The 140,062-nt window shown below is 48.3% G+C and overlaps 4 protein-coding genes and 2 long non-coding RNA genes across 21 annotated transcripts; 4 read left to right on the forward strand and 2 right to left on the reverse strand.

Moving 5' to 3' along the window:
* The first annotated feature begins 6,481 nt into the window (after positions 1-6,481).
* Positions 6,482-25,320, forward strand: ywhae1 (tyrosine 3-monooxygenase/tryptophan 5-monooxygenase activation protein, epsilon polypeptide 1). 3 transcript variants are annotated; one of them, XM_015367901.2, is made up of 7 exons: positions 6,482-6,742; positions 19,004-19,203; positions 20,037-20,143; positions 20,480-20,686; positions 21,780-21,916; positions 22,604-22,654; positions 24,274-25,320. In XM_015367901.2, the coding sequence occupies exons 1-6, from the start codon at positions 6,679-6,681 to the stop codon at positions 22,609-22,611; spliced, it is 723 nt and encodes a 240-aa protein (XP_015223387.1). In that variant the 5' UTR covers positions 6,482-6,678; the 3' UTR covers positions 22,612-22,654; positions 24,274-25,320. The 3 variants fall into 3 exon arrangements, with proteins under 3 accessions (XP_015223387.1, XP_006641186.1, XP_015223386.1); XM_006641123.3 differs by lacking the exon at positions 22,604-22,654 and having other exon boundaries at positions 6,484-6,742; XM_015367900.2 differs by lacking the exons at positions 6,482-6,742; positions 22,604-22,654 and adding an exon at positions 7,460-7,529.
* A 2,945-nt stretch (positions 25,321-28,265) lies between these two features.
* LOC138225144 (uncharacterized) lies at positions 28,266-40,660 on the reverse strand. 8 transcript variants are annotated; one of them, XM_069184345.1, is made up of 11 exons: positions 38,984-40,660; positions 38,311-38,368; positions 36,003-36,189; positions 35,601-35,718; positions 35,064-35,136; positions 34,105-34,243; positions 33,935-34,030; positions 33,223-33,313; positions 30,479-30,597; positions 29,240-29,403; positions 28,266-28,606 (listed from the first exon to the last, which is right to left on the reverse strand). In XM_069184345.1, exons 5-11 carry the CDS (start codon positions 35,099-35,101, stop codon positions 28,474-28,476), a joined length of 780 nt encoding a protein of 259 aa, XP_069040446.1. In that variant the 5' UTR covers positions 35,102-35,136; positions 35,601-35,718; positions 36,003-36,189; positions 38,311-38,368; positions 38,984-40,660; the 3' UTR covers positions 28,266-28,473. The 8 variants fall into 8 exon arrangements, with proteins under 8 accessions (XP_069040446.1, XP_069040443.1, XP_069040442.1 ...); XM_069184342.1 differs by lacking the exon at positions 35,601-35,718 and having other exon boundaries at positions 39,166-40,660; XM_069184341.1 differs by lacking the exon at positions 35,601-35,718 and having other exon boundaries at positions 39,021-40,660.
* Positions 40,661-41,430: 770 nt separating this feature from the next.
* On the forward strand, positions 41,431-112,438 carry myo1cb (myosin Ic, paralog b). 6 transcript variants are annotated; one of them, XM_015367904.2, is made up of 33 exons: positions 45,141-45,502; positions 54,940-54,969; positions 85,006-85,161; positions 85,372-85,487; positions 86,768-86,966; positions 87,484-87,564; positions 87,653-87,832; positions 89,573-89,671; positions 90,397-90,510; positions 90,842-90,913; positions 91,228-91,347; positions 92,054-92,136; positions 92,678-92,783; positions 93,167-93,247; positions 93,685-93,776; positions 94,159-94,253; positions 94,467-94,513; positions 95,755-95,835; positions 97,178-97,283; positions 97,771-97,888; positions 100,490-100,603; positions 101,032-101,108; positions 101,337-101,405; positions 101,977-102,061; positions 102,509-102,668; positions 102,882-102,965; positions 103,245-103,338; positions 103,616-103,671; positions 104,332-104,467; positions 105,396-105,466; positions 105,568-105,665; positions 106,480-106,579; positions 107,422-112,438. In XM_015367904.2, the coding sequence occupies exons 2-33, from the start codon at positions 54,961-54,963 to the stop codon at positions 107,446-107,448; spliced, it is 3,126 nt and encodes a 1,041-aa protein (XP_015223390.2). In that variant the 5' UTR covers positions 45,141-45,502; positions 54,940-54,960; the 3' UTR covers positions 107,449-112,438. The 6 variants fall into 6 exon arrangements, with proteins under 6 accessions (XP_006641184.3, XP_015223390.2, XP_015223391.2 ...); XM_069184339.1 differs by lacking the exon at positions 45,141-45,502 and adding an exon at positions 45,857-45,872; XM_006641121.3 differs by lacking the exons at positions 45,141-45,502; positions 54,940-54,969 and adding an exon at positions 41,431-41,754.
* Positions 82,243-85,153, reverse strand: LOC138225146 (uncharacterized). Its single transcript, XR_011183719.1, has 2 exons — positions 84,979-85,153; positions 82,243-82,795 (listed from the first exon to the last, which is right to left on the reverse strand). It is a non-coding gene; the product is annotated as an uncharacterized lncRNA (long non-coding RNA).
* A 1,193-nt stretch (positions 112,439-113,631) lies between the features above and the next one.
* On the forward strand, positions 113,632-122,315 carry LOC102683688 (protein NLRC3). Of its 2 annotated transcripts, XM_069184336.1 has the most exons (9): positions 113,632-113,951; positions 115,279-117,193; positions 117,945-118,328; positions 118,602-118,688; positions 118,952-119,035; positions 119,436-119,519; positions 119,975-120,058; positions 120,438-120,557; positions 120,595-122,315. In XM_069184336.1, exons 2-8 carry the CDS (start codon positions 115,449-115,451, stop codon positions 120,529-120,531), a joined length of 2,562 nt encoding a protein of 853 aa, XP_069040437.1. In that variant the 5' UTR covers positions 113,632-113,951; positions 115,279-115,448; the 3' UTR covers positions 120,532-120,557; positions 120,595-122,315. The 2 variants fall into 2 exon arrangements, with proteins under 2 accessions (XP_069040437.1, XP_015223375.2); XM_015367889.2 differs by having other exon boundaries at positions 120,438-122,315.
* A 3,758-nt stretch (positions 122,316-126,073) lies between these two features.
* On the forward strand, positions 126,074-128,630 carry LOC107079966 (uncharacterized). Its single transcript, XR_001480860.2, has 2 exons — positions 126,074-126,139; positions 128,087-128,630. It is a non-coding gene; the product is annotated as an uncharacterized lncRNA (long non-coding RNA).
* Positions 128,631-140,062: the final 11,432 nt, after the last annotated feature.

Raw genomic sequence — 140,062 nt, forward strand, 5'->3', positions numbered from 1 at the left:
GGTTCCATCTCTGACGCTACCCCCGGACAAGTTCCCCACAGCGGGAAAAGGCCGTTGCTCCACGTCAGTAGCAGGAGGGCGGAAACGAGGTGTCACAGGGAAGCGGAGCAGGCGTCTGGCCAGGGTCCCGAAGCGAAGAGGGGCATCACAGTCTGGCGGGCCGGTCCGTGGGCCGAGCAGACACAGCTCGGCACCCGAATCCGACGGTGCGCGAGACTGTAAAAACACCCAGCATGCCCCTGGCGGAGGTGCCTGCACGGCAAACACAAGCAAGAGACAATTCCGTCAGGCAGCAGGCAACGCCAAAATTCTTTCCAAAACGTGATTTGCAACATGAATTGTTAATAAACCTGAGTTGAACGAACAGCTTGGTTTTGTTTTACTCTTGATATCTGCTTTTGAATTTCCTGGGTCGTCCCCCCCCCAGGTCTGGTCTTCTCCCCCTGCTCTGGGTCCAGCCTGTGGTCTTTTTCAGTTTCTTCACTAGAGAAAGAAAACGGTTCTTCCAGTCCAGCTCTGTGACTCCCTGGCCACACCCTGCTCCTTCCTGTCTCTCGGAGCTGCGGAACATTCTGGCGTTGAGAATCCAGGCTTCGCCTCCATATGTGAGCACGTGGACCACACTTCAGGCGAGGTCACCTCCAGAGGTACAGGGCTAGTTTCCTTTCCAGGACAGCTTTTAAATGCCTGGAGCTGATCCCCCCTTTCTCCTGGTTGACCTATGAATATAAATTCAGAGACAAGTCTGTTCTTAGTGTACAGGGTCGTAATTAGCAATGCCACCTTGATCCAGGATCCTGGGTTCAGTCCAGTCAGAGGTTATCTGCGTGGAGTTTGCATGGTGTCTCTATATATATATATGTGTATGTGTTTGCCCTGTGCTCAGGTTCGAGTTTGGGTCTGCACAATAACAGTCCATCTTGTTATGTTATGAAAGATGGCTGGAAGGTAATTCTTGTGAAGTAAGATTTCTGGATTTAAGGGCCCAGAGAAGAGCTTGTTGGAGTTTCGACTGGTGATGTAAAAACACGCTTTGCGATAGCGGGGGAGGCCTGAGAAAGTTCACTGTGCCTCTGTGGGAAAGACCTCTTTGGGGTCACTGAACACACAAGTGGTCCACCACCGCATATCTGGAGCTTGTTTGTATTATTGTTTATAACAAAACAATATATAATCAATGTCCTTCGTAAAAAGTGCTACACAAATAAATACATACAATCTGCTGACAATGCAGCAGATATATTTATCCGAGGTGATGTATCTTTGCATCAGCCACTGACTAGTAAAACAAATCATAATAAAAGAGCCCATAGTGTACTGAGGCACAAATAAGAAGAAATTAGTTTAACCAAGTAAAAGGAGACATTCGAACAACAGCCACAGCAAGGACAGCAGGTGACTGGTTTGTGTTTGTAGTCAGTGTGGAACTGTGTGTCTCAACTTCATCCTTAAGGTCAGAAAGAATTTCCCCTCTCATCCTGACCACAGACCCCACCCTGTGTCACTGCTACAGGACAGCATGCCTCCTGCTACACTGGGCCCATGCAACCTGAAACACGCATCTCACTGCAGAAGAGTTTGATCATTTATTTAAAATCCAGCTGACGTCAGTTTGAATGAGCTGTACCACATGGAAGCAGAAGCTGATTGATCACCTTTGGGGGTAGAGAGCCAGAAAAATAATCACCCTCCTCAGAGGTAAACAGCCTTTTTCATTAAGGAAATTGCACGGACTTCATAAAAATGTCTTCAAAATAGAGTAATATTGTTTTAAATTTATTGCTGCTGAGTGGCCATTTAAAATATAAACGTCAACTGCTATTTTTGTGCATGTGTAGAGTTTATTTTAGGTTTCCCAATTAAAGAGATTTTTATCCCTCTGTTTCTTTCTTAAGTTCAGTATCATCTCCTTTATTAAAATTTATCAGAGAAAAAAAAATGATCAGAGTTCATTTGGCTGGATGTCTCATCCTCAGAAATGCAGAGTACAAGCATTACAGAACACACGCAAAAAAATGACAGAATCACTCACTGAACGCCTGCCAGTCCAAGTACAGAATCGCTCACTGAACCCCTGCCAGTCCGAGTACAGAGTTGCTCACTGAACCCCTGCCAGTCCAAGTAAAGAATCGCTCGCTGAACCCGTCAACCTGAGGACAGAAGCACTCACTGAACTCCTGAAAATCTGAGGACAGAATCATATACTGAACCCGTCAGTTTGAGAACAGACTCGCTCAATGAACATGCAATTCTGTCCTCAGACTGATGGGGGTTCAGTGTGCGATTCTGTCCTCAGACTGATGGGGGTTCAGTGTGCGATTCTGTCCTCAGACTGATGGGGGTTCGGTGTGCGATTCTGTGCTCAGACTGATGGGGGTTCAGTGTGCGATTCTGTCCTCAGACTGATGGGGGTTCGGTGTGCGATTCTGTCCGCAGACTGATGGGGGTTCGGTGTGCGATTCTGTCCTCAGACTGATGGGGGTTCGGTGTGCGATTCTGTCCTCAGACTGATGGGGGTTCAGTCTGTGATTCTGTCCGCAGACTGATGGGGGTTCGGTGTGCGATTCTGTCCGCAGACTGATGGGAGTTCGGTGTGCGATTCTGTCCTCAGATTGACAGGTTCGGTGTGCGATTCTGTCCTCAGACTGGAGGAGGTTCGGTGTGCGATTCTGTCCTCAGACTGATGGGGGTTCGGTGTGCAATTCTGTCCTCAGACTGACAGGTTCGGTGTGCGATTCTGTCCTCAGACTGATGGGGGTTCAGTGTGCGATTCTGTCCTCAGACTGATGGGGGTTCAGTGTGCGATTCTGTCCGCAGACTGATGGGGGTTCGGTGTGCGATTCTGTCCTCAGACTGATGGGGGTTCGGTGTGCGATTCTGTCCTCAGACTGATGGGGGTTCAGTCTGTGATTCTGTCCGCAGACTGATGGGGGTTCGGTGTGCGATTCTGTCCGCAGACTGATGGGAGTTCGGTGTGCGATTCTGTCCTCAGATTGACAGGTTCGGTGTGCGATTCTGTCCTCAGACTGGAGGAGGTTCGGTGTGCGATTCTGTCCTCAGACTGATGGGGGTTCGGTGTGCAATTCTGTCCTCAGACTGACAGGTTCGGTGTGCGATTCTGTCCTCAGACTGATGGGGGTTCAGTGTGCGATTCTGTCCTCAGACTGATGGGGGTTCAGTGTGCGATTCTGTCCGCAGACTGATGGGGGTTCGGTGTGCGATTCTGTCCTCAAACTGATGGGGGTTCGGTGTGCGATTCTGTCCGCAGACTGATGGGGGTTCCGTGTGCGATTCTGTCCTCAGACTGATGGGGGTTCGGTGTGCGATTCTGTCCGCAGACTGATGGGGGTTCGGTGTGCGATTCTGTCCTCAGACTGATGGGGGTTCAGTCTGTGATTCTGTCCTCAGACTGATGGGGGTTCGGTGTGCGATTCTGTCCTCAGACTGATGGGGGTTCGGTGTGCGATTCTGTCCTCAGACTGATGGGGGTTTGGTGTGCGATTCTGTCCTCAGACTGATGGGGGTTCGGTGTGCGATTCTGTCCTCAGACTGATGGGGGTTCGGTGTGCGATTCTGTCCACAGACTGATGGGAGTTCGGTGTGCGATTCTGTCCTCAGATTGACAGGTTCGGTGTGCGATTCTGTCCTCAGACTGGAGGAGGTTCGGTGTGCGATTCTGTCCTCAGACTGATGGGGGTTCGGTGTGCAATTCTGTCCTCAGACTGACAGGTTCGGTGTGCGATTCTGTCCTCAGACTGATGGGGGTTCGGTGTGCGATTCTGTCCGCAGACTGATGGGGGTTCGGTGTGCGATTCTGTCCTCAGACTGATGGGGGTTCGGTGTGCGATTCTGTCCTCAGACTGATATGGGTTCCATGTGCGATTCTGTCCTCAGACTGACAGGTTTGGTGTGCGATTCTGTCCTCAGACTGATGGGGGTTCGGTGTGCGATTCTGTCCTCAGACTGATGGGGGTTTGGTGTGCGATTCTGTCCTCAGACTGATGGGGGTTCGGTGTGCGATTCTGTCCTCAGACTGATGGGGGTTCGGTGTGCGATTCTGTCCACAGACTGATGGGAGTTCGGTGTGCGATTCTGTCCTCAGATTGACAGGTTCGGTGTGCGATTCTGTCCTCAGACTGGAGGAGGTTCGGTGTGCGATTCTGTCCTCAGACTGATGGGGGTTCGGTGTGCAATTCTGTCCTCAGACTGACAGGTTCGGTGTGCGATTCTGTCCTCAGACTGATGGGGGTTCAGTGTGCGATTCTGTCCTCAGACTGATGGGGGTTCGGTGTGCGATTCTGTCCGCAGACTGATGGGGGTTCGGTGTGCGATTCTGTCCTCAGACTGATGGGGGTTCGGTGTGCGATTCTGTCCGCAGACTGATGGGGGTTCGGTGTGCGATTCTGTCCTCAGACTGATGGGGGTTCGGTGTGCGATTCTGTCCTCAGACTGATGGGGGTTCCGTGTGCGATTCTGTCCTCAGACTGACAGGTTTGGTGTGCGATTCTGTCCTAAGACTGATGGGGGTTCGGTGTGCGATTCTGTCCTCAGACTGATGGGGGTTTGGTGTGCGATTCTGTCCTCAGACTGATGGGGGTTCAGTATGTGATTCTGTCCCCAGACTGACAGGTTCGGTGTACGATTCTGTCCTCTGATAGGGGTTCGGTGTGCAATTCTGTCCTCAGATTGATGGGGGTTCAGTGTGCGATTCTATCCTCAGACTGATGGGGGTTCAGCGTGCGATTCTGTCCTCAGACTGATGGGGGTTCAGTGTGCGATTCTGTCCTCAGACTGACAGGTTCAGTGTAAGATTCTGTCCTCAGACTGATGGGGGTTCGGTGTGCGATTCTGTCCTCAGACTGATGGGGGATCAGTGTGTGATTCTGTCCTCAGACTGATGGGGGTTCGGTGTGCGATTCTGTCCTCAGACTGATGGGGGTTCGGTCTGTGATTCTGTCCTCAGACTGATGGGGGTTCGGTGTGTGATTCTGTCTGCAGACTGATGGGGGTTCGGTGTGCGATTCTGTCCTCAGACTGATGGGGGTTCAGTCTGTGATTCTGTCCTCAGACTGATGGGGGTTCGGTTTGCGATTCTGTCCTCAGACTGACAGGTTTGGTGTGCGATTCTGAGACTGCCGGCCTGGGAATAAAACCAGCAGGCAAACATGAACAAGTAGACACAAGAGGAAAAACCACAGAGTGGAATTTAAAACTGAGAACAGCAGGAGGCCCTTCTCTACACAAAGAGTCGTGGGAGTCTGGAACAATTTATCCCACCCTCTTGTCAAATTTGATCATCCCAGCTCCTTAAAAGGAGCGACTGGATGAGATCCTTCGATCAACTAGCTACTAGCAACCCAACAAGCTAAATGGGCTGCATGGCCTGCTCTCATTCGTAACCTTTTTTCTGTTGTTAATAAAATGAAATCAATATTGAGCGGGCCCTCCTTCCCTGCTTGTGGCTGCTAATGTACCACGTGCTTCTCTGAGTGCTCCTGCAGCAGCTACTCCTGAGGGAGACACTGTGCCTTCCTGAATCATCCTCATAGCCTGTGGAAAACAGACACGACTGTAATTTCACATAGCACGTCATTTTTACAGGCCTGCTTACTTGTTGTTGTTCTGACTTGTCGTTCTTGTTTGCTTCATTAATGTTAACACCGGATGAATTAATTGAACAAAAGAATAAGCCTTTCTGTTGGTTGATATTTCACACTCTACATACAGGGATACAGCCTCAGCTTTTTACTGAAGCTTTTCTTCAGAACAGATCAGAAAAACTGTGGGAGACGGCTTTTAGGGTTTTTTTAGTTGTAAAAAAGATCTATTTACCTGTAATGGACAAATCTGTTTTTTTGACACATTGATTTTCATAATTTTAACACAACTATCTTGTGAACATTTGTTTTTCTTTTAAATGACGCTTCTATGTTGTGCCATATTTTTCAGTTAATTTTATTGCATTTTGTAGCATTTTTCATCCCCCTAGAATCCCAAATCGAAATTGTGTTCACGAACAGAGGACTTCCAGAAGAAGTCCGGGGACCACATAGGGATCCCCGAAACAAAGGGAGCCCCTCTAATCCCCAATCCTGTACAGTGCTGTTGTGTAAAACTAACGTCCGCAGTAGATCTGCCCTGACGACGATGACGGAGGTTCTGCTGGCCTCTGTGTTTCTTTCCAATTACAAATCGGTTTGTCACACAGTAATTACAGTTCTCGACGGAACCGCCTGTGAAAGTCCGGGACCGGTGTCGCAGTGACGGGAAGGCGCCACATTCCCAACCGACACAGCTCGGGCTCCTTCAACTGCCGGAGCCCCGCTCGCGGACTCCACGCTCTTCGCTTCAGAGCTACGCGCACACTCGCGCGGGGACTCCAATCTCCAAGTTTCTGTGGTTGCCAGGGAGCGGTTGCTATGGCTGCGAGCTGGTGCAAGAAGGGAGGGGAGAGCGAGTGAGCGAGCGAGCGCAGGAGAGAGAGAGAGGGTGGTGGACTGGGTTAGTTTCCCGGATGGAGATCCATCGCCATCTTTAGTCCAGTGCTGCCGGTGGAGTGGGGACGCGCTGCTGCTGCTGCTCCGCCAGGAACCGCCGATCGACTCACGCAGACTCGCCCGCCGCCGAGCCGCTTCTCCACAGCCAGTGCAGACACCGCCACGCCGGCTCCGAGCAGACATGGGAGACCGAGAGGACTTGGTGTACCAGGCCAAACTGGCCGAGCAGGCTGAGAGATACGACGGTAAGAGGGAGGGGAACCAGGGCGGTGTTATTTTTGGGGAAGAAATCTGTATTTTTCTCCTTCGCTGCCGAGCGCCTTCCTCGCCCTCCCTCTGGCGGAGGGGGGCTGGGGGAGAGGACAGGCGGCTGAAGATGGAGTCCGGCAGAGAGACAAAATGGCGACGGTTTCACGGGGGGCAGACGGGCTGTGCGGCGGGGAGGGAGAGCGGCGCCGGGCACACGCCCCACGGACACCCGCGGAGACACGGGTGACCGCGGGCGCCCGGCAGGGGACAGCGAGACCGTGCGGGTCCGGAGCTCTCGGCGGGGGGGAGGGGGATCGCGTCCGCTGTGTTGCAGCGAGGAATTGCATCCAATTTTTGCGAGTTTGCAAAATGGCGGCTAACAATAGTAGATAAATTAGCGGAGGGGGGCGAGTGCGGGGCGGCGGGTCCGGCGGGACTCGGGCGGGAGCCGGGGCGGGGAGACGGGGTTTTGGGCCGGGAGGCGCGGCCGGGCGCAGTCCGGGGCTTTTTTCCTCCGGGGGAGCGGCGTCGCTCGGGCGGCGGGGAGGGGGGAGGGTGTCCGGCGTGCAGTGGGGTCCGGCTGGCTTTGTCCCCGCTGGGGCCGGGCCGGGGGCGAGGCTCGGCGAGGGCAGCCGGACCGCTCCGCTCCCCGGGGGGCAGGGAGAGGGGTGGGGACACGGACCGGACCCCGTCTTCTCGGGGCTGTGGCGGCGGCCGGGGTGCTTCAAAATGGCGGCTGCAGTGAAATGGGATTTGGTCTGACACCGAGGTTTCCGAATGGAGGTGGTTTTGAATTTTGATCTTTTCAAAGAGATCGTCTTCATTTCTGTCTGGTCTTGCGCTCTCGCGTTCGTCTGCGCGTCCGGCGTGACACACGCCCAGCAGAAACGGGAGCAGACCGAGTTAGATTAAATGTTTTATAAATCCTCTCTGATATCAGAGCAGAGCTCCGCGTGTTTTGAAGTGAATGTGACCCAGACCCGTCTTATTTGATCATATTTAGTCAACCGTTTGGTTGTGTGTGGCGGGGAATCCTGCGTTAAGTAATGGCGACCCTGGATCTTCCCCTCGGCGGCGCGGCAGCTGTGGAGCACCGTGCCCTGCGTGGGGCGCCGAGGTGCCGACTGGGGTTTAGCCCGGAGCTCGGCTGTGGGTGTGGTAGGGGCAGGGGTCCACGCCGCGCTGGGCTCTTGCGCAGCCGGCTGCAGGACGGATCCCTCCGGCTGCACGGCAACATCGTCCTGCGGTTTTCACGTCCTGGGCTGGGATCGGGCTCTTTCGGAAGGGGGTTGTCCGTACTGTGTGATTTTAAACCGGAGGGAGCGGGGGGCTTAAGATGGCGGTGGTTCGCTCAACGTCGTAATTGGCTGGAAGCTGACAATAAACAGAAGAGACGCGGTGCTTGATTAATGCCCCTCCGTATCCAAAGCTGTGAGCCGTCGTGCACGGAGCCACAGGTGACCGAGAGCTGCCGAGAAGCCCGTCGGCGATATTACGGCATGTCTGCTGCATGCTGGAGTGGTGAATGGCGAAGGCTCCTCCCTGCTGTCCGCCCGCAGTTCATTCATTACAGCAGCCGCCGGCCGCAGGCGCTTTTCCTGCCTGCATCGTCGCCCACAGCGGCGCTCATGTGCCCAGTCCTGATTTTAGCTGGTTCTGGTCGTCACCCCTCTTAGGCAAACCACAACCATCATGCTGCGGTTCTTTTCTCTGTCTGTCCTCTTTGGTGCAATACTAGCATACACAAATAAACTTCGGGATCCAGTTGAAAGCTGGATGCTTTGGGGCTGCTGTGTGATCATTCGAATTCCGCTTCTGTGTGTACATGGGCAAATCTGCCCCTGTGATGACCTTACCTAAATTAACTGAGAACTGACAAGGGTTTGAAACACCCCATCTCTTCCTCTCGGTGAGCTGTGGGCTGGAGTGACAAACACGTGCGTTGGTGCAGACCTAGGTGTACAGTTACAGTTGTGCGCCTTACATCAGATCCTGTGAGGGTTTGAGCCACATGCTGCTGCTGCCCCCTGCCATTCAAACTAGGCCAGTGCTGCTGTCTGCGTTATGGAGGGCATCCACAGAGAATGAGGTCACTGTTTGAAAAGGCCATTTAAATGGGTCCACGTTTGTGGGCGGTGTAATGAAGCATGTCAGAATGGTGTGGCTTCTTTTTCCTAACTGGATAAACTGCAGGTTCTTGCAGCTCTCCTCACCTGTAAATGGGGACTTTCAGATGCAAGTGTGGAATTCCATTTCTGTAGTGCTTTTCTTCCCTGAGTATCCCAGAACACTCTGCATTTAGGGCAGGACCCTCTTCATCCATCAGTGAAGAGCAGCCCTACCTGGATGACGCACTGCTCAGGCGAGCAGGAGGGAGGAGTGAGAAACTGCTGCACCAGTTAAACTAAGGGGGGCCTTAGGGGAGGGGGGGACAGACTCTGTAAATCCAGAATGGAATTAAACTGGGTTAAAACCTCATGTGGTCTTCAATGAGCAAGTATCAGGACTTCCATTTAACACCCAGAGGACTGCAGCACTCTCTCCTAATCACCACAGTGGGCCATTGGGATGTTGGTTTGGAATTGTCTTGTAGAAAGAAGAGCACCCCCTACTGGTCCACCATAACCAGGTTTTCTGTCTGCCATACCAGTACTGACCTGGCCCAGCCTTGCTTAGCTTCTGAGGTGTGGCAAGACCACATGGTGCTAATGCTGCTGTCATTGTAACCTGTAGTGTACTTCTATTGTGTGTCCCTAAGATAATGTGAATTGTGTATGGCTTTGAATATGGAACATACGATTTTTTCACCTTGCAGTTGTGGAAGAAGCCTACGAATGGAATTTAGTTTGATCCATGCTATTTTAAAACAGAGATCATAATTTAATGATCAGATGATTATATTGTTCTGTACTGAAAGTAAACCTACATAAGGGTCTCCTAAGCAAATTAACGGTGCATTGATTTATTGTGGGGAAAACCCCATCAGGGAATACTTTGCAAGTGCATGAGGTAATGGTTCCAGCCATTCATCATTCATGGCCAGAGAGCTACAGTCATTCATTACGGAGCAGACAGATCACTGAAGTCCACCTGCTGTGATGGAAAAGCTGCACCAGAGCAGGAGAGGTGCTGATTAACAAAACATTTTGTAAACTGACGGTTATCACTGTCAGCAAGTAGTTCAGTTTGTGAGCGTGTTTATCAGTTGGTGCACGACTCCTGTTCTGGAGCGCTGAGATGATGTGGGGTTTCCTCCCATTTCTGCTCTTTCTGATCCAGCGGAGCCGATCATCCGCTTAATTGCACAGAACAATTTACGAAGGTCTTCAGCTGCTGGCAATTTAAAGAGACCTGGAAAACCTGCTTTACAGATAAAGTAGTCATAGCTTGTCACCTGTAGGTTAGGTCTTGCAGGTTTAATCATAGTTAAACGTCCATAGTAAAAGTATGCAGAACGGCTGTTGTGTTGTATACAGTGTTTGTTGCCATGGAGCTACTCAACCCCTTCAGCCAGAAGTTAATTTGTCTTTACTGAAAAGAACAGTCAGTCATTTATTCAGGTGAAAAGCAGTTGGTCTGGAACCACACTCAGTATGTCAAAGGACATACTGCAGAGGTCTGTGAGGGAAGGAACTATCATTTTCAAAGCCATCCTGAAGACTAGAGCTATAAATAGCTCACAAGTGTTGCCTCATTTGAGACCTTTCATCTCATGGCCTTAGGGGATAAGTAGCACACATTAAGTTACTTAACATTTTGTACTTCTCAATGTCTTTGTTCAGAGGAAGATTCATGTGGCTAATGTGTGCCTTTGTGTTGGTGTCTGCAGTGACAGTGTCTAGTCTCTCGCTCATATTCGCGAGTCCTGCCAGGCCCAGTCGGCAGTACCCACTCACTGTCCACAGAGGAGATGTTGGATGACTGATGTAAAACCAATGCAGTGTTAAAACTCAAGTAGTTTTATTGCTCCTTTTTGTAAAGGTTCCCACTTGCTGTCTCTTATTAAATATTAGGAAGTGGAATGTGCTTGTTAATTTTAAGCCAGCCGATCCACGTCCGGAGGTGAAGGTATAGATACATGGGTACTATGCTCATCTGTAGTAGATGACAAATCTGCTGTCCCTACTGAACAGGGTCCAGAAGACCGAAACCTGGCCTCAGCTTCAAGGTTGCTGTGAAAGGGTTAAAACTGTTTGTCCTTGGGCACAGGACCAAGTATTTGTGATAGTATAGATTTCGCTGTGCCTTCTAACTGTTTTTACAGATGTAACTCCTTGATGCAGCCATCTTCTTTTGAACATTGAAGGTTAGAAATGGAAGAAGACAGCAGCTTGCTTGGTCTCTGCTTTCTGGGGTCATACAGGGCCCCAGCTTTCACTCGAGTAGTTTGCGTGTTCAGCCTTCCTGACACAAGGATGTCATATTTTTGATTCTCTGGAGTGTATCGCTCACGTTTATGAGGAATTTGTTGATTATAACAGTGGTTTTAATCTTGCAGACAAGGAGTGTTTTGGAGATGGTGTCTCGGGACATGTCCTAAAGAAAATTTTTCGAGTTTTCAATAAAGAGGTTCACTCTGACTTTGAATGTCACTTATTAATGTTGGGTGTCTGTAGGTCTGATCTGGATATAAATGGATAGTAACGTCACTTTAAGTAATCCAGCTGTTAGAGAGATGGTTAACATTGAGTTAAGAATCTTATAGACCAGTGGGGGGGCATTTTCTACTTTTAGAACTCTAAAGACTACCTAGTTCAGACTTGGTAAAGCTCGTTTTTAGCTTGTTTTCTGTAAAGTAACGTCAGTTTTTTCCAATGAGAATCTCTAATATGGCTAAAGTGGATATTTTCATCTAGAAATGATGCTTTTATGCTGGTTGAAGAAACATTTTATTGCCTCAATTTAAATTTAAACCATTTCTAGTGCTTTTATGCAAGAAAAGAAATATAATGTAATTTACAAATTGCAGCAATTAAGGGAAACCCTAATTTATTACAACCTGTTTGGCACTTTCTTGTGTATTATGCTTTATTGATTAAATACTGCACAATGACAATTTGAGTTGATCAAGGTATCTCGTAAAGAATGAAACTAAAGCTTGTGGCTGTGAAACGTCTTGATCAATAAAAATGAAAAACTTGGTAAGAAGCATATTTTTTCAGTTAAGTACTAACGAGTAACAATGTCCAATCATCGTTCAGTTTTAAGTAGTACTGGAATCTGGCACGCTAAGGCCGAGGAATGTGTTTTGGTTTGTAATCTTTCCAGGATTGTTCGATTCAGTGAAGTAAAGTTAATTTTGCATTAAAAAAAGCAACATTTAAATCACACCAGTCGTTTCTCTACAGAATGATTTACAGCTTTTGCTTCATGTGTGGGTTTCACCTTTTACCCAAAGGGTTGAGTGCAGTTGTGTTTTGCTTGTTACAGTCTGGGAGAGACTGGGGTTTGCAGGTTTCATGGGATATCCAGCACAGCCACTTACATCAGAGTAAGTCGCCTGATGGTTGTGAAAACTCGTGCCTGGGTGAGTGGTGACTAAGGTTAATACCTAATTCAGTATCTACTGGTGTGTAACTTTGACTTTAATTCAACCTTTCCTGGCAATATAAGGTTGTATTTATCTTTGATTTTATGAACCTTGGTCTGATTTAATGGATTGCAAGAAAGCTTGCACTTGGGCTTCCAGTGAAGCACTCATTTACTTTTGTAAAGGCAGTGGGAACTATTTTGGTTTTCTGGGTCTTATTTCATATTCCATTCCGGCCGTACACTGGTGTGGCAGTCTTCATACGAGATTGGGGAGAAAAAAAGTCTTTTGGTTCACCCAGAGGCCGAAAGGTGCAGTTAGAAGACAAAAGCAAATGACCAGTTCCCACATTCCGAAAGTATCTCCCAGTAAAGTTTTATCCTGTATTCCTATCAGTTCATAATCATGCAGCTGTTGTATTAAGTCCTCCAGATGTCCAATACATGACATTGGTCTCCTTTCCTTGGTCTCAGTCTCTTGGGTCTGCGGAGAGGGGCAGAGGAGGTGGGTACCGGTCCAGGCGTTCATGTTCTTGCCTGGTCGTTCTGCTTCCGTTTTCCTCTGCATGTTTCTCCTAGCAGCAGTGGCACCGAAGGTCTTGGTGCAGGAAGTGCTGGGGGTGGGGCAGGTACTACAGGCGTGTAAAGGCGATTAAGAATTGTGCAAAATTGAAATTAAGATTTTTCTTTTCTCAACGCTGTGGCTATTTTTTGTTGGTCATATTCTTCTGAGTTTTTGTGCATTATTTTAGATACTTGCTATTTATATTTAATATTTATTTTTATAAATAAATATATGTATATTGTACTGTTGTCTCAGATTTTGCTATACAGTCTGTCCGTAATGACATTGCATTTGGGACTGCTTTTTGTCATTGAATTTCAGGGAAGTAATTCAGAGTGATGCGGTTTGTTTTGTGTAGGAAATGGCACAATTATAAAAACTGTTCAGAGCTGTTACAATGGGAAGTTGAGGAGTCGACATCCAGCAGTCTGTCTGTGCACAATAGATTGGGACCGATCTGTGCCGGATTGGAGGCAGGACTTAATTGGATTTCAAGAGGGTACCTTAGTGATTGTCTAATGGAAGATAAATCATTTCAAACATCTGCGTCCCTGGAGCTCGGGGTTGCTGGGCAGCGGACTGGCTCCACAGGGATGGCGGGAGGTCCTGGGCGTTGCTCTGGGGGAGGGCGGTGGCGAGCTGGCTGGCTGGCTGAAGCACTTTCTCACACACCTGCCAGAGGCACCCAGCCACCTTTGCTGACTTTACGAGAAGCAGTACAGGTCTGGTCATGCCATCAGATTTCACCTGCACATACTGGGTAGATCCCTGGTAGGATTTACTTAAATTACAATTGGAAGGTTCTCGTCTAAATATAAAGATTGATTCTTTAGTGGGTCTTCACTTAAGTTAATCTTTGAAAACCGGGCATCCAATTCAAGAAATGAAGATGTACTGGTTTTTGTTCATTTCAGCTTAATTTAATAATTGACCAAACTAAATTGTTTCTTTGTGGCTTGAATACAATAAACATTGTTGCCAGGCAACCTAAAAGCACAATTTTTTTTCCACTCCTGTGTTTCATGGTTTGTTCATCCTATCAGTGTGCCTGCCGCAGTTCACTAATTTATAAAGATTTGTGTGTCTTTTTAATGGCACTGAATCGGCAATTACAGCTCAGCTGATCTATTATAAGTAATTTAACATGAAGAGTTTTGCATTTTAATTACTTAAATTTTGCTTGTCGGGACAAAAGCGCTCTAGCAGGCAAAAGATAACTGATGTGAGCTTTGCAGCTTGTATGGATTATGAGAAAGTCATGAAACAGATGTGCTTCTGCAGTGTTTGAAATTGATATTTGCACTTATGAGTCTTTCATTTCTTGCATAAACAGAACTTAGATTCTGATCACCTCTACTGTCACTTAGATGCCATTAGGGCTGTTTGGGTGGTAATTGTACTTGAGGTGCCTGTCACGAATGCAGTGTGAGTTTCAGCTCCAAGAACCTTGTTCAAGCCATGTGTGTGTTTCTGGTGCCTGCGCTGTATCCGGTCTGCTTTATTCCCACTTCCTGTTTCCCCGCTGCGCGGCAGTGGTGCAGTTTGCTCCGGTTAGCGCCCATGGCCAGTCTGAAAGTCACTGGTTTTTAAAAACCTTCATGTCTTGTTCAGAGAAACAAAATACAGGCTTCTCGCTTGTGTATGTAGATGTCTGTTTGTTGAGGCATGTGTGCTTTTGTGCATTGGCTGTACCTGGAGTCCATAGCCACTGCAGTTTTCCTTGCAAGAAAATGAAGCCATAATAAAAGTAAAAACCAGCATTCTGAACAGTGGGGAAAAATAAACATACTGCTTGATGTATGGAGAGATGTGCAATACAGAAAAATATATCCTCACTCTCAGTACATAATCGACATAAGAGAATGTCTGTATTGGACCACGTCAAATTACTGCAGCGTTTTGTGCAAGCAGTTTAACTGGTCTTAGCAAGAGGAAGAGTTTTGCTGACTGATATGATGTTGTAGGAAAAACAGTATTGGTTTTCATTAGCATCTCCAGGTGAAGAATTTCTTCCTCGCAAGTTACTTTTGAAAATGGCGGTATTTTGAAGGGCTGTGAATAGTCAGTCAGCGCCTACCTTGTTTTTACCCCAAATATAAAAAAAGACTTCCTCTGTCCCACATTGTGCCAGGCCATTATTTTTCTCCATTGTTTGGACACATTGGTGATGTTGTGTGAAATGGCCTGTATTATGCTTTTTGCATCTTCATTAAGGATGGTAAACATTAAAAATCAGTCCTGTAGAAAAAATAATAATTTGCTGGGACCACTTCTGTATTTGTAGAATTTAGAGAATTTAACTGCCGGTTTCCGCAAAGACCGAAACTTCTTTCTGTATGTCCCAATTTGCAGCACAGGCACCTTGGCTATAAATAGTTTGTATGCAACAGAACAGTTACGTGATAAAATTAGTACCAAATGTGTGGAACGTTCTAGTGAATTTACACCATGAAAGACCTTGTCTGTATTAATATGCAGTAATACAGGGTTAGTCGAAGTGTTGCCGACAAGTATAAAGACTTCTTATTTTACTAAAGTTTTGTTTTCTCCTCCACAGATGGCAAAGGATGTAAGGTAATTGTTAGAAACCTTGATATTAATGCTTTCGATTGGAACCTTTTTTGTCACAGTAACCCATCTAAGTAATTAGTAATAAACTGTCAAAGTTGTTGACAGCATTTTGACTAACCCTGTATTTGGTAAGGACGAGCAAATTAAGTGATGGCACTACAGATAGGTGATGAAAAGCGTTTTGAATTTGGAATTAGCCTCTTTTCAAAATGTCCCATTTGGGCACAGGCCTACATTTAGAAAGCACTGTCGTTCATGAAAGCTCTGCACTTGCCCTTGTCTTTTCAGTTCAGCCACTGTGCCCAGGGGAAAAACCAGTCGGGTGTGGGCGTGTGTTAAAATGGAGAGGGACAAATGCGATTTGGTGCTCCTGTCGAGAAAGCGACTTGAGCTTAGCTAGCGACGTTTTCATACACGAAGCGTCCCCATTAGTCACGGTTGTTTTCCTTTCTAAGAACTCTACAAGGGGTCGAATACCACTGCTGGCTGTACTCTGGCAGCGCAGAGAACCCCTGCACTGGTCGCACGACTTCTGAACAGCCTTGCAGAGCTTCTGCAGAAATGGCTCATCCAGCACTGTGCTGTGCAGTAGAGCAGCGCATGACAACGTCCAGCGATTCCGTTCCACCCAAAACAAATTGCATGTGATCCGGTTACCTGTGCATGCTAGGATTTTGATGGTTTTACTGTACATAATGGTAAAGTGTAGAGTGAGGCCTCTCTTAATCTATTGGATCACAGAGAGCTTCTGTAGCTGCTTTCCTAACCTCTGTAACAGCAGTGTGACATCAGGTAACTTGGACACAAGCACACAGATGTCTGCAGCTCACGAGAGCGCAACCACTGTTCTACTGAGGAGGGGATATAGGTGTACTCCTAATGTAGCCTTCATCAACAGAGTCAGTTTTGGAACCTGTCATTTTTAAATGTAAAGGAAATGATGTTTACATTCATAACATCAAATCTGATTCAAAGAACAAAAGGAAATGTGATAAAAACGTTAACTTGTAAAAAGTGAGTAAAAAAAGTCACACTAAAGGTATTTCCCGCGTATCGTTGGCTAGTAAGTTTAGAAATATGATGTGATTTCGGAAATCACACGGAAAGGAGTGTTTGATGATAACATCGGAATTATTTTTCTTATTTCTCTTGAAAAACATGGTTATTCCTCCGAGTTGTCTTGCTGAGGCTCTATAGAGTATCCATATATTTTTATGGAGAATGAGAGAAAATTATCATCAAATACTCCTTTACAAATCCACAGTGTATGGTTGTAATATTAAGGGTTGTTAACCATTGATGTTGTCAATTGTGCATGTTACTTATTTTCAATGACCCACTGAACATGTGCTGTTTTTTTTTTAGTTTTTCTGATTCTACTGTAGCTGTAGTCGGGAAGGAAGTCTAGTCTTGATCATGGTTTTAATTCCACTTTACTACCATTAGACCTGCTTTGATTTTTTTTTCTTTTTTGCAAGTAAGATTGTCTTAAGCTGTTTACGTCAATATAGAATGTCTTGTCTCAGCAATGTGTTAAGCAAGTATTGAGGTTTCTTTGAAATTTTAGATGAAATAGCTGAGGGCAATCAAACATGCTAAACATGTTTCATAAGGTTGTGAATGTCAACTTTACTCATTGTAAAGAAAAAAATGTTACAACTTACAAGCACCTGTCATATTTTGAATTTTACATTATCTTGTTAAGTAAAATTAACCTCCATTACCTTGTGAAAAAATCGTTTAATGATTGACAAAAATCTGCATGTTGTTAATTTTTTCTGTTACACTGTTCAGTGTTGTTTCTAGTTCTGTGGTTCCAGTAAAACAACACAACAACATCATTTTCATTATTTTGCATACAACTCAATGTACTTGACTAATCATGAAATCAAACTATGAGAGAGTCTCCATATAAAAACATGCAAAATAGTTTGCGTTTTCCAGAGGCGGTACCCAACCCTACCATTGAAAGTACCCACTGTATAGTACTGCCAGTACGAAGTGTTGCATATTTCAAAAGTGTCCTGATTTGTAGCGAACATTACTGTGGTTTGACCTGTGCAGATTACGGTCTAGAGCCCTGAGGGAGGCTGGACAGCGACTCGCTCGGCAGGTATCTGTTAGTTGGGTGTGAATAAGAAAGTGAGATTTGGGAGGTGTAGTTATGAAATACTGTATTTGTTTTGTGGGATTAATGGTCCAGGTTAAAAAATTGGTAGTGCTGTTAAAATTAAAACACAAAATCCATTGACTTTTGAATGTAACCTTATATCTGTCTTAAGGTTTGTCCCAGTGTTGATGTTTTCTTCCTGAACAAATGGGAATTAGCCATTTGTTGTTGTTGTTGTTGTTGTTGTTTTTACCCTCTGAATCTGAAATTCCAGTTGTTGATTGAACTTGGTTTACCATTGTGACTCCTGCAGCCCAGGTGGGATTGAGGGCAGTGCGCTGTTCTGGGCTTGTCAGGTTGTAAGAACACGCGCTGCGAGCCACAGGGGGCGCTGTTGTCTGAGCTCAAGCCCTCGCAGCACAGCAGTTCATGCCAGTCCAGTGGAAAAGCCCGACTCAGGGCAGCAGAGTGAGTGCCGTTGACATTTAAGACCCGGAGAGATGGAGTACAAGGTCTGACTCAACTGCCTCCAGTACGAATCTGCAACAATATTTTCGCTCTACCTGAGAAGGAGTACCGGTTGTCATTTTGATTGCCGTAATGGCCTAACTGCAAAGGGGTTGCCACACCTAGTCATTGTGTTAAACGTCATTTTTCATATTTCCATTGCCTTCCAGGATTTCAGTCCCTCTGTAGGCTTCTGTCATGTAGAAGAACACCGCTTCTGGTTTTATTCCTTATGAAATGCTTAATGCTACCTCAACCAGCTGCAATACACCCTTGACACTTTTCTGCTGGAGTGAAGGGTTTTTAAATCGTTGTTTAACACCATTTCTGCAGATGAGATGTAGAAAGCATTGAGATCGAAAGACAGGGGGATAGATGGTACCTGCAGCTGACCGGAGGAGTGCAGCACCTCTGTGGTCTGAAATGTATTTTTAGGTCCAAATTCTCTTTCGAGTCTATTTCTAGTTTTACAGTTTTCTGTAAGAGTATGACAAGTCTGTCGAGTTTGTAACAAGTACTTTGTTAGGATTTGACATTTTAGAACTTTCATGTTTTCTGCATGTTTGAAGTTGCCAGTAAAAATACAATTTGCATTTTTTGCTGGCGAGTGTTGAATTGTGCATCAAAATCAGATTAAAGCCTGCCAAGACTTGGACATGGAAACAGAAAATTGTCATTGATTTTTTTTTTTTAAGTTGTATATTATGTAACCCTGTTATATAGAAACAACTGTACTCCTGTGAGAACTACAGCTTAAAAAGCTAATGGCAGGTGGATAACTTAATTTTTTTTTCTTCAGGAAATGGGGGTTGAAAGCCGTTCAGAAAGAACTAGAAAATGAAAAGGGTGTCTGTATAGAATGTGCTCATAATACAGCATGTTTGTGTTCTGTCAGCCTATAAGAAGCTGCTGCCGGATACCTGCTCGCTGTATGCAGTCTACTCAGTTCTTTCTCCTCTTGATCTGTCTGAACAGAAATGGTGGAGTCCATGAAGAAGGTAGCCGGTATGGATTTGGAATTGACAGTAGAAGAAAGGAACCTACTATCTGTTGCATATAAAAACGTGATTGGTGCCAGGAGAGCATCGTGGAGGATAATCAGCAGTATTGAACAGAAGGAAGAAAACAAGGGCGGAGAGGACAAATTAAAAATGATCCGGGATTACAGGCAAACGGTAAGAGCTGGCGTTACTGCTGCCCACAGGCGCTGAACTGCAGAGCAGCAGCAGCGGAGCTCGAGTGAGCAGATCTGAGAGCCATGTGCACTGCACAGTCTCAGAGAGGCAGTGTCTGCCGGGGGGATATTGCACATTCAGAACGAGGAAAGCTGCAGTGACATGAGTGGTAACAGCAAGACATACAGGAAACTCTAAAAGTCAGACCCTGGCAAAGTAATTATTTGTGAAAGGTGGATTTGTAGATTCATTCTGAACCTGTGGTTTCCCTACAGGTTATCTGAATGGGATTATCAAACAGAATTGTACTCGACAGTCCATTAATACGTTGGACAAATACGTAAATAAAAGGGCTGATTTCATGATTTCTTTCCCAGCAGCACCCTGCAGTCTGGTTGAACATGTTTTTGCATGGGGTCCCGTTGGGATTCCTATGGTTGTCCAGCTCAGTATTTAACTTTCCTGGATAGGTGGACAAACAGCAGTGTTGGCTTTGCAAACAAAAATTGGCAAGCTTTTGTTGAGTTAGCAAACACCTGATCTTTTGCAGTCTTTTTTTAATGCAGTCATATCTTAATGATTTTTACTGATAGGTGGGCTGAGCATTTGATCACTTAGGAGAAAGCGCCTAGCTTTGCGTTTTCCTTAATAGCATTTTAAACCTTTCGATTTTCAACCAGACTACAGATATTTTCTAAGGTCTGTTTGTGCAAATGGACAAGACTTGTAATCTTAGTTTGGTCAGAGCTCCAACAGACACTTTTGTTGTCAGAACTCCTGTTTTTGTCTTGATGTATTTGCAGTGTTTGATTTAGATTTATTTATTTTTAAAGGTTGAAACTGAGCTGAAATCCATCTGTAACGACATTCTGGATGTACTGGACAAGCACCTCATTCCAGCTGCAAACACGGGAGAGTCCAAGGTTTTCTACTACAAAATGTACGTGTGACGTGCTGACTTTGGAAGGTGTAAGGCTTCTCCCTCTGGAGAAAGACTAATATTCCTGGATCTTGCAAGCTCATCTCCAAACAGTGAAAAATAGACGTCAGCAGTGAAAAGACTCATTTGCTTAGTAACCTTTAGATTTGCTGCTCAGTCCCTTCAGTTTGAGAATCTGCTGACAATATGAGGTTTCAGCTGGTGTAGGCCCCCACCCGTAAGGCACAGCAAGCAGTGCAAAAGCCATGTGGTGAATCTCTAAATCTTGTTCTTGCATACAGTGAAGATTTGCACCCCAGAAGACCAGCTTCCTTAAGCCTGTGTTTTTTCTTGTAGGAAAGGTGACTACCACAGGTATCTGGCAGAGTTCGCCACAGGGAATGACAGGAAGGAGGCTGCAGAGAACAGTTTGGTAGCTTACAAAGCTGCTAGTGATATCGCAATGACAGAACTTCCACCTACGCACCCTATCCGTTTAGGCCTGGCCCTGAATTTCTCCGTATTTTATTATGAAATCCTCAATTCCCCTGATCGTGCATGCAGGTGAGTGAGCCGGGCGGAGAATCACCAGACACGGGTCGTCTTCATTCCATGGCAGGTTCAAATAGTTTTTTCAAACTGAGAGACCAGTTGCCTATAAATAATAAAAATGTAACATTTTCAAGATGTTGCCCAATGGGAGTTTGTTGTTGCCAAGCCAAATAACTCTTATAATTGGTTTTCAGTAAATGAAGCAAGCTAAGATTAATCTTAATGTTTATGCTGTGCAGTATGCTTGCAGGCAACGTATTAGAAAGCACATTAATAAACAGAAGTATGTAGATCATATGCAGCTCTTAAAAAAATCTATCTAAATAACGTGATATAATTAGTGAGAATACATCAGGAAGAGACTGTTACTTGTGCTGTGTCTCTTGTAACTTTGGCCTTGTACTGGTTTTGAAAACCCATTTTACAGGTGTATCTTCAGACTGGTACAACCCATTTCAGCACAATAACAGCTGTAGTGTGGATATAATGAAAAGACCAGTTTATCTGTGCATATGTATACATTAAGAAGGGTCGTGCTGGCTTGAGACATGATTCCAACATTTCTAAAACTTTCATCCTGTTTCAGATTGGCACTCTAGTGTTGTGCCAGAACTGGTTGGGGGTTTATTGGCTAAACCCCCAATAGGAACATGAGCAGAGCATCTCTTTTAGCACAAGATCACCATTCGTCTTTAAAAGGTTGTTTGTGTTAATTAAAGGGTTTAAAAGTAATTTTCATCTCTTTTTATTGCGGAGCTATAAGAATGTATCAAGGAATAGTAGATATCAAGCAAAATGGACCAATTAGCCTCTTGGTCCTCAGCTGTAGGTTCTTGAGGCTTAAGGCTGTGATGCTTTATATGACAAACACTGCTCTCCCTATCTTGTCCCATAATGATGTTGGCAGCAGGGCACAAAAGCAGATGCACTATAATACCCAGATGCCCATGAGAAAAATGGTATTGTGCAAGTCAAAATGGTAGATTAATATTGTACACGGCAAAATCACAAACTTGCCATTGCGCCATTCCCATTTAACTGAACTATGTATGAAGAGACGATGTCATGACTGAGGGTGATTCCTTTTCCCCTGTAAATGTTTTAGGTTGGCAAAGGCAGCATTTGACGATGCCATTGCAGAACTGGACACATTGAGTGAAGAAAGCTACAAGGACTCCACGCTCATCATGCAGTTGTTACGTGATAATCTGACACTATGGACTTCAGACATGCAGGGAGATGGTAGGTGTGCTCTCTATTTCTTGTCAGCTCTTAGCAAAGATCCTGGTGTCACACTTAATTGGTCGAGATGCACTGAAAGATGTTTCTTCTGAATAACATGATTAAATCTGTGGCAAAGCTGGCCTGAGCCCTCCAGTGCACAGGCCTAGACACTTTCCTGGTATGGTGTTTTAATCACAAGACTGTTTAGTTTTGATATTTTTGAAGGACCTTTAGGAACCTTGTATAAAGTACAAGATTAATTAAGATTTTTCATAATTACTACAATTTCATAAATTTTCTTTAAATCCGTTTCAAAACTGCTTTCCAAAACTAGTTTATTGCTGTTTGACTCATTGTCTCTTCAAATAAAATTCCTTAATTTCTCCTTTCAGATGCAGTATAGAACTGTGTTCTGTTTTGTATTATATTAATTACATTAAAATCAGAGACATTTCAGTACTTTATCTTAATTTAACTGAGTAAGATATGGTTGAAAATACTTTTCCGGGTTTGGCTAGGATACTGACCCAGTTACACAGCTGTCTGCTTTATTGAGAGCACTGAGCAGCAGATTGAAGCTGTATTGCAAGCTGAAGGAACCTTTCCCTGTTCATCCATCAGCATCAACCTTTCATCGTTACAGACTTTACTCCGTATTAATTTCACTTTCATTTCTTTTTTTCCCTGTATTCCTTTTTTGTATAGATTCCTAAAGGAAAAAAAACAACTGTTCATTCCCTATAAAAACTGTACTTTGTAAGTCATTTTCCTGGCTCAGTGTTTCCTCTGAGTTTCTCCTCTTCACTAACTGCTCGCTGCATCTTCACTCCTCTGTCACGCGTGTGCCTTAGGGTTGGCCAGATGGTACAGTCATGCCTCTTCAGTTGCTTTTCTTCAATCGGTCTATACGTCTTGTTCAGCTGGTCAACTCTATGCCATTACCAGAGAACTGTGATTGTATATTCTCTGTCTCTACTGAGTGTTCAGTTGACAGGTTGATTTTGGTTTGTTTGGCATGGATTATTAATTGCAAGTTGTCATGCTCAGTAGAGATTGGCTTGGTCTCATTTAGCACGTTTTGTGTGTGCTCACAGTCTTTAGGTTCGATTTTTCTCAGTCTTACAGCTATCTAGAACAGACAAATGTTTTGATGCTGGTCAGTTTCATTAGTTTAGTTAACAGACTACACTGCATCAGACAACATCAGAGTTGGCCATTCGGCACGTTGAATTCCATTTCTCTGTAGTGAACTGGTTCTCATTGTCTGTACTGGTTTTTCTGGAAACAAGCATCCAATATCAGTCCACGACCCTTGTCAACCTGTCCAGTTTAGAGTAGAGAGTAGCCAGTCAAACTAAACAAGCAGCAAACTCTAATGTTGCTATACAGATGTGATTGGAATGGGGTAGCAGTTATCCCAAACTGGATTAACCATGTTGAAATTGGACTTAAAATATTTCTTCTCTTGAAGTACTAACAGGTAAAATTCTGTCTTTTAACTTTGGACCTAATAAGTGCTTCAGCAGCCTGGTCCATGTGCATGGCTTTCGGTGTGCACAACTGACCTACTTATCCCTTAAGAAAGTTGTTCCCTAAATAAGCTTGAAAAAAATTACCTTATTTTGCAAGTTCTAGTCCTTTGGTTTGTACGTAAGTGTGATCTCTAGCATTAAATACAGCTGCGATGTGATTTGGACTGGCATCAATGGGAGGTTATTGTGTAAGAGTTCTGTGCATTTAGGTGCAACACAAACTTCACAATGCCCTAAAGCATCATAAACTCAAATAGATGGTCTTGAAGGCCACCATATGTTAGTTTTTCATTTTCTCCCAAACTATGTGTTGTGCAGCCAGTTAGCAAGAGTGGTTTTTAGTCCATTGAAATACTTTGTAACTACAGTAAATGGCGCATAGCGATCTGTTACTTCAGTTGAATGCAGGTAGTCCGGCCCTTGATGCGTTGTTGATATCTCTGCGCATTGCTGCCATTGGCTCTGAATTGAGGTCTGATTGGCACAGTCCCTGGACTTGGCTGTTTTAGCATGGTTATTGCAGAGCAAGGACCTGATTTCCACAGTGCAGAGCAGCATGTGGAAATCTTTGCTCATTGCATTACAGTTGAGGAAATGAGAACAGATACACTGAGACATCCTGGAACTCTGCTCTTGAGTGTGTTAGAGTAAGTATTCTTGTTTCAGAAGGCGTCCTATGTCATGGTATTGACCACCTGCTAAAATGCTGTAATTTAAACATGGAGGTCAGAGGTTTCTGTATAGGTCCATCCTCTTTTGTATGTATGCCCCTATTGTGTTTTGCGCGGCGGTCAATAATGGCAGGATTGTGCAGATGCTCAATTTTTTTTTTCTCCTCCCAAGGTGAAGAACAGAACAAAGAAGCGCTGCAAGATGTGGAAGATGAAAACCAGTGAAACTTCACAGCCAACAAGAGATCCACTTCTACTGCCCCTGTCCCCCACCCCTGGAGAGCCACCATCCCACCTGTCTCACTGGCTCTCTGTTCGCTCAGTCCCTCCTTGGGCCTCTTAGGGGTTTTTCCATTTTGTCCAGTTGGGATTTTTTTTTATTTTTATTTTTTAAATTACCCAGTCTGTACGCAAATAGAAAACTGAGAACTTCAAACAGGCAAAGCTAAAGTGTCCCTGGATTTTTTTTCCTGGTACAAGCTGTCTTGATATTCTTAAAGGATACACCCCTATATTGGCTTTTGTTTTTTTTTTTGTTTTCAGCATTTTTATCACTTGCTGGATGTACGTTTTTCGTATCAAAACAAAACGTTGATTACCAACACATCTACTATAATAAGATGTGGGGATTGTAATGTTTCTGTGTTAGTGAAGCCATCAGTTGCAGATTAGAGTATAAGATGGGCATCAAGTTTAGATGGTGCCCTTTGTTGTTAATCTTCTGTTGCCATTTTTCAAAGGAAGTTGGCAGAATTTTGAATATCAAAGTGGAGCAAAAATACATAAATCTTTTAACAACTTAGTGATTATTGTAATGTTTTGTAGTGTTTTGGACTGTATATTGTGCTAAAATACTGTATTTGCACACATTCTTGCTGATTTCAGAAGATGGCTGGTAGCAGTTTTAAAAATCCAAAGGAGCCCTGTTGCTTTGTTCCCTTTTACTTTGCTCCTCTAAAAGCAGGTCTACATTGGCAGTTCTAAGAGAAAACCAAGAACAAAAGTTAAAAGCCTGCATGTGTTCAAATTCAATCTTATTTTTTTTCTTCCTTTCCCCCCTTTCTACTTCCTCTCTTCCGTTCAGTATGTGTAACTTGAAGCTAATTTGTACTACTGGATATCTGACTGGAGCCACAGATACAGAATCTGTATTGTTCTTACTGAAACACAGCATGGAATTAACATTAAACTTAAAATAAAACAACCTAAATTAAACATTCATATGTGTTCTGTTTTTGTGCTTTGCGAGGGGGTGGGTCTGCTGGTGCTGTACTAGCAGTGGTGTAAGATTTCCTCTCCTAGATCACGTGAAGTGCTTTTGGATCTTCTGGGATGAGAAATGTTATATTCATCTGTACCCAGGATCCTGTGAAGGAATGAAAGTGATATCCTAACAACCCTACCATTCAAATTTTGTCCTAATGCTGGTTTCACGGGTCAAGATCATCTGTTTTCCAAGAGCAGGTTACCTGAAAGAACATGAGGCAGGTCAAGATGGGTGCCAACTGAAACCACTTAAGTCAAGTTTTCAGGGTTAAATTTAGTGTAGGTGGTCTTCAGTTCTGTGCCTTCATGAATGTATATTTTACGTCTATTTAGAAAAAAGGAGGAAATCTCCCTACAAATACATTTGTTCTAAATCAATTAGAGCTTCTGGACTTGAGTGTGTGCTGTACTAAGTAAAACCTGGAATACATACATGCAGTTTCCCACCTGGCCAGATCAATAGAGGCTTCCGATCCATTGACTGAATCCATTGATTATTAGGTTCCACTTCTTACAAGATGGAAGAGGAAATTGGTCGAAATCAATGCATTCCACTGGGCTGTAAAAGATACCAGGTTCAGCTCAATCACTAATATGGACTATGCAGATGTAAAGCAGTCTTCCTTTGTTTGGATTGTAGAAATGTAAAAACTGCTGCTCTTTTTATTGGATCATGGCTGTTCACCCCAGGATGAAGGGGTGGCTTGCTGCAAGTTGTTTGGGATGTCAGGTTTTGGAATCTGCACAAGTGTTTCGAGCTCAGTTTATGGATTCATTGTCCCAGCTGAATCTCTGGAAAATGCTCCACCGGCTCTTCGTATGTCTGTACTCGCTTCAGCTGCTAGTGTATTGTAGTTATCCAAGTGGCATGTAGCAGTAAACAAGCAAAATACCAGAATATGAAACGCTATGCTGGTGGGAAAATGTGCAATTTTGAAATTTCTGGGTCAATAGTGTTCTTGAAAACAAATAGCTTGTTTGCATGATTCACTGTGAAGTGTGTCGAGACGGTGCTCGCTTCTGAAAGGGCCCTCTAAAGGAAACGGATGACTAACGCGGACATCAGAGCGGTGTTCTTAGCCCACGAAATGCTTCGTGAGAGAAAATCCAGCCAGTTTTACAACATGAGAACTGAGCTGAAGTCACGTGGGCCAGATTAGTGATGATAGTGCTCTGCATGTCCCAGGCTTTTAACTAAATTCTCAAAGTACATTAAATATGTGTATCACCATGCATTGAGTCACTGGAGGATCTCCCTGAGATTCTGTTCATCCAAATTTACAACATGCTGTGCTTTCTGGGGTTGTTTATTATTTTGTACTCATTATCCAGGTTTGTTCTCATAAATAAATGTATAGTGCCAAGTCAGACAATACATATCCCTTTAACTGACAGTCAGTATGGTTACACTGTGTCTAAGGTTCTGCGCCTGTGGCTGGAAAGTTGCCGGTTCTAATCCAGTGGCCAGCAGAGGAATCCTACTCCGTTGGGCCCCTGAGCAATGCCCTTAACCCCAACTGCTCCAGGGGCGCTGTACAATGGCTGACCCTGCGCTCTGACCCCCAGCTTCTCTCCCTGTCTGTGTGTCTCATGGAGAGCAAGCTGGGGTATGCGAAAAGACAAATTCCTAATACAAGCAATGGTATATGGCCAAGAAAGTGATCTTACCTAAGAGGAAGAATGTGCTGTATCGCGTGCAGCCTACCCCTAACCCCTGTGCCCTCAGTACACACAGTGCCATATCTCCAAACCAGCACATAAGGGCTTTTTCCCCAGGAATTTTAAATGATGCCAGTCCCGTTGTTGAGCACTTCTGTAACAGCTGGTGACGCTTCCACCTGGCTGGTTACTCCAGCAGACTCGCTGCACAACGTTCTTGCTATTCTTACCAGCTCAGCAAAGCACAGAGACGCATTTTAATTCCGCAACAGTTTCAGCCTCTCCAAACATACAGGAGTATAGGAACCGTAACTCACAGCACTTGGGTTACCAGGCACAATACATTGCAGTTCAGGTGGGGAACTGCGTCAGCATGCGTAGGCTGCAAAGGAACAAATAATAGGTTTATTCCAGGTTGAAAAGAGAAGAAAGGAAACAACGTTTCAGCCTTGGAGCCTTCTTCGGGTCTTCTTCACACCTGAAAAGGGCTCCACGGCCAAAACGTTGTTTTCTTTCTTCTCTTTTCAGCTTGGAATAAACCTATTACTTGTTCCTTTACAATAAATTGCAGCCCCTTTTCAAAACCGGCAAAGTGTGCCTAATTCAAAGCAATCAAAACACCTTTAACACCTATTTATACATTATATACCTATGCACATTTTGCACACATTTTATTATTTTTACAGTGACTATGATCCTATTTTGCACACACCTATGTATTTTTATTTTGTTTTACTGCACGTATTCTAATTTTTCATTTATTCCGATGTCTGTTTTTTTGCTTGTCCTGGGCTGGAGTGCTGTAACATCAATTTCCCTTCGGGATTAAAAAAGTCTTATCTATCTATATTCTTTACTCTCTTCAAAGCATTGTAAAGCAGACATATTATTCTTTCCATTGTTCTCACTCCCAATGTTCGTCACAGTTGTCCTAAACACATCTCATCCACAGGAGGGAGTGGGAATGTATTCAGAACTGTGGGGGCTGTGACAAAGAGGAGGCGGGGTCCGATTGTGGTAATGCTGAAGACTTCCTTACTGCCAGATGGGTTAAAATTGGCTGGACCTGCCCAAAATAATCTGTTATTTTAATGCTTTTTGCATCAGGTCCTGCTGTGGAACATGGTGCTGAAACTACGGCACCTGTGTGCAGGCAGGTTCTGTCAGTAGCTCGTCTCGTACCCAGCACACTCCCCAGATGGCTGTTCACCTGTGAGCGATTTAAACACCAGGCAAAGGAATGTTCACGCGGTCTTTTATTTAAAAAGATCGACAAAGCTCTGGCACTTTGAGCACAGCACAGTGTGCGAAGCTCTTTTGTCAAGTCTGGGACCTGTCTCTTTTGAGAGTTTCCTATTCTAACAGCATGTTATGCGCCGAGACTCTTTTTAAGCAACGATCCCTGTCTGTCCTGAGAAATACAGCCCCGGAGGCTGGCTGGGCTGCACTACAGCAGGGAGAGCAGGGTCTTCAAGCTGGGGTGGATGTTGCAGCTCCTCAATTTAGACGTCAGGGAGCAGAAGTCTGCCTCCTCCAGCAGGCTCCTCTCTCCGTTCTCGGGGGCCTCTGTGTCCTCCGTTCTGGGGTGACAGTTTCAAACAGGGGAAACACAGATGTCAGCATCCAAGCGCCAGGGTGCTGTGTTTCTAGCCCAGCACAGGCCCAAAACTGAAGACGCTTCAATGATCATGCGTTGAGAGCTGAGTCCTGTGACATGAATTTTACTCTAAATCCTCTCCTCTTTCAAAATGTTTTCTATGGAATACCGTGGGGAAAAGGTATGACATTGAATTCATGGTAAAAGCACACCAGCTGAGGACTGGCTAAAGCATCATATAGGAATGGTACCATTATAAACTGACATTAGAGATCCTAGAGGTAGAATAGGTACTGAGGTAGACCTTATCCTGGGAGACACGGTGCTGCAGGTTTTACAAAGAGGAGATCTGGACAGCATGTTCACTCCTCCTGCTGAGGCAAGGGTCTGACCGTCCAGAGCTCAGCTGGAATATGAACTGGGAGAGACTACGGTCTCCAGGACCCATCAGCACACCCAGCGAAGTTCATGGGTGCGGACACATCGGATGTTCCAAGAGGATGAGTGCCAGGAACCTGCCTGACTTCCAAAGGCAAAGACCAATGAAGGAAATCAAGGCGACACGGACTGGCCAGCGGGCCGCAGGGAGGTGCAGAGGGCTGGCGAATGGACTCACACGAAAGAGGAGTAGAAGAGGCGCTCCGAGAGCGCACACAGGGCGCAGAAGAGCGTGCTGTCGAAGAGAGTGGTGCTGTCAGCGACCACCAGCCCTGCCAGCCAGCGCACCTGCTGGGAGCTCAGCTCGTCCATGTAGACGTTCCTCAAAGCGCCTTCCATCTCCTGCATGAGCACAGAGGGGCAGTGAGCACATGGAGGGCTGGAGCACACAGGGGGCACCAGTACACAGAGGGCACGAGCACACAGGGGGCACAAGCACAAAGAGGGCACGAGCACACAGGGGGCACCGATACACAGAGGGCACGAGCACAGAGAGGGCACGAGCACACAGGGGGCACCAGTACACAGAGGGCACGAGCACACAGGGGGCACAAGCACAAAGAGGGCACGAGCACACAGGGGGCACCGATACACAGAGGGCACGAGCACAGAGAGGGTGTGAGCACACGGAGGGCTGGAGCACACAGGGGGCACAAGCACAAAGAGGGCACCAGTACACAGAGGGCACGAGCACACAGGGGGCACCGATACACAGAGGGCACGAGCACAGAGAGGGTGTGAGCACACGTAGGGCTGGAGCACACAGGGGGCACAAGCACAAAGAGGGCACCAGTACACAGAGGGCACGAGCACAGAGAGGGCACCGATACACAGAGGGCACGAGCACAGAGAGGGTGTGAGCACACGGAGGGCTGGAGCACACAGGGGGCACAAGCACACAGGGGGCACCGATACACAGAGGGCACGAGCACAGAGAGGGTGTGAGCACACGGAGGGCTGGAGCACACAGGGGGCACAAGCACAAAGAGGGCACCAGTACACAGAGGGCACGAGCACACAGGGGGCACCGATACACAGAGGGCACGAGCACAGAGAGGGTGTGAGCACACGGAGCACACAGAGGGCTGGAGGACACAGAGTGTGTGAGCTCATTGAAGGAAGACCTGCTTTTAACAGACAGCACTCTTGACTCGCCCCCACTCCCCATCGCCATCACGCATTCTGCATCAGTTGTGGGGGGGGGGGGGGGGGGCCTAGAGCAGTTACAGCCTCCACTGCCCTTCTGCAAGACACTGTGCCCAACTGGTTCAGTCCATCCAGTGGTAAAATCAAGTGCCAGCATGGCATCTCCTGGTTCTGGTTTAACGTCTTGTGGAAATGATGGCACCTCCTAAAGCACAGTGTTCCTGGTCAGCGTGCTCACCACACTCTGAAAACCCAATCCCAGCACCTGTACCCTGAAAGACAGCACTCCATCCCTGTCCCGGTCAAACTTGTGGAACGACTTCCTGTAGTGGCTGCTTCTCCTGCTGCAGACAATGCAGAATCTTCGCAGGTAGTCCTGGGGACACAGGCCTGAGAGAGAGGGCAGGGGTCAGGGGTCAGGGGGCAAAGCAGATGCCATCTGAGGCACCTTCCTCTGCAGAGAGATTCTGCACACACCTCACAATACACACAGGTCTAGTTTTACAGGATGACAATCAATAGGTTAAGCTCTATTACAAAACTTGTTGTAATTAATTTAGTCAAATTAAGTGCCCTTCTGCCAGTAAAGGCACTTGCAGTGGTTCAGCAATATTTTCCCCCCTTGTGCAGATTTTAATTCAGGGGATTTTAATTCAGGGGATTTTTAATTCAAGGCTTCGGTTTCTCTTACATGCACAGCATAGGCCTGGGAAATCTATAATTTAGCACGATGAGCATTGCTTAACTGCGTGAAAAGAGAATCTGTAGGACCGTGAGATGCACACAGAGGAGGTGAAGAGAGCTGAGGAGCTGATGTCTTTGCTTCCAGAAGAGAGGAGGAGCTGCCAGCTGCAGCTCCGTACTCAGCCTGTCCCTCACCTCTCTGACAGCTCTGGGCAGAGTGACCACACACCTGAACACTGTTCTCAACACCAGGTTCCCTGACTGCTTGTTGACAGTCATTGAAAATTGTTTCCTGGTAATAATAATAATGGGGATCCCCTCCACCACCCCCAGTGTGCAGCTCCACCTGGATGATGCTCCAGTACACTTCCCACACACCAGCTCTCAGTGGGGAGGAGAGCAGAGTGATGAAGCCAGTTCAGAGATGGGGGTTATTAGGAGGCCATGATTGGTAAGGGCCAGGGGGAAATTTGGCCAGGACACCAGGGTAACACCCCTACTCTTTTCAAGAGACACCCTGGGATTTGTAATGACCACAGTCAGGACCTGTTTTACATCTCATTCGAAGGACAGCGCCTTTTTACATTAGAGTGTCCCCCTCACTATACTGGGGCATTAGGATCCACACAGACCGCAGGGTGAGCGCCCCCTGCTGGCCCCACTAACACCTCTTCCAATAGCAACCTTAGCTTTCCCAGGAGGTCTCCCCTCCAGGTACTGACCAGGCTCACACCTGCTGAGCTCCAGTGGGCTGACAGCTGTGAGTTACAGGGTGATATAACTGCTGGCTATATATTCTCTTGAAAGAACACAAGCCCTAATGTTTTGTGGGTTTAGTTATTTGTACGGAGTATAAATATCTAACAGTATTATTTATTTTAACTCTGATACCTATACTTGATTATCCTTTAAACACTGGAGAGCGGTCTGATGGAAACAATCCTGTTCTTCTCTCTTTCCTGCAGTATCTTCCCTCCGCCTGCAGGTGGAGCCTCCTGAGCAGGTTCTCTTGCTCGGGGCCTGAGCAGAGCAGAGGGGCTGCTGGACCCTACTGGCGCTTACTCATCAAAAAGGAGGCGTTTATTGGCTCTGACACTGAGGTCTTTTCCTCTTTTCAAAATCTTATTATCAAATCTTCCCCACTGTCCCCCTTCCAAAAGGAGGGGCAGTGCGGTGGCTCTGTAGTTAAGGATGGTTGCTGGTTCAAATCCCGTGGCCGCCAGAGGAATCTGCCTACTCTGTTGGGCCCCTGAGCAAGGCCCTTCACCCCAGCTGCTCCAGGGGCGCCATATAAATGGTTGACCCTGCCCTCTGACCCCCAGCTTCTCTCCCTGGCTGTGTGTCTCATGGAGAGCAAGTTGGGGTATGCAAAAAGACAAATTCCTGATACAAGAAATTGCATATGGGCAATAAAGTGATCTTAAAATCCCCCCTCTCTGTTTTGCACTGAACTCAAAATACTGCCGCTGCTGAATTTTGCACACAGCTGCTATCTAAATGCTGGTTAAATTTACAGCTACTACTGTAACGGGAGCCGGTCCAGAACTACAGAAGTGTAGTTCTGGACCCTGTGCAGACGGTATAATCCGGAAGTAGGAGGAAAAGGAATGACAGGGGGGAGACGATGAGGATCAGGAGGGGTTGACAGACAGGGGGGCGTGACGACAGTGAACTGGTGCTTGGGGGGCATGGCCAGGGCAAACAAGTCCAAGGAGTCCAGGGGGGAAATCCGGGACGAAGTCCAAGGTCCTAATCCGAGTGATCCATCCGAGACGAGACAAGACATGGTTAAAAAACCAGAACGGGATCCAGTGCAGGGAGAGGGAAATAAAAATAGGTTCGCGAGGCCAGGCGCTCCGAGCCCCGGACCCAGACGGTCAGGATGCCGTGAAGAAGCCGATGCCATTGGGTCTCTCCTGGACCCGCTGGTAGGCAGGCTTCCTGGCGTCCATCTACAGTGCTGAGCCCGGAATAGCAGGAGTGCCAGGCCTAAATAAGGAGGGGGCAGGACAGGGGGCAGGTGAAAGGAATCAGGTAAAATATGAAAGAGCCAGAGCGCCCGTAAGAGGAGGGATTATGAGCATGACAGCTACCCTGTTCCTGTATCTAAGAACTGTGATGTCATTTGTTGATGTCATTTTCTAAATCAATGTTATGTCATCCTTTATGTCGCCTGTTATGTGAGGAAAACATGCAAGTTAGCACTTCATTGTTCTCGGGTCCACATGACAATAACTGTGAACCACAGATATTTCTCAGAGACTTCCACTCAGCACTAGGGTGTTGCTGGGCTTCACAGAGTCCAGCTTATCTAAGCTCTGAATGACCTACTGTCCAGCTCGTTGATGTCCATGGGCAGCTCGAAGCGACAGATCTTCCTGGACAGGCCCATGCGCACGGCCGCTGGCTGACCCCTCGCCCTCTGGAACGACAGAGCAGCGCCGGGTCAAGGGTCACTGCCACTGCCCTCTGCACAGACTGCTATTTATTCTGCCAGGAAACCGGTAGCTAATACAGCAAAAGACAGGGTTGTCTCCCCTGCTCTCCCCCTCTCTTCTCTTTTCCTTTTAGACTGGAATACACGTTTACCTGTTCCCTTGTAGCCAATGCATGCTGATGCAGCTGCCCAGCTGAACTTGTTATTTATACCTCCTTGTAACTGGGGAAAAACTGAAAATTGGACCCAACCCCACTCTGCCCCGCCCTGCCCCCCCCCCACTCTGCTCTGCCCCGCCCCACTCTGTCCTGCCCCCCCCACTCTGCTCTGCCCCGCCCACTCTGTCCTGCCCCTCCCCACTCTACTCTGCCCCGCCCCACTCTGCCCTGCCCCCCCACTCTGCTCTGCCCCGCCCACTCTGTCCTGCCCCCCCCACTCTGCTCTGCCCCGCCCACTTTGTCCTGCCCCTCCCCACTCTACTCTGCCCCGCCCCACTCTGCTCTGCCCTGTCCTGCCCCACCCCACTCTGCCCCGCCCCACTCTGCTCTGCCCCGCCCACTCTGTCCTGCCCCGCCCCACTCTGCCCCGCCCCGGTGCATGACTCACTGCGGCCCTGTGCTCGTACACCTGAGCCCTGATGCTCTCCAGTCCGTCCTCAGCTGGGGCCCTCCGGTGCCGAGCCTTCAGCTCCTCCAGCGCCACCTGCAGGACAGCCGGGTTACCTTGAGTGCCTGACTGCTGTGAGGCAGCCCAGGAGCACAGGCTGGCGGGCTGACCTGAGGGTCGTACACCAGCAGGCTGACGGGCTGGCCTTCCCTCTGGTTCGCTCCCTCCGGTTCTCTCTTCCTCCCGGGTCCTCTCTTCCTCCTGCCTGCCTTCCCCGTGGCGGAGCTTTGGCCGCGGGCGGGCCGGTGGCTGGCGGGCAGGTCAGAAGGGCAGAGCTGTGAGAGGAGCTCAGCGAGCTGCGTCCTGCTGCGACCCGCCCCCGTCCCTTCAGGCCATCGAGCCACTCGGAGAGCAGGCCCGGGTTTTAATAATAAGAATAATTGCTTACACTTCTACAGCGCTTTTCTGGACACTCCACTCAAAGCGCTTTACAGGTAATGGGGATCCCCTCCACCACCACCAGTGTGCAGCCCCACCTGGATGATGCCCCAGTACTCTTCCCACACACCAGCTCTCAGTGGGGAGGAGAGCAGAGTGATGAAGCCAGTTCAGAGATGGGGATTATTAGGAGGCCATGATGGGTAAAGGCCAGGGGGAAATTTGGCCAGGACACCAGGGTAACACCCCTACTCTTTTCGAGAAACGCCCTGGGATTTTTAATGACCACAGAGAGTCAGGACCTCGGTTTTACGTCTCATCCGAAGGACGATGCTTTTTACAGTATAGTGTTCCCATCACTATACTGGGGAATTAGGGCCCACATGGACCGCAGGTGAAGCGCCCCCTGCTGGCCCCACCAACACCTCTTCCAGCAGCAACCTTAGTTTCTCCCAGGAGGTCTCCCATCCAGGTACTGACCAGGCTCACACCTGCTGAGCTTCAGTGGGCAGACAGTTGTGAGTTGCAGGGTGATATGGCTGCTGGCTTTTGGGCATGAAAGGGGAAACACCGGTTATAAAAAGACAGACATTGGGGCCTTTCATTGGAACCGCAAGTCAGCGCGGATCAGTGCGGGGGAACGACAGGCGCGAGCTCCTCCGGCCGGGCTGCCGCGGGGGGCGGGGCTTACCTTCGTGCGCTCAGCCGATTGGTGAATCGCCTCGCCATGCTGGGGGGTCCCGCCTCGCGCCCTGTGGTGCTGCCTGCGGAGTCCATAAACGGAGAGCCTCACTCAGACTACCGAAACACAGCCTGATACAGTAGGACCTACTCAAATACCTACAGGATACTTATAGAGGACGTTGCCATTTTCAGACAATGTCTTTGTGGAGCAGCGAGATCCAGACGGGGCAGCGGCATTAGACACGGGGCTGCCCCCAGCGGCAGTGCGGAGTTGAAATCAGGGCATGTTGAAGCACTAAGAGCTTCATTAGAATATATTGCTGTCCTGAGATTAGCACAGAGAAGCACTTCCGGGTATATTCCAGGGTATTTTAAGAATGGGCTACTACAACATGGGTCGAATGTCGTTCGTGTCCTTCTCCGTCACGCCGGCGCCCTCGGTATTTACAATAAGCCTGCTATTAAACGGATTAGGGCGAGTCTGCCTCTCTCGGGTTACATGTTCAGTGGGAACATCTTTCAGACGGTGTGCGATCACACCCACCCGACCTGCCTCCGCGAGCCCCGTCCTCGCGCGGAGAAGCACGCCACGCGTCGCGTCGCGTCCCGAGGGCAGTCTGGAGGCGCCCGGCCCGGACTCAGTCCCAGACTCCCGGGATGTCCTACCAGGAGGATATAACCCGCGATCGTGTTTCTCATTTCAACGTAATAAAGGAGTTTTCTGCGTTTCCCCTGCCCCGACTGTATCAAATAACAGTAAGACGTTCACTGGGTAAAGAATGGCACCTGAAATCGCTTAACACGACGAAGAAACAGACGGCTGATATTGGACTGTGGACTCCGTGGTAGGAGCCCCCATTCCCACCCGCTCACCTTACCCGTCACCCCGGCACTGGCCCTGGCCCTTTCTCCGGCTAGCTCTTCCCCAGCCCGAGTCAATAGTTACCGGCTTGTTTGTGTCCCCTGGTTGCCTGACAGTCCTCTAACCCCGAGCGCTGCTCTGAGGACAGACGTCAGCGTTTCCAGCACCACTCCCTCCACGCCACAGGGAAGAAGAATAGTAAAGGTTCATTCACACGCCCGAAGAAGGTTCCACAGCCGAAACGTTGTGTTTCTTTTCTTCTCTTTGCAGCCTGGAATAAACATTTCATTGTTCCTTTGCAGCCTACGCGTGCTGACGCAGCTCTCTACTTGAACAACAACAACAACAACAACAACAACAACAATAATAATAATAATAATAATAATAATAATAATAATAATAGCGCCGTCTGTATCCATGTAAGGAGCCATGGTAACGGGTATTGTGTCAGGCAGAGAAGATTCAGTCTTCAGCAGCCCCGCCGTGAATAAACTCGAGCCCGGGGTCGCTAGGCGCTCTCGGGAAATCTAATTTGATTAAAAGTGTTACACCCTGAAGTGCGGGACGACAGAGAACTAAAATAAACCATCCGCGCTTCCCCATCGGGAGTTCGGACCCGTGTCGCCCCGGCTGGCCTGACCTGCGGACCGACAAGGGGCTCCGTTTCCCTCGTACAGAGGTAGAGGCCAATCTGCGTGAAGCCCACCGCCTGGGTACAAACACAGGGCACTGTGCGCATCTGCAGGATCCCTAGAGGACCGTGCGACAGCTAAAGCATTACTCGCCCTGATGTCTGGGTACGTGCTACATGGCTTCTCTAAGCGGCAGTTGAGCCTCTACACTAATATACTATATAAGGCAGCAGAGTGTGTATTAACACTGCGCTTGCTTTGACTGGAGAGGTCCTCTGGGGTTCTTGTGAGATGAACTGACTGTTAATAACGTGATGATCATTTAAACGCGGCGCTTTTGCTACAAGTCGCCGGCAGTAGGGAATACAGTTACATCAACCACCAGGGGTCGGCAGACTCCCGGCATTGCAGGGAGCCCTGAATCTGAGCAGGTCGGGGTTTCCGTGTTTTTGTCGCGGCTGCCTGTCGGGGGGGTGAGGAAGACTCTACAGGAGAGCCCCCTTGCTCCGCGCGAGTGGACGGCCCCGTGCGAGGCTTGGGACGCTTTTTTGTTTTATAAACGACATCTAGCTGAAGGTCGGCCAAGGGTCCTTGTCGCCGCTGTAAACTCTTGAGCTGAAGGAGTTCGTGACCCACTTGTTGCCGGACAGGACGGAGATGGGCCGGGGGCTGCTGTGGTGCCTCACACGCCACGACAAGAAGCGAAACACTGAAGCATTAACTTAGAATTAGGAACACAGTTAGGAAACCAGTTGCTGCTCGGATAGGAGACTGGAGGCTAATTCATAACAATAACAATCATCATTGTTTTAAATAGCGCCTTTAAAGGTGACTTCTCATAGCGCTTAAAGCGTTTTTGCGTAGGTTTCTCGTTCATAAGGTGGAACGTAGCTTTAACGAGGAAAACACGTTTTCGCCCCATATTTACTCGTATTAAATTGGAATATTAGTTTTATTTTGATTTGATAAATCACGGAGCACGGCAGCATTTTTAATAGATCAGCAGCCTGTTTGGCAGCCTCTTGTTGGCCCTCTCACATGAACAGATCTCAGAACACGTCACGCGTGGAGCCTTTGCCAGGCTGATCAGCTTGCGTGGAGATCTCTAGTTTGTCCACGCGTGCCATGAGCTGTGAGGCCCGGTTCAGATTGGGATTGACAGATATGACCACCTTTAGTGCTTTGTAGGTTTTTTTTCTTTAGGTTATTTTAAATCCACATCAGCGTGTTTCCGATGTCCAGTAAACTTGTTTTGACCATTTCCTCCGGACAGTCCAGCGCCGCTGTACCGGCGGCGACATCAGAACCTCGCGAGGAAGACGAGCTGGCGAGCTGACCCAGTTCGGGTCGGTTCATTTCCGCCGTGTTTTCAACTACATAATGTGCATTCCGTCAGAATGCCTTCATTTTTTCCTGTTTTGTTCGTGTAAAACCAATTCCAGAGATCTTCCATTAGCATCTGAACCTGTCATTAAGGTATGTGGTATTTAAGGCATTTCTAAACTGTGAAATTGCAATAAAAAATCGCAATGAATGTATGTAAATGTTGTTTCTCTCACTACCTATTTATTTATACATTTCTTATAAATAAATCTATTATATACTCTTGTTGTGATTTCATGCAGTTCATGGGATGTTATGTGACTTTTATGTTTTGCGTGTGTGTTTTGTACTTGTACTTGATGGGAGAAGCCCAAGACAAATGTCCACAGTGGGAAGGACATTCTCAAGCACAGAGGATCACTGACAGAGCCGCTAACCCGGTGTCTGTGTCTCCTGCCGCCTCCTTCCTGTCCATGCGACGTGACGGTTCTCTTTCTGTCAGAACAGCAAGAAACTGCAATTAATCAAGCTTTTGCCACAGTGGGAAATCCGTTTGCGTCCCTCCCTGTCCAGCCCGGGCCCGTACCCTCAGCACACTGGTAACACAGTAACACAGGAAGCCTAAATAGCACCTCGACGGTGGGCTGCGCGAGGCTCTGGGCTGTAAATGTCAGAGGATGTTTTCCCAGACACTGCTAGAGGAAATACCGCAGTCCTGCTTTGCTTGTTGTTTCTTACTCCGTAGGAAATTAATGTAAAGTTAGCTGCAAAGAAGTGAGAGGACAAAAACTTGTTGTTTTTTTTCAGGCCAGGTTTGTGCTGGAAGCCTTGGGCTGTGCTTCCTGTTGATGCCCAGCAAGACTGCCCCTCTCCTGCACGGTCAGAGTTCAAAGGATGTGCATCCAGTTCCTTCTCCTCCTGCTGGGAGCTGTCCCGCCCTGCAGCTCGGTGCAGACACACACAGAGCAGAGCCCTCTGCCAATCGCCATGAGGCCCGACTCTGTGTGATGATGAGCACTCGTGTGCCCATGTGCCCTTGTCCCTATGTGCCCGTGTGCCTGTGTGGCCTAAGTGGGGATCCAGCACACCTGGCTCACTCAGCCTCCTCACCTCCATGTCTCCTGCCTGGCTCACTCAGCCTCCTCACCTCCGTGTCTCCCGCCTGGCTCACTCAGCCTCCTCAGCTCCGTGTCTCCCGCCTGCCTCACTCAGCCTCCTCACCTCCGTGTCGGCTGGGCTCACTCAGCCTCCTCAGCTCCGTGTCTCCCGCCTGCCTCACTCAGCCTCCTCACCTCCGTGTCACCTGGGCTCACTCAGCCTCCTCAGCTCCGTGACGGCTGGGCTCGCTCAGCCTCCTCAGCTCCGTGTCTCCTGCCTGGCTCACTCAGCCTCCTCAGCTCCGTGTCTCCCGCCTGCCTCACTCAGCCTCCTCACCTCCGTGTCACCTGGGCTCACTCAGCCTCCTCAGCTCCGGTTCGGCTGGGCTCACTCAGCCTCCTCAGCTCCGTGACAGCTGGGCTCACTCAGCCTCCTCAGTTCTGTGTCACCTGGGCTCACTCAGCCTCCTCAGCTCTGTGTCGGCTGGGCTCACTCAGCCTCCTCAGCTCCGTGACAGCTGGGCTCACTCAGCCTCCTCAGTTCTGTGTCACCTGGGCTCACTCAGCCTCCTCAGCTCCGTGTCGGCTGGGCTCACTCAGCCCCCTCAGCTCCGTGTCTCCCGCCTGGCTCACTCAGCCTCCTCAGTTCTGTGTCTGCTGGGCTCACTCAGCCCCCTCAGCTCGGTGTCATCTGGGCTGAGGAGTCACGCTTGATTCTCGGACAGCGATCCCCATGGTGTCGAGAGCAGAGCCAGCTTGTCTGCCTGAAAACAGGGGCTGAAGATGCCCTGGCCAGCTCCCGTGTGGGACTCCAGTCCTGCCCCATCGTGAGTCCATGCTGGACACCCCCCGGCCTGCCTGATTCGTGCAGGACCAGATACCACTCCGGCGTCCTTTACTGCCCCTGTCAGGGTCCGCAGTCGAGTCACTCGCTTCATCCTTCACACACGATGGCCTGGCATCTCTCTAGACCACAGCACTCCCACAGAGAGGAAGGAGGAGAGCTTTAATGTTTCACTATAGCACGGACAGCCAACCGAAAAAGGAATTAAACCTTTTCGAGAAAGACCACTTCCACCACTTCAGGTCGCACACAGCCACCAAGGAAGAGGAAACTCACCAGAGACTGTGTTTGACTTCTGGAGTAGTATTCCCAGCATTATTTGTGTGCAGATTTCCTTTTCTCTGCACATGTCCCACTCTTGTATGCATTCATATAAATTACTGACATCACTGCAGGGAGTGCACATCTTCCTCGTCTTTTAAGCCTTTCCTTACTAATTGTGTCACAATCGTAAGCCCCTCCTCTTAAGGATGCCCCAGCTCTTTCTTGTTTCTCTTGATTTTTTGCACCTGCCTCCTGTTCCAGCCCTTCCCTACAAAAGCCAGACGCTCCCACCATTCCGGGCTCAGCTTTGGAAGATGGACGCCCGGAAGCCTACCTACCAGCGAGTCCAGGAGTGCCACGATGGCATTGGCTTCACAACGGCGACCTGACCGTCTGGGTCCGGGGCTGGGAGCGCCTGGCCACGTTCCTCGTTTTTAATCCCCCGACCCTTCGCCGGATCCAGCTCCGGCTTTTAACTTCTGTCATGGCTGCCTTGGTTTGGATAACCCGGCTCAAGACTCTTGCATTCTCTGGATTTCCCTTCGGACCCCCTTTGGACTTGTTTGCCTTGGTTTGCCCCCCCCCCCCCCCCCCCCCGAGCACCAGTGCACCGTTGACATGCCCCCCTGTTCTTCTTCCAGCCCCGATCCCAGTCTTTTTTCCCCATGTTTGTCTCACTCCCCTCCGGATTCTGCCGTCTGCATAGGGTCCTGAAAAAACGCTTCGTGACAAATTGCCCACGCCCCAACCTTTGGCCACCCTAGTGGACCCAGTGGAGGAGCCCCCAAGGAGACAAGAAGCTTGACACAAATTTCAGGGTACCAAGAGAGACTCGCAAGAAGAGAAGCAATGATTCACCACAGGGATTTCAGAGAAGCCAACTTGTTGGAAGACCAGGGTACAGGGCCCACTGTGTCCAGCTTCAGCGATGCTGAGCCCTGTCCACCCAGTGTCCAGTTTTTTGGGGGTTTGAGAGGCCTCCAGCATGGGGGCAGCCTGGTTAGGGTTTCCTTGTCTTCTCCTTGTCTTCGCCCCGGTGTAAAAGTTATCCGATTTCAAGCCAGTCGACAGGCAGGGGGCAGGCCCAGGATTCGCTGCGGCACTCAGCCGCCCTCTCCCGGCTGCTCAGTGCTCAGTTGGTGTTTAAAAAGAGAAAGAAAAGAAAACAAAACAGCCTCCTTCTTGTTTTCCAAGGGAAACGTTCGCCCTCTTTATTTATGTTTGGAGCCCAGAGCAGGATACAGCAGCTTTCAGAAAGTCTTTAAGGAAGCCCTGACGTGACCCCCACAGCTTCAAGGCTCTGCAGGAGAACATCAATTACAGCGCGTTTGGAACAGGACTTGACACCCTGGATGTGCTCTCCCGCCTCGTTGTGGAAGTGCGCACTTCATCCTCCACCCCATCCAGGTACCACAGCTCTTTCCCTCCTCTCTCTCAAGAAACAAAGACTCCCCTTCAGTTCCTCCCAGTGCACAGCTGAGCCAGACCAGCTTCTGGAGTCTCCTCTCTCCTTCTCCAGCATTAGAGCTTTTCTGGGGTCGGATACGTCTGAACGCCCAGTCTTTCCAGCTGGCACTAGGGGAAAGATGGAGCTGAAAATCCAACTAATTCCGACTGGGGAGATTATTCTGCCTCCTGGGAAGAATGGGGAATGTTTCTGCAGTAACTGCATCAAGGTGAGAAGGATTTTTTGCTTTCTTTGATTCGGTCTGATGTTTGGATGTTGAAATATGCAAAAAACGACATAAAATATGGTTGGAACACAGAGAGATGTCTTGCTGAAAGATTAAACAGAAATTAAATGGCTTTTTTTTTGCAAACCCAAGGGCAGGGTTAGCAGAGGAGAGAATAATGAATTGGATATTGTGCTGGAGATCTGTGATAATCCAACACTAGTCAAGTTTCCTTCGGTTTGTGACTGAAAGACCGTAATGTACATTGTGTATCGCTGGATGATGTGTCTAGTTGTGTTCTGTCATTGTTTCTGTGTTTTCTCCCCTGCTGGGTTTGCATTTTAAATTAATCAAAATAAAAGAATTGTTAAAAAACTAGTGAAGTACAGTCCAGCCAGCTGTTTAGCAACATTGTGCACAGTCCAGATAAAATCTCAATGCATTGGCTACGTCCCTGGTCATGTGAGCTTGGTCCCAGTACCCTAGCGAGACAGAGACATGATACTGAGCCGAATATCTTCCAGAGCACTGCAGGCACGCATGGGGAAGAGTGAAGAAACACAGGAGATCTGCAGAAATACTTCAAAGGTCAAGGGCCAGTGGGACAAAGTCTAGCACAGTGCTTCCCAAACTTTCCAGCTCACAGCACACGTTTAACATCCTAAGTGTTTTACAGCACACCACATGATTCTAAAATACATAGAAATAAATACAAAGAAATGCACTTTTAACTGAAACACAGACTACAATTTTGATGAATAATATCACCGCCACTCTTTATACTAGAATTTCAGTGGGAAATGTGAGCTTGTTTCAGTGCAGACAAACTTTGAAGATTGGGTTCAGAGCTGGAAAGAGCTGCTGTGCATGACGATCCTGACCCACACTTTTTAAACACGACTGACCTGACTCCACGACACAGCTGAGACCTTTCTGCCAGAGACACAGGACACCGGACACACTACCCTAGAAGCCAAAAAGCAGAGAGGAGCAGAAAAGCAGAAAGCAGAAGTGATCTGCGCAGATACACTGATGATCTGATTAAGCATTTCCATCCTGCTGCCGAAGCAGTAGAAACTTCTCTTTTTGTTTTGGTGCCAATTTTTATTTCTTGCCACCAGCACACACATATAGACAGACATTAGTTGATTTCTTGTCTATATATGCAAATAGAGTCCTGTGGGTTTCAGCACGAGCTCGTCCCTGGGACTAACCTGGGTCTGTGCAGGAAGCCCCCAGTTTGGGTGTGGCTGGAAAGACTGTAGAGGGCGCCTCTGCCAGGATCTGGCTCTCAGGAAGCTGCCGTTTCTGGGCAGCCTTCCTGTGGCTCTGGGGCGGCGCTGGCCAGTGAGAGTGGGCTTCCTGTTCAATACCCCTGTGCTGTGACCCAGTGACAGGAGCCAGTGGTGTGTGTGTGGGGGGGAGGATGGAATCTTTTGTATTCAATTCACTTAAGTTTATTTTTATATAAGATCAGATCACTTTATTGGCCATATACAATTTCTCGCATCAGGAATTTGTCTTTTTGCATACCCCAACTTGCTCTCCATGAGACACACAGACAGGGAGAGAAGCTGGGGGTCAGAGCGCAGGGTCAGCCATTTATATGGTGCCCCTGGAGCAGTTGGGGTTAAGGGCCTTGCTCAGGGGCCCAACGGAGTAGGATTCCTCTGCCGGCTGCGGGATTTGAACCGGCAACCTTCCAGCCACAGGCGCAGATCCTGAGCCGGGGTGCAATTGCTCTGCCCATATACCGCCATATAGCGCCTTTCACAACAAGGTTGCCCGAAGGTGCTTAACAAAGCAAGTGACCAGACGTATTGTGAATACAGAACAGAAAAGACCAGAAGACAACGGAGGAGAGGAACCAAAAACTCCTCAGTAAGGAGAAAAAAAACCTCCAGGGGTCCAGGGTCAACTGGCTGTCCAACCCCTCTGGCATGCTAACATTATACAATTCAAAAAAAGAATAAATGAATAAGGGTATTAAGTTTTTGTATGAAAAATATATAAAGAAAAACATTCTGAATGTCTTAGACATTTTATATGTGGTTGGTGAAAGCTGGTGTTGAATTTTTCTCTGAACGTTCCTCTGTTGGGATGCTCCCAGGAGAATTAGCAGAGGCCTAGAACAGGGGTCCCCCCTCTAGACCACTGGGGTGCAGAATCCAGCTGGTGCTGTGTGTCTCTCTGACCGAACGGGTAAAGACACACTCCTGTGAGGGGGCCCAACCCTCCTCACAGGAGATGAACTGTTTCTACACACTAAGGACGCAGAACACCTGCTGGACTCTGGGCCCTGAGGACCGGAGACCTCATGGCCGGCCACCTGGCGGGCTGGTTTAATTGTCCAGTAGACTGGGGGACGAGCCGCACGGCGCTGGGGCCCTGGGTTCAGTTCCTGGGGTGCTGTCTGTGTGGAGTTTGTATGTTCTCTTTGTGTTTGTGTGGGTGTCCTCCCCCAGTCCAAAGAAATGTTGGTAGGGTCTTTGTCTTCAGGGAGTAATTGGTCCTGATGTGTCTGACTGCCCTGTGATGGACTGGCCTCCCTCCCAGGGTGTACCCCACCTTGCGCCTGTGTGCTCTGGTTCCCATGTGACCCTAAATTGGATGAAGTGTTTAGAAAACGGATGGACTGTGGGATCTGATCACAAACCCGATGGAGTATTTTAACATCAACTTAAGAGTCTGCTTTCAACTACATATTATTTGAAGTGATAAAAAAAACAAATCTTCTAAATATCTCGTGGAGTGCGGGTCGGGTTTTGTCTAAATGTCCCCAAAAATTGCTGAACTTTGTTTGCCTTTAAGGAGCGTTTGTGTCGACAGACAGCCACACCCTTCCGACGGCCCCTGACTGGCCGGCACCTTTAAGACTCCGGCGGTGCCTTCTGTGGAGCCGCGGGCGGCAGAGGGACTCGGGTGCTTCCAAAAGCGCGAGTTTCTCCCACGCTGAGAAGAACGATCAAACGCGAAGTGTGTGCGCGATTTTAGATTTTGTGCAGCCCCTTTCCTTGTTCGATCTCAGGTCCGCGTAGTGATTCGGCGCCCTGCCGTTTCAGATTTCAAATTGAACAGGCAGTCCTTAAACCGATGCTTAGGCTTGATTTAGGCGCATTCAGATTCGCTTTTAGAAAATGTAATCACGAATAGAAACTCCGGATTGGCTAGGAGTCCCATAACAGGTGTGTTCACATTCAAACAGTGGAAAAAGGCGCCCGAAGCCCCTGCGATACTTTGTGCCAAATCTTCACAGTTAAGGCGCCTCCCTTTCCAATAGCTTTCGTGACGCCATAAAAGAACTCCGATGACATCACCGAAAGCCGCCCTTTGATTGGCTTGCGCGACTTCCTGATAGTAAGGTCATTCTGTTTGAAGCAGGGAGCTGGAGGCGCAGACTCCGGCACCCAGCGTGAAACTGACCGAGCGCGTGTGGCGTGGTGTGGGAGATTTTGTTTTTCTAGATGCTCGCGGCACTATCACGTCCGTGACTGCGACCAATCCGCAGAACAGCAGCGTGCTGTAGGCAGGCGGACTTCGCCTGGCGAGCAGAGTGGATTAAGACCGAGCTGACCCGCGGCGGCAGAAGTTGTTACCGGCACGCAGCGGCAGGAGAGAGGACACCTAAAAGGATTACATCTGGGTGTTTGTTACTTAAAGGAGAGGGGCGGCTGACTGCAGCTTTACCGGTGGAGTAAAAATACTTTTTGAAGCCCGCCACAGCCACTCGGTTTTCCTCGGTGACACGCAGGTAAGTCACGAGTGGGTGGGTGCCTGTGGTGACTCTTTCAATTCTTGTGTCGTCTGACTGGTCGCGCAGTTAACGGGCTGTGGAATCAAAATAGTTCAGTCCGCGGAGGCTGCAGTTTGGTGAACCAGTATAAAGTTCTCTTCTCAGTCGACGTGTCCCCTTAAAGAATGGCGTGTTTTAACAATTAACGACTTCAAACGCCATCCTCATTGGACGTGTTTCGCAGGTGGACGGCGGTAGCTATTTATAGATGTGCAGCCGGAGCTCTCTCTCTCTATGCAGTGTGTAGACGGGGAGGAATACCGCACGGTGTCGGTGCAATAGGACTGCTGCAGTATTCACTGCAGTCCGTTCGGCTCCCCACAGCACGGTGATTATACGTGTATTAATGGGTTTCTTAATATGTGGCGCCGACAGTGGGGTGTCCTGGAGTCGTAAACGACTTCTACAGACACTGAAGCGGAGCCAGACTGATCTGGCAGGGGCTGCGCGTTCAGCTTCGGGGTATTAAGAGCAACAGGAATCGCGCAGCTCCGCACGCACCGCAGTACCGCACTCGGGAGGGAGCGCCGGTCCGAGCCTGGCGCGGTTCGGGTTCGGGTGTCCGCTCGCACTCGGGCTCCCGAGCCCGGCCAAGCGCTGTCAAAAACGGATGTGTACGCGTGGCTTCGTCTGGGTTCAGCCGTTATATCGTGTTGTAATATAACCGATAGGTGCAAACGACACTTTCACTACACGCGTAACAACCTGTTTGTGGCGAAACAAAACTCCAGTGAATAAGACTAAGTAACAGGGTACAACTGAGGACGGGGCGGGGGTCGGAGGAAGAGTATTTCTTCTTCTTATAAACTGTAAATACTTCACGAATCTGCGCATTCGGTGACGCTGCCTGCTCTGAGCCGCTGCGGGGCGGACGCATCGCCGTGTGCGGTGTTACCAGCGGGCTGAGCGCAGGACTCGGATCCTGTTGGTGTTCACGTGTAATTACCCCGCGCGCCCTCCCAGGCACCCCCGGGCTGGGCGCACCTCGCTCGCGGCGCGTTCATGTGGGTGGCGCGCCTCGCGGCGCTGTTTGGAAGCTTAGGCGGATCCACGCGTGTCCAGGCAGGGTGTCGTGGGCGCAGACGTGCTCTGCACCAGGGGAGTTTGTGGGCTGGGCAGTCACCTTTAATATCGGCGTTACGCCCGATTCCTTGTAGGTTTAAGTGCTTCTAGAGCTGACGAGGAAGGTACGTCGTACTGATGGTATCACAACGGAAATGATCTGTCAATAACTCTTGTAAACTTTCCTGTGGTGAAGCCCCTTGAGGTTATGGCTCTTCCCACTAGCCTGCTGGTTTCTCCTCAGCCTTGCTGGCTTTCCTTTGTGGAGGGGAGCTGTCCCAGCTCTCGGGTCAGTGTGTTTGAGCCCCGGCAGGATGTGCTCCACAAGCTGAGAACTTTTAGCGGTTATGTCATAGAAAAACCGTACAGGAACAAGGCGTGGCGCTTCTTAAACGCAAGTCGAGGTCTAAGCGTTGCCTGAGCTGAAGGCACTTCAAACAATTATCACCTAACACGACCATAGCGCGGAGCTCAGATGTGAACGGAAGGTGGGTGATGGCGCAGTCTTTGCTCGACCGCCCTTCTGCGCCACACCTGCGCAGCGGAGCTGGCCTTTGTGACGTCACGTTTTGTCCCTCCTGCTGTCATGACGTTGCTCTGGGCTCTGGGAGGCTGGCAGGGTTATTGGGGGGGCCTTAAAATTGTCCCCTTGCCTCTAGTTGCTAACCTAAACAAGTGTTTAACCCGAAACGGCACACTTCTTAGCAATCTGTGTGGTTGTTTGTTTTCAAGTAGAGGTACAGCTCAACTCCATCGACCCAGGGTGTTTAAAAATGTTGAACTCTGAGGACAGGAGGAACTGGGTGACAGAGAGGGGCCACACGTTGTCCATCTTTTCAAGGCAGTTGGGCTCCTGTATTGTCTGTTTTTTCCCTAACTGGGGGTGCCCAGCCCTGTTTCTAGGTGACTCCTGCATCTGCTGGTTTTTATTCTGGCTGGTTTGTTCTAATCACTCAGTAAATCTGTGTTTTTAATTGATCTGCATGAATGATTAGATGTTTGTGGACCTGTTTCTACAGGTAACCAGTACCTGGCCTCCGTGTGTGTTTTAACACTTTCTTCAGCTTCTATGAGCGCCTGCCTGTTTTTTTCTGAATACACAGCTCTTTACCAAGTGATCAGTTTGTGAACAGACACGGGTAGGAATGGGACTGGTCATTCGCTTACACCTGGATGGAGGGAGGTCCGGTGCCCAGAAATTGGAATAGCATTGATAAACTCATTGTTTGAAGTGCTACAAGCAATTATCAAAAACATGACTCAGAATCACTCCTCCTGTGATTGAGTACTTCGCTGGAACAGAAATCAAAATTCCCAGGGGTACCCCAGGAATTTCCAGGATCAGGGTGGGGGAACCCCTGTTCTAAGCTGTGAAGGTGCACATGACCTGAATTCTGTGTCATGTGGAGTTTCTCACCTCCATCACTCCCCTGTAGCCATGAAATGACGTCTGCAGCTGCGTTCTTTAAGTAACACCCAGCAGTTTGGGTCAGACAACACCGCTTGTCTCCTCCTGGTTTGGGGCTGGATGTGCCGTGATTCCCTGGGTCTCGGGGACGGTGTTCCTGCTCCCTCGTTCTGCTCCATTACCTCCTCCGAGAGAGTTGTCCGAGAGCTGGGATGCGCTACTCTGAGGTGCCCAGAGGAAAAGCCGTTGGCGCTCAGATCCGTCTGCCTTGCGATCGGATCAGGCCGGCGGGGCTGGGATGCTGTGCGGACGACGAGCGGCTGCCCATTGATCCGGAGGCAGGACTGTTTACGTCAGCCTTTCCCTGAAGACCGTGGACCTGCAGTGGCTCAATTTGGGAAAGGGCTCAGGAGCAACACTGGGCTGGATGTGAAGAAAGCCAGTGCATTGGATGCCAGCAGCCTCTTCTTCAGTAATTACAGATGAAGCATTAAATCTCAGTGAAGCAGGGAGCCGCGGTTCTAGTGCTTGTGCGCTGACTGTGTTCCGCGCGTGCTGATGGCGTGTTCTGGGCGGAGGCGGTTAATTAGGGTGGTTTAGAGATGATAAAGCCCTTTAATCAGATTGCTATACTTGGCCTACTAAAATTAGGGCTTTATGACATTCCTTCCATCTTGCCCAGGAATTCCTGTGTGTTTGTCGTAGTCGTGCTTTTCTGTTCCCGCCTTGATTTCCGTTCCCAAGATGGGCAGCTCCTCCGTTTCACTGGGATGCTCTGAATTCCTGTGGCGCAGGAGGGACCGCTTGCGTTCCTAGCCTCTGCGGTCAATGTGGTAGAATCTGTAGCCACATGTAGGAAACTAATAATAATTGCTTCCACTTATATAGCGCTTTTCTGGACACTCCACTCAAAAAGGTTTTACAGGTCATGGGGATCCCCTCCACCACCACCAGTGTGCAGCCCCACCTGGATGATGCGACGGCAGCCATAGTGCGCCAGAATGCTCACCACACACCAGCTGTCAGTGGGGAGAAGAGCAGAGTGATGAAGCCAGTTCAGAGATGGGGATTATTAGGAGGCCATGATTGGTAAAGGCCAATGGGAAATGTGGCCAGGACGCTGGGGTTACACCCCTACTCTTTTCAAGAAACGCCCTGGGATTTTTAATGACCACAGAGAGTCAGGACCTCGGTTTGACATCTCATCTGAAGGACGGCGCCTGTTTACAGTATAGTGTCCCCGTCACTATACTGGGGCATTAGGACCCACACAGACTGCAGGGTGAGCGCCCTCTGCTGGCCCCACTAATACCTCTTCCAGCAGCAACCTTAGCTTTCCCAGGAGTCTCCCATCCAGGTACTGACCAGGCTCACACCTGCTGAGCTCCAGTGGGCTGCCAGCTGGGAGCTGCAGGGTGATATGGCTGCTGGAAAGTTATTTGTGTGTTTCTCCAGTGCGGAGCCAGATGCGCGGGGCTTGCACAGCCAACGCTGAAATACTGCTGACCAGGCGTGGGTTTTAGAAGCTTATCCGAATGGGTGGCCTCTGCGGCGGCGTGGCCTAGCCGCTGAGTGCGTTTGCCCTCTGGCTGGTGATGTAAGGTGTGCAAGCGAGCCGCGCGGCGGGCGCGTGGGCAGGCGGTGGGACGTGCCGACAGGATGTGATGGGGAGTCGAGCCGCGCAGTCACGGGTTGACTCCGAGAGGCTTGTTTCGGATCAAATTCAAGCCTCTAAGCTACACTTGCAGGAAGTGACTTTGCTGTTTTCTTCTAAAGGGGAGCGGCAGAGACCGTTGCCGGGGGGGGGCACCATTTATTCCTCTCGCAAAAGAAATCCCAGAGCTAACGCCGACCATGAAAGCAAGGCAAATTGGGGGGGGAGTATTCTCCGTATGTTGGTATGTTGAAGCCCTTCCTGCAAAGAGAGAAGGAAGTAGGGAGGATTTCTCTGGCTGGGCTGCGGAGTTGCGTGGAAAGAGAGGCCATTCCAGGTTCCCAGAAAGCTTTTGCTCTCAGCTGCTAATGTCTTCCAGCTGTGTTCAGCTGGCTGTCTTTTTTTCAGAGCTGTCGTTGTTTTTAAAGTCTGCCAGCAGAGCCGTGCTGCGGTGGAGAGGGTGCAGGAGGGGTTTGGGCCTGGACCCTCTTTCTGTGCCCTTCAGTAGAGATCCTCAAAAGGGCTTTTCTGGGTCTGCTCATCCAGGATAGGGCTCAACTGTTTCTCCTCTCTGCACGTAGCTTTCTGTCCCCGGTCTGTTTTTCCTGGTTCTTTTTCCCCCACAATCCGGCAGAGGAGACTCAAGTCCATGCCAGCATCCCTGCAGTCTATCGGGTTTCCCTCGTGTCACTGGGATCTGGGTGGAAGTTTGAACCCTTTCACACAGTCCGTTCCTGTGCGGCTCATTGGTACCCTCGTGCACCAGCTCCTGAAACATGCGGTAGCTGAATTAATGAACTAATCAAATGGTTAAAGGTCCATCGGAATCCTGGAAAGGACTGGACAATGTCCGTAAGCTCTTCACAGCGGGTTCTGGCACTCTGGGCTCTGCCCTGACTGACCCCTTCCCGACTCTGCCTGGACTCTACAGGGGGAGCTCTGGGAGGGCGGGCAGGTGAAGAGGCAGGTTCTCCTGTGATTCTCACTGAGACGGTGTGGGGTGGGATCATCTGAGTGCCAGGCGAGCTGCGGAGGTTGGCTTACCGCCCGTGAGCTCCACACGGGCCCAGGAGTAGTCAAGGACAGCCCCGCCGTGCAGCTGTGGGGATGTTTGGTGATTCATAGAAGCTGCGGGGGTTTTTGGTAATGTGCTGGTGAATTACAGTAACCACTGAGAAGTTTTGGTCACCCTACTGGGGAAAGCACGCATTCGTTTCCTGTGCGCGTGACCTCAGTGCTGTGTGTCGCAGGCAGAAGCTGAGGTCAGTCCAGTCCTTACTTTACTATGATGGACTGGATTGGAGAATAGATGCCTTTAATTTAGATTCTCTGTGTCGCTCAAAAGTGCACAGTGTCGACTAGTTGGAGAGGCCTGCAGTTTGGGGTCTGAAGTAGGTCTGGCTGGTACGTCTGATCAGCCAGGACTTGCAGTTTGCAGGCTTCTGGCAGAAAAAAACCTAATGAGCGAGTTTGGTTGGAAACATTTATGTATTTATTTTTCGAGGTGAAAATGTGACTGTGGAAATGTCTTGCAGAGGAACTGCGCTGGACTCGCATGTTGTTAAGGTTGCTGCTGGAAGAGCTGTTAGTGGGGCCAGCAGGGGGCTGGCGGGGACACTATACTGTAAACAGGCGCTGTCCTTCAGATGAGATGTCAAACCGAGGTCCTGACTCTCTGTGGTCATTAAAAATTCCAGGGCGTTTCTTGAAAAGAGTAGGGGTGTAACCCCGGTGTCCTGGCCAAATTTCCCATTAGCCTTTACCCATCATGGCCTCCTAATAATCCCCATCTCTGAACTGGCTTCATCACTATGCTCTCCTCCCCACTGAGAGCTGGTGTGTGGGGAGAGTACTGGTGCATCATCCAGGTGGGGCTGCACACTGGTGGTGGTGGAGGGGATCCCCATTACCTGTAAAGCACTTTATAAGTGTAAACTATTGTTAACCCATGTGATGGTGTTGGGCAGCCCCTGCTCCTCAGCTGGGCTCCTGTGGGCGAATGCGAGTCCTGATGAGGCAGGGACCTGCAGAGCGTTCCCAGCTCTTTCCATGAAGAATCGCTTTGGGGTCTGAGAGGGAGAGAGGCCTCTCTCAGTGGCCTGTTTAAACAGATATAGGGAGTGTATGCACTGTGTGTATGAAGCGTTGCCTCTTTTTTTTTATTAGTGCCGTTTGCTTTGTCCATGTAAAATGCAAGTGTATGTTCACTTTCTGATGTGGCAATGCAAATGAGAAACTTTAGAACTGTCCATATTGAATGTCATGTAAAATAGTCTAAAATAAATATTCATTGCTAGGGTATGAATAATAAGCATTCAAAATATGTTGTGGATCCTCATCTGACTTTGAAAAGCTAGAGAAGGTATAAACTGGAGCTTTTTCACGGGACCCAGGCGCCTGCCAGTTGGGATCCATGCTTCAGGTCCTGCAGGCTGCACGTGTAAACGGACACTCAGACCTGTTCATGATGGTTTTCTGATTCAGCTCAAACTTGGGGGTTCCAGTCAGAGAGGCGACGGGCCTCTGAGCAGCTCGGGGTGCCCAGTTTTTCCAGGTCTCCGCGCGAACCGGCCGAGATCTGTCTTGGGTGCCGAGAGGTGGAGAGCTGCTGTTGCAGTTGGTGAGGAAATGGTGACCATGGCTCTGGGAACAGGTGTTTAGTGCAGAGAAAGGCAGTGCAGTTGTCGTGATTAAACCCCGCTAGCTTGGTGTTGGGGATGTTGTGCTAAGTTAACCACGTTTTGTCAGTAAAATGTATTTTGGGGAAAAATGAGATTCAGCATATTCCTTTGGCCTGGAGGAAGTCAGGAGGGAGCCATGTGTCGACGCCCGTCTCCAGGGCGACGGGGGGGCGCGGGTGTCCAGGTCTGAGAGGCTTGACTAGTCAATCTGAGGCCTCAGAGACCTTCCGGTTTGTTTGGTTATTTCAGACTGAGAGTGCAGAACAGAGTGGAACAAAGTAAAACAGAAACTTGAGGGCAAACTGCAAAGCAGCACTAAAGACTTTTTTTTTAACTTGTACTTTTTTTTTTCCAAGAAGACTGAATTTAGTTTCTGGTTGGTTCTTTTTTTTCCCTCCCCCCTGGATCTGGATCACGACCTCTTCCTGCCGGACAGTCTCCGGAGGAATCCCCTGACCTGAATCAATCCCACCCGCTGAGTGACAGCCGGTTTGTGCACCAGCACCTGGGTCCCTCAATCCCCAGTCCTCTGTGGCACAGCCTGGACTGAAACCCGGGACACCTGCCTGCTGTTAATGATCAGCTTGGCTCTTCTGGTCCAGCTTGTCTCATGCTGTCGAGGGCTCATTCAGATTCCGATCCGTTCAGCGACGCTTCAGTCAAAGGCTGTGAGCGCTGAGGCTTCTCCCCAGGGAAGCTGATATGAGCGGAAGCCAGTTTGCAACAACATGACTCCTTTTCCTTTCTCAAGAGAGCGGCAGTCTGTCACAGGCAGGGAACGGAGTCTCTCAACTAAAATAATAGAACTGTCCAGTTGACCAGAACTAGAATCCTTGCAAAGCACACGCCATAGCGAGCATGTGTGCAAAGAAAAGTAGCCAGAAAATCACCAAAGTACAAGAATGGTTGAATCGCAAAAATTAGAATTCAGTGTGTGATTTAGGGAACAAATGATTCGTTAACGAAGAGCAGAAGATCCAGGTTTCTGGAACATCCAGAGAAGGCGGAGTTGCAGGACAGCTGTGGTTGGTGTTTGTGGTCTGCGGCCTTCATTAGTGCTGTCAGCTCCTGAAAGCAAATCAAAGCAGCAGGTTCCAGCAGGCTCTGCCCTCTGCTCTGTGGTTTAACCCAGTGAGCTCTCTGAGGACGCGATGGGCTCTGTCTCTGTGGTTTGCTTCAATTGCTGGTCCGGGGGCTTTGGGGGGGTGTGGGCTCTGCCAGTCCCTGGTCTGGGGGGGGCTCTGGGGAGCTAGGCCGGTCTGGATGGGTTTCTGTTGGGTGACTTTCTCACAGCAGAGTGCGACTGAATCCATTCAGCTCTCTCACCACAGCGTGTAACAAATGTGACTTTTCACCTTCCTGCCCTGTAAGAACAGGCGGGTTCGAAGTTTATTCAATAACACTTGTAAAAAGCTGTAAAATAGCACGCATGACACAGAACAGAGGCAAAAGAAAGAAAAAAACAAACAACAGACAACAGTCTGAGTCTGTGGCATTGGTAGTAAAAACAAACGGCACATCATAAGTTTGGGTGAAAAGTTTTAGTTAAATTTTAAAATGTCCGAAGTCACGAAATTCTGTAATTGATTTTTAAATTTTATTTTTAAAGTTTTTTTTTTTCCCCACATAAGATTCAGTTTTCAATCGTCAGAGTAAGCTGGATTTGACAAGGTAATTTTTTTTAGTGCCAGGGCTGTGCAGTGGTCAGCTTCACTGGGGGCCTGGGTTCAGTTCCTGGGGTGCTCTCTGAGTGGGGTCTGTATGCCCTCCCCGTGGTTGGATGGGGTTTCTCCCTCAGTCCAGAGACATTCTGAAAGGTTAATTGGCTTTTGGGAAGGTTGGCTCTAAAGAGTGTCTGTCTTCACTGTGAAGGACTGGTGTCCCATCCAGGGCGTACCCCGCCTCGTAAAAGATTAATTTCTTTTTGGAGCTTTTGTTTCATGTCGGTTCACGTGGTTGAAGCATTGTTAAACTCTATGGGTGGATAAGAGTTCCAGACACCCACAACCTTGCCTGTAGGCCTAACTGTTCTGACTTCCATTTCAAATACCGGTTCTGAAAGGTTTTGACAAGGTCAGACCTAAGAGTTGAAAGGTGTGTGTGTGTGCTGTACTATCTGATTTATCTTACTGTTAGGGGACCTGTCTGTAATACAAGTTAATAACTAGTAAATACTTATTAACCTGAGTTATTTAGCAAAATGGACATGGTGCAGTTTATATCCTTTTTAATAGTTCTGGGCTTCTTGGGGGTTAACCTTAAGGCTTATAATATTGGAAACATGTTTTTCCTTTAATCAGTGTGAACAGTTGTTCGTTAACACAGCTGCAGACTAGCTCTCAAGGGGACTAAATAAACATTTCAAAATCATCCGGCTATACCTGATGGGGAGGTAAAAAAGTGGATTGTAGGCCGTGTTGTGAAGTTATGTTTGGATATAAAACGCACTTGTTGCCTAAATAAGTCTTATCTGGGGTTATAAGGGGGCAGATGATGGAACGAGACAGACTGTCCTTGCGTGAAGGCATTTTTACCTTTTAGTTATGTTTGTGATGGTTTTTAATTGTGCTTTATTGCTAATTTATTGCAGCATCCCGAGTCTCCGACAGGAATGCAGAAGGTAGGTGTGCAGGCTACTGGCTTTTAGATGTGTGGAAACCTGCATCCCTGTGACCCTGTGTGTGTTGAACTAGTCACTAATGCTTAGAATACGGCTTCCTTCAAATGCATGAGTGTGTTGAATTTTCAGTGAGCCTGAAGTTCAAATGCATACCTTTTAATTTTCCATCGATGATCAACTTGCTTACTTATGTTAACATTTAACGAGCTGAATTGCACCTTTGATATATCACTTAGATGAAAAGCTGTTATCTTTTAGACTGGAGATACAGCTCTTGTAGAGCCAGCGTGCGAGTGCCATTGTGCAAGACAAGCTTGTCTGTCTCCTACACTTAGCTAGTCAATCTGCAAGCACTGAATACCAGTCTCTTCTGGCTCATTTCCCTTATAGGAAAGCTGCCTAGGAATTCTGCATGCCTAGCGTCCTTGAATAGTTAATCATTCCTTATATTCTGCAATTTGATCAAACCTGAGAATTTAATTATTTATGTGGACTTGTATAATTTTCTTTTGGAAATGCACTTCCCTGATTCAGGCATTGTATTTTCCCCAGTGAAAGTGCCCTGCAATCATTTCTCATGAAGAAGGTCATTTTGTTCTCAGGTCACAAAGGCACTGTACAGGCTTTGCAGTTTTTTGATGATTAATGCAAATTATCAGCTCAGAGCTGTGCTTTATTTCTATATAAAAAATCTATTATTGACTTCGTTTAACAGTTTTGAAGCTAGAACGGCTTGCTCACTGAGTGTAGTAGAACAGTACTGACTGTTGGATGGGTAGATTGTAGCTTTTAGATTCAAGGATCAGAATAGGCAGGTTTGATTAAAGTGGGTCTCTTTCTCTGTGTGTGTGTGTGTGCAGGCAGCAAGCAGGTCACAGCAATGAAGGGCAAGAGTGTGTGGTGAGCTGTGGCCCAGCTCTCAGCTGAGAGAGTGCTGTGCTGTCTGTCGCTGGGCCGGTGGGTCACAGTTCTGTGCTCTGTCTGGGACAGCTGGCTGTGAATCCCGAGCGGCCAAAATCACAAAACCGGCCTCCTTGTCAAGTTCGACAGGGTGTCTCGGACTGAATCTGGTCATTGACTTGTTTAGATGCCGCTGTGCTGCTGCTCTTGTGACTCGTCTCGGAAACAGAGCTGAAAAGCAGGAAAAACTCCAAATGAGCCGATGTGCAGGACGGCCAGTTTTACGCAAGTTTGGAAACAAAAGGATGTGTGTTTTCAACTCATCCCAAATTGGTTCTCATTGTCAAGTTGACAGTACAGCTAGTGCTGCATATCTGCAGCTAGAACTATTATATTTAATCGAAGTAAATGAATAAATCTGAAGCTCAATACTACTAATGCTGGTCTAAACTATTTTTGTTTGGCAAGAAGTTAGTCCGTGGTGCCTCAGAAAGAATATGATTTCTGCTCCTGCTGTTTGTCATGTTGTTGGGGTTTGTGGAATTCACTGACCTCACAAGTCTTGCATTGTGAACAATCATTGTGTGCTATCACAGTGTAAGCATGATCCAATGGAAAGCTTTTTGATGATCGTATTTATCGGTAACCAGATTGGAAAATACATTTGCATTCTGTGCAGACGAGTGCTGCCTAACACTTGTCAGAAACTCCTCTGCTGTTTATTAACATGCTAATCTAGAAATAACACTGCTCACTTCTCTAGTTCCTGCTTGTGTGCAGTCGTGTGCATAGGACAGATGTCCAGAAACAGCTCAGCTGTCTTAATTATAACTTGCATTTCGAGTCTAACTCTTCGCTTGTGGTGGTTTGGTTGTGTTACTGTTTTCATGTTGGGTTTTTTGCGTTTGTAATTTGTGTTTCCAGATTATTTCTGTCTTGTAATGGACACATAAACACACAGCTGCACTGCTGTGCCCACTGGCTGTGGCATTGCTCTGCCTGCTGTTCAGGAAGGGAGGGTTCTGCAGTGTGGCCAGGAAACGGCTGTTCAGTCTTTCCCTGGTCTGGGAGAGAAGTTGCAGCTCAGTGGTGTTCGGGGCCAGTTCTCTGGCTGCTCCGGGAGGATTAGCCCCACAGCCCCAGCGTTGTCACAGTTAGTCCATAGGTGTACTGCTGAGAGCCTCCGAAATGTCAGAATTTTTTTTGTTTGTTTTTTTTTAGCGTTGGCCTCTGTTCTTAGAGATACCAGTGTATCCTTGTGCTGGAGTGTACAGCAGTGTCAGAAGGCTTTACAGTCAACTCTCAGCTGTGATTGAACATCGGTGCCTGAATGAATGACAATGCTAAGCTGGCTGAACATCCCCTCAGTCCAGTTGTGGGCAGCAGAGCGCAGGAGAGGTTGGGGGCATCTGTAACTGGAAGGTTGCAGGTCCAAATCCCATGTGGGACACTGCTGTTGTTCCCTTGAGCAAGATACTTCACTCAGATTGTCCAATTCAATTGGTACTCAAATGCTTGCCGGTATAAATGGGTACAAATCTTAGGAATTTTGGATCAGACCGCCAGCTAAGTTGAGCAATTTCAATTGGAGTGGCTGAAGTTGACCAGGTTGGTTTCAGAGTCCCAGCTTGCTCTTTTTCTCCGGCGTGTGGGCGTGGTGGGGGCAAGAGTTGTGCGTGATTGCTATTCTGGTCTCTGAGTTTCCACAGGCTGCAGCGCATGTGGCGCGTGATTAACCACACAGTGTGTGGCGCTGTCATGCTGCGCTCCAGAGTCACGTGACATCTGCCGTCGATGGGGGCGGCCGAGTCTCATCGCAGGCCTCCACGTTTCCACGACAACCAGTCAACAGCTGGACCGAGGCCTGCAGAGGCTGGCCTGGCTCCTGTGCGCAGGAGACCGAGGCAAACCGAATCTAGCGTGGCAGCCGGCAGGAGTGCCATCAGGAGTCTTATCGGGACCCCTTCAGTGGAATTTGTAGTTTTGCAGTGAGAAAAGTGAACTGTGCTGAATTTAGGAAATTCATCAACTTAAAAAAAAAAAGGTAATGTTGGACATTCTCCATTGCTTTGGGAATAAATCGGAGACCTTCTACATGCTGAAAGAAGTTTATTAGGAACCCCCAACCAGGGTGAAAATCTCTTTCTGTGACAGATTAACAGTGTTGACATTCCTATCCTGTAGCCCCTGGATTTCAAAGAATGTTTTGGAGGGGAGGTAGAATGGTTTGCTCCTGGTCTGGTATTTTACCAGGTTTCGGAACAATATAATACGTTAGACTTGAGTGTCATGTCACGAGTGGACAAAGCGCAACACATCGCAGCTGGCTGCTTCAGCCTCCCGGACTGCTGTGTTTCTAGAGACCACAAACGTCAGCATGTCTGGGAGATGAATAGTCAGGGAGGAACTGTTCAGCACATGCTGCTCAGACACACACACGGGGTATTTTGGCATTTCACTGCAGAAGTTGAGTTTCTTCCTGACATTCCCTAATTAAATACCCGTTAATGGAGTATTCTAGTCAACGAAGAGGATGCGCACTGAGCTGGTGACATGTCTGTGTGGGGACACGTCCGGTGAAAGGCAGGATACTGCTGGCTCCCCATGTGGGCGTGGTCCCGGTGATGGGGTGATGATGACCCTCCTAGTGAAACTGCGTGCTCTGTGGGGGCCTGGCCAGGAGTCGGGACCAGCAGTGCCGGGGGGGGCTGTGGTCAGTATCGGTTTGTTGCCAGAGTTTGGACAGTGCTAGAGTATGCTGGGTTTGGAAGAAAAGCATTAGATCACATTAGCTTGTATAAATGAGAAACCAAATCCTCCCACTTTTGCCTTGTGTGATCCAGGGCCCTCCCAGAGAAATCCGTAGACGATGTAGGGTGGTGGATGTGGTTGAGAAGATGCGAGAGGCGAGGTTACGGTGGTATGTACATATCATGAGGAGGGACGTTGAGGAAGTAACAAAGAGGGTAATGGAATTTGAGGTGGAAGGTAACAGAGGAAGAGGCAGGCCTAGAAAGAGATGGATAGATTGTGTGAGAAAAGATATGGAGGTATGTGAAGTGAGTGAGGAAGATGTGCTCGACAGAGACAAGTGGAGAAGAGCAACCAAAGCAGCTGACCCCAGGACAGTCTGGGACTAAGGCTGTGAAAAAGAAGAAGAGGATCCAGGGCCCTCCCAGTAGTCCCTGTGGCTAGATTACCTCTGATCTCAGTCATTCCAAGGATTGCTGTACATATCACAGGATGACGGCTACAGCAGGAATGCAAAGGCCTGGGCCTGTGTGAGAGTATCTGGTGTGCTTTGACAAGACGGTGAGAACTGCCAGTTGTGTAACCTTAAAAAGCTGCAGACAGACGCTCTCGGGACCAGCTGCTTGTCTAATGATTCAGCTGGAGGCCGTTAACTGTGCTTTGTTGAGCAAGTTCCAGTTATGCCTTGGCAGGTCAGCACTATGCTGAGAACGCCACCTTGAGGGTGTCCCTGCCCAGTACCACTAACCTCCTGGGGAAGGTGGAAGCAATGATCCTGAGAGACGGTTGTGTCCCGTTAGGAAGCTGTTGTCATCCCTTCCTTGCTAAAGGCTCTTTAAACTCCCGAGAGCATCGGGGCGGTGTGTCCCCTCCTGTACAGGCAAAGGCAAACCTGTTCTGACCTGCCCCCCTGCTCCTGATCGCCTGAACTTCTGCTGGAAGTCCTGATCGTTCACTCTGTGGTGCGATTGTCACCGTGTCCCGACGGGGGGAAAAAATGTGTCTGCAAGCCTTTCCCGTGGGGCGGGAGATTGTCCCGATGGGTCTGGAAGCGATACTGAGAGGAGAGGGTGGAGAGAGACCGTGAAGGAGCTGGGAAAAGGCTCCGTGTGGAGAGGCGGCCAGGACAGTCCCGTTAGCTCTGCAGAACGTGGCTGTAGAGGGAAGCACTGGCAACAGGGGACACAAAATGACTATAGTCCACAGACGACACGGCATCCAGGACATCCGCTGGCTTTCAGATCATCTCCTCCTCAATTACAACCTGTTCCCCGTCCATAGTTGCACGTTTATCAAACTCCATGACTTCATGGGGCACCGTCTTCACAGCGGTTTCTCAAGTCGGCCAATCGGCATGATAAACAACTGCAACTGCTGCTGGTTCTCATGGGCTGCTCATTATCGCATTATTCTGCTGTGGAGGTGTGTGTGTGTGTGTGCTCCCCGCCCCCCCCACTCTGAACCTCGGGCTCGTGTACAGGGAGAAGTGGAAGAGCAGGAAACGCACAGTGTGTACTGTATATTTATCACCCCTTTAGTCCATCCGTCTTTCCTGGGAAAAGTATGGAAAAGAAGGTGTCTTCTAGCGCTTCAGGTGTCAACTCCTATACATAGGATAGCACATGCGCAGGCAGTGAATCCTGAAATGGCTCAGAGCGCTGTGCACCAGGAGTCACGTTGTCGTCCCTGCAGCCGATTGGAATTCCCGTCTCCTGCCTCCCTGTGGGAAGGGAGTTCTTCATTGTCCGTTCAGAGCTCTGCGGATAGAGCGGCGATCCAGGGCTCTTGGCATTGCAAAGGCCTGAGCTGTGTTCGCTTTGCCAGGGCAGCTCTCTCCAAGCTCTGAGCCTGTGCTGCTGTGGCTCTGGCCCTCTTGGTGTCGGGGGAGGGAGGGGGGGTGTCTCAGCCCGGCGGAGCGAGGCCAGAGGGCCGAGGAGGAGGAGTGCGGGGGGCAGTGGCGGCCCGCTGCACTCTCACACCTTTGTAACCGTTTTGGTGCTGACAATACCTGAGCCGTGTTACCCGGCTGTCTTGCTTAATATTTGATGAGCCTCCTCTTTGTGGGTCTCGGTCTTAATTACACCCTGTGCTAAGCAAAGCTGCCCAGCTGGCTTTCTCTGCTAAGTAATTTAACAGGGAGATTAGTGGTAAAGGCCCTGGCGATCACACACCTCATGGCCCCTCTATGCCAGAGTTTTTGGCGCTGGAGGGCAGACAAGTCCCACTTCTACTGCATAGCACTGTGGCCCACTCCTGGCTTAGGGGATACAGCCCTTAGTTATAAACCAGCATGACAGAAGGCATATTTCAAACCTGTCACCTCGTTCTGAGTAAGCTTGTGTCCACAGATGTTGGACCTACATCGCGTAGATCCAGGTTCTTCACAACGCTAGTCAGCTGTTCTAGACGGCTCAGCAGTACTGCACTGGTGATCCCTTTGTGGGGTCGCCCTCTCCAGGATCCCGCATGTGTGATCTTGCGTTGTTGCAGGGTTCAGTCAGGGTATGGCTGCTGGAAAAGGCCAGCTTCTCCAGCACCATTTATCTACCGTGTGTGTCCTGTCCTCCATAGTCATCTGTCCAGTGTGGAGGGGAGGCTGCAGCTGCGAAAACCTGAAAAGCTCAGTGCTGTGCAGCAGGCTTCCGAATGTGTTCCCTGGGTGTGTTATTTGCCAGGCGGGAAAGGCCGAGAAGAAAGTTCCCATCAAGGGGTGCATGATGCCTGGATGAGTGTGCCCCTCCCTCCGCCCCCCCCTCCCGAGATGTGCAGCCAGGGGATGGGCAGCAGATCCTGTGATTGACATGTAGGCCAGGCCGCCAGCAGCTGGACATGCCCCTCATCTCTCCCCACGTTGCTGATGAAGTCAGCCAAGCCCCCATGTCCTGTTTGTGCAGGAAAGGACTGTGTGAACTGGGAACTGCTACCTGCATGTTCACTCAGTACAGCCCCAGACACTCTCATTGCCAGGAACAAGGATGTAAAGACCCCTTCCAGCTTAAAATGAAGCCCTCGCTGACCTGGCTGGAGTTGAGACCAAGGCCTTCCTATCCGATTGTTTCCTGAAGGGTATTATTTTTTTTTATCCTGTGGATTAATGGATAGTCATCTCTGAATCTGTAGGGCTGCAGTTGGCTGTACTTGTTATGTTAATGAATGCCATTGACTTTGACTCAGTTCCCAGCTCCATGGTTCAGCTGAGCTGTTCAGCTTAGTGACGGGGTACAATTGTTGTGTTTGAATGTCGGCACTGCTGTCATTCATGAGTCTTATGAATCTGAGTGCACTGGTGGGCTGCCGACTGGAACCTGTGGCTCTGGAGGAGCCCCAGCTGGTCTTGGGGACCAGTCAGAATGGTGGTGGCAGCTCCACACCTCCAGTGTGGATGACATCTGAGGCATTGAAGAGAGACCCAAGACTTACTGGGCTGTAGACCCCAATGGCCATCAGCAGTGGAGTGTTAAATGTGCAGGAGAGGAGATTAACACTGAGAAATGCTTGTCCCGCACAGACAATACTGTTATCATAGCCGTCAAAACTGCTGCATGTTAACACATGTGAAGCAGCACTTTCCCGCGTCTGCTGTTAAGTGTGGTGAAGGCACACACAGCTGTGATCAAATCTGCTCTCTCGCCTGCGAAAAAATTTGATGAAATCCGTTTTATGATCAACGGTGCATTCCCGCTCCAGCTCATCCATGACTTTAAACACTGAACCTCGGCATCTTCACTAGTGACGGAACCGGAGTGTTTTGTTTGAGTGGGTGATGTTCTGATCCTTTTTTTGTGCATTAAAGAAATTTGCGTATGCGATAAGCTCAGAACATTGCCATAAAAGGCCTTTTGCTTTTCCTAGTCATCGTTACCTGTTTCTTATCGTGAGCTGAGTTGTGTGTGTGTTTTGGATGAGAGGACAGCGGGGGTGAGTGTGTCCTGTCTGGCGGGTGGCGGGGGTGAATTCCTGAGAAGGTGTGAGAGGATGATATGCTGGTACAACCGTGACTCAATCCAGCCGCCTTCTCTCAGACAGGCAGGGTCCTGCTACAGAAATTCCTCTGTGGCAAAGCCTGGCGTGTGCGAGTGTAGGTGTGTACATGCTGACGGTGCGGCCAGCTCAAAGTCTTTAAGCAGGATATGAAGAATGACTAAAGCCTAAATCCCATCAAGAGCCCACACACACCTTCATCTGTGATTAAGCTAGAGAACATAAAAGGAATGTTGGGATGTCATGTCCTCTTGTGCAAACAGATGGAGCCAAAAAAATGGTTTGTGGATGAGATAAGTTGGCCCTGAACCGTGCTGGAGCACCTGCAGGCCGGGTGTGTGAACAGCACAGGGGCAGTCGAAGGATCCCCACTTGTTCTGCGTGGGAGAGGGTGCAGGGTGTTGCCTAGGAGGGAGCACAGCAGTGAAGTTAGTTCTTAGCCTCCTCGTTCTACGGAGAACCTGCGGAGAGGAACGATGCGAGAGGGGCCGGTCGACGATGTCGGTGCCTCCCGGAGGCAGAGGGATCGCTCTTGGTGTTGGCGACGGATGAATGCGAGACGTCAGTGGCTCGCGGTGGCTGTAACTGACCACAGCTCTCTATGCAAATCAAAGCAAGCGTACGACTTGGCACAGTCTTCCTGGAAGTTTAAATACATTCTGATTGGGGGAGGGGAAAGCTTGATAAAAACACACTAATCTGAGAGCACCACACCCCTGATGAGAGAGGCCAAGGTTCCAGGGCAGACCCTGCCTTCTGCGCCCCAGTGCTGAGAGCAGCCTCTTGCTGCGGCGCAGTGTTTAGATTAGGCTGACCTTGCCTTAAAAGGGAATCTGTGTTAACAGGGCTGTTTCTGCAGAGCTGGCAGCTCAGATAGGGGTAGGCGGTGAGGAGAATATCCTGTTTTTCATTGTATCCAGGCCAGGGCCAGGATTGTGTAAAATGGAAACCGTCTGGTCCCGTCGTCTTCTGTAGAAGACGTCGTATCGGAGCTAAAATCCGCCGTTTCTCATGTCCCTTGCTGCTCGTGCAGAAGTGATGGCGTCGTCTCCTCCTCGTGTCCTTTGACCTCGAGGAGCGCGAGTTCATGCCCTTCACCGACACCATGAGGGCTGCAAGTCTTCTTCCCTGACTTCCCAAGCAAGCAGTGCGATGAGTCGCCTCGCTGTGAGGTTTTTCCTACTGGGGGAAAAAACTAGCTGGGGTTTTATTTTTAGAACTTCAGTTCATCAATCTAGGAGGCAGTTTACTTATGTAGCCTATTATTTGCATCTCTAAGGAAGCTTGCAGTCACCAGGTTCTGGTCAGAACCACACCCGTGGTGAGGTTCTGTCCCTGCAGCTGTGCTTGTGGGATGGCTGAGTCACGTGACGTGAGCTCAGTTGCCCTTTCTTATGTCAGAAACCAGCTTTAATTTCTCCTCTTTTTGTTTTTCTGGTGCGGGAACCTCTGCTTTTTGTTATTAAATCATAAATTATCCTTATTGTGTTTGTTGCCTTTTGGAAAATTAAAAACTTATTTTGACCAAACAGCTCTCTGAGGGTGTGCTAAATGGTTGTCATTCTGGTACTAGTTGAAAGGTTAACTAAACCCCCCCCCAAACCCTGCAATTCAGAAATGATTGCATTACAGACGAACTGATCAGAGCACCATCTTGTTGAAAGGCTCTGATCTTTGCCCTGCATGGGGTGGGGCTGGGTAGCTGGGACCCGAGTCAGAACACAGGAGTGGGGGAAGGGAGGCTGGCCCAGGTCACCTCCATACTGGCTTGGCTGTCTCTCCCAGCCTGCTGGCTCTGCAGAGCTCCGCATGTGCCAGAGGCACTTGTTCCGTCGGAGTCGTTACCTGCCCTATTTTATAGCTTCTCCCTCCCCTGACGAGACCAAACCAGAGAGTTAGGAGGATATCTTAAAAAAAACTACAGTGATTAGTAAATTACAATTTTTACAGTGGGCTTCTAGCTGTTTAACTAATGTGCAAACCTGAGCACTAGGTCAAACCTGTCCCCCTTCCGCACGCAGGTGTGTTGGATGGTCTTCCCTGTCGAGTGCCCATGACGGCGCTCTCCCTGCTTGCGGGTTACTGCCTCGTGCGCGGATGCAGATGTCCAGTTGGGCTCCGCCTCACATTCTTTTGTCCTCTTATTTGTATTTCCTCTGCTAATGAATGATTACAGACGAGTAAAACCTGTGAAAGGAATTCTCAAATCCAAAGCACCAGACATGATGGGAATCTGTGTTGTGTAGGATTGTCCCTCAGTGACGTTTTCTGTTTGATGCATTTTGGATTGTAGATTTTTATTATAGTCTTCCGTTTAGGCATCATTGGTACTTTTTTTAGTGAGCTGTGCTTCTGCTCCAGCCCTGTACTGGGGAGGTGTAGAGAAGGACTTGGCTTTGCCTGAGTTCCTGTCATCCTGCGAGTCCTGTGGTGCCAACAGCCCGGTGAGGACCACCTGGAGGAGGGGTGCAGCTCCCACCAACACCTCTGTGACTTCAAAGGGGGCGCTGTTGTGTAGTAAGCGGGATTGTGGGTTCCTGGCCACAGCTGGCTAATAGCATCACACTTGCCTTCCCTGCACGTTGCCTAGTGATGCTGTTCTCCAACTCGAACAGGACTGGATAGATAGAATCGCACAGAGGAGGGCCAGCCACAGCTTCAGAGAGATCTTGATCCTAAATGCACCCAATTATATACCCTGAATAATGACATTATCCAGAGAAAAACCCAACTAAATATTTTTGGCTGATTCTGACAGGATCAGCAGATGTCCAAGTAAAGTCGCAGCTGCTCTCTGGAAATGGGTGTTTTTGTGTTTCTGGTATATTATTAAGTTGTAGGGCTGAGACACTCTCCTCTCCCGGCTGCCTGCATGCTTTGGCAGAGCAGGCTGTGTGAGGCTGCGGTGTTGCTGGGTCTGCGCCTGCGAGTGGAGCTCCCAGCTGCAGTGCTCTCTGCAGAGCCAGCCTGGACAGGGCCTGCGACTGCTTCAGCCTCCGGCCTGGTCTTGAAGTGGTTACTCTGGAAGACGGGAGAGGCACAGACAGTGCCCGTGTGGGCCTTGTTTATTTGGGACCACTCAGCCAGTCTCTCTGGTACTGTACAAGCATTACAGAACTCCACAAGACCTGTAGTAATAAGCTCTCGACACTGGATTTCTTTGTGACGTGGGCACTGGGTAGTTTCTGCGTTTGCCTCATTGGCGAATGATTTTCTTTTAGCTGCGTTTTGCCCGTCTGTGTGACGGTGTTCTCTCACGCAGGTGTCTTGTTGACATGGCAACTCGCGAGGCTGGTCTGAGCATCGAGCCTCCATGTCATTCCAGCTTGGCGTGAGCGAGGCTCACATGCCCTGACGACTGTGCCTGCAGTGGTGTTGTGTTGCCTTGTGGACCCTCTGTTGTGGTGAAATTGTTTCTTCAGGCACTGGTCTGCTCGGCTCTCTGATCGCCCCCTTTTGCTAGTATTTGCTAGTCTATTTGCTATTTGCTAGTCTGTTTCCCCGGTGACCAAGAGCGTGAGACTTGGGATCTTGTTTTTTGTTGCTTTAATCAAGTAAGCTCCTGTTCTTTCATAAAGAAGATCAGGGGAGGGCGTGGATAATCCTAATACTGTGTGTAAGGAGCATGTACTGCAAGAGTTTGCTGACTTTTACAGCTGACAGGATTCAGAACACGGACTTGCTCCGAGCTACAAGCTCTCCCCAACGTGTGGTACATTCTCAAACCACACTCCATCCAAAGAAATGTGAAGCGGTAATTGAATCGTGTACGAGTACTGTGGGCTGCTACTGAGCGTTGCAGAGATTAGATTCCCCCAGGCTCTGCTTACCTGCAGGCTGTGATACAGTTTAGTACTGCTGCCTCTCCCCTGCAGGGTTGTTCTGGCTCTAGAAACTTGGTGCACTCAAAATCTCTATTTCTAGCACATATTGCCTCAGAATATTTATAGTCTGCATTAATTAAAAGTGATACGTTTCTTTTTCTATGTGGAAGGGAGTTTTTGTACCTCATAAATTAGATCATTATTTTATCACCTCAGAGTCCTCTTTTCACCCTTGCGCTCCAAGAAAGACCTGCGCATCACTTGTCCATTTGCACACTTCACATTGTCACACATGCGACTGGTGCAGAAACGGAGGTTTGGTGTAAGAGTGGGATACACAGCCTCTCCTGGAGCCAGCACGGCAATCACCTGGGTTTCAGGCCTGGAAATCTGTGAAGCTGCTTTGTGACGATGTCCATTGTAAAAATCACTACACAAATAAAACTGAATTGAATGGAATGCATCCTCCATGCACTGCAAATCTCATTGGACACACCCTGGCCGACCTCAATATTCCTGGTTCCATTTAGCCTGGCCTTTCACCTGCAACGTCCAGACTTGCAGACTTTGTTTCAGAGGAGCTGGCTTTTGTACACGCCATACGTTTTAACAGCTTCTTTCTGTGCTAATCAGGCTGGGGGAAGAGTTTCACAACGGACCGGCGGGGCCAGAGAAGGCGGCAGCTGTGGATGGGTTGAGAAATCCGGTCGTGTGTCTTGGGTCACTGCGTCAGCTCAGTGGAGGCAAATGGATGTGCAGTAGATGTGCTCAGGATTGCACCGCGGATGTTAAATGAGTGCTTAGAGAGAATATCTGAAGGAGAATGCAGAGGGGAGTCGGGGAAGGAGCACTGTGGCACCGCTCTGCGGCCCACTCAGACACAATCACGCGTTTCCTGCCCACATTGCTGGCATTCCTCAGTATTGACATCACAGCCGCTCTGGGCGCTGTCTCCCTCCGCTCCACAGCCCGGGACCAGCCGAGCAGGAGAGAGACCCTCAGTGTGGGAGCGCTGGGGCAGGAAACTGAGCCAATCAGACAAGGCCAGCTGAAGGATTCTGCTTTTGTTTGGATAGAAGTCCTGACTCAGTTCACAGGATCTTAACAAGTGCGCCTGCATTGCGTTGTCCCAAATTTCTCCTTGACCATCTCTGGTATAACATTAGCAAGAAGCTGTTAAGACATAAATGTCTGTTGTGAGTTTACCCCGATTTTAGAGCAGTGGTCATTCTGGTCTTCTTTGTTTCCAGTTGTCTCAACCATTGACTTAGTTTCTGAGTTAAATCATCTTTGAATGGAGACAAGTGAGAGAACTGATGAGTTTGGCAGAAATGAAAGAACCGATCTCTTTTCACAGGACCAAGATCATTTCACTTTAATGTATCTTTCCATTACAAAAACCCTGTTGCATGAGCAGAGATGCTGTGCAGCACCTAGCGCCTGCCTTTTAATGACGCCTGAATCCCATGATTCGGAAATGAATCCCCTTTTCAGGCCGTTCCTGGCTGCATCCGGCTGTCTCGCTGCCCTGTAGTCTTGCCCAGCACTGATGTCCGCAGGCTTGTTGAGTCCCCTGATTTTCATATAACAAGCAAACTATTATTCTGATTCCTGCCTCAGTGCTCTGGGCCGCATTAAACAGTGAGCCCAATCGTGGCTGCTGGCTGCGTCTCTGGTTTATACTTGTGGAGAAAGCGAGAATTGTTTCTTCCCATAAACTGGTAAATATTTCTGTTTTTCTCGTGCTGCTGTCACACAGGGCGCCTTTTGTTGTGGAAGCAAAGGCCAGCCCAGGGCTCCTAGGAGCACTGGGAAATGGGCACTTTTTTTCCTGCGGCGGGTAGCCTTGGTGCCATGTGCACAGCGCAGCCAGCTCGCAGGATGGCGTCCCCTGGTGGGGCAGGAGAGAGGGGGGGGCGGGGCGTGCGAGCTGGACGGGCAAAATGGAGTGACGTGCTGCTGAAAGTGTTCAGTGGTGTTCAGGCCCTCCTGCATCCTAAAGAACAAAAAGTGCAGCGTTGTGGTGTGATGGTCTGAACCTGGACTTGGGATTTTGTCACTCATAAAAGCTAATCAGTTCTTTCTTATCTGAGAGAAGTCTTGTCATTGAGTTAGGTTGATCATTCTCAGGGGGAGATGTTTCAAAGCTGATCACTGGGCATTCCAGGGGAAGCAGATCAGTGCGAGTCTGGCTCACCGTGGAGCAGGTTGGTCTTGCGATGTCGAGGGTGACTTTCTCTGGGGGGTATTTCAGTAATTCCAACACCTCAGGCAGCTGCCCTGTCAGCCTAGACACACTGCTCACCTAAAATGGGACAAATGTTGTGACACGGTCTGTAAAAAAGGCCGACAGAGACTCTTCTTTTTTAGAAAACTCGGCTGCTTTAAGGTAGATAAAACTGTCCTTACACTTTTCTACAAATCACTCATTGAAAGTGTCTCAACATACTGCATCACTTGCTGGTGTGGACACATGAGTACCGGTAACTGTAATAGCCTGGTAAATTAGTGAATATAAATGGCAAAATCATCAGGAATAATCAAATCCACTTAAGCATCCTTTGCAAACAGAGGGTGACTAAGAAAGCCAAAAGCATCAGGGAGTGTGTGTCTCACCCCCTCCATTGCGAATTCATACTTCTCCCATCTCCCAAACCAAGAGACTCAGGAAGTCTTTCTTTCCCACTGCTATTACACTCTTAAACAATGCAAAGTAACTACCTTGTCTCTTGTGTCTTTTCTTCTGTAACACTACTGTATTCTCTTCCCTTTTGATGATGTGTATTTGGCATTGTGTTGTGTCTGACTGTGCTGTAAATCAAATTTCCCCTAGGGAAAATAAATCTTGAATTGATAGACGCCCCTTCGCCCCGACTGGACTATAGGCAAGGAAAGAAAAATGCGGAACTTTGGCTGCATCTCGGCCGTCTCCTCGCTCCCTGAATCCACAGGTCGGATTCAGGGATTCACTCCCTGAGGCCCATGGCTTCTCTGGAGCACCTGCTTGGATGTCCAGGCATGAGATCGCTCTGTTCTTCTGGGTTAAATGGTTCTGCTGGATCTCCAGAGGCCTTCTGGTCCAGCCTGGCCATTGGATGGGCCGAGCAGAACCGAGTCAGAAACCAAAGCGGATGAGAAGGAAATGCATGGAATATAGGAAGGATACCACCGAAACTTTGGGGTTTCTGTGGGACGTGGGGGGGGAGATGTTTGTCATGCTTGTCTGCAGATGGTTGACAAAGTGAGCTGCTCTGTGGGCATCTATATTTAGTTCTTCTCTTCCCTTTGTGAGACCGAATGAGGCCACGTCCACACATGCCCTCCCGGCGGAGCAGCCCGCGGCCGGGAGCAGGGCCTCCTGACTGGCACAGCCTCCACCCACAGCCCCTCCCCTCCCGGCGGCTCGCGCACTTGCAGCCAGCGTGGTTATAAATAGGGCCCAGGCCCAGGCTCGGGCTCGATTACAGGCCAGGGATCAGGCAGTGCAGCTGGCCAGAGATCACTGGATGGCGGGTGAAGGCCGCAGCGTGTCACGCTGGGCCGGCCAGTTCCTCCCTGGCTTCGGCGCGGCTTCAGGCCGGTTTTATTGTGCAGGATGAAGACTTTTGTTCAAGGCAGCTTGCTGTGGTTACAGCTGTCGGAACACAATAATCCGAGTAAACAAGGAAAACATAAATCAGGGAGGTGTATTAGGTTACAGGGAGTCCTAAACGTGCAGTAATTAAATGTGCTATTGTAGAGTAAGGTGCACTCACTAGCCAAACACTGGGAATCCTAATTGATTAATCAGTTATGGTGTGTGCCCGTGTGAGCAGCAGGAGCAGGGTTCTGCAGCGGGTGGTCACAGCCCCACTCCCCCTCGTCTTCACAGCAGAACGGCTGAGGCAGTGACGAGTGCAGTGGTTTGTGGGATTGAACTGCACATCACACTCATGCCTCCAGTTGTCAGCAGGATGGAGCTCTGGGCCGAGTTCTGGCCAGGGAAGGGGGTGGACGTCGGTCTCCTGCACCTCAAGTCGGCCAGGCAGCACCTGTTCACTGGACTGGGGTTTCTGGTATTTTGTCCAGTAAGTGTATACAGTAGTACCAAACCATCTCATTTTGTTTAATATGTTAGTATTGGTCTGACTCCAGTCGGATGTACCTCAAGCCTGCCTTTGTTACTCTATAAAGCTCTTAAAGTACAGCGTGCACTAGAGAATCCAGGATTGTGGCCAGAGTGTGGCGAATCGTGCTGAGATGATGATTTAAAGACGCTTCTGGCTCAGTGTAGCTGGTTAGCCAGAGGTTAATAACAGCTTAGCAGCCGGCACCTCTGACGGAAGAGCTCCAGAGCTGGCTGTGAGGACGAGGGAGCTGAACCGATGGTGTGAAAGAGAGTTTGAAATAACGCAGCCCAGCCCAGAGGTGTCAGACAGGCTGGATCTGTCGGCCCCGTCACTGCAGACGTGGCGATTTGGGAAGCATGGGAGAGACTGCGACTCTGCCTTGTTGTCTTAATTTCCCATTTCTCTTTCTTCTGCTCTTTGTCATTTGAGTTTTAAATATTTTTGTTTTGGACTCGCTCAGTTTTTTCCTTTTGTAATTCACCAACGGTCACCTCTGCAGCGAAAACCTGACCACTTGCTCAGTGAGCTCAGCGCCCACTCTGGCTCACTGGCCCAAACCCACTGACCTGGGCTGGAGCCGCAGATGCCTGGAGAGTGGGCCGGGCAGCTCTCTTCCTGTGAGCTCTCTAGTGTTGCCGGGCTCGGTGGCGAGGTGGCACAGGTCTTCAACCAAACCAACGGTCAAAGAGCACAATAATTCAGACTTTTTCTAAACAATAAATGAAAGCATATTTGCTTTACAGTTGAAACAGAAATGCACATCCATCTGTATGTTTAAAAAGATCTCCTTGTTTGCCAGGCAGTTGTATGAACTGAGCAAAGAAATGCTGACACAGCGAAAGTGCCCTTCGAGAGGAAACCAGCCTGAGAGCAAAAGGGCAGGGAGAGTGAGATTGGAGGAACTCAAGGGAGCTCTCTTATCTGCCCTCTGCTCCTTTTCCAGCGAGTTGTCGTCTTAATGAGACAGTGTGAGAAATGGGCTCCGATCGAGACGAGCGCTGGCTGGGCTCTCCAGTCCCCGAGTGACCCAAAGACCGGTCTGTTTCCTGAAGCATGACTGCGTGTCTGGGTAGCTTGTTCCAGGGCCAAGTATAGCCTTCTGTTTAAAGATGTGCCTCCAGGTATGAGTCCTCAGTGAACTTCATTTCCAGTTCTGTCGTCTGCTCAGTATTTCACCATTGAGCCTGAAGTTCACTGGGCTGAGTCTGTCAGTGTCTTCCAGGAGGTGTGTTTGTGGGCATGGGTTGCACTGCTCTGTACCAGTCTTCACTCCTAGGCTAAACTCCACAACTGTTTGCTCAACTTCCAGTCATTTTCTTTTTATTGGAACAAATGTCAGCTACAGAACATTTAGCTTTTCCATTTCTGATGGTCGTTGAGACTTGTGCATTCTCTAGTCTTTAGTGTTGAGCCTCTTCCATCTCGTCTTCTCTCTGATGTCGGGGGTGGGCTCCAGTGGGCTCCCCAGGGACGAACGCTTCATGCTGGTCTCTCCGGTCGAGGGGGGCAGAGAGAGCAAAGCAAAAAAAAAGTTTCCATTTCTAATTTCCCACGCACGACAAGCCCTGGGGCCCTTCCTCTGCCTCAGTGCACTTGTATTTTCTGTCTTTAATTGGGGATTTCCAGAAAGGCTGGAGCGCTTGTGGTCTGCAGCCGGCCTGCAGAGAGGAGACTGCTGGGACAGGAAGGCAATAATTCGAGTATCTGAGGCCTCTCAGCGCTGTTGCCAAAATTGGAAAGCTTCTGCTTCGGAAGATTCAGAATTCTCCCTTCAAAATTGTAAAAAACCTAAACCAGAAGTAGACTTTTTTTTCTTTTAGGTACTCTTTCTGCTTGAGGGAGCCCACTGTGAGTGTTGCGGCGTGCTGTGGAGAGGAAGCTGGTGTGGAGCACAGGGTTTCTGGCCCTCATGTGGATCAGGAGGTTCCTTCACCTGTACTGCTTGACAGTCCCCTTGCCTCTGGCTTGAAGACTCAATCTCTCCCTTCCAGCTCTGTTCTGTTCTCTTCTCGGGCATTCTTTCCACTAGCCTTTAATTGCATTTATATACAGTTTCTTCATTCCATATGAAATAGTTTTTCATTCCATAGAACCACAGGTCGCTGTGTGTACAGGAGGGGACTCTGCTTCAGTCACATGGGTGATGCACAGCAGGTGAGCAGGAGAAACTGTCAGCAGTTGAATGAAGGGGGAACTGGAGGGAGGCCAGACTGTACAGCCCAGAGTGGCATTCGGGCACGATATGGGGCTTCACAGCCCTATTGTTATGAGCAAGTTTCAGGAGCTCAGTTTAACATCTCTTCCAAAGGATGGCTTTTCCTACAGCACAGTGTCCCCTCAGCGTACTGGGGTTTGAAATTCTGGCCCTGTGGGGAGAGCCCCACCTACTGGTCAACCAGTGCCACGTGCTGAGGGGTGTCCCTCCAAGGGTGTTGGGGTTCCCTGACCAGGTCCCGAGAATCTGCCGGGATCAGGCTGGAAGCTGGTAGCGGTGTGGTCGATTTTCCCAGCCTCCCTCTGGCTGCTTTAGTAATGTTCCCAGGGAGGAGATGGGGGGGCTGTGGAAAACATTACTCACATTCCTGCAGGCCGGCTCTGTGCTGATATTGGCCCGGAGAGCAGGGGGCTGTCTGACTGCAGCCCAGCCCCTCCCCTAACCCCCCCCCTCCTCCTTCCCACTGTGAAGCTGGGTGGGGCTGGGCTCTTCAGCAGCTGTTCCTGTGGAAAAAATAGGGTCTAAGAACTATCGCTGCTTTTTTTAATCATATGCATGCCCAACAAGCATTGTTAGCATTCCCCTACACCAGACCGGCATGGTCTGACAGTACCTTGAGTGGTTCTTGGCATGTGGATGTCTTTGATACCCCTGTGCCACTTGACCTCTCACCTCGCACTGGGGCCCAGGGGATGGGGCTCTCCCCAGGCGATGTCTGCCTGCTCTGCTCTGTTCGAGTCTGCACGTGCCGAAGGGATTGGCTGTCCTAGGATTACTCTTCTCTTCCTGATTTGGATGTCTTTTATCAATATTTGGGATTCTGCTGCTCAGTTTCTAGCACTGGTTGACAAATTCTGCCCATTTTCCATTTTTTATTTAACACGGGAAGAGTCTGCTCTGTGCCTTTAGAAGTCAGAAAACATACAGCATTTTCAAAGTCAGTTTTTTGAAAGCAGCAATTATTGTGATATTGTTTTGTTGACCGATAGCGCCGGTCAGCACCTGTCCTCGCACCCACGGTGCCTGATCACACAGTAACCACTGTCCTCTTCCCCAGAGAGCATTTGAAAGCCAAGTGCTTGTCTTTGTGTGCAGATTTGCTGTAATTAAAAAGACAGAATGCAGGATTTTTAAGGAGTGTAAAACCTTAGCTGTATTGAAATCACCCAACTGTGTAATTCTCAAGTGTGACTGGGAGCAAAGCTTAGACTGTAGTTGAATGGTTTCTATTTCAAAGCTTTGAAAAAAAATACTCTTTCAATATATTTCAAGAGCAATGATTCTGTTTACCTAATTTCCTCATTTGTTAGTTGAAAAATATAACTTTTATTAATGGAATCTTAATGCCTTTTCACCTGCAGTGCCAATATGTCACCAGCAGGGGGAGCTAGGTAGTGGTGACCTTGCTGTATGTGTACAGCAGGGGTTGGCAAACTATGGCCCGCTTTTGAGTGTTCTGCAGCTCACTACTGTTTGAATCTCGAGGGTTACTTTTTGCATCAGAGATTGAAAATCTTCCGCCGGTGGGCTCTAGTTGTGAGCTCTGCTGCTGTCTCTCAGCACTAACGGTCAATTGCAGAACAACACCTATTTTACTTTTAGCCCATGAGACGTTGGCTTTAGCCTAGGTTACATATGCCTGTGCTGCAACTGATTCCTACCGCAAATTCATTTGGGTGTTTGATGCCTACTGTGATTGGCTCAGTCATGCAAATGAGGTCTCTTGTACTCTGTCTTGTGAAAGCAGGTCATGATTTCAAACGGTTCTAAAAGTTATAACTGACAAGAGGCTAACTGTAAGTTATTCCTGCCATGTCGGGGGGGAAAAAGAAAGATCGATGCAGAGGGTTGAAAATTAAATGTCAAAAGGAGTACTTTTGTGTCCCTTGGAAAGAAAAGCTAATGTGTTTTATCTATCGGGGAAACAATGGCCGTAATTAAGGAATACAGCATAAAAAGGCATTACGAGACAAAACATCAGGCTACGTTTTTGGGAAACCCAGGGAAAAAATTAGAACAGTTGGACAAAGTCGCTTCAGGGGCACAGCAAAACCCGTTCAAGAGAAAATTCGAAGAAAATGTTGTGGCTACCCGAGCTAGTTATCAAGTATCACAGCTTCTAGCAGCAGCTAACAAATCGTTTGCGGACGGTGAGTTTATTCAGCAGTGTGCGCAAGAGGTCGCAGAGGAGATGTGCCCGGAGAAACGCGGCCTATTCCAGTCGCTGAGTTTATCGGCTAGATAGAGGATTTCACTCAGATGGTCCTTCGAGGTTAGTAAAAGGTTTTTAGTGGCCCTTGCTCTAAAACGTTTGCCGACCCCTGGTGTACAGGTTTAAGGACAGGCGGTGCTAGATGAAAGTTTTGAGGCAAGAACTGAATTTTTAGCTCCAAAAGAGCAATTCGTATATCTGTATATAAGGCTTTGCAGATTGATTATATTGTCGTTAATATGTTATAAAACCTCAGAGATTTTAATGCAAATGGAATGGTGGTGACTTATTGAAAGCCGACACTGTTGGTAGGATCCTGCAGGCAGGGTGATATTCTTCCATGAAGCCAAAGGTGACTGATCGGGCTCAGAGTGCAGGGGCAGCAGGGTTTGTCTCAGGAGAGAGCTGCGACTAATCCAGTGTGGTCTCCAGCACTCAGTTTGCTTCCTCGGTCTGACATCTTTGGCTCTCTAAGAGTTGAGCTCCTTGCCAGATTAGCCTTCCTGCATGAGGCTCGGTCAAGGGCGATCTCAGGGTCTCCCACAGCCTCGTCTTGCTGCTGCTGCACTTCCTGCAGTTTGCGTTGGCTGCGTTTGAAACCGCTTCTTGTCCTCCTGTGGTGCAACTGCCTCGGCAGAGCTGGGAGGAGAGACTCTTTCTGGGAGCCCAGAGTCTGACAGTCAGACCAGCCCAGCAGAGCTGAAGGCAGGTGATCACAGCTGCAGTGATGCGCGGGTGCTGGCGCTCCTGTGTGCGGTGAAGTTGCACTGATGAACGCTTGGTTTAAACATCCGGGGAACCGTTTGTTGTGCGAGGTCAGGCTATGGACCATTAGTCTCCAAAGGAGTTTTAAAAGCTGGTTTGTTCGTGGGGCTGGAGAGGGCAGCGCCGCTTGATCTCGGCTAAAATTTGCCCCTCCGAGGGTGTGATCTGCTGCTGCTACTGCTCCTCCTCGCAGGAGCTTCTGAGCTGCGGCTGAGGCCAGGAGAGAGAGAGAGAGAGAAGGAGAGGGAGCAGGAGAGGGGTGGCATTCATCACGATTGAATCGCATTGCTCTGACAGGAGTTTACTTCAAATGTGCCTCAGCTTGCAAAACTCATGGAAAAAGAGAGAGAGAGACTGCTTGGCCCTGATCATATGATTTTCTTTTTCGATGCTGGTTGTTTTTAATAGTCACGGGCTGAGGACCAACTTTTTCCAGACCTTTCGTATTCCTCAGCCCTCTCTCTCCTTCATTAGTCAGGCTTCCCGGGGCCAGGAGCTGCTCCTTCTGCTCCTTTCTTTCCTTCTTTTTTTTTTTCAAGGGAGCTTTTCATCCAGATGTTTGCACTTAGGGGGGGCTCGTGGAGCGGCTGTTTGTGTTTCCTGCGTTTAGATGGGAGAAATGTCTTTGTCTGCCTCTTGTGTTCGGAGAAGTGCATGAGGTTCTTGGCTGTACCCTGAGCTCAGGCCCGGGAGAGGAGGGGAGGTGGACAGGGTTTCGTCCCTGGGTCGCCGTGACGGCTCCTGTGGGCCAAGCCCAGCCCTGACTGACAGGGACGGAGCTGTGGAGAGGGAGGGAGAGAGAGAGAGGGAGAGACGCCGCCGAGTGAAGGGAGGGAAACTCGAGCCCTCGCATACATGGTGATCTAAAAGCAAACACTGTGAGCAAGGCTGGTGCACGGACGGTGCTCCTCTCCTCAGTAACCTCCACAGCGAAGCAGAACCTGACCCATAATGAAGTACAGAGCCATGGTAAGCCTTTCCAACCTGGACAACACTGGCGAAGCGTCTGCATCTGGATTACTGGCAGCGTCGTGTAGCGTTCTGCAGCGGGAGACCGGGGGGGATTTTAGTGGGACAACCGGAGGAATGGCAGCTGCTGTGTAGAACGAGGGGAAAGGAGTTTCTGTGCCTGGCGGGTGCAGGGCGCTGGCGAGCAGGAGGAACGGGGCAGGGGCTGTTCGTCTCTCTCCTGCTCACGGGGGAAGAGACGCAGGCGAAGGCCTGGCAGTGGCGCTGTGTGTCAGCGGGCCCCTGGGGGGGTCCAGGGAGTCTGTCAGGATCTGAAGGGGAAGCAGAGTCGGGGGTGGCTGATGGCCGAGCGTGTCGGCTTCCCTCGCAGGGCTCAGCTGCACAGATGTGGCTCGTGAGATGGAGCGGATAAGGAGTTTTTTCCCCTTATTTGGGATGTTAAAGAACATACAGAGTTGTGTGGGGTGGGGCCATGCTGTTTAAGGACGATTTGCAAACAAGTGGAGGTCATTTAATTAGGTCACATGACTTTTCTAATAGCTAATCAGTCCCAAAATCGCCCAGGCATGTGGTTAGCTTCAGGAACCTATTCCTGAGAGTTAGGAGTTACGCATTAACTATTACAGTGGAATTCTCCAGTTAGTAATGTATTTTGCTGCTTGCACTGGCTTGGCTTACTGTACACATGGAATATGTTATAGTTATTATTTCTTTGCTTTAGTGCAGCACCTGCATCATGTACTGTCCCTGCATAATGCATGCTTGTACGTTTTTTTATATTTTAGTTAGTTGCCCTGGGCTCCTAAGCAAAAGCAATAATAATAATATCACTTTATTAACCCTTTACAATTTCTTGCATTAGGAATTATCTTTTCACATACCCCAGCTTGCTCTCCATGAGACACACAGCCAGGGAGAGAAGCTGGGGGTCAGAGCGCAGGGTCTGCCATTGTACGGCGCCCCTGGAGCAGTTGGAGTGAAGGGCCTTGCTCAGGGGCCCAACGGAGTAGGATTCCTATGCTGGCTGCGGGATTTGAACCAGCAACCTTCCAGCCACAGGCGCAGATCCTTAGCTGTAGAGCCACTGCTCCGCCCCATTTGATCATAATAGTGGATGTGTTCTCAGCAATGCGAATACCTTGTTTTGAGGATTTTGCAGTAAACACCTACAAGATCGTGAGCTTTTCTCAGGAACACTAGGGGAAATTCAGAAGTGTGAGACTGAATGTTCACAAATGCACACAGAGTTTAGACTAAATGACCTGGTGACTTGATCTACCGTCCATATGTGTGTGCTCTTACCTGGTGGCCCAGTAGGGGTTGCTCTCGCTTCTGGATCTAAGCAGTGTCTCAGGAAAGTGACTGGGGAAGGGATACAGGAGGAGGTACCGTTCCTCAGAGGAGATGGTGAGCTCCTGAGTTCCTGACTTCTTGGTCATTAAAAACCGCATGGAACTGTTTACTGTCACCAAGACTAGTGGGTGTTAAGACTTCAGTTAGTCTTGCTTACACTGAACTACCTGAAGTTTCCCTTTAATTCAGTGAAGCAGGTCTCACGCCTCCCCCTGATCTGCGCACTGGGGCTGCTGTTTGTCACCCCTATGGGGTTGAAGTGGGTTCCCTTCTAAAGTGTTGTGGGATACTTTGGGGTGCAAAGCACAATACAAGTCTAGGGATTTCTTCTCCTTCATTGTCTGAAATTGTATGAGTAGTGTATGTATTTACAGTAGATCTTCACCAGCAAAAGTGTTCCCTATGAAGCCAGGCTGAACCATATTGACCAAGCCTGAACTGTGTGAATCACTGCTTGAGACCACAGTTCCCCCAGGTGTCTTTGCACCAGTGACTGGGCAGCGCTGGGCGTAGGTGGGCTTGGCTTGGCCAGAATGTGCTTGTGGACGTGCAGCGGTGTCAGTGAGAGACGTGCCATCTCTCCTACGGGCTCCACAGAGGGCAGCGTCTAAAGTCTCCTCCTCTGCTTGCTGCTGCAGACGCTGATCGTTGACCAGTTGGCTGCTGTGCTTCTCTCCCCTTCAGGGTCACACTAGGGATCCGAAACCTATAGGGTCCTTTGGGTCTAGGCTGCATGCTTGTCATCTCTGTTTGTGAATTGCCCAGTTTTCCCGAGGTATGGCCTAGAAATGAACCTTATACATGATCATCAGCATTAGGCCCTGTACAAATCCAATGCACAAGTCTGATGTGTTTGTGTTGCTCCATTCTATGCTTGCTGGATTATCCTGGCTTTTGGGGCAACTCAGTAACTCTATTTACTGAGATCCACGTTCTGCTTAATCCTAACGGTCTCCTGATTTTGCTGTGCCGGCCAGGTAGAAAGCGCACTCTACCGTCTGTGGCTGCGAGCTCGTGAGTGTCTGTCCTTCCCTCTCCGTGCAGCTCCAGCGGTGCGGTCTTTTGGCACAGGGCGCCCAGAGTAACGTGTTGGCATAGCTGACGTGCTTGGTGGCTCACTGAGCTCTTTCATCCCCAGGTTTTGAGCTCCCATGCCAACAGGAGATGTTTAGTAGCAGAAAATGTTATATAGCACCTGTGTCTGACCACACGTGCTAGTGTTGGTGAATGATGGTGTGAGTTGGCGTTGCCAAGGACATATAGTGTTGTCTCACCCATCCTGCCCATGCCCTTCAGTTCTTGCATGGACGTGACGAGCATGTTCTTCCGCGTTGGGCACTGCCCTGGCAGTACTGCTGACACACTGCTGGACAAGTACGAGGTCTGTCTGAAGTTTGGTAGCAGGAAATCTGATGCCTTATAGAGCACAGAGGAGGGCAGGGTATGAGTCGCGGATGCAGGAAACATAAAGATTTCTGTCGGTACCCTGGCTCTGATTGTGTTGTGGTCTTTTAAGACCAGATACAGGTGCGAGGCTGAAACATGAGAACTCCTAGTACAAACAAGAAGCTGTCCCCTTTTGTCAGATCGGGTGATGTCAGCTGCTTCCTGAAGTATCCCAGGGAATCGGACTCTTTGGCACGACAGAGCCTGTTCCGGACACACCAGTCTTTCCGTAAACACTGATGTTCTCCGTTGTCCAACCTGTTTAGCAGAGAGCCTTCAGGCAGCCTGCGAGACAGGGGGCCGATTAGCAGTTATGTGAAAACAGCAGCGCCGTAGGTGAAAATGTGTGGAAGGCTGGTGTTGGCTCAGGAGGCTCGTCTCCGGGTGTCGACACTCTGAGCTGCACAAGCAGAGTGCGGAGCTGGTGCTGATCCCAGGGCTGGGGGTGGGGGATTAGCACATTTTTGAGATTTCATTGCATTTTTGGGAGTTTTTTTTTTTGTTGCTAATGTCCCATTTGTAACGCTTCAGAAATATTTTGGCTTCGGGTTACACAAGTCAGTCAGACACACTTTGAAATCCACATCATGACTGGCCTGTGTTGTGTTGCCATTGCAGCTGGTTGGGGGTTTAATTCAGGTCGAACAGAGACCACCTGCACCGCGGTTTCCCCACACTGCTCCCCCTTTCACAGTTTCACACTTCGGAGTCGAACCCGTGCCTTGGCTTTCTCGTTTCCCAAGCTCCCTTGTGCCCAGCGGCTGCAGGACATGTTGGCACTGCTGTGTGGCTGTCTGGGCTGAGGGGTGGTGTGCTGGCTGTAAGGGTGACCCCGAGAAACGAGACCCTCAGGAGCAGCTGAGGGGGGTCAGGATGGGGTCAGGGTGCCTGACTTCTCAGCTCTGGAGAGAAACTAGAAACTGAATCAGAGGAAGGGCTGAATCAGTGTGTCAGTGTCATGAAACGGTGTTGAAGCATGAAGCACAAATCGACAAAACTGAATTTCAGCTCGGATTGTATGCTTTTTTTTACTGTGATGCTTTATGAATTTTGCTTCAGAGGACGTCCTGATATATTTTTCAAGTGTTTAGGAGAGTTTTCAGACTGTGGGGCTTCATATGGGTGGTAGAAAATTAGAAAATGAACCTTTGGGGGGAAAATACAGAGGTCTTAGGCGATGACATGGATCCAGCCCCTACATAAAAGACCCGGTGTCGTGTCCTCGTTAAGCCACATCAGGAACAGAGCACACACCTGTGGGCTCCCTTGAAGGTTCAAGAAGACGCATTACCGGACGGAATGGAGGTGCTTTTTAGTTTTGGTAAATGACAGTGGAAGCGAGTCAAACCCACATTCTGTTTATTGAGCAGGACCCGAGCGCATCTCTTGCCAGATCTTGACCTTCTCATAAACTGACTGTATGGAATAGTTTCCCAAGACCCCTTGCAGAGGCGGAGAGGCTGCGAACCCCGTCTGTGTGAGAAACTTGCTGGCGCTCAGGAGGATAACAAGCTTTGGCCCCATGGCTGTTTGACATGCTAAAAAAATTTGCTGATCTCGCCTGCCTGCGTTACTGTTTGGGTTTGCCTGCTCTAGCACGAGCGCCAGCCCCATCCCTCTCCCAGCAGGTGGAGCGCCGCTTTCTCACCGGCACCAAGCCTGCCATCGGCACAACAGCAGCGCATCTGTCCACTGTTGAACATCTTACCCCCCCCGGCTTGTCCCTCTGCTGACCTCTCAGAGCCTCTGCGACAATACTGGTCTCCTGGAGGGCTCATCCAGGAGCGACAGGAGCTGGGGGGGGGTTCCCTGTGAAGAGGGTCTTGGAGCTCGGCCCATCCGTGGGAGAGAGCGCGGAGCCCGAGTGCTTGTCCGCGGTCGTCTCTGGAAAAAGTGACGTTGCGGTGTTGGCAGGGCTCCTGGCCGGCCCGAGAAGGGAACAGGGAAAACAAGCAGAGGAACCTCTCTGCGTTGACTCATTTCTCCCGGCTGGGCGTGGCGCCCCCGATCCCGCTCCGATATCGCTGGCCTGCGGAGCGGCCTGGCCCGCAGCCACTGTTGTGTCCTCCCCGGCTGCAGAAGCCATTAGCCGCATGTGGGAAGGGGGGGTGTGCCGAGCCCTAATGGCCCCCCGGGGAAGCCGGCCCCCCAGTCCGCCGCTGGAGCAGCACCATTGTTCTCTCAGGAGGTGGGCTGCTGTGGGGAAGGAGCCGAGCTCGAGTGAGGTGTCGAAGCGCCGGGGGTGCGGAGCGAGGCTTCGGGTTGGAATGCAGAGGTCAAAGGTCGGGCACAGCCGCACCTTTCTGTCCAATCCACAGCAATCCTGCGGTGTGTCCAGCACACTTCTTTCAGACAGTTGACTGGTTATTAATTTGTAGAAGTACATTTTGTCAGCAGGTGCCTCCTTAATAACTTGTAGTAGGTCTGTTTCTGCGTGGCTCCTTATCGCGCTGTTGATAGTCATGACCCGGCGTCCTGGCCAAATTTCCCATTGGCCCTTAAAATCATGGCCTCCTAGTAATCCCCATCTATGGATACCCAGCACTCATTTAAATAGAATGCACATTTAAGTAGAATGCAAAAAAAAAAGACAAACATTGCACATTATACTATTACAAAAAATAAAAACATTGCGGATCATTCGATTGCACGTGGACGGTATAACACATAACAACATGTAACATTTATAACACATCACAAAACATGTTGAACTTGAGTGGGTTGTAAGAGTCAAAATTGAGTTTATCCTTGACATTTGCGTTCACAGCTTTAATGGAGAGTGGAACACAGGAATGGTTGTACCTGCTTGACTTACATTTGGGAACCCTAAAATGTTTCCCAGGAGGAAGAAGTTGAGATTCAGAGTTGAGGATGTGGGAAGGATCTGAAATACTTTTTCCTGCCTGTTTGATTAGGGATTTTTCAAAGTGAGCGTTCTGGCGCACTATGGCTGCCGTTGCATCATGCAGCTGCACACTGGTGGAGGTGGAGGGGATCCCCATTACCTGTAAAGCGCTTTCAGTGGAGTGTCCAGAAAAGCACTATATAAGTGTAAGGAATTATGATGATGATGATGATGATGATGACGGCCCTTCTCTCAGAGTGCATCTTGGGCTTACAGCGGGCTCGGTGTCGCCCCCTGGTGCCGTGGAGTGAAAATGATCTGTGCCAGTGCTCTGGCTCGGACCCAGCCGGCACGGGTCCCGTTTCCACACGGATTTGTGGAGCAGCAGAAAGGATTTAGCAAGAACAAGTGCGTGTCCCTCTTGCTTTCCTCTGGCACGGCGGGGGGGGCTGGGTGCTGTGTGCGAGAGGAGAGTGAGAAGAAAGAAAGTGAGATCACAAAAATCACACTCCAGGCGTTTTGCCACACTGCAAGGCTTCAGTCTCTCTCATTTGCAAAATGATGTAAGTAGGAAAATTATCTGCTTTTCCCTTTTCTTCTCTGTCACTAGATGCTTACCTTGAACTTGTGCTTTAACAGTCAAGTTAACCAGTTGTGATTTTTGTTGTGCAGGAAAAGGCGTTCAAGCCTGGCTGGTCATTGTGTGTCCTGAGGTGCCTGAGCTCAGCTCACCAAGCCCCACTGTAAACAGCTTTGTTAACCATGTTCAGCTTTTACAGCAGTGCTGTTCCTGAAGAAAGCTGGAAGAGTCGTCATTTCTTTTTTTTCTGTTCAGGACCCAGAGCGCAGAGAAGTTTTGCCTGTTGCTGGTTGTGAAGTTTTGCCCCTCGGGCAGGGCAAGACAGCACCAAACAATGCACACGCGCTCCGAGCAATACAGTAGGGCCTGTATATGCTCAGCACTGTTAGAACTTGAATCAAGACTGTGTTTGCAGTACAGGACAACCCTAAGTGCCACCCGGGAGAAATGACAAGGGCACGACCTTTTACACCAGGAGGAGGGAGAAAATGTCTGACCGCCTCTTAGAGGAGTGCAAGAAGCCTGATCATGGTTTATTAAAGTCCTGAAGGTGCCAAGCAACAACTTTTCTTTCTATCGTTCTGTCTTTTATGAAGAGCTCAGGAGCAGTCTGCTGACTGTGGATGAGTGTGAAGTTTGCCCACCTGTTATCTCTCTAGGCAAGCAAGCCCTGGGAGAAGGAGGAGGAGGAGGAGGAGAGGGTTAGGACTGGTTGAGTATAGTGAGTGAGCTGATCGATTGGAGAGATTTCTCTCTCTCGCCCTCTGCCCTGCGTGCGGGGAGGGTGGTGTTCAGCTGGCAGTCATGTGACCGAGCCCGGTGTGTTTGCCCTGCGCCAACGGTCGCAGGTGCTGCTGTGTGCTCAGACACTCTCAACTCTCTCTCGCGTGTGTGCTGGGGGCGCCTACTCCTTCGAGGCCTAATTAACTGACAGTGGAGTGAGTGAGGAATCTGTCAGCTTAGTGAGGAAGGGGAAGGAACTGGGCCTCCCTGAAGACCAGTTATCACCCCTCTGCCACCCTGGAGCCGGACAGGCCGGGGGGGAAGCAGGTGGCATGTTGACGCCAGCCAGCAGCACCCGCTTCAGGACTTCAGGAAGGCACAGGACTAACCGTTAAAAGGGACATGACTTAAAGAAGGGCCAAACGTTTAATTTGTTTGCGAGGCATTTCGCAGCTTTTCAGTAATATAAAAAAATACCATCAAAAAAAGCAATTGCACCATTTCCTGTGTTAAAACAGGCCATTGCTGCACACGGGAGCAGGCGAGGGAGGGAGAGTTACTGGTGCCCGAGAGGGACAAGCACAGCTGCAGCAGTCGCTCTCCCGGTCGATCAAGGGTTAAGTCTCCAGCTGCTGAGCCAGCTTGTTTCTTCAATTATGAGTCTCTTGTCCCTAGGGGGCGCCCTCTCCCCCCCCTTTCCTGGGAGCCAGAGAGTCCCATGTCAATAACAACAACAACAGCAGCTCCAGCTGCACTGTATAACCCAGGGCGTTCGATCCCTCCTCCAATTCCCCGCTCCTCGCTGAGCTGAGAGCCCCAGACTCCAGCTTGCTGCTGTGCGCAGGGAGACAGCGACACCCGTCCGGCATGGATCTTAGTGGGTTCCGCGATCTGATGCGCAGAACGCAAACTACCATCCTAGAAAATGGATTAATTGCAGCTAGAAGCTTGGAAGATGATGAGGTCGGCTCTGGTTTTCCGGGGGGCTGGTGGGGTAGGGCAGGGAGAGTTTTCCAGTGTCTTTGCAGAGGTTTGCTGTGTTATGGACTGAGGGGGATGTCTCTGTGGCCCTGGCACAGAGTACCAGCCTCACCTGTGCCCCTTGTCTGGGCGCTTGTCCTGCACAGTGTGGGGTGGCTGACAGATATTTGCTGCGCGTCCACACAGGTTCTGAACAGGATGCTCTGACAATACAGGGACGTTTGTGAACTCTACACACTGTGCAATAAATAACTGCAACATGCTTTTTTCTAGTTCCATACTTTTTTTTGATATAGCGGACCTCCTTTTTTTGTTTTGTGGTTTCACCCCTACAGATGTATCGATTTTTTTTAACCTCCTGCTGCTCTGTCCCTCCGTGCAGGCGGTGGGGAGTGACGGTGTGCGGGTCATGATGGAGAGCGCTCTGACCGCACGGGACCGCGTGGGCGTCCAGGACTTCGTCCTCCTGGAGAACTACACCAGCGAGGCGGCCTTCATCGAGAACCTGCGCAAGAGATTCAAGGAGAACCTCATCTATGTAAGGCAACCTGCGTGTCAACACCAAGCACAAACTCGAGACGGCACAAACACAGCAGAAGGAAGCTTGTGCCTAGCACACAAGCTCAACCCAAATGTTGATGCATACTACAAGTGTAGAAGTCATAGAGCAAAATATCTGACTAGATTTTTGAGTCACTGCTGTGCATGTCAATCATTCTGATCTAATTACCGCACTGTATTTTCACAGACGTACATCGGGTCGGTTCTGGTGTCGGTGAACCCGTACAAGGACCTGGAGATCTACACCAAGCAGCACATGGAGAGATACCGAGGGGTCAACTTCTATGAAGTCTCGCCTCACATGTGAGTGTCCACCCCATTCCCCAGCTCGGGCGAGATATCGGAGATGCAGCACTTGCACTGTGATGTCAGTCTAGCTGAGCGCTGTCGGCTGAAACACGGCATCGCAGATGGAGAACATTGTGCGTCTGTGGGAGTGCAAGCAGGGCATTGCAGAGCCACTCGTAAAGGTTAATTCCGCGCTGACAAGAAGAAATAACATTCCAGCTGTTGAACCTCTTTCAGGTGGCATTGTGAACATTGTTTCTTTTGCTACTCTTCAATGGGGGGGATTCATCTGTACATGTACCTGTTGTGCCCCCGGAGTTCAGCGGGCAGCAGTGCTGGGCTGGGACACTGTCTCGGGGGGGCGGGTAGCAGGAGGGACTTCTCAGGCACGGCAGGCAGAGGGCGAGAGAGGCTCCTGGCCAGGCTGACTCCTTCCTGCCCACTGTGCCGCACCTCTCTGCCGTGTTTGTCTGCTGTTTGAACGGTTGCTAGGAGACCAAGATTCCCTGCGAACAAGGAGCGCATTATGCTGCGATGAGCGAGAAATCCTGAGCAGTTTCCTCTCGCTGTCCCCCATGTTTTCTGTCAAAAAGAGCCATGTGCTTAGGCTGAGGATTGTGGGGGGGTTCAGGGAGGGAGAGTCTCTATAAATTTCACCATGCAAGAATATCTTGTGGTCTTGGGAGATGCATCTGACCCACCTTCTGGCAGCAATCGGTGTGACACAGCCACCTGGGTACCAGGCTGGATATACGTTGGGGGTCCCTGCATATTCGCTGTGTGATCTGTGCACCAGTGGAGGGCCAATGCGAGCAGTATGTCATTCAGCGCTTTGCACACTGGGGCTGACAGACAGCGCTGCAAGCACAAAGTGCCCAGCAGGGGTGCTGTTTAAGTTAAGATCACTTTATTAGCCCTATACAAGTTCTTGCATTGGGATTTTGTCTTTTCACATACCCCAGCTTGCTCTCCATGAGACAAACAGATAGGGAGAGAGAAGCTTGGGGTCAGAGCGCAGGGTCAGCCATTTATACCTGGGGTTAAGGGCCTTGCTCGGGGGCCCAACAGAGTAGGATTCCTCTGCCGGCTGCAGGATTTGAACCAGCAGCCTTCCAGCCACAGGCGTAGATCCTTAGTCACAGAGCCACCGCTCTGGCCCAGTGGCTCTGTGGCTATGGACCTGTGCCTGTGGTGGAAGGTGGAAGATCTGGAAGATCAAGGTTCGGTGGAAGATCGGGTTACCCTGCCAGACCCAGCTGCCGGTACCGCCGCAACCCTCGGCTTTCTCCACACAGCTACGCCGTGTCCGACAACGCGTACCGCGCCATGCGGACGGAGCGCCGGGACCAGTGCATCCTGATCTCGGGCGAGAGCGGGGCAGGCAAGACGGAGGCGTCCAAGAAGATCCTGCAGTACTACGCGCTCACCTGCCCCGCCAGCGACAAGGTGGAGATGGTGAAGGACAGGCTGCTGCAGTCCAACCCCGTCCTGGAGGTGAGTGACCCCCGACTGGCCTTGAGTCTCCCAGAGGTGGTTCCGGTGCAGACTTTGCTCCTGCAGAGCCTGCAACTTGGGTTAAAGATGTACCAAGTGGCAAAGAAAGCTGACCGTCCACTCAGACTTCCTTCACAGAGTATTTTTTTTTACTATTCTGCCAAAAAGAACAAAGGAATCGTTTAAACGTAAAAATATATAATAACCACCTGCAGATTTGCTTCTGGCCTCTCAGCTGTTTGGTCTCGGCTTGGTCATCAGCCTGCCTGGTGTGGTTTGGGGTGTCTGTCCTGCTTGTCTACTGTCTGCTTCCTGTGTGTTTTTGGCTCCAGTAAAACTGAAAAGGAAACAGCTGGTTCTCCAGGTGGTTAATGTGCTTCGGTTTTGGGAAGCTCACATATGAGGCCCAGATATACTAACCAGGCAGATCATTCAAAGTGAGATAAATAGGCACCATTCATGGAGAGAGATGCGTGTTTAACATTTTGCTAAATGTCTCCTCTCTTTTTTTTTACAGGCATTTGGAAATGCCAAAACCCTTCGGAATGACAACTCCAGCAGATTTGGAAAATATATGGATATTCAGTTTGATTTCAAGGTACCTCTTTCTCTCCCCTCCCGTTCCCCTTCTCCCCGCTGGATGACGCCGCCCTCGCCTACACGTCTGTCTGTGTGTTTCCCCGCAGGGGGCTCCGGTGGGGGGGCACATCCTGAACTACCTGCTGGAGAAGTCCCGGGTGGTCCACCAGAATCATGGCGAGCGGAACTTCCACATCTTCTACCAGCTGATCGAGGGGGGGGAGGAGGACCTGCTGCGCCGGCTGGGCCTGGAGAGGAACGCCCAGCAGTACCAGTACCTGGTCAAGGTGAGGCTCGGCCTGGCCACCTCCTTCAGAACCCAGCAAGCCAGCCCCTTGGCCATTAGGTCACAGTGCGGGTCTTCTCTTTGACCAGCTGTGAGACATAATCAAGCTGGATGGGCCACATGGCCCCCTCTCGTCTGTGTTATCTTCTTGTATTCCACCTGGAGTTTCCTGGACTGAGCTCTTACAGTATGTGCAGTCCTAATGGTGGGTTTGCCTCAGAAATGCCTAGTAACTGGCAGTAAACAAGCCGCCCAGTATCCCATTGATCTCAACAGAGTTGTTGTGAAGGCTGTAGATATTTAGCGTGCCCACGTTTTAACTTGTATCCAAAGCCTCATGTCTGTTTTTAAGAGGCCTACTTTGAAATAATAAAAGACATTATGCCGTACTTATTCATTTTGGTTGAAACTCTTATTGGAAAACAATCGGAATCGATATGTGTTGATAGAAGATATCACCCATTCTGTAACCAGCCTAATCTTTGCTGATCTCTAATCTGGGACTTTTCCCAGCTCCCATATGAACCCAAACTCCAACCCTAGAGACATAAAAGGCTGCCCTGTACAGAAGAGGGGTTTGCTACTAAACGGGACCGAGTATGAATTTTTATATCTTCCTGTTCAACTTGGTCAGTCGGTGCGAGTTCCAGCCGGGTCTCTCATTGGTCTACTCCGGCAGTATTTCCAGCCCTGAGGCGATGGGACTGCTCTCCTGGGGCCTGAAGCTTATGGCTCACTTCACTGATAAGGCCTGCAATCACCTGCAGACATGTACAATGGAGGCTTGGAATTCCAAGACCTGACATCATAGCAACAGCTGAAGATTTCACTCAGGAATTCAACAGAATTTAAAGTTTTTTCACCTTTCTTACATGCGTGAAAGAAAGTTTATTTAAAACAATGGAGATATTGAAGAGCTGGACCCTGCGACTCTTCCTGTCGGTTGTACCCCCAGAGAGAGTGGAGACATGCCCTTTTGGAAAGATATCGTGGCACGTGTAGTGCCTTTACATTTTGCACGGGAGTTTGTCTTTTTGTACTTTGGCACAGTTGGTGTACCTGTCTGTGCCTTCCCATGATTCCAGGGTGGTTTCTTGTGTCCTTGCGCTGCTCAGCTGCATGAGGCCCACCTGAGGCTGGTTAGGTGTCCATCAGTTTGTCCTTTCCCAGGGGGCCTGTGCTGTTCTCTAAGGCTCTGTGAGCGGGCGGCTCTTCCCGAGCTCCAGTGCAGTGCGGGCTGGGCTGCACCCCCTCTCTGCCCAGAGCAGAAATTCAGAAACGGACTAAACCCACCATTTTCCAGGCCAGCGTCTCACTTCGCAGCCGGATTCACCCTGGTTTCTCCTGACTTCAAGACCGACATGTAGGGAGTTTTTACTTTAAACAATAGAGGCTTGTTATGGGAACGTCTCACAGAAGGAGAGGAGGCAGTAGTCTTGATGTGAAGAAGGTACCTTATGCTTTGAATTAAATTAAAATAAAGATAAATGGTCACAGAGTTCATTCAGGTTTTAATAGGTTCATTGAACTGTTCCGCCTCAAAATTCTACAACTTTGTCCCTCAATTTTATTTTACATTTTATTTTTATTTCACTTAATAAGGTGACAGAACTAGTAATTAAATAAGAGTTATGTTATGCTTTCGCTGCTAGCCTACTGTGATTCATCTCCATGAGCTCCGAGAAGAGGGATAAAGATTAAAGCCCACTGACCTTTGCTACTGTGGCATCGTGTTTCGCAGGGAAACTGTCCCAAGGTGAGCTCCATCAACGACAAGAACGACTGGAAGCTGGTGCGCAAGGCCCTGTCCGTCATCGGCTTCGGTGAAGACGAGGTGGAGGTGAGAGTGCCCGTTTGTCACGGCTCATCTCCTGGAGACGCACTGTGCTCTCCGCTCACTGGCCTTGCCGATCGGAGTGTTTCACGCTATGGACCTGGTGCAAGCATAAGAAGGGGGGGCGTGTCTTACAGCGTTGTTCCTAAATGTGGTTTAGTACTACACATATGAATGTTACAAATCTGGTACTGTGCGAGGTGTAGGTTTGAACTCTCTTTGAAAGTTTTGCTGCTGCTTCAAAGGCTTTGCAGGTGGAAAGCCACAGGCTGCACGCAAAGCAGAGAATTCAGCGTGACGTTTCTAGACCCAGATCCCTGCCTGCTGTGCCACTGCGTCTCTGTATGAGATCAGTGCAGACCCATGCAGTAAGGGTATACAAGGCAGACAGGCAGCCTGGCAAGTGATCTGTCTGTGGTAACGTGTAATTTATTAATAGGCTCTAGGCCAACTGTGGGTATGTCTCTATCTAGTCTGTTCGAAGAGAAGAACATGAGAATGGAGGAATACGGGGTTCAAGCAGTGGATTATTACATGTAGCTTGAAAGCATGAAAGTGAGCAGCTTTAGCAGACTGATTTGGGTCATTCTTTCAATCCGCAGTATGGTGCTCTGAATGACATCTGTAGGATCAGATCAGTGGTGGAGTAGCTGGATTGTAAGGGACAGGCAGCGAAGTTGGAATGTCGCGTGCATGTAGGAGCCCTACCTCACTGAGCCCCTCTTCCACAGGAGCTGCTCAACATCATCGCCAGCGTGCTGCACCTGGGCAACGTGCAGTTCGGAGGGGAGGAGGGCGGCAATGCCTTCATCACCACAGAAACACCTTTCCGATACCTGGCCAGGGTACGTATCTGAGGGACCACCACTGCGTCAGTAATGAGCAGTATTGCCAAGTGTAAAACAACACTGAGCAAGTGAAAGTCTTGAGTGTTCTCTCTTTAATCTCGCATCCTTTAAGGCAAGGGCAGCAGTAAGATGTTTGCTGGTTGGTATGAGCTGTGCGCCAGGCGTTTCATCCAGTTGTTCCAGAAAATGTCGGCAGTGCTTTTGCATATAAGAATGTTTTGCTCACTTAGACATGACTGATCACGACTGAGCCAGGGTTACTCTGTCGCAAAGCCCCTTTCCCAGTGTCTGGTGTCTGACCTGTCCCCCCCCTCCCCCCCCCCTGCAGCTGCTGGGAGTGGAGGGCTGTGCTCTGAAGGAGGCTCTGACCCACAAGAAGATCACTGCCAAAGGGGAGGAGGTAGGCTTGCAGACTTCAAAGCTGAGTCTCGTCTTCCTGTTGGGGTTTTGGGTTATAAACTCAGAGGTTTCCCCAGTTCGTCGGCTTAGAGTGACCCGTTCTGCCATCTGTTAGTGATTGAGAGTTCTTGTTGTCTGTATTTGAATCGAGCCCATTGTGAATGTCTCCAGTGAGAATTAAAATTGTAGAACAAGGTTCTGTTCTTTGTAAAACCTCCATTTAAATGTCCCTTTAATTTTCCATGGAGGTTTCCCTGCTGACCTACAGCGTGACTCAAACCGGATATTTTCTCTTGTGACCCTCTCTCTGTGCAGCTGATGAGCCCTCTGAATCTGGAGCAGGCTGCTTATGCGCGGGACGCCCTGTCCAAGGCTATCTATGGCAGGACCTTCTCCTGGCTGGTCAATAAGATCAACGAGTCCCTGGCCTACAAGGTAAACCCACCCATCCCAATCCCTCCTGGCCACACGACAACAGGGGGACTCCGTGCCCTTACGGCAGGCCCTGTGTGGCTCCCCTGAACGTGACTGGAGACAGGCCATCCCTTCCCACGGTGCTAAGTAGTCTGAGGATCTCGATCACCTACTTCTTGAAGGATCTCCTGGAAGCAACCTCAACAGCGATGCTTTGTGTAAAGGAACACCTTCTGATTTCGGTCCTACGTGCACACGGTCTTCAGATAGAAAATGCAGGGAGGTAATTAATAGAACACTGGCAGGGGCAGATGTCAGCTCCTTGCCTACAGCTCAACAACTTGTCACGGAAAGAAGGGGGCCAGTTTTCTGCTGTCCACTTGCTGTCTCCTGTATTTCAGGAGTAGTACATGTTGCCCATAGTTTCGGACAGAACTGCGTTTGTGCGACACGGCAGCAGGCACCCATGATAGGGAGTATATCGGCACCTATCTGCAGTAAGAGCTACAGGGGGTTCAGCGGTTACTGTGATACCATATATACATTCCTTTTGATTTCCCTTGATTGAGTTTGATCCGATATTCATAGGTTGATTCGCTCTCTGAGTAAGAATTTGTTTCTTATACGATGCAGTACAGTCATGTCTGTTTCACATGTCTCAGTGGTAGGGTCTGGCTTGTGTAGGACTGACTATGTTCTTCCCTCTTGCTCTGTCTTTTCTCGGCAGGACCCAGTGTACCCAGGCAGTAAGAGCGCGGCTGTCATTGGGCTTTTGGATATTTACGGGTTTGAAGTCTTCCAGAACAACAGGTAACAGCTCCTTGCCTGTTCTAGAGACACCGGCTCCTTCTGCTTTGCGGGTTTGTGGTTCAAGGTGCTGCTTCAGACACGTACACAGTTTACAATGAAGAAAAGAAAGGTCTGAGCCGTTAATGATTGGCTAGTAGAGTTATCGATTATGAAACTCAAAACACCAGATGAATAAGCTTTACACAGCGGATATAGAACAGCTTCTGCCGATTAAGAAATGTCTTGTGTGCGGTTAAACCATTTCAGGGTTAGGTAATAATGGGCATTGAGCTGCTTAATGCTAACAATTAGTCATATTTAATCCTTTGATTCACACTTCCTAGTGAGTGTACTGTGGCACACGTGCTTGGCTTTGTTTCACCTTGTTTGGCACATTGACAATGGTTTCTCAGGGTCTGTAACGGGCACTACCCTGTCTGTGCTGTACCTCGCCTTCACTGTGCTCGGCTACAGATTAGCCGGCTCTGACTGTGGTAGGAAGGATGTGACCGTCCTTTGCACCTGAGCGCAGGCCCAGGTGACGTGCTGTGTGTCCCCGCAGCTTCGAGCAGTTCTGCATCAACTACTGCAACGAGAAGCTGCAGCAGCTCTTCATCGAGCTGACGCTGAAGTCGGAGCAGGAGGAGTACGAGTCTGAGGGCATCACGGTAATCCTGCCACCAGCCGGCCTCTCCCCTAATCCCCCCCTCCCCAGATCCCAGCCGTTTCCTCTGCAGCGCAAACTCATTCTGCTGTCCGGCGGTCAGGGAGGGCAGATCTGCTGTTTCTGGGCGACTGGAAACTGAACAGTGCTAACAGACCAGCTGGGACAGGAGCTTACATTTCCATAAAACATCTTGTTTGTTATGTTTGTGGCATCATCCTATAAGGAGTTATAGCTATGGGGATTTTCAGAATTTATTGTAATTTTCAACATTTGAAGTGATGCTTTTACCATAAGCACTGCTGCTACTCGGAATGGTGTTCGAGAAGAGGCTGGTATTTGTGTGTCCTGTGGTTCCAGTGATTGACACTGCTGTGTGTGTTGCAGTGGGAGCCTGTGCAGTACTTCAACAACAAGATCATTTGTGACTTAGTGGAGGAGAAGTTTAAAGGCATCATCTCTGTGCTGGTGAGTCTGCAGGCCTCCCCTCCACCTCCTGTGCCTTTCTGGGGCTCCACACCTCAGTCGCTGTTCCTCTAGCTGTAAAGACAAATGTCAAACGTCACAGGAAGGCCTTGGGAAGAGAAAGAAAGACCAGGATCAGGAGTGGTAGTTAAAATCCCTAGACCCCCTTTATTTACAGAGCCTAGAGTTTGGTTGGGATTTATATGAAACTTCGGGTTTCTGCTATAGATTCCCATTTTCTGCTACCCAAAATAACTATCCTAAAAGCCCAAGCGAAGTATTTTATAACCCGGTGCTCCTGACCTTCAGTTTTCATGGGAAAGACTCAGTCACATAATTGTATTGCTAATTGTCACCTAAATGGAGCTGTGAAGCACCAGCCTGCTGTATTGGTGCAGTTACTGATGTTCCTCCTTGCCTCTCTCCCTCACACCCCTCAGGATGAAGAGTGCCTGCGCCCCGGCGACGCGAGTGACATCACTTTCCTCGAGAAGCTGGAGGATACGCTGGGAGGACACGCCCACTTCGTCACGTGAGTCCAGCCCCCAGGAGACCTCAGCCAATAAGGAGGCTTCCGCCTTTTCTGTAGGAAACCCACAGTGACCGTGTCTTGGTCCTCGTCTCACTCAACAGGACAGCGTGCCCACTCCGTTTACTGCTGAGTATCTTTCATTCCTTCACGTCCCATGCGGATAATTGCTCCCAGCATGTTGGAGATCAGAAAAATTCAAAAGGTTCTGTTTGCTCCGCTCCAGCTGAGCAGGAAGCTGAAAGATTAGTCTGTAGTAGTTAAGAGCAAGCAAGACATCCTGTCAGCGCTGAGTCACTGAAGGCCCTCACGCCCCTGAGTGCCTGGGTCCGTGATCCCCTGTTTGGTGTCCAGTGTGGTGACGCGAGACGCCTGCCTGTTTCAGACACAAGCTGGCTGATGGGAAGACGCGCAAGGTGATGGGCCGTGAGGAGTTCCGCCTGCTGCACTACGCTGGGGAGGTGAACTACAACGTCAATGGTGAGGGGGGGGGGCGAGTGGCTGGGCTGGGGGTCTTTTCGGAGGATTTGGAATATTCTACTCGCTGCTGTTTGACCAAACCAAACCAGCCCAAATCGTTCATTTTCATGTGCTGTGTTTCTGTCTCCGCGGTGGGTGGAGCAGTTCAGACTCAAGCACGGCAGTCCTGGCAGAGCTGCTTGTTGAGATGTGATTGTCTTGTCTGTTTTCCAGGGTTCCTGGACAAGAACAATGATCTACTCTTCAGGAGCCTCAAGGAGGTGAGTCCGGTGTCTGCCGAAAACAGGAAGCCAAGGTCTGTCGTGTTTGTTTGTGTAACGAGATCATGCAGCGCTGTTGTGAGATCCCAGGCAGAGATTATCTTCTCCTGCAGGCACTGTAGTCATAGTTTCACGGGGCCATGGCCCCCCGTTACTCCTGGTCTCCCCATGGGAAAGTTTTTGTTTTAAAGGAATGTAGCACGACAAAGCGCCCACTGTCTCCCTGCTGGGAAGCTTGGGGGGGGTGTGGATATGCATGCCTGTTGCGATAGAGGTCTTCCAATGGACATGTTAGATCTGAGATCCACATATCGCCCCGCAGGAGACTGAGAGATATGCTTTTCTGAAATGAAGCTTAATGACAAGGAATGGAACAGCCAGATAGTGCTTCATTTTGTTTAGCCATTTGTAGCAGAAAAAAGAAATGGGGTTAAACTGATGTCTTTCTAATAAAGGTTAGTATTGAAACATCTTCCAGTCTCCTGTTATGCCCCAACACTGTCCTTAAGGATATCAGAGAGGCACCTTCTCTGAGCTCTTTCAAATCTACTAAAAACCTTCTTCTTTAGAAGAGCCTCCACTTTCCCGGAGCTGTTACTTACCCCTTTGCTCCTACGGTATTCTGTACCCCCGTCTACTTTCTCCTCTCATTGTGTATTTTTTTGTGTGGTTCTGTAAAGTGCTTTGAGAAGCCACTTTTAAAAGTGCTATACTGTATAAAATAATATTACAGTACATTATAAGAAAGGAAGGTTGCGATTTAAGTATGAGTGTTTGTATCCCACAGAGCACCTGCACTGTTCCAGCATGATGTTTTATAGCGGAATCCTTTGATGTAAAAAAAAAAAAGACAGCAAGGTAGAGAAGAGTAGATAATATACTGCCGACAGGTCAGGAAACGCAGCTCGGCAGGAGCCAGCAGCAGGCAGGGGCTTGGTCCAAGATCCTGATGTAGGTTTTACTGGGAATCAGACACAGGTGTTTCAAGTTGGCGGCACGAGTTTTACCCATCAGTCTCAGGGATTTACTGCTGGTCTCTCTGGGCTTCACTCTGGTGATTTGAGCTGTCAAGAGAAGCATGGAGCCGCAGTGAAACTGTAAGGAGAAAGCAGAATTGTTTTTTCCTGAGCGGATGAAGAACATTCCAGAGGTAGACGTTTGGGATTCGGGGTGTACAGCAGCGGTCAGGGGGCGGTTGTGTAGGTGGTCTGCCCCTGTCTGACGAGCTGCCCGTCCTGCAGGTGATGTGCCAGTCGGAGAACTCCATCATCACCCGCTGCTTCGACAGGGAGGAGCTGAGCGACAAGAAGCGCCCCGAGACGGTGAGACCCCCCTCCCTGGGACACAACTGCTTCCTCACGTCACAGTGTGCTGGAGCATGAGGGGCGTCGTCCACAGGAGGGCGCTTTGGTCATAGTTCAAGTTTATGGGCATTATACTCATACACGGGTATATAGTATAACAAAATGCTATTTAGCTAGCTCTCAGACGGTAAGTAGTACAAAAAAAACAACAATACAATTGTATAAGAACAGAAAGACGGAGACAACAGGCAATGTGCAAAACAACAACAGGTAACAGGTAATGTGCAAAACAACATCAGATGTGCAAAATCATACATCAACAATGAAATAAAGGATAGAATATTTTGAGGAGTGAGCTTCTTGACATGTGAGGTAAAGGTAGATTTCAATGTGTGTTTAAGTATTGATAAAGAGAGAAGGCACTGTGAGGGTTCAGATCGTAGGTGAGAGAGGCTGGGAGTTTAAGAGGTTCAACTAAACAACAGGGGGTCAAACTGAAACTCTTCTTTTAGGGGACAGGGCTTTCCGAGATTGAATAGGCAGTGTGATACCGTGTTTCAGATCTAGGAAAGAGGGCACTACGCAGAGCTCTGCGTCTGACCCCAGCTCTTCAGCTGGAGGCACCAAAACCCAAGTTCATTAAGAGGGACTTGTTCCTTATTCTAGCCCTGATAATGAGGCCCTGTCCCGAGCCAGGGGAGCAGGTAAAACACGTGTCTGGCTCTGGCCCATGGAAGTGATGATTCAGCCCCGTTGCCACAGCTGGCTTCCCCTAATAGACTCTCTTCCACATGCGCTGGCGTTTCAGAAAAGTTCAGTCTCGCCATCTTCCTCTACTTTTGTCAAGCTTTTTTTTTATCTTTTCAAGGATTTTCACTCTTGGATGCTTAGATTTTTTTTCTTGCTTGAGTTAATACTTTCTGGAAAGAGTGGAGGGGGAGGAGCGAGAGGAAAGAAGAGCACAAGAAGGTCTTTATTCTTTCAAAGGAAAGGGCAGCGAGAGGTAGCACCCACCACCCTGTCCATCACAGACAGGAATGTGCTCAGTTCTGCAAGGCCAGGTGCAGGCTGAGGATGGAAAACCCTCACAATTGGCACTTTTGTTGGCCGTTGGCTGTTTTCAGGGCTGAGTGTGGGAACATAGACAGCCAGCCTCCTTTTCTGATTGGGCAGCCCCTCCTACCAACCTCCGAGGTGATTGGCTGATGGGGTGGCACAATGTGAGCCTGTCTGTGCCCCACTGGGCATCTCTGTCGCTGTCGTGGCCTGTCCCAGAACACAGAGGAACTTCAGTCTGCTGCGTCGCTAGGCGGCTCTTTTCCAGTTCACCACTGAAAAGCTCTGCTCTCCTTTCCTATAGGCTGCTACGCAGTTCAAGAACAGCCTGACCAAGTTGATGGAAATTCTGATGTCCAAGGAGCCTTCCTACATTCGCTGCATTAAGCCCAACGATGCCAAACAAGCAGGTAACTCTTGCTCTTATCCTGGATGAGCAATATGTACTTGTGTGTCTGTGTGGGATGAGCTGGAAAAACGCTCCTGGACTCAGACATCATTCTGCATGTGTTCTCTCAGCCTCAGGCTTGAAGGGAACTCCCTGTTTGGGTATTCACAGACTTCTGCATTGTCTGCTTCATGATCATCTGTGTGAGGGCAATGTGCGTTTTAGGTAGCAGGGGTGATTTTTCTTGAGGTATTTTGCAAGTCAGTACAGATTATTTCCAGGGGATGGTGGCCATACCTGGGGCTAGTGTGTGAGGACCTGTTTAGTCCATGATCTGGATTAAAAATGAAATCTGACCTGTTTTTCAGCTTTGCTAGTTTGAGGATATTTTGGTGGGTGTTTTAACTGATTTTCCTCAGTAGGCAAACGGATTTCTCTCTCCAGTTTGTCGTCTGTTTGCCTCACCTTCCACTACTTTTCTCCCTTCACCCCCCCCCTCCCCCCTCCAGGCCGGTTCGACGAGGTTCTGATCCGACACCAGGTGAAGTATCTGGGTCTGATGGAGAACCTGCGTGTGCGGCGAGCTGGCTTTGCTTACCGGCGCAAGTACGAGGTCTTCCTGCAGAGGTGAGCTGGGGCATCCTGGTTGTTTTCATGTTGTTGTTGAAAAACGAACAGCGGGAGTCCAGGTGAGGAATGGAGAGCAGCTCCTACGTCTCCCCAGCCGGCTGGTGGCAGACCCAGCTGCACAAAAGCCCTGCTGTGGCGACACACAGGGCGCTCTTTGTCGCTGGTGACCCTTGAAATAGTTTCAGTGACAGCTGGATGCTGCGAATGTTTGTTCTCTCTTTGTGTTTGAAGCGGCTCTTTTCTTTGGCCGCCCTCCGAGCTGCAGAATGTGTGGTGTTGCAACTCTTCACTGTTTATTGATGGAGATGGAAAAGGCGCAAAAATGTCAACAAGTATTTTCAGAGGCTACAGAACATTCCATGCTCTCGTATAAAGGGAGCTATTAATAAATAATACTTTGCATAGCAGACATCTTTCATGGTCACAATGTTCAGAGTGTTTGCAATATGTAAAGGGATGACATTGAATGCAAGCACAATAGTGTTACAACTATTTACAACTTTGTGCAGACCAGCTATCTCCAGTGTACACAGACATTTTTAAATCTCTCTCTGTCCCTGTCAATTGTACCAGAGTGCTTTAAGAAAACCACAATTATGCCACTGCCCAAGAAGACCAAGGTATCTTGCTTGAATGAGTACCGCCCAGTTCTCTCACTTCAGTATTGTCCTATATAAAGTGCTCTAGCCCAGACTCCCTTGACCCACTTCAGTTTGCTTACCGCCCGAATAGGAACCACTGCATACTGCCCTTGAATATTTAGACTGACAGGGCACCTATGTTAGGATGCTGTTTATAGATTACAGCTCGGCCTTCAACACAATTGTTCCTGCCAAGCTGGTCCCAAAACTCAGGAATCTGGGTTTATGCAAATCTGTCTGCAACTGGATACTGGATTTCCTGATGGGCAGACCTCAGGTGGTGAAAATTGGCAACAATATCTCCTCTACAGCGATCCTAAACACTGGAGCCCCACAGGGCTGCTGTCTCAGTCCTAGGCTATACTCCTTGTACGACAGGACAGCCACTTACAGCAGCAACCACATCATTACGTTTGCAGATGACACGACCATTATTGGGCTGATCAACAACAAAGATGAGTCTGCATATAGGAGTGAGGTGGAGCATCTTACAATCTGGCCCTGAATGTCAACAAGACAAAATAAAACTCATTGTGGACTTCAGGACACCCAGAGGGAGTCACACCCCAATCAGCATCAATGGCACAGCAGTGAAAACTGTCAGCTGCTTCAGGTTCCTTGGTCTGCAGATCTCCACTGACCTGGCTTGGAGTCACAGCACTGTAGCCAGTCTGAAAAAGCCACAACAGTGCCTGCACTTTCTGTGGCGCTTAAAGCAATACAGTTTGGGGAAGCAGTTCCTCATGAACTTTTACCACAACACCATAGAACGTGTCCTCACTATGTGGTACAGCAAAACTGCCATGCATGAAAGAGACTACAAAGGATTGTGGCAACAGCACAGAGGATTACAGGTGGTGCTTTACCATCAATGGTGAGATCCACACCATCCACTGTCGCCATAAAGCCCAATCCATCCTTCAGGACCCCAACCATCCCGGCCACAAACTGTTCTCCCCCTGCCCTCTGGCATTGCACTGTTAAAGCACAGACCACTAGACTCAAGAACAGCTTCTATCCCACTGCAGTGAGCATCCTCACCAGGCATGTTTTTTTTCTCTGTTTCACTACTACATATTTATTTATTTGTCCAGAATATATTTATGGTTCCTGTTGTCTACATTGTGCGGTGTTGTCTGTTGTACTGTGTATGTCCCGAGAGATCAGGGCGATGAAGAATTCCAATGAACGTCTACATATGGCAATAAACTACTCTACTCAAATCAATGCGCCATGCAGAACAAATACCAAAAAAAATGAAATCTTGAAAACTAAAGCAGGATCATTAACAGACACTGATACAGAGTAGCAGTGGAACCAGCCTTTGGGTGTGTGTCCCTTGTTTGCAGTGCATAAGAGCAGTTTGACAATCCTCAGAGCGTGAAAGCTGGTCAGGGGCTGAGTGGCTCTCATGTGGAATGGGCTCTAGAAGTGGGAGAACAGAAAGGGGTTTATGAATGGCCACAGAGCTCTGGAAGGGGTGGAGTTGGGAGGCAGTGCTGGCAGGAAGAGTTTCTACAGGCAGGTGGGAGAGTAGAAGAGCCTGACACAGCAGTTGTCGAGCAGTGGGTATGCTACCCAAGGAGAAATGGCAGGAGTGTGCCAGAGAAGAGACAAAGAAACAGAATGACTTCTCCCTCTCCTGTGGGCTGGCCCACACTTGAGCAGGATGCCAGCTGAACACAGCTCTGTCTCATTGCCTTGCGGCTGTGGCCGAACATGATCATTTTCCAAGATATTTGCCGTCATGCAAGATTTTCTTAAGGTACACAGGTTTTAAAGAGATACGTAGCAACTAACAGCGCAGGTATGGAAAAATGTATTTTCCACTATTTTTAATTTCAGTAGTGTAATTGTTTTTGGCCTTTCTTAGAGAGCTTGGCACACTAGAACAAGTGAACCTGGGTGTTTTTATGGCACAGACTGGACAGTCAGTGCCCCGCTGATGTGCCTGCAGGTACAAGTCGCTGTGTCCAGAGACCTGGCCCAACTGGAATGGGAAGCTGGCAGACGGAGTGGCCACGCTGGTCAAGCACCTGGGATACAAGCCTGAGGAGTACAAGCTGGGCAGGTGAGCCTTGAAACTCTTGGCCCTGGAAGAGTAAAAGATAAGATAAGATCACTTTATTGGCCATATAGTTTTTTGCATTAGGAATTTCTCGGCTTTCTCTCCATGAGACACACAGACAGGGTCAGAACTTAGGGTCAGCCATTTATACAGTGACCCTGGAGCAGCTGGGGTGAAGGGCCTTGCTCAGGGGCCCAAGAGAGTAGGCTTCCTCTGCCGGCTGCGGGATTTGAACCGGTAACCTTCCAGCCACAGGCACAGATCCTGAGCCACAGAGCCACCGGACCGGAGTGGGATCTGCGCCTGTGGTGGAAGGTGGAAGATCAAGGTTTTGGGGGAAGATGGAAATGTAGGAAAGTGTGACTTTCAGGTGCTGTCCAGCAGGAAGGACCGTATCGGGAATTCACCGCTTCCTATCTGCGTCCCCACAGATCTAAAATCTTCATCCGTTTCCCGAAGACGCTGTTTGCCACGGAAGATGCCTTGGAGGCAAGAAAACATGGCCTGGGTGAGTGTGATCAAAAGGAGGAGAAGGGGAGTCGGGAAGGAGCCAATTCCTGTCGGATTACTCCTTTTCAAAATGTTGGTAGAGAAATATTTCCCCCAAACCCTAGAAGAGTCTGGAAAAAGTTAGTGTCACTTTCATATCAAAGCTTTGGAGAATAGGAGGGTTATGAGCCAGGAGCCTCCCTGGGCTGGTGTAGATTAGACCTGTGTGACTCTCTCTCTTCCTCAGCCACCAAGCTCCAGGCCTCGTGGAGAGGATACCAGCAGAAAACCAAGTACCGCAAGCTGAGGCAGTCCGGTAAGGGAATCGCCATCTTTTTCCCCAATGCCTGCCCTCATCCTTCGCCATGATGAATTTACAGATCCCACCTTTGTTTGAATATATTGTCCCTTAAACGTTTCTTGTCTGCACCCTGCAGTTTCTTATTCTGTTGCAAGTACTCAAATCACTTAACTCTAGGAATTGTTTGCAAGCTCTAGGGGCGACTGAAGGAGATCTGCAGGACTGCATTCCCCTGTGTCTTTGAATTAATTCCCCAAGAAGCTTTGCATCTTAGTTTTGGTTCTGTGGTGCTGAAACACTTCCACAGTTTAAAAAGGGATGTTCGCAGGCTCTATTGCAGACAACTGTTTTGCAGCAGCAGTAGTGCTCAAAATGCAGCAAAACAAGATATCAGACAGGGAGGTGTCGTCGGAGAGACGATGGGCCGGGGAGGGTACCAGTACTGTGTAGAGCTCCGTCTCATAGGGGACGCCGACTTTCAGACTCGGCACTCAGGGATCGACCTGGTGCCTCTTTGCGAAGGCCACCTGGGCTGTGGGTGCCGCAGGGCAGTGTGCCATCAGTGATGCCGTCTCTCTGTTGGCAGCGATTCTAATCCAGGCGTGGTGGCGAGGGGTCCTGGCCAGGAGGAGAGCCGCCCGAAGGAGATGGGCAGCCGACACCATTCGCAGGTACAGCGGCCCTGGTTCACCCTGAGCCGTCCTGAAGCCAGATCTGACAGCAGCACTGGCGCTGCTCTGATGATCGTATGCCATATGAGGGTACATGGTTTAGAACACCATAGGGCTGAACTAGTAAGAGACTTGTTTGTAGTCCAAAATGATGCCTTGAGTATAGATGTTGCTGGGATTCCTCTATCTGCAGTGCACTTTTATTGTGAGTGCACTCATTGTCATTACTCCTAGGTGCCCAAATGTCATGCCACACCTGTCTGATTAAGCCAATTAACTTCAGAACCACTCTTGATGTTACATGAGTAATGTCCTATGACCCTCAAACATACCAATAGGCTGTGAGGTGAATATTTGATCATCAGGTCCAATGGGTCGATCGGTTCCCCCTCTCTGAGTGCTCAGATGTCAGGGTTGTGGTCATCTTGCTGGACTCTCTCTCCCCAGGTTCATCAAGGGGTTCATTTACCGCCACGAGCCGCGGTGCCCGGAGAACGACTACTTCCTGGACTATGTGCGATACTCCTTCCTGATGAGCCTGAGGCGCAGCTTACCCAAGACCGTCCTGGACAAGAGCTGGCCCACCCCACCGCCTGCGCTGGCTGAGGTACCCCACGGCACCCCGAAAAATGAGCATAAGCTACCTCTTGTTTGAGCACAAACTGTATGAACTCCAGTTGTTTCTCAAGTCCAGAGATGACAATCAGTGCAAAATCCCTGGCCTCAAACTGGTGCCCACAATGTGTTTGTGCCTCCTGATCTGATCCCTGACTAGCGATGTTGAGGAGGTGATGGTTGGGTTGCTCTCCCCTTGCTGCAGGCCTCGGAGCACCTGAGGAAGATGTGCATGCAGAACATGGTGTGGAGCTACTGCAAGAGGATCAATCCCGAGTGGAAAAACCAGGTGGGAACCTGGGCTGTCCTGGGCAGGGGCCAGTCGGAGTCAGGCGGGGACTGTCCTGGGGGGGGTATTAGATTAGTCTGTTTGGGGTTCTTGTCCGTCATTTGAAAGCTGCATTACTGAAGTACGTTTCCAAGCTGGGAAAAGTCTCACATGACTCTGAGCTGCTCAGTGAATGATCCAGGATGCTGTGTGTTTCTTCTTTTGGTCTGTGCTGACAATCAGCTTGTGACTATTGACTGTTTTTCTTGATCTCTATCGCCCTATCCATGTCTCCCCCAGCTGGAGCAGAAGGTGGTGGCCAGTGAGATCTTCAAGGACAAGAAAGATAACTACCCACAGAGCGTGCCCAAACTCTTTGTGAGCAGCCGCTTGAGTGAGTATTGCTGGGCTCCCGAAGGATCAGCCACTCAGAAAGAGCTCTGTTCCAAAACAAACCCGCACTAATCTCACAGCTGACATTATTCCAATCTGAACTGACCTTAACGGAAGCAAAGAGCTTTCCAAACAGAATACTGAAAGTGATTTTGCACAGAATCAGCGCTTAAAGAATTTTAGCAGGCACACTGCCAAATTAAACCCCATCTTCATTTTCTCTCCTATCATCTTTTTTCCTTCCACCTCTTACAGTGTGTTGTTATTCTGTTTGCCAGGCAGTGAAGAAATAAACCCCAAAGCTCTGCAGGCCCTGGGCAACGAGAAGATGAAGGTGAGTTTGTCAAACCACAGGGAGAAAAGAGACAGTCTCCCAACACTCTTTCAAACAGACCTCTGGAGTCGGGACTGGAGGGTCGTGGGTTCGAGTCAGTGGTAGGATGCTCTTCTCTGTCCGCGTGGGTTGCAGGCCAACATTGTAAATGAGAAAAAATGTTTTGCATTTAAAACGCGGTGGTATTGTTTATACAAGAAACCTTTTGTGTGTTTATACGAGATAACAAAACACGATAATTTCTGAATAATATCGCCTACAATGTTAATATCTTGCAATGTATATCCCATACATGTCCCATACAGACCATCATTGACTTTAACAACAGAAGAATAGTGACTCTTTGTGCAGAAGAGCTCATCTAAAGGAACACGTGTACTGTGTTTTGTATAGGTGAAGTAGAACACAGTGTCATTAATGATCACTTTTTACCACGTTATCTCATGTAAATGCCAAAAGTTTCTTCTTTAAACACAATACTTTGTCATATAAATGCAATAAAATTCTCTGTGTGCTACTAAGCTTCCACACAGAACCTACTGTCAGTTCTGATCCATTTCAAGGTTCCCAAGCGCACCCTGGTATTGGCCTCAGGGACAGACCTTGCCTGACCGGCTCGGCACTCCAGACCCTATGTCTCTCTCTCTCTCTCTCTGGCAGTACGGAGTCCCGGTGACCAAGTACGACCGCAAGGGCTACAAGGCTCGAGCAAGGCAGCTGCTCCTGACGCAGAGCTGTGCCTTCATCGTGGAGGAGGCCCGAGTGAAGCAGAGGATTGACTACAGCTTGCTGAAGGGTAGGACTCGGGCCTTCGCGGAAATCGCGCGTGTCCCGTTTAAGGACTGGTCCCAGTCCTCCTGTCTGCTCCTGTCCCTCGCACACGTCTGGAACCAGGGGATTCCTGATCTCTTCCCTGCCCTGAAGGGGATTTTGGTCACGCTAGGGCTGCAGGTTAGGTTTGGGGACAGAGTGGGGGGGGGGTGGTTCTTGCAGGAGGGTGAACAAGTGTCCTCATGCCCCCTTGCAGCACAGGGTGTGAAGCTGTGCCCCAAGCATAACAGCTGGAAATTGCAAACTGCACAGCAATTTTGCAGAAGAGGGAACAGGTAATAAAGGTTTATTCTATGCTGAAAGGAAAAGAAGAAAATTTTGGCTGTGACACCTGCTGACACCTAGTGGTGAACAGCAACAAGTCTACTGGTGCAGCTCAAAGAGCTTGAATTCAGCAGAATTGTCCAATTATTTACAGTGATTTTAATTTCTTCAGCTGTCTATCTATGTATTAGGTAATCCAAATATACTAAGTGATATTTTCACAGAAGAGAAGCAACAAATTGTATCTCAGTTACCCTTAAACTTAATTCCCTGTTTTGAAGTGTGTTCACTATGTCCTCTGTGTTCAGCTGCAGTCCTGTGCTGTCAAATCCTGCACTTAACCCTGAAAAAACAGCCGAAACATTCTCTTTTCCTGTCAGTGGGGAATAAAGCTGTCCCTGTTCCTGTGCAGCCTGTGCAAGCTGACGCAGCGCCCTGCTTGAACCTCTTCAATACAGCAGAATATGCTGCTGAGGTCTGGGGAGCAGGAACACTCGGACAAGATGGGGTTCAAAAGTGAAAACTCTTGCCTATGTTGGTGTGGGTAGGGGGGAGGGTCTTCCACTCAATTTATAGAGGTTTCTCCACCTTCCTGCTATTCTCATCCCTCTGTGACCTTCCACCTGCAGGAATCTCTGTCAGCTCCCTGAGCGACGGGCTCTTCGTGCTCCATGTGCCCTGTGAGGACAACAAGCAGAAGGTAAGGAGGCAGCTTGGACTTTGTGGTATAAAGGGCGGTTACTCCATCATTGGCCTTGACCTTTGACATCTGACCCTGTTCTCCTGGCCCTGGTTGTGCAGGGAGATGTCGTGCTTCAGAGCGATCATGTGGTTGAGACCCTGACCAAAGTGGCCATGAGTGCAGACAAAGTGAACAACATCAACATCAACCAAGGAAGGTGAGAGAAATCTGTCCGACCTTTACTTGTGATGAAATGCATTTAAAAATGTCTATTCCACACACACAGGCTAAAATAAATTAATTAAAAATGGCTTACACTTATATAGTGCTTTTCTGGACACTCAAAGCCCTTTACAGATAATGGGGATCCCCTTCACCACCACCAGTGTGCAGCCCCACCTGGTGGATTAAACTGAAATAAAAATGTTCAATGTATATTAAATTAAGCGCATGTAACGTAGTATAGTCCGGGGGTGATCCAGTAAAGGCCTGAGCATGGTGGTCGAGCCGGGGTCACGTCACTCTGGCTCTGTCCAGAGTATAATTCGGCCCATTGTGCACTGAGGGACAGGGTGGCAGTGGTCTGCCAGGGTCCTGGCCTTTAGGACACAGGGTGCCCAGCAGCTCCAAGGTGCCAGCAGGCACGCAGTGCTATCAGTGAGGGCAGGGCTGGAGAGAGTGAGAAGTGAAATTAATTGTACAGAGGAAGTGAAATTGGAATTATACTTAAAACTGTACAAGCTGTACTATTTATTAATCTCCATATTATTTTTGCACTGTTTGCCGTATTACCTTTGCGCTATTTATGTCCTGTTTGTATACTTTTCTCTCTTTGCGTATTTGCACTGGCACCATACTGTTGTTCACACTGTTATTGTTATTGCATTACTGTCTATTGTCTTGTCTGCTGTTGAGAAGCACTTTTCACTATGCTATGCACCCGTGTAATTATATCGAGAAATAAAGTTGAAGTGAAAGTGGGAGAGGCAGCACGAGAGGGTAAGGCTGTAACTTTCCTCTCTGCTCCACAGTATCAAGTTCACGGTGGGCCAGGGGAAGGAGGGCATCATCGACTTCACCTCCGGCTCAGAGCTGCTCATTGCCAAGGCCAAGAACGGGCACCTGTCTGTGGTGAGAGAGGGGGCCCAGCTAGGGGGTGGGAGGGGAGTGTGCCTGCTCACTGCACAGCATAGACGCGAGACACCCACTTTTCAAGTGCAGCGAACACCTTGGAGATTATAGGAGAGTTACTACAGTGTGAAGATCAGTAGTTGCTCAATTAAAGAAACAGGAAATGACTGTGGTGTCTCGGTTTTGTGTTGTCACGCTTGGCTCCATGCTGGCACCTAGTGGTGATGCAGAAAACGGCAACAAGTACTGGTGCAGCTCACCAGGATTGTCCAATTATTTTTCAGTGATTTTAAGATTTGAATGTCTTATGCTCTGGTGAACCTGTCTTTTTGTGTATTAGCATATGGGGATTACCTAAGTGATATTTTCAGAGAGAAGCAACAAATTGTATCTCAATTACCCTTAAACCTCATTCCCTGTTTTGAAGTGTTCAGTACGTCCTCTTTGTTCAGCTGCAGTCTTGAAGTGTGCTGCCAAATGACGTGCTTAACTCTGTTGTGTCTTGAGTAAAACTGAACAAGTTTGTCTTGTTGAGTGTCTGCTTCTAAATCCTCTGCAGTGATCAAGGTCAGCCTGGAGGACTGTCTCTCAGGTCTCCTTATATGAATTCACAGTAGTTGCTGCAAATGACTGGTTCCCATTCCCCTGGCAGGGCCATCAGTTCACTTCAGTGTTTATTTTGCTTTGAGAACATCAAATTGCACAGAAATGTCTTTTTTCAGCCACATCAGAATACACATAAAATCCTGAATGCATTGAATGGCCAGATGAATAAACAAGGTGACACCACGGTGCTGTGTTCCTGTATCTGAGCTCATTGTGATTTAAATTGCTGTTTTTAGACTGCTCCTCGGCTCAACTCCAGATGATGACTGGGATCGACCAATCGAAAGAGGCAGCAATAAAGAAAAAAGGATACCTACCAGAACCCATCCTCCAATTAGATTACAGCTGTCACAGCCAGCTCTGCCACTCATTGGCTGAAAATGCTAGTGATTTCTCCGCCTTACCCAATCAGATCTATTTTTGCTTCTTTACCAGCACCAAAGGCTTGTGCTTCCAAATATGACAAAAATGTAAAGTGTTTTATTTTTTTTAATTAATATTATTATTATTATCATTACTATAATTATTGCTTCATATTAGAAATACACTAAAAACCAAACCAAGGTGTGATCGTCAATGAAACCTCACACTACACAGGCTTGATGCAAGTCTAAAGAAAGAGGACAGATGTTAAAGGTGCACCTGTCTCTCGATCGGATCGTCAGATCAGCCCCTTCCCACAGGAGCAGGAGAAATGCACCTGCCATCAGCCCTGCAGCCAATCAGACTCTTTTTAAAGGACCTTCAGTACTTGATTAGCAGTGATCTTGATCAGATGGAAATAAACATGGGCAGGCAGCATGTGCAGGAGCTGGAGTCGGATTTGCTTCTTCTGTGGCTCTGCCCCTGTATTACTCCTGTGCGTGTCGCCGTCAAAGAGCTGTGGACTCAGATCTGGGTCGTGTCCCGCCAAGGACTGTCCACAGGTCCAGGGATGAGGAACTGGACACGCTGAAGGCAGACCCTCCTCATCCCTCTTGGGGAAATTCTGTTCCTTGGTCTTCTGTTCCCCCAAAAAAACACTGTCAGAGAGACCAGCGCACCTGGACTGGGGTTCCCACCTCCTCCAAGGGGGTGAATCCTTCGGAGTCTGGACATGGACAAAAGCCTCGTTTTTATGTTTAACCCCAACTCCTACAGAGTCCAGTCCAGTCTAATCCAGCCCACTAGCTGTGCTATACATCATTCTATTACTCATTATTCACTCATTTCTCACAGCCACAGAATACTGTAACATGCAATTATATACCATTATTAATCCTGCTGAACACAGCAGCATGATGTATATCATGGCACTGTCTGCTGGTGGTGGTAGTTCAGGAATATGAATCCTCTGTGATCATAAGTCAGAGTGTGCTTGGACAGACCTGCTTGGATTTAGCTTTATGTGGGTAAGAAGCTCAATGAAAGTACATTTGTCTGGTTACCAAAGCCCATCTCCACACCTGCTGGCTCCTCAGAGTGCTGAATGCTGAGGACTTTTTGGATAGCTGGCATGTTTAGTCTTGCCCATATTTAGGGTTCTTCATTGTTAGCCAATAATAATCTCCATCTGTCTGTCCATGTGTGAGAAACACAAGCTTGGTGTTTCTTTGATGCAGAATATATGTTCTGTGATTGTAATATCATTGCCCCAGATTACTATTGTGCCTTGCCCAGAGAGAGACATGCTTCTTCTCGAGATTTTTAAAATCATTTTAGTTAGGTTTCTGTGTGCGAATGCAGTGTCGTTCTGCGTCCCTCAGGTGTCAAAGAGATGAGAGAGCTGGAGAATCAAGTAGACAGACCCTCCCCCCACTCAGGCCACCCAGGATGTCGCTCATCATATAAGCAAAGCCAAAATTTTACCAAGTAGCATCCAGTTTTACTAAAAGATTTTAATAAAAGATTTTTAATGCCTTTAATAATTTTTATTCTTTCATTGCAATATTCTGCCCTTGAGGCTGTTAAAAAATAAACTCGTTTAGCCTCTTCTCCTTTCAGACTTCCCCTCTTGTCCAGACCTTGGTGTCTGCCTGTAGATCAGAGACTCTCAGGGGTTGAGCCTCCATGGTCAGATTATTTTAGGGAGTTAAATACCATTTTTGCTTAACTATCCCAGTATCCATCTGCGAAATCCAGGATTGTGGGAGTAACGTGGTCTGGATAGAACAGAAATGCTACTGCTTTATAGAATGAACTTGTGGAATGGACAACACACTGGTGTCAAAACTATTTTAAATCCTTAATCTTTACTGGTAAGATTAGTGTATTAATACAATGAATTATATTTACAATGGGAGAAACATGGCTTTATCAACTCCCCAGTTCAAAAGCAAATGCACTTGATTTCGAATGATTAAAGAACTCAGGTAATATGGCTGTATGTCTGGCAGTTCAGTACTGGTCAGTGCTGTTTGGACACACTCGGTATGTCTGGCAGTTCAGTACTGGTTTGCAGAGTACTGATCAATGTTGTACGTGGCTGAAATTCTGCAGACATTTACTGGGATACAGGGTGTTCAGTAAGAGACCAATGGAAAGTGAGGCAATCAAAATGGATCCACTGCCCCTGTTACAAACCTGTTTGGGACAGCAGGGTGATGTAGGAGACAGCTGACCAGAGAGGAACAACTTCTGAGCGTTTTCATTTTTTTCTAACGTCTTTTTGTTTTTGGTTTTATCTAAAAACATTGTTAAATGCACTGTTTTTCCAAGTAACACATCTGTGTGCTTCACAAAAGATTTTTTCAGTAATGTTTCTTATTTTTCATTAATCATATTAAAAATGAAAAAAAAAACAGTACAGTTGGAAATCTGTTTTAATACTTTGATTGTAAAAGGGAGTGAAATGATGATTTATAAACCATAGGATAAATAGAAATTATTAAAAAAGCCATAGAAGATTTGGGTAAATATATGTAAATAATGACTTTAGTCTTTAAATAGCCTTTTTAATATGTGCAATATCAATGTAATTGGTTGGACATTTAATTTTTTGGCACAGTTTGATTTCTTGCAGAAGGTCATGAAGGTGGATAATGTGTTCTTAATGCTTCCAGTTTGCGTTATTGCTATCTTTGTATGAAGAAGCTTCAAAAATAAATGTTCTTGTTGGCCACCTCCTGCTCCTCTGCGCTGTGGCAGGGCTGCTCTCTGAAAGGCAGCATTCCTGGTTTCCGTGACAATCGCTCAGGGGTGGGAAATTGGGCAGCTGCTTTTTCATATGCTTTTGGGATTGGGGTGCAGGAACACAAGTTTAGTTTTAGTCACCCAGGCTGAAGAATTCCAAGTTTCAAAAACCTGGTACATGTGATCATCTCATTAGCTCATTGTACGTTTCATTTTCAACATGACCAGCTCCTGTCCCTTCCTACCCTAATTGCAAGACACCCTAGCTGACCAGCCCCTTCACCCTGATCACAGACAACAGTGTCCACCTTGTTGACCAGCCCCTTCACCCTGATCGCAGACTGCAGTGTCCACCTTGCTGACCAGCACCTGCCCCCCGACCCTGATCACGGACAGCAGTGTCTATACTTGCTGAAAATCATGTGTCTGGTGAATACCGGTGAATGACGCATCACGGCGCATGCAGGTAACTATTGCATTGTGTGATCTAATCAGCGTGATTGTATTTCACTGGGAAAGGCTCAGGACTGGGGCACAGGGTTGTCTGAAAGAAAGCAGCCGTTAGTAACTTGCAGTTGCCTAGTTATACGATGATTTGGGATCTGGATTAAAACAGCTCTTTTTAAATTTACACAGGCTTTTTCTTGTCAGTACAGTAATTATGACCTCCTAATTCAAGGGTCTGGGAGTTCCTGGAAGCTGCAGGGTCTGTACAGTTCTGTACCAGTCCAGTCCAGCTCTGATACATGCTGGATGTTTTTAACTGCACAATGGCAACACTTCTACCATGTTCTGAGCAGTTGTATCCATAACCTTCCCTTTATATGAAGTGAATGTTTTGGGTGCTTAACTGTTAAAGACCTTAAGAAACATTCTGTATAAATAACAAAGGACCACTTACTTTGCTGGTCTGGCTGTTGAAATTTCAGAAGATGCTTGGTGTACCAGGAGCAGAGACTGAGCCCCTGAGACTGTCCTAGTTCTTTCCAATGTCTTCGTTTGTTGTGGTTCAGATTGGTCAAGTTGACCTTCTGGGGTTCCTTACATCTGAGCTCTGAGTTACGGAATCAAACTACATAACAGTTTTAATTGACTAAAACTGCTGTCTTTCTCCAAGACCTACCAGGAAGGGTCTGGAAGACCTGAGGAGACCAACGTGTTCTAGAGACAAAGTTTGAGTCTTGCTAAGGCTGGAGTAAGTCCATACAGGTGCAGACTGGGGCCTGGTGCCACGACATTTGCTTCTCCCCAGTGGGAGTGCTGAGCTTGTACCCTCTGAATGGTGGTTGGGTCAAGGAGTTGAGAAATTCAGCCTCACAGTTTCACTTTTAATGACAACGAGAGTTCGACCCTGTACTTGTGTCAAAACACAGCTGGGAGCTCTGTGCACCTGATTCCTGGAAACTTGGAACATCACAAGCTGGGGTTCCTAGGAGTTACTCCACAAAGCTTTTCCTGCACACCGTCGTATCAAAAGCTCAAGTCATGCCTCAGTCACATCAGCCTGCAGTTAGGTTCGGTGGCCAATCATTGAAGCGCACAGGCAACCTGACTTGTTTAACACTTTCCCAGGGTGCATAGCATCAAAGCCGACTAGCCAAACAATGCTCAAATCTCATTGTTGTCTACTGTAACTGTTTACGCATTTATTTATTGAGTTTTCTGATATTCTGCTGGTAGGAGGTATGATTTGGGAAAAGTGTACAAAACTTGGAGCCAATCGTTAATGCCAAGTGCATGCTCATATCTTTCTGATATCCTTTTTTTTCCCTAAGAATGGGACTTGCTGATGTGCCTTGTGTTTTAAAACAATTTTTACAGGACAACTTCTCTTTCTAAAGCTGTGTGGCTGTTCGCAGATTTTTTTTTTGCCGCACTGCGCGTTAAAGGGATCTTGGATTACGCTGACTGTTCCGCTCCTTTAACTACCTTCCTGATGATGTCATTTATTTCAAGAGGGGGAGATGAGCCTGCAGCGGGTTTGGTAAAACAAGTTTTTTTTTTTCTTTTCCAGCCTGTGTTGCACCAGTTTCTGTTATCTAATTAAAAAAAAACAAAGACGATGTATCAGTTCTGAATTGTATACACATTCTTGTATAATCAGAGGAATACACTGAAAACAATAAAACCTTTTAAAACCAACCCTGTGTGTGGTCCGTGGTCTGGTTGTGCAGTGCTGGCCGAAGCACAGTCCCTCTGGAAGGCTTTTCCATGGCCTTCCTCAAGGGATCTGAAAACCTGTCATCCCCCTGGTTTAAAAGGCAGCTTCCACTTGGTCTCTCACTCAGCCTGAGACCCCTTCGGTCTGCTCAGTATCAGAAGTCTCCTATTAACAGCTTGTTAATCACTGAATGGATCATAAGCAGAATCAATGCAGAAGTTATGGAGCTGGTTGGATCTCACAATCTGGAACAGTGCACAATGGAAGAATTGTAAGGCAATTAGATAGCCCTGCTATCTGGAATATAAGTGTACACTGTTTATACTGCACATTACAGCATGCCTGCTATCTAGAATGTGTATACAGTATATATGTTTACAGTGTATAGCATACATTTACTGTATAGACTTATATGCCAGATGGTAGGCATGCTGTAATGTACAGTAGATACTGCATACACTTGAAGCACACCTGCTATCTGGAATATGAGTGTAGACGGTATGTACTGCACATTACCATACATGGTTTGGCTTATTCAAACAGCTGTTCAGTCTTCCACAGTGCGGTTTGAAGATGAGGTCATAAGCAACCTCTCTGTAGATGTACTGTAGCTTTAAAAAAGTTAGACCTTTTTATAGATCCATTTGTTCACATTGCTGCTTGCTTTTAAGGGAGGTTGGTTATGTGTAATGGGGTTTGAACTGGATATTTTTACAGCTGTTAACAATCAAGCAGTTTTCTCTTTCTGTCGTCTGTATTAATCGTGGCATCGTGCTTAGTAAGTAACACAGTCTAGTATTAATGTCCTGGTCCAGTTTTGAAATTAACGTCTCGCCCTAAGAAAGGAGCTCCGGTTGGCTGTAAGTTCTTTTTTCATTCCAAAAGAGCTTTTATCTACCAATCCAACAAGTTATTAACTGAACTGGACTCGTTCCTCTGAAGCAGGCAAAGGTTGCATGAGGCGGACTGCAGCTTTTAACTAAAATCCGATCCTAGATACTTTGTTAACCGTGGTTAAAAGGAGACATTACAGGAGTTTTAGAAAGAGCACTCATAGTAAAACTGAATGAGCGGTCGGATATATCGAGAATCCTCCGTGTTTAAAGTCTGCTCACACTCCACACGCCCGAGAATGAATGAAGCCCTTCGCTGGGTCAGCTGACTGTGTTTTGGGAGGTGGGGCGACACGGCAAGTCATATGATTTCTCATTTTTTGTGTCAGAGTTGCTGCAATACAGTCACGTCTATTCTTGCTCGGAAAAAATACTGTCCATTTTTAATCGAAAGAGAAAGGAAGGCATTTGCAATGACTTGGTGACTGGGTCAGTACTTTGCCTGTTTGTTTGTTTTTTTGTACCTAAGAAATGCCTGCGACCTGAAAAAAGGAAGTTACTTGAACAAAGCTGGACAATCGCTGGAAAACCGTCTTCCTTTCTCGGAGACCTGTCAGGCAGTCCAGACCAGCTTCTCCGCCGGGGTCGGATTTCAGACGAGGTAATAATCTCGCTTCTCTTATTCCTAGAAGAACAACACCAGGGCGTGTCGTCTCTTAATCGCTATTTTGTAGCCCTTTCAGACGTGTTGGTGGATCGTGTTGGCGTCTGAAAGCGCCATAATGCGAGAGGAGGGCGTGGATTTAATCCAACGCGGTTGAATTTAATTTTGGTTTTAGTTCTTCGGTAAAGTAGGGGCTTATCACTCACGTCTTTTTTTGAGTTAACGCGCTGTACGTCGTATTTTCTGTTTGTGATTTTTAATTGGGTTTTTTTTCCCTGGATGTTTACTTCGCAAGCTGCAGTTGCATCACCCGGGGCTGTTTGAAGGACTCGGCAAAGTCGGGACTTTCCCGGAACAACCTGTGCTACACTGAGCTTCAGAAGCCGAGCTGCAGGCAGGCTTTTATATCGGGGGTTTTCTCTTTCTTCTGGAAGGTCCCCTTTAAATAAGGACCCCCATATAAACAACAGATCAAGCTGAGCCCTGCAATCACTGTCTTCCTGTAGTACTAAAAGTGGGATCGCAGATCAACTGTGAGCTTAGCTTACTTGGCCAGACCAGTGGTGACGTATCTGGGGACCTTTCGTTGAAGATCCCTGTTCCAGAGTTAGGCGGTACAGTAGATGTGCTTTGTAGGAGACAGATCAGTAAATGTAAGAGTCCGAATAACCCTGAAGACCTGCTGCAGGAGTGCAGACCTGTCTTCTGCGGTGGCCGGGTGTTCCCAAGGGACGTGAGGCTTGTCCAGGCCGTTCGCTCTTCGTTGTTGATACTGTATATTCAGATGCAAGATGGTCCGATTGCCTCTGACAGTGCTAATGGCACGGCAGACAGCAGACTGTGTTCTGTGGGCTTTGCGCCAGTGAAGGAACTGCAGGCTCATGTGTGTCCAGCAGGTCTAGCATGTCCTGAAGACACAGGTAATGGGGATCCCCTCCACCCCCACCAGTGTGCAGCCCCACCTGGATGATGCACCAGTACTCTCCCCACACACCAGCTCTCAGTGGGGAGGAGAGCAGAGTGATGAAGCCAGTTCAGAGATGGGTTATTAGGAGGCCATGATGGGTAAAGGCCAGGAGGTTAATTTGGCCAGGACACCAGGGTAACACCCCTACTCTTTTCGAGAAACGCCCTGGGATTTTTAATGACCACAGAGTCAGGACCTCAGTTTTACGTCTCATCCGAAGGACAGCGCCTGTTTACAGAATAGTGTCCCTGTCCCTATACTGGGGCATTAGGACCCAGGGACTGGCCAAGCTCACACCTGCTGAGCTTCAGTGGGCTGCTGGTGATAATAACCTTTTCTTCTTCTCCTTCTCCTTAGACCGCAGTGATCTGCTCATGGAGCAGGAGGAAGAGCTATGAGCAGCACGCCGAGGAGGGCTGATTTCGCTGGCCACCGCCAGTGCTTCCTCCTGGCCCTGCACACGACGAAGAGGGGGAGGAGACGCTCCGTTTGAGGGTGCAGCCCGTGGGAGAGGCCGCCTGTGGAGAATGGCTGTGGGGCCCTGCAGCCTGCAGCTCCAGGAGCGGAGGCCGGAGCTGGTGGAGATGTGGAGCAGGTGCATCTCCGAAGTCCTGGACCTCTTGCACGAGGAGCAGGTGATCACCACCGAGGACGTGAGCTTCGTCCGGGGGGATCACCTGGGGAAGACGGACCAGATGAGAAACCTGCTGGATGTGCTGCACGGCAGGGGGGAGGAGTCCTGCAGGGCCTTCGTTGACATGCTGGAGAGGAAGAGACACCTCCTGCTCCAGGCTCGGAGCCAGCCACAGCAGCAGCACAGTCAAGGTAGCAGCTTAGAAACTCCCCAAAACCTCTTGGAGGTACACAAGAAGATTTTGGGCAGCCAGCATGGCACAGTGGTGGATTACATTGGTAAGAGCAGGCCCGGCCAGCCCCTGGAGGAGAGCTACACCGAGATCACCCTTTCGCTGAACGAGACTTTTACCGTGCGGGGGCAGCATGAGGTGACGGAGGTGGGGAACGCTTTCAAGAAGCTGGATTCGGAGCGCAGGTGTGAATTTGAGACCATAAGTAAGAATCTGCTGCAGCAGGACATGGTCACCGCCGTTCTCTGTGGTGTGGCAGGTAGTGGCAAGACCACTGTCACCAAAAGGTTTGTCCAGTACTGGTCCAAGGATTCCTTGACATCCAAGATTGTCTTTATCTTCACCTTTAGGGAGCTGAACCTCATCACAGAGTGCAGGAGCCTGCAGGAACTCTTGTCCACCCATTACAGTCATCTGAAGCCCATCTTAAACCAGGTTTTCTCCAAAGATCCCTCTCGGATTTTATTCATTTTTGATGGGCTGGATGAGTTTCAGTTTCCCTTGGATTTTGACAAGACGCCGAAATGTACTGATCCTGAAATGCCTCAGAGAATCAATCACATGGTGGTCAATCTACTCAAGGGAAACCTGCTGCATGGCTGCTCCATGCTTATAACCTCCAGGCCTCACGCTGTCAGCAAACTTCCACAGGCGCTTATCCAGAATTTCTACAAGATCTTAGGGTTCTCAGCTCTCCAGCAGAAAGAATATTTCAGGAAGAGCTGTGGGACTCCGGAGGCAGCCGATGAAATCTGGCAATATGTCTCGGCTCGCCCCCCTCTCTTCCTGATGTGCCATATCCCAGCTTTCTGTTGGATCATTGTTACTGCCCTGCAAGAGAAAATCTCTGTGACGGCCGGGACTGAGAACACTATCACTGTGACGGAGATCTACTGCCGCTTCCTCAAAGCCATTCTGGTTTTCCATGGGGAACAGAAAGATGGATCCCAGATTCAGAAGCTCCTGAAGGCTCAGCAGCTGCTAAGGACCATGAGGCCTCGGCTGAAAGATCTGGGCGCCCTCGCGTTCAAGGGTTTAGTTGAACGCAGATTTATCTTTGGCCCAGGAGACCTCACCTGGTTCGCCCTCGACCAGAATGACTTGTCAAAAATGTTCCTGGTGGAGATTCTGAAAGAGGATCGCGACTTTCTTGCCTACGAGAAGAGCTATCACTTTGTCCACACCAGCTTGCAGGAGTTCTTTGCTGCTCTGTATTACGTGTTGGAATCCCAGACCGGCATGGATCCCTTTTCCTGCCTGAAGTCCGCCCTGCTTCCTGTGCACCGGAGGCTGGCAGCCGGGATGAGAAAGCTCTTCGGCCCAGAACGAGTTCTCAGGAAGAGGGTGAAGGAGGCCTTTAACTGGAGCCATCGCCATCAGTCCGGCCACATGGATCTCTTTTGCAGGTATCTTATGCAGTTTTTTGTATTTACAACCAAGTTAAAAGGTTGTTTTCTGATTCCATTAATACTTTGATTTATCCCAATTGGAAAACTGTCAACAAATGAACTCCCTGCCATGCAGGGTAACAACTATAACAGTAACAGCAGTTCTGCCAGCAGCTATATCACCCTGCAACTCACGACTGGCAGCCCAGAGAATCTCAGCAGGTGTGAGTCTGACCAGTACCTGGATGGGAGACCTCCTGGGAAAGCTAAGGCTGCTGACAGGGACACTATACTGTAAAATGGCACCGTCATTAAAAATCCCCGGATGTTTCCCAAAAAGAGTAGGGGTGTTAGATTACACTGACGTCCTGGTCAAAGTTCCCCCTAGCCCTTACCAATCATGGCATCCTAATAATCCCCATCTCTGAACTGGCTTCATCACTCTGAGAGCTGGTGTGTGGGGAGTGTTCTGGTGCACTCTGGCTACCCTTGCATCATCCAGGTGGGGCTGCACATTGGTGGTGGAGGGGATCCCCATTACCTGTAAAGTGCTTTGAGTGGAGAGTCCAGAAAAGTGCTACACAAGTGTAAGGAATTATTATTAATTCCTTTTCCACATCCCTGCAAGGGTGCTATTAGTGCTGTCCTGTACGAAATGTGTTCCAAATGGGTGCACAGCACTCTGCTACAGGTGTTCAGAAACTGAAAAGTAGGGATGTCTGTTGCTGTGGAAGTGTTTGCTGATGCAGTTTGTCTCTGTGCCGCGCAGGTTTGTGTCGGGCCTGCTGGTGCCCCGGACACGCCAGATCCTGGAGGGGATCTTCGCGCCGCCCGGTGGCGCACACCCCCAGCTCTTCCTCCTCCGGCTGCTTCACAAGCAGCTGGACAGCAGCAGCCTGGTGCCGGAGAGGCAGGTCAACGTGTGTCACTGCCTGTACGAGGCGCAGGACCCTGGGATGATGGACAGGCTGAAGAGCTGGCTGGCGCACGTCTCACAGGGCCAGGCCCAGAACAGCCCCCGGGATTGGACCGAGCTCGCCTTCCTGCTGCAGCTGGCCAACAATCTGGACGAGCTGAACCTGGAGAACCGCGGGCTGGGGGCCGACGGGCTGCGCCGGCTGCTGCCCGTCCTGCCATTCTTCAGCACTCTCAGGTGCGCCCCCTTCCTTGTAGCCAGTGGTATTGCCACGCAAGTGATTTTGAGTCTTTAGCAACTCCCATGATAAAAATAATTCAATGTGTTTTTGTTTTGGTAAAGAAAGTCTTGAAGGTAAAGACCCCTGAAAGTCCGGCGACCTTAACTTACACCAGTGGTGCACGGCCACCAAAGCACATTTCTCTCAGACCACATTAGACAAATGTCCAGCAGCCATGGCTCTGTGATGATCCTCTGGCTTAAAGGCTCCCTGTCTCTGTTGTGTGTCAGGCTGGGACAGAATCCCCTGGGCAGTGAGGGAGCTGCCGTCCTGGCCACAGTGTTGAAGAGTCCAGACTGCAGGATCGAGAGGCTGTGGTGAGTAGGGTAGACCACGAGATTTTCTTTTTCAACCAGCACCACAACCAAGAAGTGTTCCACTTTCAACAGCTGCAACTTTGAAGGAAAGGCTGATGGTGAATCTGGCTGATGTTCGTGAAAGAGATCCATGCATGACTGCAGCGTCAGTACCCAAAGTGTCTTCAGTCAGAATATGAAGTTTGAGCATGGCCTGGGAATTCAGGTTTTCATTGACAGGTGACATTTGTTCACCAGTGATGGGTGTTGTGCTTCTGTTGCAGGGTGGTGGGTGCAGGCCTGGGGTCAGAGGGGGTCAAGATGTTGTCAGAAGGCCTGAAAGAGAACAGCACTGTTGTGGATTTGAGGTGAGAGTCTTCTCCTCCACATTTCATTCTCTGGTTTGCGAGCCTGCTGATGGAATTATTGGATCATTGAGCAACTAACAAGCAAAGAAATGCAACAAGGTCTGAGGGGCTCTCTAACTTCTTATGTTTTTATGTGCTATTGCACACTTGGGAGCAAATACTTAGTGGATAATTGATACTAAGACAGAGACTGCATGATGAATTATTGATTCAGACTGTAGAATTGGAATGCAGAAGCATGCACATCCTCTGGAAGGGCAGAGTGGCCAGGTGAGGGATCTGTACACTAGTGAGCGATGTTAAGTCTGTTTGAAAAGTGAAATGGCTCTTTTAATTGCTTTCGTGGGCGAGAGTGTTAACTACTTCTACTCGGTATGGTATTTCCTTCTGATCTGTGCAGGTTGGCCATTAATAACATTGGAGACGATGGGGCTGGCTGCCTTGCCGACGTCCTGATGAGGAACAGGACTCTTAAAGACATCAGGTGAGGACACACAGGTCTCTCGGAGGCAGAGAACGTGCTGACTGACCTCAGGAAACCTTGCTGGAGTCCCTCTGTAGGACCTGGCAGGGCACACGCAGGGAAAAGCACTTGGAGAAGAGTACTTGTTAGGGAAGGACCTGACATGAGTAAAGAAACAATGAAGCTTGCTTTATAATTGCAGCTTCTAGTAGTTCTAATTAACAGAACGGAGATGACTCCAAATAAGTCCAAAGGGATCCCTTGATCAAAGTGGTCACCCCATTTAACTGCCTGTAGCTCAGTCTGTTGCTTGTCAGCCCCTTGGCTGTGCCCTGCTTTGTGTAACTTGACCATCAGTTTGCCCTGATCGGTTTGTCCGGGCAGCTTGTGCAGATTCGGCCCTGTAACTCCACTCGGTAAGGTTCAGCTGCTGGAAAGTCTGACCTGGTTCTTTTGGGATTGTTTCTGGCCACCAGGTTACGGGACAACCTGATAACGGACAAGGGGGCGGAGCTCTTCATGGCGGCTCTGCGCGAGAACACCACGCTGGAGTATCTCTGGTGAGCCGTCCCGTACTGGTGCTCCACTCTCCTTCTCCTCCGTGGCTTCTCTACCAGGTGCTCTGCCTGCTGGCCGCCTGTCCTGTCCTCGCTGTTCCTCTCCTGCAGGTGCCGCACTGCCACCTCAGCCACCTCCAGAGCCTCCTGCTCAGACTGCATAACCATAATCATAACCTCTCGTTCCTTCATTTTCCAACCTTTCTGTTTTGGTTATGGTATTATGTAAAATGTTTCTCTTCCTTGATGTTTTTTCACACTGCATTAAGTACTGTTCATTTTCCAGTTCATTTGTTTTTTAATGTCAGTTGCTGTGGTGCCTCCTATTTAATTTAACACGATGGTACCGATATCCTCTCCCTGTATCTTTTCTCTCCACCAGGCTGTTTGACAACAAAATCTCCAAAGCGGGGGTGAGAAGGCTGAAGGACTTTGCGAAAACCAGAGAGAGTCTGGACATCAAGTCCTGCACCTGAGGCTGTGCCTGGCAGGCAGGGCTGGTCGTCTCTCTCGTATGCGCGGGTCAGGCAGAAGGCAAGCGTTGAGCCAAGCCGATGTCATCATGGAGACGTGCCCTACTGACCTGTAGGCTTCTAGTCAGGAGCCGCTGGGGTGACTTATCACCACCAGCGACCCCTGGACGGGCTGCGGAGTGATGCTGGACTCGCATCGCCATCTGCTTGGTTGGGCTGTTACATGAGTTTCGCAGTGCGGAGCCACAGTGGTTAAAGACTGACTTCTTTCAATCCAGCAGCCATATCACTCTGCAACTCGCAACAACTGGCAGCCCAGTAGGTGTGAGCCTGGTCAGTACCTGGATAACCTCCTGGGAAAAACTAAGGTTATTGCTGAAAGAGGTGTTAATGGGGCCAGCAAGGGTCGCTCACCCTGCGGTCCATGTGGGTCCTAATGCCCCAGTATAGTGACGGGGACACTATACTGTAAACAGGCACCGTCCTTTGGATGAGACGTAAAACCGAGATCCTGACTCTCTGTGGTCATTAGAAATCCCAGGGTGTTTCTCGAAAAGAGTAGGGGTGTCCTGGCCAAATTTCCCCCTGGCCCTTACCAGTCATGGCCTCCTAATAATCCCCATCTCTGAACTGGCTTCATTACTCTGCTCTCCTCCCCACTGAGGGCTGGTGTGTGGGGAGCATACTGGCGCATCATCCAGGTGGGGCTGCACACTGGTGGTGGTGGAGGGGATCCCCATTACCTGTAAAGCGCTTTGAGTGGAGTGTCCAGAAAAGCCCTATATAAGTGTAAGCAATTATTAATAAATTCATTTAATTAATTAATAATTATTATTCTTTAGTATTACGTTAAACTAACATCGCCCTTAATGAAGTGCTGCTTTAAAGGTACAGCAGCCACAAGTATCTTAAACATACCGCTGTTTCTGAGAATAAACCAAGAGCAGAGCTGCACAACTGAAGTCTGGCTTACTCTCCCAGTCAGATTAAAAATGTTCTCATCGCTGGTCCAGCGCTGTCGTTTCCGTTTCCAGCCCGTCTGTGCCCACGAGTCTGGACAGGACTGGGTCATGTCTGGAGTTGAACTGGTTTTGACTTGGAAGGAATCGGGATGAAGACCGTTCCTTTTACAAGATGAGGTGCAGGTCATAACAGGGGGGTCTGAAGTGTTCTCGGGGCGATGGGTCCTCCTCAGTGTGGAGACAGTGCGCACCACAGAAAGCCCAAGATACCAACTGCTGCTGCAGTCACGGGTATAAGACTTTATAAGTGAACCTGTGTTGAGAAGACTGAACTGAAAAGGTTGAACTTGAAAAACTGTCTCTCTATATATTCTGTCATGAATATAAGCTACTGTATATAACTTTGTCAGAATTTTCCCAGTGTTAATACGGTGAAACGATGAAGTGACTTTTGTAGCTTTGTCAAAGAAGCACATTACTAGCATTGTTACATTAACATGGATTCTTTGATGAGTTAGTATTTAACATTTTCAGGATGTTTGTCTTCATAAGAATTGAAATTGTAGTAACAGCATTGCAAATGGTGAAGCATTGTTACCGGTCTTTAAGCCACTTTTTTGGATAGAAACGTTCTCGTCTTTCTCATCTACCTAGATTTTTTTATGGATATATTTACTCTTGTTTCTGTATTTTCACCTGTGGATAAACGGGTACAGATGGCTTTTGAACTCCATAATCCTTGTGTGTCAAAAAACAAAATGGATTTCAAAGTTTTACTTTATAAAAGAGCTGGTAACATCCAGTTGTTTCCAGTTGAATGGGAAATAGGCCTCCAGTAGTTTTTTTTGTCAATAAACATGTGGTCTTTAGCAGGGACCGTTTAAGTCTTCAGCTCCTGGTTTTTAAAATGAGAAAGGTAAAGGAAACTCCTCTAGGTTGTAGAGTTTTCTTAAAGCCTCACCAGTCTATTGACCTCAGGTACCTAGTGTATGGCCCTTCTGTGCCTCTCACACCAGTGCGGGGAGCTCTGAGGTCTGTGCACATCCCTCTGAAACAGCAGAGCACTGCTCCCTGCTGTTGTGTGGCCAGCCAACCTGATGCCCGCCAACCAGCTCAGCCTAGTGATGAGTCATTGCTTGGGACATCCCAGCCTGAGCCCAGCTCCTAACGTAATGTGTGTTATCACTAGAAAGTCACATCCATAATGTATTTAACAGGGCACACCATAAATCTCATATAGTATATACACTATTTCATTGGAGGGTTTTGAGTCATATGGATTCGTTCTGGAAATGCTCACATGCCCCCTTCTGGATTTATTGATATTCCACCCCAGTTACTCTTTAGAAAGCCTAATTCTGGCGATGAAACTGAGGCAAATGAAATGAGCAGGCTCAGCGTCCGCTCCCTTCTGTTCTCTGTAGGGGAGCATATTGTGATTCCCCTGCAAGGTTTTGGAAGTGTTGGTCAAATCTCCCCTGAACCCCCCTCGCTGGGCCATGGGCAGTTCTAGTGCCCGAAAGCTTTTTAAGATGGAAGTGAAAGTTGGCATCTGAGCCACAGCATCTTATTTTTTCCATTAAGTAAAGAACCACTGAATTGACCACAGGAATTTCATTTCTGGATTTTTTTTTATACAAGGATCTTTATGGATAACAGTATCTTGTCAGTTACAGACATATGGAAGTGGTTTGGTACAGTATATAAAACTAAATTATCATTAATAAATACGTAAAAAAATATAAAACATTTCGTATGAAAAAGATACTGGATGACATTTAGTGTCTAGATGCATCCAGTGGATTTAAATTTGCTGCAGCTTCCTTGTCAAGTCTCCCAGTCTTCGGGGAATATGGACAATTGAGACTGAAAATTGCAGGAAAACTCAGCTGTCAGTCGAAACTCCTGCCACCTCCCGCGGGAGGTTCATAACCCGTCCCCCCTGAAAGCAGCCGTGGACGAAAACCCGTCAGTGTTGCCATTTCGGAACTTTCCCGAAGATCCCTGATGTCTCGCAATAAATAAGTCAATAAATAATAAATACGTAAATAGTGAAAATAAAAACTTCACAGGCCGAGGCAGCCTGTGGGCCCCCAGGGGGCCTCTCACTTCCGGGGCTTCGCCCGCAGCAGCGCGAAGTCGCGGGCCACCCTGCTCATGTAGGACTCCAGCTCCCGCAGCACGATGTAGCCCTGCAGCCGGCTCTCCCAGGGCGAGCTGCCCCTCAGCAGCGAGCTGAGCAGGCCTTGCCTGGGCGAATGGGGGGTGGGCTGGTTCATGGCCAGCAGCTGAGGACACACAACAGACACGCGGTCACTGATCCGCCCAGTCCAGGGAGACACGACGGGGCATCGGCGCCTGGCACGAGTTACTGCAGGAGCAGACACCCCGCAAGCCTTGAAGAAAGGTCGGTTAACTGCGAGACGCCAAATGAGCAGGCGGGCCAGAGGGTCACCTCTTGTTGGTACATTTTACGGGATTAAATCCTTTTCCTCCCCTGTTGTTCTTTTTTAAATGGAGGTGTAAAACAATGCCATTAGTACTGTGACAGAATTGCTGCATTATATTCCAGTCTCATACAAGTCTCATACAAGCGCGAGGATCAATAAGTGACCGTCGGATGGACGGTGCTCAATACCTGTGATTTTATCTGCTGGACAAGGTCTTGGAGGTCCAGCTGGATGTCCGTCATGGCCTGGGTCAGAGTGGACGGCTGCCCTTTCTCCTGTCTTTCCAGGTACATCCTTGTCGCTTTCACGTGATCCAAGAATATCGGCAGGTCTCGGGCTGAGGCTGTCAGGCGCTCCCCATCCTGCACAGACCACAGATCCTTCAGTGAGGAGGACTCTTCACACTGTGTAACAGGGCTTGTACGGTGCTTGAGCTTGTTAGGGTGGCATCATTGCCAGGAGACAGGAGACCTGCTGCTCATTCCCCCTCTAGACGCAGAGATTGCCATCTCTCGGACTATTCCCCAACCGGAGCCGCACAGCACCTCCTACAGGCTGTGGCCATATTGTGGGAGAGTTCAAGACTATGGATCTTCCTAGATGAGGTATGTCACTGTAACAGGCCAAAACACCATATAAACCCTGATACTTCAACAAAGCCCTCCATGCCATTTAAAAAAATATATTTTATTATAGAGCCTCAATATAAAACATAAAGCTTAACAGGGCTTTAAATCAAAAAGAGGACTAAAAAAAACCCACTAACAAAACGTACCAAAAAAAAGTCAGAACAAACAAATCAAACAATAATAAAGCTGGTGGAAATAATTACTTTTCAGACTGGATTTAAAGGAGTACAACAGTCTGCTGTAAAGTTAGGGAGGGGATTCCACACAAAAACCAGACCTGAGCTGCGATCAGTCATGCCTGTAGTCCCCCAGCAATACACTGATTTTACTGAATTTAATTTGAACTAATTAGACGAAACTTGGCATAGCAAAGGGCGAGAAGATGAGCTGAGCACCACAGTGCCAGGCCCCAGGCTGTGCCATACCTTCATGTTGACCCACTGGGAGTAGGCGGTGTTGGCGCTGGGCAGTGATCGCAGGACTATGTTGTGATTCTCAAACTGGTCACTCAGCTGCTGCTCTTTCTGAGGGCAGAGAGAAAAACCGTGCTGATCAAGTTCGGGTTAACTCGTCCAAATATTTACTGCCTGCCCACAGTTAGACAGCAAGAACTTTTAATATAGCAAGATAAATCTTTTTTTTTTTCTTTTTAGTCATTGAGACTTAGTAATGTTGTCTTTTTCTGACTTGTTCTCTTATTCCAATGGAGAGGAATATAGGAGTCTCTTACGTATTTGACCAGCAAGCTGCGGACTTGGCTCAGAATCTTCCTGGAGAACCGAAGGCTGTGAGAGAAGGTTACCCCCTGACTCTTGAGCTCTTGGGGGCTCACCAGGGGCAGGAGGCTGAGGGACAGGAGGAGTGGCCACACACAGGACATCTCTGAAACAGTGGGATACAGATAGAGCTGAGGAACAGGTCCAGCATTCAGGTACAGTTAACTTTCCTAAGACGCCCACCTGACTTCACATTTCTAACTGTAGGCAACATTCCCTTCCATCCCAGCATGCACTGTTCTTTAAAAATATACCACCTGGGAAAGCTGGGTAGTGTAGTTTAATATAGTAGTGCAAGACTAGGAACTCAAGCCTGTAACAGTCCGCCCTGGTTTGCTGCCCAGGTGGGTTTGCAGCACAAAGATTGCAGGGTAATTCGGTTCTAAGAACAGCAATCTCGATGAACTGTGGAAATGGGTAAAAGTAGTAAGCATTTCTGAATGTTTCAAGGAGCTTTAACACTAAATAGCCATCACGCTGAATTAGTCCACACCACAACCACTCTCTCGCATGCTTGAAAGAAAGTAAAAAAGTGAAGAAAGTAAATGCATTCCATGAAGAAAGATTAAACTCCAAGCAAAACCTTTACAAAAACACAAGTCCAGCCAATGTTAATTGCAGATCTCCCATAACTAACTTTCCAAAGAAGTCAAAAGAAGCACAATCCTCTTTCATATTTAAAATTGAAAGTCTTTAAATCATACAAATCCAAAGTCCATACAGCTCAAAGTTCCCTCATGGCAGTTAAATGTTTCCCTGGGCAGAGAGAGAGGGAAAAAAGGATATTATCAATGGTAAGAACTGACTTGTTTTCTTCTCCTCATCTATCTATGTGTCAGTGTGTGTCTCCCCGTGTGTATCCAGGTTTCTTTTTCTTCTTGAAAAGGGTTAGACCTTCACACCTGGGCTCAAGAAGACTGATCAGATTCCCTTGTTTAAATTCAAAGAAAAGATCTTATTGCTAGAGCAATGTGATGGGAGGATAAATTCAATCCATCTATTCAATTCATTTTTAATGTGAAAAGTTTTTTTAATGACCGATGTGACCAGATTGGTCGGTTTTGGGTTCGAGTTCCTGTTGCGGACACCGCTGTTGTGCCTTGAGGGAAATACTGTGCTCCAGTGGCTTCGGTCCACTCTGCTGTATGTGTGGGGACCAGCATTGTTGCCATCTCCTATTCAGGGAGGGAGTCTCCTCTCTAGTCTGCTTACTGCTAAAGAAACCCAGAGTTCTGTTCCAATGAGGACTGCTTTATGCAATTTATGAGTCTCATAAATTATCTCATTTTGTAGTTATTTTTTATATAATCGTGACTGAGTTGACAGCTGAAAATACCAGATATTGTTTTTAATACAATTAAAGCCAAATTTGATCTATCTATGCACTGGTTTTGTTGCCCTGTGAATCAGTTTTGAATTAAAGCTTAAATTCTCAGCAGATCCAGTGAGTCCTGATCAACTTTATTAAGTAAACAGTCAGCTAGAAATGATGTCAATACTTAATTGTTTTGCCAAATCATTAAAGAAATATGAGCCATACTTTACCATGGCCCGGACTCATGGTTCCTTATGGTTTTTTGTCTTGCTTTTGGGAAGATCTTCACAGGAGTAAAAGGCACGTTTGAGAGCACAGAGATGGTGTTTGTCATTACAATGATGCCTTCAATGCCTTCGATCTCTATATCCACCTCCCTCACCCAGTGCACAACCCCAGACGTCATCGAAAAGTGATAATCTTGCATTTCTGGTTTATAAACTTGCTTTTGATACTCTTTAAATAAAATTTCATTTACATTTTTACACTTGCTTAACCTGCATTGACACCTAATACCTCAGTTTGACAGATGTATCCAATGATATTAAACGTTGATTGTGCATCAGATCAGTGGAGCCATGGTATGTACAGCAGTACTGGAAGATACAGAATGACCCTTTTTGGTCATGCTTAGAAGAATTTGTTTCCAGCCCAGTTTTTAAATTCTCCTCGGAATGCAGCGAATGGCTCTGATAATGGAGTTATCACCTGATCAGTGAAGGAGTCAGTGCTTTTACACACTCAGCCCAGGGTATGCAAATTATTAATGATCATTAAGACGTTGCTGTCACAATGTGCTGAATTGCACAGTAGCATCAACCTGCCTTGTTCAGAGATGCACAATTCAAACAAGATACTAGCGATCAGTCATGGAGCTCCACATAGGAAACACAAGACACAGATAATTCTGAACTTACCTTCTGATTTCTGTACTTCTGGTCCTTGTTAATTTTTGAGAGGTCTTGCTCTTCTGATGAGCCTCCTGTGTTTAACCCTACTTTATACTCACTCTCACACTTTCAGTTCTTGAATATTCCTGTTTGGACTTTTCACGAACTCATCAGAGTACAGCAACAGGAGCCTCGTCAATCGATTTTGGAACTTCCCTTGAAGTGCAGTCATATTCCTCTAGTTTCATTAGCCAAAAGAAAATATCGCTTGCAGAAATAAAAATTCATTTTCAACTTACTACAACTCCCAATTCTAGTTCTACTAAAAATTTCTTCTGCTACGATTGTCACCACAACTAGTGTATTATGGCTTATAATATGGATTATAAGATCTACACACTCTCACTACCAAAATGCCTAGCATGATTTTACTACTGCTGTTACTCCTAACAATAATATATTTAGAGTATTATTCAATTTTTTTACCCATTTTGAACACTTGTAATACAATACCAAGTTTCTTTTTTTTTTTCCAGAACAACTTCCTCTGATACGAACCCCACACCAAAGGCGTAGCACCTGCAGATACCCAGGGGAAACACTGCGGAGAATTGCCACAGACTCGGAGAAACTTGCAGGCTCGGCACTTCTCATTATGCAACAGCAGAGCCACCGCGAAACTGCGCAGAGTCGTCATCGCCCGAGTTCTCAGATTAATATCATACAGATGTAAACAGTGGAAACGAAGGGGAAAATGGGAATATTTTCCGTGTCAGACCCTCAGAAAGCTGAATCAGAGAGCAATTAACTCTCACTTACAGTACGCAGTGATAAGGCTTTATGAGATTGGAGAACGACGTGACTTTCGTTAATAAACAAACAGGGGTTCATGCCTATCAGGTTAGTAAGGTTCTTAAGAATGCATAAACATAGTATGAATGTATAGATAATCTGATGCTTTTTTTCTGTAGCACCTGTCATGGTACACCATACCAAGGCATTGTCTGTAACACAGGAAAAATTCTGTGTTAGCTTGTTTGTTAAAAATGCTGGCAAATAAACATGATTAAGCACCTTTTACTCCAGGCTAAGGGCATTTCTGAGAAACCTTTTGACCCCTTTTTCCAAAAACATGATTGCAAATGGAGAACTGTGCAGAAAGAGGGTCTGTGCCCCCCAGGAACTGTGGACTGACACCTGACCACAAGAGGGCAGGTGGAGCAGGAGAGAGTGTTATCTTCACCCAGGGGTGTGTACCCTGGCGGAGTATGGGACAGGGTGCCTTCGCCCCAGGGTGTGTGCTCAGGTGGACTGTGGGACAGGGGGGTTTTGAGTGCATGCTCGGAGGTGGGGGGGACGACATAGTTCTTGAGGAACGTACAGTTTGCACGAGTTCCATAAACAACTTTGAGAGTTACAGAGAACCACACGGATTCCCTCTCATTGCTACATGTTACAACTCTGACTAGCTATTTCACTTTTGCTATCTGGACATTTGAGTCAAGTAGAAACATGAGGGAGAGAATCAGAGATTTTTTCTTCTGCTTTTCTTTAAAAGGAAGGGGTCCAATAAATCATGCTGGGGAATGTTTGATTTATTATAAAAGAATAGCAATCAAAACACAGAAAGTGAAAGAGAAAGAAAGTGGTCTCTAAATACCGATGCGGGCAGAGTGGGTTTTTAATATTCCTGTTTCTCCTGGAGATGGGTTAGACTGCAGCTTTCAGAAGGGCTTCCCCAGGCTCGGCCTTGACCTCTTTGAGTGCAACAGAGCCCAAACAGCAGCTCGCTGAGACTGACCAGGGAGATCAAGGGTTTGCTAAGGGACCGTTGTGCTAGTGTGAAGATCTCTTAACACACCTACACTGCCAATGGATGCCTGCCATTTCTAAATCCCTTAATTGATATCATTATTAATCCTTGTCATACTTTTCAAAGTTGATTGCTGTATAGATGCTTTAGGAGAGCGTTCCAAAGTCATGCCAGCTGAAGGCCTGATATGTTGCGTTGAGAAAAGATGACAGAGTCCAGCAGGTGAAGAAGGCAGTATAAAGTGAGGGAAAAACAACCCATTGGCTGTAGTGGAGCCATGCAGTGCTTTGAACATGAGCAGGAGAATTTTCAATTAACAACTAAAGAAACCGGAACCAAGGTTGTGGGCTCATACTGTAAGTCTTTGTATTTGTTAAAGCCAACATGTTGATTATGGCTGATTGAGAATCATCTTAAATATACGGCAATTAAAGTCATGCATTTGTCACTTGTAGAAAAGACATAGGCATGACGCCAGCTTGTGTTTGTCAGTGTCACAGTCAAGCTCTACAGGAATATGATTTAATGAGCCCAGGGGCTCGTGAATGGCTTCAATGGCAGAGCAGCTTGCCTGGTGGCTTAATGGGTCAAGGCGTGGGGTTGGCCGAGAGGTGGTGTGCCCCCTACTGGAGCCTGTGGGGTGTCTGCGAGAGCCTCACCTCTCCTTCAGTCACTGCAAAGCACTTGGGAAAGCACAGGGCTCACAGGGACACTATGATCAATGGATCTTGATGCCGCATTGGGTTGGTACAAAAAGAAAACTAATGAGTGATTCCCAGTTTAAAAACGTGTCCTGAGTCTGCCACATAAACCTACCAAATTTCTTTGGAAATTTAAATCACAATGAACAAAATGTTCCATAAAGCTCGTTTATAAATGTGATTAGATGATGTGTGTCCGGGAGGCACACAGCCTATATTGTCATTCTGGCTGAAAAAGCTGAAAATATCGCTTGACCTCGTTTTGCTACACCTGGGACAGATATTCCTTGTGGAAGTGCTCATTTTGTCTATTTCGGCATTCCTGCAGCCTGAAAGGAGAGCTGTGATTCTCTTCAGTTTTCTACCTGAAGTCTTTTACTGAATCCTGTCTTGGAACACCAGGGTTTGCCTCTGAGTCGCAGACATTCGAGGACTTTGACTGATGCCTTGTGAAATCTGCCTAATGGTTTCCTGTCAGCCTCCGGAGAAGGTTTTGTAAACCCTCTCTGCAGAGCTGGGGTCTCAAGCAGCCCTTTCACGGGACTCCTATTGTCACACTTCCCTTTTCTGATCAGTGACACACTCAGTGACAGACTTCTCAGAAGGGCTTCCCTTGACAGAAATAAGCCTAGCGCTGAGGAAGTCCAGATGTGGGCTGGACACTCAGGGCTGTGACACTGCTGTGTCAAGTTCTGGCTGTGCTCGAGTTCACACGCAGCTGTTCCTTTCCCTTCTGTTCCCTATCCTGCCCTGTTCTCTGTAGCTGAGAGCTCTGTCACAGGAAGGGCAAACAGCTCTTTGGAACACTCATTACATGTTGACACAGGGAAGCCCTTTGCAGTTACACAAACAGGACTGCATGACCAGTTATGGCCTGCAAAGCATTGAGCCACACAAGAACAGTGCCACCTTGCGCTTCCCCAGCATGGAGAGGCCGACCTCCAGACTTGCTCCAGGTCCAACTTCAGGATCGCACACCTCAGACAATATTAGAAGATAACTACTTCAAGACTGGGTGTAAAGGTCTACATTCCCAAGTGGCTCAATCAAGCCAGTTGAGAGTTAAGATCATGGGTTCAAACCCAGGTTCTGCTGATTCACCCAGCTCTGAGGGTAGTATTGGGTGAGTTAGCCAGACCTCTGTCAGCTCTCAGGGGCCCATTGACCCCTGCAGTCTCCTGGGCACCTGCAGCTACAGTACACAGTGCCAGATTGGGTGTGTATAACAAAAATAATTGCCGGGTCCAAATTTTTATAGAAAAGGCAACATTCTCTGAGGGGTCAGTCAGTTGTTTCTTTTGTCTCTTTGTGGACAGAAAAATGTCTTCCTAAAGGCAAAAGTACGGACGTTGAAGGATGTGAGATCGGTCTTCAGTGACGCCACAGGCCTCCCTCAGGATCTGCTGGGCATACAGTTGTGCCAGCTGTCCCAGGGGTCTTAAAGGCTCCCCACTGAATTTAGAGCTGAGGTTGACCATGTTTTGAAGGTGTTTTTTGACTGAGTGAACTAAACCAACTGATAAATAAAAACTTAACAGACTTTTTTTAAATAAAAGAGCTATAAAATGTTGAAAGAATATTTTTTGGACTCCAGATGATCTCAGTTTTTGATCTCAGACCCTATACTGTAAGCGCTGCTGGGATTTTTTCACAATGACATCCATGTTCTTGGTGAACTTGAGTGCATTGTCAAACACAGCATCCAGACATTTGTAACTGTGGACTATTCCGACAGACTCACCATAGATTGTTGTAGGAATGATATCGCTTTGTTTTGTTTTTTTAAATCAACAATCATTTCTTTTATTTTTGACACATTCATCTCTAGGGAATAAGTATGTCATCAGTTGACAATTCATCAAAATTAGGTCCATGTGTTTGTCCAGGCTCTGAGAGGACTGTCATCAGCAAACCAGACGATACAGTGATTTTCATAGTTCCCTCCGACAGTCATCAGTATATAAGATGAAAAGGAGGGGAGGAAGAGGTCAGCCTTGTGGTGAACCAGTAGAAGTGCAAACAGAGTCAGATGCCAGACCATTAACAGATACATTTTGTATTCGATTGGTCGGAAAACTAATGATCCACATGATAAGATGATGATCTAATTTGAAACGTGTGATTACTTTTTCAACCAAATTGTGTGGCTGCATTGTATTAAAGGCTGAAGAGAAATCAGCAAAGAGGAGTCTAGTTGAAGAATTCTACTGCTGTAAATATAAAATTTAGCATCATCGACTCCCCTTCCAGGACGGCAGGCAAACAGGGGGACAGGGTGTGTCAAGATCTGACTCAACTGCAGCCACAATATGTGACTTGACTGCTTTTCTTTGAGTCTTCATTACTAATGGAGTAATGCAGTCAGAGTTATTGTCCTCAAGTCACTGAGAGCTTTAGGTCTATTCTTCTTAGAAACAGGTAGAATTGTAGAGCCAGCCTGTCACGATTGTTACTCCTCCTCTTAAGGGAGCTCCAGCCCTTCCTCGTTCTGTCCCATTCCCCACACCTGTTCCTTATTCCAGCCCCTCTTTACTTCCACCTTTAAAGCCAGACGCAGGCGTTTGCCCGGCGCTTCGCATTGAATCCCGTTTCGTGAGAGCCCGGGGTCCTGCTGCGTCTGGCACCGTTATGGTTTTAGTTTCCTGTTCCTGATTCCCGGTCCCGACCCGGTTCTGGTTTTTAATTACTTTGGATGGATCCCCTGGTCTTGGACTCTGCCTCCCATTTTGGATTTCCCTGTTGGATTTATGCTTGGATTGTTCGCCGCGGACTCACTTCCCCTGGACACCTGCTCACCTCGGACACGCCCCCCTGTCTCCTGACCCATTCCTGCATGATATTTTTCCCTATTGTTTCTTCACCTTCTGGATCGTGTCGTCTGCATAGGGCCCGGAAAGAACTGTTCATGACACAGCCGGAACAGTCACAGTATCTAAAGAAAGCTGGAATAGGTGCTGAAACACTCCACTTTTTCAGCACAATACATTCGTGTTCTGCCACATATTCCTTCTGGGCCTGCTGCTTTGTTGACCTGAATCTTTTTTTAAAATAGTTTGCAACCACTGATCTCAACAGCCCCCCTCTACAAATGTGCATTCCTTTAATAGCTCCTCAAATACTACACTCTGTGACTTCCAATCACTTTTATGGTGCTTTTTTATTTATGTACTGTATATACTTTCTTTCCTCATCAATCTTTTCTTTTTTCATTGTTATGTGTTGTATTTTGTACCACTTGATACCTAAATTGCCCCCCCTGGGGATGAATAAAGTATTTTGAATTAAAGAGAAGTGAATATTAGTTAAAGCAATTTAAGAAACAGTAAAAAAAAAAACTAAACTAAAACATAGTCATTCTTTTCTGTTTTTACTCTGATGTCTTTTAACTTTTTTTAAAATGTAAATTTTACAGTTCTTTTACATTAAGAAATTAAAAGGCTAATTCCCCTTTCAAGTGTGATTCTCTCCTTTGCTGGTAAAAGATTGTTTTTGGAATGCCATCTAAATAACTATATTGGAAAGTTTTACCTGATGAACAATTCCTGTAAAATGTGATCTGTGTAGTTCTGAAAAGGAATCTAGTTTTGATTTTGTAAGGTGGCTAAGGCTGTTTCAGAATACAAAATACTGTCTCACCCGATACCAGATGCCAAGTTAATTTTCTTCTGCTCACTTTTGATATGAACAATCCTTTCTTTCTGAATGAACTTGGGATAATTGCTAGAGTTTTTGATTGTTTCAATACTATCTGCTCGGACAACTATTGGTTTTTAAGAAATGAGGAAAAAAAATCTCAGACAAACATTTTTGGAAAGGTAACAGTGTCCTCTGTTATAATAGTTCTATTAATAATAAAGCAAAAACAAAATGCAGAACAGATAGACTACAAGGTAGAAAATATATGCATGTGCAAAAACGACAAAATATCAAGCATTCAATTAGATCAGATGCTTTCTAAATTAATTTTTAGAAGAACAGAAACAATGCATTGCTAATGTTTCCAACAGCTGTTCTTTTCTCATATATTCCTGTTCTTCGTTTTGTTTCCCACCGGCAGACAAGTCGATCAGAGAACCAGAGACGTGTCTTTACATAGACGGTGGTGGAGGTCTGTAACAACATCCCTATCCAAACTGTTGACATTGACTCTGCTGGATCTTTTCACAAATTGCCTGATGGAATTCCTACCATCATCACTCAACAGTCCCAGGATTCTCACTTTTGTTACATTTTAATACCATCCATCTGCTAACAGCTTTCTGCAGTTCAGGGTTGTGGGGGAGCCAGACCCTGTCCCAACAAGCAATGGGCACAAAGCAGGATACACCCTGGATGGTACAACATTCCATTTCAGGGCTGACACCCAAACACAGACACTCACACCAGGGCCAGTTTTTTCATAAACCAATTTGGCTACCAATATGCCTTTGGACTGGGACAGGAAACTGGAGCACTTGGAGGAAACCCACACAAACATGAGGAGAACATATGAACTCCATACAGATGGCACCCCAGGTCCAGAATTGAACCCAGGACTCTAAAGCTGCAAAGCCACTCTAGAGTGCTAATCGCCATGCCAACCATATATATAGCTTAACGCCATTCCTAATGAAAGATTAGGAAGATCAGGTGGTTGAAGATCACGGAGTGGTTGTTTTATTGCTTTTTTTCATTTTAAAGCTGAATAAATAAGACCTTTGATCCCACTCTTTTCCTGGAGCGCAGGCATTTACTTTGGCCTGATTCCTGTCCAGGGTCCACACTCAGCTGCAGCTCCTGGAGACAGGCTGTCCCTGCAGAAGGAAACCAGGCTACGTCTCGTGCCGTTTTTGAAACATTTGAATTTAGATTTTGTTGCGTAATTGTTTGCTCAAATGCGCCTACTCTAACTAAAACTACCAGAGAAATGTTTCACACACCGTAACAACACATTTTCTTTTTGTGCACAGAATATGTTGATGAAGAGGCCTGCCTCTGGAATATCAAGACACATGGACTCTGTAAGATGTCTTTTAATCATACATTGCTGTAAGGCTGGGTAAAGGAGACGTGCACTTCTGAAGAGTTATGTTTTAAGCACATTAAAGATCCCAAGATTTTCAGAGGTATTTTGCGAGTTTTACTTCTGCTTTCAGTTTCCAGCAGGTAACACTTCTAACAAACACTTTAGGAAGAGGAACAGTAAACCACACAGAATGACGAGCCAAACTGCATCTACAAGAGCCAGATTTAAAGTTGTGCTGATTACTGTGTCTGCCCTGGTGTATTACACTTTGTAGAACAATGAAGTGGACTGCACAGTGCTCACCGAGCACACACTGGACACTCTGTACACCCGGCGCATAGTGGACAGTCTGTACACCCAGCAGGAAGTTTCACTTGCATTGTTAAGCGCCTTGGGGCAACCTTGTTGTGAAAGATGCTATATAAAAATAACTTGAATTGAATTACTGTGGCAGGAAGAGAGCTCAGACTCAGCCTGCACATTAACGCTGGCCTGAATGGGCTCAGGTCTGTGTTTCACACTGGTCACTCCCTCTCTGTCAGGTTCAGGAACAGTTGACTGGCAGTCCTGACTGGCATCTCTCCTCTCCTCCAGGCACCCCTCTCATCAGCCCTGCTACCATGTTGTCGCTGTACCTGCTCCTGTGTGTGTGTGTCTGTATTGCCCCCTGTGGCTGCAAAGGAGCCTTTCTCTGACACAGCCTCCTACACCCAGAGCCTCATCCTCATGCGCAGGTGTGCCAGGAGAGTCAGATACCACAGACTGGAAATCATCCCAGAGCAGGGTCTGGACACAGCTAGTGTTTTACTGCTTGGCTAATCTCTTCAGAGGCTAGTTTAATTACACAATGAGGGGTTGATTTTGCCACAGTCCTGCAATGCAATGGATTGGAGGACTGCTAAAGCCGAAGGAACCAAAGACCCCTGCCTGCTAAGTGCAGTTTTGTGTCTGGAGCCTCTCCGTGGACACACAGCCAGGAATCACGTTCGATTTGTTCTGCAGAAGGAGGATCAGATGGGAAGCAAGGCCTTTGAAGATCACAGCCTGCTGCTGAGCAGCCTGCCCTCCTCCACCATGAACTACTCCAGCTGGCTGAACATGGAGGTAAGAGGCGTCTCCACTGCCCCTGGGCCTTGGGTCTCACTGGTCAAGGACACCAGGAAGGGCTCTGTTCTGTCCTCTTGCCATGACCCCAGAATGTAGGAAAAGGGTGGCAGACCCTTTTCTCAGTAAACCACAGGGCTCTGGTACATCAAGCTGGAGATTTCTTTATTGCAATAAAGAAAGGAGGACAGAGGAAGTTAACAGGTTAACCCCTTTTTCACATCTTGTATCTTTCTTCAAACCCAAGCATTGTTTTCTGTCTTTCTATATTGAGTGAATCATTGTTCACACAGACCCCGAGAAGGAACCTGTGCCTATTAAGAGTTAACAATTAGGTCCTCAAGAACTGTTTCACTGTTTTGTACACTCCTGGCCTGCCAGGTTTCCTTAAGGTCTCTTGAGAGGAGATGTAATCATGTACAGTATCGTACATGAAAGAGAATAGAGTGTTAGCTGACTAGGGTCTTGGTTAATTGCCTTGTTTACACGGTAAGAAACTGCTACAGACCAATCATAAATGTGTTTTTGTGTGAAAACTTTGCTCATCTTCAAGATTAAAAGCCTGCTGCCGTCCTTAGGAAAGTGAGTGAAAGGTTAACTTAAGTCCTTTCTGCCTGAAGATTAGACTTCGAAGCAACAGGAGTTTATGGCAGGAAAGGGAGAACTGATAAGGGTTCCAGATGCCAGCCATGAAACCCCAGAGGGTAACTTAAAGCCCTGACCATTTGGTCAAAAGGCTGTAAACTGGCCAAACACCGTGACCTCCCCCCTTTACCATAATAATGAGTGACATCAGAAGCGACAGGAAAACCCTATATAAACTGAAAGTTTTTACCGGCACTTTGAACAATATTCCGGTTTTGTTGTTTCTTGCGGGAAACAAGTCTTCGGCTTTATTGTTCCTTGCATGCAATGAACTCATCTGTTTAACTTCATCTCGGGATCCAGAACCTTATTCTTTCTGTTACAACAGGTTTAAACCTTATATATGTTCCCCATTTGTTCTACACACAGTATTTTGTCAAACATTAGATCAGATGGATAATATATGTAACGGGTTCAGGCTCTTGGGCTTGTGCCCTCAGTGCTCCCGTACCAGTTGGTCCCTCCACCACATGGGCTCAAACCCGGGTCTCTGGCATCGCTCAACAGCGGTCTTGCCAGCTGAGCTAAAGAAGACCTTCCTCAGTGCAGGCAGCTAACATCCCTGTTATTCACAGGGGCGTATTTGCAAATATCATTTGTTATGTTGTCTTCAGAAAAAAGATGACAGTCGTACTGAATAAAGCCAGCATGCTGTCTAACACAGTGGTTCCCAGTGCTGCTCCTGGTGCCCCTTACACCTGCATTCCACCCCACCTTCTTTAGACAACAGAAGCCTTGATTGATCTAAGACGTTGCTGTGATGGAAAATCTGCATTTTGTTTCTAGTCACATGTTTGGGATTTGCTTTCACTTACAAAGTACAGTAGTTAATGATCCTGTGTGTTTAAGAGCTGGGAACAAACAGATCTGATTCATCTGATTGTTATTACAGTAGGTCAATGAAGGGTTTGACTGTGTAACTGAGGGCTCAGCTGGGACACAAATCAGAGGTGTGTGGGTCACCAAGACCAGGACTGGGAACCGCTGGTCTAACTGGTGAGTAAGAGTCAGAGTGTAGCCAGTCTAACAGGTACAGTAAGTGTTTTAGAAGCCAATGTATTGTTGGTTGAATCAGGCTTTCCTTATGTTTTCAGAGTCCTAGTCTGGGTTGTTTTGCAGGTTCAAACCCAACGCCTCAGTCCAGCCAGTGTCTCTCAGTGTACATGTGCCATACACTCTTTCCTTCATTGTTACACTATTATAGCCCTGCTTTTCATGACATTAAACAGAGCAGTGAACTTGTACGGCCCAGATTCGCCACTGCAGAAGAATTCTTTGAAGGTTAGAATGGTAATTTAAGAGCAGTTTATTATGGTTGTCATCACTGAAGTCCTTCAAAGTAAATCTTTGTTGCGTTATATAAAATATGAAGGACAGAAAGGATGGTTTTTCAGGTGCTGTTTATTAAATTCAATTCACAAAATATCATAAGGTTCATTCATAAATAGAAAAAATAAATACAATAAATTAAGAATAAATAGTTTGCTCTGCCACCCCCACCTCCCCCCAGTCACTCCTCGCCGTGCGGAGCCCAGCTGCAGGGCCTCGCGCGGGGGCAGCCTGTGCTCCGAGGGGCCTGGCCGCCGGTCTCTGTGCAGGTCTGGCTGGTGGGTGTCGGGAGGGCGGGGTCACTGCTGCTGCCTGGACTTGAGCAGCGTGAAATCCCGCACCACCTTGTCCAGGTACCTCTCCAGGTCCCGCAGGATGATGTACCCCTGCAGGCGGCTGTGCCAGGGGAACTGCGGGTTCAGCAGGCTTTCGGGCAGGGACGGCTCGCCCAGAACTGGGGCCGGAGCCTGCAGGGACTGCAGCTGCGGGGAGAAAGGAAGAAAATGAGGGAGGAACGCCTGTATGACAGTTCGACGCAGCACATCTCCACTGTAATTTTGTAGCATTCCCATAGCTTGTATCTCGCTTAACCATTGTGCTCTGTGGTTTGCCATGCTTTTATCTTGATTTCTAGGGTAAATACAGTACCTTACAATAAACATCCAAGACTACAGCCTGCTGCGTTAACTAAAAATACAGCCCCTCTGAAGTGCCCGATTTAAGCCACTAGAGATGACCATTCAAGGCTTCAAAGTTCAACAAAGGAGCAATGCTGTTTATGATGAGAAAGCTGATTTTATACTTTCTCAATACTGGTCAAAGGATCTTTTTTACCCCCTTTCTACTAAAAGAACCTGCATAGCTATTACCTAATGATGGCTCATATTTATTCAACTACTCTACTTCACATCGCAAGGATGATCTGCCCACAGAAGAAGTTCCTACGCTGTCAGTGGCTCCTGCATAGTTTTGACCATGTTAGCTGTTTCTGCTCCCAGCTTGCAGCAGTTTATGTCTTGGCAGTTGGGAGGGCAGGTGTGGCCTTAGGGGTGCAGCAGCCCCTATGAGTGTAAGGGCCAGGACGGCGAATGCTCTGACGCTTCCTAACCCAGGACACGTCCTAAAGCACCACCTGCTGCCTGATCTGGTGGACGAGGTCCCGGATGTCCAGCACGACCATGTACAGTGCGCGGCTCAGAGGAGACGGCACCCTGCCCTGCAGCTCGTAGAGGCGCTTGGCATCAACGTGAATCCCGAACACATGGAGATCCCTGGCGTCGGTCTGGAGTCGAGCTGTGTCCTGGGAGGGGACAGTCGATCAGGGGTGAGTGGTTTACAAGCCTTTGTGCCATACCTGATTTCTCTTCTTGGGTAATTCTGGTCTGCCTCTCTTACTTGCGCAGTGTAGAGACGAGAGGACAGCCCTAACCTCTGTCAGTGAAATGACACAGGTTCTGTGGTGTGGGGTGTGTGTGATCAGTCTTGACTGGAATTAGACAGAGTTCTCGGAGAGCTGTTTTTTCTCTGACAGGAGTGGGAGTGGAAAGTGTTGGAGTCGGCATTTTAAAGGAAACCCACATGATTACTCTGTGTAATACAAGCAGGCAAGGGGAATACAGAGAGCTGCAGTTCAGGGATCTTGCACCGCCCACACAAATGTAGGAGCTACAGAGTAATTAAGAGCTACCTACTTATGTGGTACAATGTAAGGCAGTACAACAAATGGTATTTGCAAATACGTGTTGTTTTTTCTATCAAGCTGACTTGTAATTATACCATTAGAAAGAGACCCAGGATCCAGGGGCAGTGGAGACGCCTCTTACCTCCATGTTCAGCCAGCTGGAGTAGTTCATGGTGGAGGAGGGCAGGCTGGTCAGCACCAGGCTGTGATCTTCAAAGTCCTTGCTTCCCATCT

The sequence above is a fragment of the Lepisosteus oculatus genome, chromosome 26 (genome assembly GCF_040954835.1).
Source record: "Lepisosteus oculatus isolate fLepOcu1 chromosome 26, fLepOcu1.hap2, whole genome shotgun sequence".
Lineage (NCBI taxonomy): Eukaryota > Metazoa > Chordata > Actinopteri > Semionotiformes > Lepisosteidae > Lepisosteus > Lepisosteus oculatus.

Excerpts from the sequence above, each read along its gene's own strand:
- ywhae1 (XM_006641123.3), top strand. The coding sequence starts at position 6,679 with ATGGGAGACCGAGAGGACTTGGTGTACCAGGCCAAACTGGCCGAGCAG. Across the intron at positions 6,743-19,003 it reads GCAGGCTGAGAGATACGACG|AAATGGTGGAGTCCATGAAG; the intron begins GTAAGAGGGAGG and ends CTGTCTGAACAG. Across the intron at positions 19,204-20,036 it reads TCCGGGATTACAGGCAAACG|GTTGAAACTGAGCTGAAATC; the intron begins GTAAGAGCTGGC and ends TTATTTTTAAAG.
- LOC138225144 (XM_069184342.1), bottom strand. The coding sequence starts at position 35,101 with ATGGCGAGGCGATTCACCAATCGGCTGAGCGCACGAAG. Across the intron at positions 34,031-34,104 it reads TGCTGGTGTACGACCCTCAG|GTGGCGCTGGAGGAGCTGAA; the intron begins GTCAGCCCGCCA and ends GCTGTCCTGCAG. Across the intron at positions 30,598-33,222 it reads GGACATCAACGAGCTGGACA|GCCTGTGTCCCCAGGACTAC; the intron begins GTAGGTCATTCA and ends CCTCTCTCTCAG.
- myo1cb (XM_006641121.3), top strand. The coding sequence starts at position 41,431 with ATGTGCTCTCCCGCCTCGTTGTGGAAGTGCGCACTTCATCCTCCACCC. Across the intron at positions 90,914-91,227 it reads TCACTGCCAAAGGGGAGGAG|CTGATGAGCCCTCTGAATCT; the intron begins GTAGGCTTGCAG and ends CTCTCTGTGCAG. Across the intron at positions 92,137-92,677 it reads GAAGTCTTCCAGAACAACAG|CTTCGAGCAGTTCTGCATCA; the intron begins GTAACAGCTCCT and ends GTGTCCCCGCAG.
- LOC102683688 (XM_015367889.2), top strand. The coding sequence starts at position 115,449 with ATGGCTGTGGGGCCCTGCAGCCTGCAGCTCCAGGAGCGGAGGCCGGAG. Across the intron at positions 118,329-118,601 it reads CCATTCTTCAGCACTCTCAG|GCTGGGACAGAATCCCCTGG; the intron begins GTGCGCCCCCTT and ends GTTGTGTGTCAG. Across the intron at positions 120,059-120,437 it reads ACCACGCTGGAGTATCTCTG|GCTGTTTGACAACAAAATCT; the intron begins GTGAGCCGTCCC and ends TCTCTCCACCAG.